Below are 141,969 nucleotides of genomic sequence, written 5' to 3'. Positions count from 1 at the left end.
TGCCATTGTCATGGCAATGTTTCTTAAGCATAGACTTTAACGTCTGGTGCCATAGGCCGGAAAAATGTCATTTCCCAGGAGCAGCACAATACCCTGTATGGGAAGTTCATCACACACTGCTACTGGAAAAAACCCACTGACGAGATCAGACTGGATGTGTACCTTATGCACAGGCCGAGGCACATAACCCATTTCAATGCCCCTTAAGACGCAAGCGGATTCAGCTGAAAAGGGTAACGCAGAAGCCAACACCACTGATTGGGAACAGGCGGTGTCTCGTAGCACTTTACCAGACTGCTGGTCTGCTGGCCATCCTGTCAGTGAAATAAGGGCCTCGAGTACAAATGGGCGAAAACAGGCATTAACCTCACTTTGGTTGTCACAGTTTAGTTTAGGGCTTTGCGAATCGTTAATTAACCCGACACCTTTGGGCTGATGCACACGCGATGACAGCTGGTCTTTGCGTTTCAAAGTCATACAATCAGCAATAACATGTCCACTCTTATGACAAAACAACGGCGCTCTTCTTCCCTCACACTGGGGTGCCTAGGAGGATTAGACTGGTTTAGATTTCCGCGGCGGGCACTGTCTACAACCTGAGGAAAGGCTGGCTTGTGGATTAGCATGTACTCATCCGCTAACGTAGCTGCAGCAGATAACGTTAACACTTTTTGTTCATTTAAGTACATCACTATGCGTTCTGGTGGACAGCGTTTAAGCTCCTCAACTAAGCAAAGTTCCCTAAGTGCAATGAACCCAGCTACACTAGATGACGCAAGCCACCGGTCAAAGAGTATGGTTTTCTCTCGGGCAAACTCTGTGTAACTTTGCGTTGCTGGTTTTTTATGTGACCGGAACTTTTGTCGGTAAGCTTCAGGCACAAGTTCATAAATTCGCACGATTGCTGATTTAACTGTCTCATAGTCTGTACTGTCCTCTATAGAAAGGGAAGCGATAGCCTCCTGTGCTTTGCCTTGTAGGTTGCACTGCAACAATAAAGACCAGACCTCAGGCGGCCATTTTAATGCCAAGGCTATTCGCTCAAAAACTTGAAAGTACGAGTTCACTTCAGCTTCTCGGAAGAAAGGTACTAAAGCAATATTTTTGCTAACATCAAATCTTGGACTTACCGAGTCCAATTTGGGTAAGTGGCGGAGAGAAGCTGTACCACCAGAACCCGCGGCCCCACCAGCCATGGCTGTGTTGGCGCTCTCGAGCTCTAGCGTCCGCAGTCGCACCGCCTGGTCAGCCTCAATCTCCATTCGCCGTACTTCGAGTTGGAAATGCATCTGGCGTTCCCTGTCTTGTGCGTCATAAGGGAGGCGGGCAAAGCGAACCTTTAGCCGCGCTCCTCCTAGCGATTGAGCACTGCTGACAGAGGAAGAATCAAACCTGGGCAGGGTGAGAGGAGTCGCAGGCCTCTCACCTGCTCTGTCGGTATCCGATACGTCTGTAGAATGGTCAGGGGTAAGCGTGACCTCCCCTTTGGCAGCTGAACCAGCAACCGGGAACATGAGCTCCTTCTCTGGCAGCTCTGGCACTACAATTATCCCCCTCTCGACTAATGCTAACGATAGCATAGGTTTCAACACCCTTTTAAGAATAGTTTTGGGAACCGAGATGCCAAAGTGGGCTGCTAACTGGAGCAAATCATCTTTCCGACACACATCAAACTGCTCCACTGAGGGCTGGCTTAGGAAAGCTTCAAGGTCAAACCGGGCAGTGGCCATGAGTCCCTCACTCAGGCAAGCGGCACCTCGTTACAGTACTCCGCTCCGGCTAGTCACACAAATTTACTACACGACCAATCTCTGCCAATTGGGATTCCTCTAGAAAGGGATCCCGGACGAGCCCCCATATATGTTACGACCCCCGGGTGGGCTAGGGGTGAGGGGACCATAAACATATGGGCAGAACCTGGTTGGTTGTAAAAGGGTAGTGTTTATTGGCAACCAGAGGTAGACAGGCACGTAGCAACAAACAAAAGGAGGGTGGATGAAGGTGCTGTGAAAAGACAAACCAAGTTAAACAAAAGAGATCCCCAAAAGGAGGACTATGCCTGAATATACATTTAAACAAACAGAAGGCGCTTACCAAAAAACACAAAGAGCACAGCACCCCCAACACCTATGAAGCTAACAGGCACAAAACTTTGTGTGGTGAATCAGTACAGACTCTTGCCCTAACTCACCTCTTTTGCCAGCTCCGTGCTGGTAAAAACACACAAGAACCAAAACACAGTACTTGACTCAGTGGCACTCAAATACAAACACAGAAGGCACACAAGTCAACTGGCCATGACGAGCTGCCCCGAGCCACTGGTGGGCTCTCCTTAAGAGCTGGAGGTAAGGCTGAGGTGGCGACGTGCCATTGGGTGCGCTGGGGGGGTGGACCAATGGGTGGAGCTGGAGTGAGCCTGACAGAGCTCCACCGAAACCAGGAAGTAGGCGGGGCTTCAGTCCACAGGGCCGCACAGCCTACTTGGTACAGACAAGACAGAAAAACAGACCACGGTGACAGCCGTGACAACTGATAATAATAATAATTGTTTCGAAATAAGGAAATTACTTTCTTCTTTCTTAGTTCTTCTAATAATTTAATCCATCAAGAAATCTTTGCAAAATCAGTTAGATCAGGTATATGTAACGACTTTAAGGTTCATGTTTGTTTATTTTCAACATTATTGATGAAAAATGAATGTGTTTCTTTAATTCATGAAAAGCAAATGATCACATTATTTTTTTTTCAGTTCAAGAACGGAACCTAAGAGCGATTTGTAAGTCACCCATTAAGCAAGTTTAGGTCTGCAAGTCTTCTCAATCACATCTTTTATTATTTTAAGTTTTATTTACTTAAAACTCTCACTAAGGAACAATAAAATTGTGAAGTTTACTATAATAAAGTCAAAGTATCACATTCATCTTTTATATGGTTCGCCGAATTAATCTTTGGACAGTAAGAAAAATATGATTATTTTGCATTCTTGTATCCATGGCAACACAGAAGCGGTGGTGTATTAGACTCCCCCCCCCTTAGTGAGTCATTGTGTGTGCTGCTGTTTCCCTCCAGCTATTTGGCTCCTGCCCCCTTTCCTGACCTTGTGTCCTGGCAAACCCCCTGTCCACAACCCCCTGACCCCGGAAGTCCGGCAGGCCCTGGAGAAATTACTTCACGGTCCCCCACATAGAGTAAGGCACATGGGCGAGCTATTTAAAATCTACACTAATTATTAAAATTGGACTGATAACAATAATAATTGTTTCGAACTAAAGGAAATTACTTTCTTCTTTCTTAGTTCTTCTAATAATTTAATTCATCAAGAAATCGTTGCAAAATCAGTTATATCAGGTATGTGTAACGACTTTATGGTTCACGTTTGTTTATTGTCAACATTATTGATGAAAAATTAACGTGTATCTTTAATTCATGAAAAGCAAATGATCAAATTTTTTTTTTTCAGTTCAAGAACGGCTCCTCAGAGCAGCCAAGGAGGCTCTGCTCCCCCTCCTCCTCCTCCTCCTCCTCCTCCTCCTCCTCCTCCTCCTCCTCCTCGCCCCGATTTGTAAGTCACCCATTCAGCAAGTTTAGGTCTGCAAGTCTTCTCAATCACATCTTTTATTATTTTAAGTTTTATTTACTTAAAACTCTCAGTAAGGAACAATAATATATTGAAGTTTACTATAATAAAGTAAAATTATCACATTCATTTTTTTTATGGTTCACTAAATTAATCTTTGGACAGTAACAAAAAAATGATTATTCTGCATCCTTGTGTCCATGGTAACACGGGGCGGTGGTGTATTAGACTCCTCCCCCCTTAGTGAGTCATTGTGTGTGCTGCTGTTTCCCTCCAGGTATTTGGCTCCTGCCCCCTTTCCTTACCGTGTGTCCTGGCAACCCCCCTGTCCACGACCCCCTGACCCCGGACCTCCGGCAGGCCCTGGATGAATTGCTTTATCGTCCCCCCACATAGAGCCAGGCACATGGGCGAGCTATTTAAAATCTTTACACTAATTATTTAAATTGGACTGATAATAATAAAAATTGTTTCGAACTAAAGGAAATTACTTTCTTCTTTCTTAGTTCTTCTAATGATTTAATTCATCAAGAAATCTTTGCAAAATCAGTTATAAAAGGAAATTTACCAAGGCCAGTTTTTCCCCCGATGCCTGATTAACTTGAAATTTGGCACACATGTGCTCTTGGACATTCTCTACAAAAAAGTCAATCATGGTATGCAAATGCGCCTAACTAGATTTTCCAATTGTCTCGAAATTTTCTGTGGATCATTTTTGGGTCAATGTCCTCCTCCTCTATAAATATCTTGTTGATATCTTCTTGTTCTGAGAAGATATGGGCTAATGAACTTCGCAAAGGGTGTAGGGGCGCTGCAATTAATTGTTGAAAATCTGCCTTTTTGGCCTATTTTTGGCCTATTTTCGTGATTTCCTAGAGTTGTAAAAGACCAAACTCCTCCCAGGGATTAAACCTGATTCTTTTCTAATTCGCGCAGTGTGATCTTGAGGACCTAGGCTCTAAGAATTGCATTTTGCCGGAAGAAACTCCAAACTGTGTGTGTAGGGAGCATTTTTGAAAAAACACTATTTAGCATAAAAATTGACGTTGTTTTAACTCCACCATACTTTATCTAATCTGCTCCATATTTCTAATATAGCATGAACATCCATATGATCATTTTTAACCTTAGTCATAGCGCCACCTGGGGAAAACAGGAAGTTGATTGTTTTTTTAATTTTACACCCTGCTCCTCACAGGTTATGCTCCTCAAAGGTTAATTTGTTCCCTCTCAAAATGTCCTAGCAGAGAGGTAAGACCTTAATAATCCTTCAGTGTGAAAATGATAGGAATCCGATAATCGGGGCGAGAGGGTGCATCGGCAAAGCTGATCCTTCGCCAAGAACAACTAAACCGTTGTAACTCTACTGGACATCATCGGATTCTTACTAATTTACACATGTTTGATGAGACTCTGGGTCTTAAGAGATGTAAAGCTGAATCAAGTCACAGCGCCACCTAGTGGTAACTTGAAGTCACATTTTCTAGTCTCCAATAAAAAACGAAGGTGGTATTTAGACAGGCTTTTATTTTGAAATAGTACATCATAATGTCCTGGTTATTGCTGAGTAACATCTTGGAGTAGTGTACTCTATGCCTGAATTGGAAATACTGTGTAACTATTGATTTTTTCCTTTTAAATGTAATCTGAAAATGACCAGATGTAGTCTTGTGATTGATAGTTTGGCTCATGTATGGTATTTTTGTGAGGCTATAATTTTGGAATAGTACATCAGAATGTCCTGCTTATCCCTGCGTGACACCTTGGGGATGTATACTATTAGTCTGAAGTGAACTCATCATGTACCTATTGATAGTTTCCTTTTAATTCTGACCTGAAATTTACCAAAAGTAGTCTCGTGACGGGGGAATTTGAAGGAAATTGGCCCATTTATTGTATTTTGAGAGGCTTTCATTTTGGAATAGTACATTAGAATGTCTTGCTTATACCTGGGTGACACCTTGGGGATGTGTACTATTAGTCTGAAGTGAAATGATCATGTAACAATTAATAGTTTCCTTTTAAATCTGACCTGAAATTGACCAAAATGTTGTCTCATGATGGAGAATTTGAAGGAAATTGGCCCATGTATGGTATTTTGAGAGGCTTTAATTTTGGAATAGTACATCAGAATGTTCTGCTTATCCCTGGGTGAGGCCTTGGGAATGTGTAAAATGAACCTGGAAGTGGATAAAGTGGAATTATCACGTAGCTTTTGGTTGTTTCCATTTTAAATACCATCTCCTGCTCGCAGCTTTAATTGGGGTCCTCGCAACGACTAGTCGTAGAGAAACCTATTGTGTTTCAAGGCATTATTGTTGGAATGCATTAATCATTCCAAGTATTGTTCTTCGAATCTTTATTTGTTGGAATGCATTAAGCATTCCAAGTATTGTTCTTCGAATCTTTATTTCTGACTTATTCTTATTCTTCTATTTCTTCCGCCGCATGTTTCAACTCCTTCACACTTTCAGCTACTAAAACTGTTCAAATATTAAAAAGATTTCGCTCCTATCTGGCTTTCCAGCTATGACTTTTAAGCTTTCTACCTCTTATGCTTGAATTTATATAAATCAATAATCATTAATATTTTAACATGGTTTTCCAATGGAGATTGTTTTTCAAATCCTCTTAAACTTCTTGAACTTTCAGATTCTTCAGCTTCGCCAATCTTTCAGCTACAGACACCATTTAAACAAGTCTCAAGACACAAGTCTCAATGAAAAGATGAAAAATGAAAAAAACTGCTTGTTGATATCTATTCTACTTTTTTCATAATCACTGATTATGTTTCACTAGTTCTTCGCTCCGTTTTACATAAGCTGGAGATGCTAGAGTGTTGGGCATCGTCAGAATCTGGTTAAAAAAATATGGAACTTCGGTCCTCAGAGCCAAAGTATACACTTTTGAGGCTTCATTTTTAGCTTAACGTGATGGCATGGTTGTGCTGATTGGATTAATGTGGCTATGGAATCCCAGAGATCTTTAGTTTTGGCCTACGGAGACCAACAGTCACACAACCTCTGCTAAAAGCCCCATGGGCTCCAATACAAATCTGGCGACATATTTCTAAAAAAATCCAGAAGGTACACGTTTTGTAAACGGCCACGGGAGCCGTATTTATTACCGGACAGACATAAAAATCGCATGCGTTCTTCTTGAGTCTCGCACAAACTTATTTTTTAGATAGCTGTTATAGTTTTGCGCTAGAGGATAGACCTCCCCGTCTCTTTCCATTCCTCCCTCTCTTCCCCCTCCCTTTCTCAGCCTCTTCCTTTCTCCTCCCTTTTCTCTTCCTTCCTCCTCCCCTCTTTCTTCCTCATCTTTCTTTCTTCTCTTCTCCTTCCATTCTTCCCCCTCTCCCTTCCTCACCCTCTTTTTCCATTCCTCCCCCTTTCTTCCCCTATCTTTCTTTCTCCCTTCCCCCTCCTCTCTTTTGTTCTCCTCCTCTTTTCTATTCCTCCCCTTTTTCTTCCCCTTCCGCTTTCTTTCTCCCCCTCTCTCTACCTTCCTCCTCTCTTTCGTTCTCTTTCCTATTCTTCCCCTCTTTCTCCTCCTCTCTCTCTACCTTCCTCCCTTCCTCTTTCCCCGCCTCTCCCTTCAATACCCTCCATTTTTATCCTCCTCTTTTCATTCCTGGCCTCTTTCTTCCTTCCTCCTCCTCTCTTTCGTTCTCCTCTTTTCTATTCCTCCCCTCTTTCTTCCTCCCCCTCTCTCCCTTCCTCCCTCCCTCTTTACCCCCCTCTCCCTTCCTTACCCTCTTTTTTATCCTCCTCTTTTCATTCCTGCCCTCTTCCTTCCTTCCTCCTCCTCTCTTTTGTTCTCCTTTTTCCATTCTTCCCCTCTTTTTTCCTCCTTCCCTTTCTGTTTTCTTCTCTCCTGCCATCCCCTCCTTTTTTCACCATTCCACCCTTCCTCACCCTCTCTTTCTCAGTTCCTCCCTCTATCTCCCTCCCTCCTCCTCTCTTTCCATTCCTCCCCCTCCCTTTCTCACTTTGTCTCCCTTTCTCTCTCTTCCTCCGTCCCTCTCGTTCACCTTTGCTCTCTCTAGTGTGCTCTCTCCTTCTACCTTCCCCATTGCCAACATTTTTAATTTTAACCCCCATGGAGGAAATTTTACTGTAGTGTTTGTGATGAGGTCTATCGATTAATAGTTTGAAGGACAAACATTCTGCCCCCCCCCCCCCAACCCAACAACTACTAATATCACTTGTACAACTAGTAGTGCTACTTCAACTAATACTGCTACTACCATTACTAATACTACTACTAGTATTTCAACTGGTATTAATACTAAATGACTCTTACTACTACTAATACTAGTAGTTGTACTAAAAATACTATTTCTACCAGTAGCAGTGACCCAGCAACTGATATTAGGAATCAGGAATCAGGAAACATTTATTAGCCAAAATATGTCAAACATACAAGGAATTTGTCTTGGCGGTTAGTGCGCGACAGTAGACAGACAAGACAACAGTGCACAAGTAATAAAATAAAGTGAGATGAAATGCTAATGCAATGGGTTAGTAGAATAAGGCTAAGGCTATGGGTTAGTATAAAACAAGGGAATAAAGTTTAAAAAATGTAAATGTTAAAAAGTTAAAAAGAAAAATATTAAGCATAAAGTGCACTAACAAACAAGTAACAGACAAGAGACAAAGTGACAAGTGACAAAGTGATGAATTGCAGTTAAAGTGGCATGTGCAGTATGAGGGGGAGTGATTTCAACTGGTATTAATACTAAATGACTCTTACTACTACTAATACTAGTAGTTGTACTAAAAATACTATTTCTACCAGTAGCAGTGACCCAGCAACTGATATTAGGAATCAGGAATCAGGAAACATTTATTAGCCAAAATATGTCAAACATACAAGGAATTTGTCTTGGCGGTTAGTGCGCGACAGTAGACAGACAAGACAACAGTGCACAAGTAATAAAATAAAGTGAGATGAAATGCTAATGCAATGGGTTAGTAGAATAAGGCTAAGGCTATGGGTTAGTATAAAACAAGGGAATAAAGTTTAAAAAATGTAAATGTTAAAAAGTTAAAAAGAAAAATATTAAGCATAAAGTGCACTAACAAACAAGTAACAGACAAGAGACAAAGTGACAAGTGACAAAGTGATGAATTGCAGTTAAAGTGGCATGTGCAGTATGAGGGGGAGTGACCGGTGGAGTGTTATAGTCAGGCAGTGGGGGACCGGGCTCTGTTGATGAGCCCGACTGCCGACGGGAAGAAACTGTTTGTGTGGCGGGAGGTCGTAGTCCTGATGGACCTCAGCCTCCTGCCAGATGGAAGGGGCACAAACAGTTTTTGTCCGGGGTGGGAGGGGTCGGCCGTGATCTTTGTAGCTCGATTCAGAGACCTGGAAGTGAACAGGTCCTGCAGGGACGGCAGATTGCAGCCGATCACCCTCTCTGCAGAGCGGATGACCCGCTGCAGCCTGCCCTTGTCCTTGGCTGTGGCTGCAACGTACCAGACGGTGATGGAGGAGCAGAGGATGGACTCGATGATGGCCGTGTAGAAGTGGACCATCATCGTCTTTGGCAGGTTGAGTTTCTTCAGCTGCCTCAGGAAGAACAACCTCTGCTGAGCCTTCTTGGTGATGGAGCTGATGTTCAGCTCCCACTTGAGGTCGTGGGTGATGATGGAGCCCAGGAAACGGAAGGAATCCACAATAGTGACGGGGGAGTCACACAGGGTGATGTGGGAGGGTGGGGCTCTGTTCCGCCGGAAATCCACAACCATCTCCACTGTCTTTAGAGCGTTGAGCTCCAGGTTGTTCTGGCTGCACCACGACACCAGATGGTCAGACTCCCACCTGTAGGCGGACTCGTCCCCACCAGAGATTAGTCCAATGAGGGTGGTGTCATCCGCAAACTTCAGGAGCTTGACGGACTGGTGGCTGGAGGTGCAGCTGTTGGTGTACAGGGAGAAGAGCAGAGGGGAGAGAACGCAGCCTTGGGGGGAACTGGTGCTGATGGTCCGAGAGGCTGAGACATGTTTCCCCAGCTTCACGTGCTGCTTCCTGTCAGACAGGAAGTCTGTGATCCACTTGCAGGTGGAGTCGGGCACGTGCAGCTGGGAAAGTTTGTCCTGCAGCAGAGACGGGATGATAGTGTTGAAAGCAGAGCTGAAGTCCACAAACAGGATCCTGGCGTAGGTTCCTGGGGAGTCCAGATGCTGAGGATGTAGTGGAGAGTCCGGACCGGCTGCCTTACGGGGATTTAGTCTTCTAAAGAGCCGGTTAACGTCTCTCTCCAGAATAGAGAGGGTCGTTGCTGGTGGGGGAGGGGAAGGTGATATAGATGAAGAGGCGTGAGCACCTGATTGGCTGGGGGAGGGAGGGGAGCTGCAGCAGGTTGGTGGAGCTGTGGGGGATGGAATCAGGACATTGTCTTTCAAATCTGCAGTAGAACTCATTCAGCTCCTCTGCCAGGCGGAGGTCATTCATGGAGTGGGGGGGTTTTGGCTTGTAGTTGGTGAGGTGTTTGAGGCCTCTCCAGACCGAAGCAGAGTCACTTGCTGAGAACTGTTGTTGGAGTTTCTCAGAGTACAGTCGTTTAGCATCTCTCACCGCCTTGCTAAACTTGTATTTTGCCTCTGTGTACAAGTCTTTGTCCCCACTCCTAAATGCCTGATCCTTCTGCAGACGTAGTGTTCTGAGTTCCGCTGTGAACCAGGGTTTGTCGTTGTTGTAACTCACCCTGGTGCATGATGGTACACAGCTGTCCTCACAGAAACCGATGTAGGAAGTTACAGCCTCTGTGAACTCATCCAGACTGTCAGTAGCAGTCCTGAAAACATCCCAGTCTGTGCAGTCAAAGCACGCCCGAAGATCCTCCAGCGCCTCACTGGTCCACTTCTTGAATTCCCTCACCACAGGTTTGCAGAGCTTTAGTTTCTGCCTGTATGCAGGAATCAGATGGACCATGACGTGGTCAGAGTGTCCCAGTGCAGCACAAGGGACGGCGTGATAAGCCCTGCTTACTGTGGTGTAACAGTGATCCAGCGTGTTCTCCTCTCTGGTGGGGCATTTAATAAACTGTCTGTATTTAGGAAGTTCATGGCTGAGATTTCCTTTGTTAAAGTCCCCGAGGACAATAACTAAAGAGTCCGGGTTGGTCCGCTCCACACGCCGTATCTGGTCGGCGAGTGTCCGCTGTGCCTCGTGCACGTTGCCCGCCGGCGGCATGTAAACACCGACCAGGATGAATGAAGCGAACTCACGGGGGGAATAAAAGGGTTTGCAGTTGATGAAAAAAGTTGTTCCACGGATGTTCAAGAGCTCATCTCTGGTGAAAGAGCTCCGGGAATCGCAGCAGCAAACGTAATTAACAACAAAAAACGAAGCGCACCGAAGCACCGAGGCGGCCATCAACGGCGCCATCTTGGATCTTGATTACTACTCTTATTACTATAAGAAAACATACTACCAGTATTTATACTGCTATTAATACCACAACTACTACTCATTTTACTACAAATACTACAATGACTAACAGTTTAGTACTACAGATGATAAAACTAGTAGTACTACTACAACACTATTGTTTCTAGTTTTTCTACTGCTATTGATACTAAAACTACTACTTATTCTAATGCTAATATTATTACTGCCAAAATTACAATTACTACTAATATTACTACAAAAAAAAGACTCAACTCAGCTTTTGTCATTTCTGAATTTTCAATTTCAAATTTAGAAATTTCTTTAGTATTTTTTATTACAATATTCTTTTAGTCCATTTCAGATTCTTCCATTTCTGTATTTCCACCAATTTCTTGTAATTTATTTAAGCTTTGCTCAACTGTGTATTTTCAGCAAATCTATTGAAGTTAATTTCAGCTTTTCTGATGTATGTATTTTCATCAATATTTTGATATTCTTTCTTCTATAGTTGTTTCATTTCTTTATTTTCAGCAAATCTATGGAAATTCCTTTCCGCTTCTCCCATTTTTGTATTTTCAGCAATTTCAAATTAATTTCAGCTTTTCTAATATCTGTAATTTCAGCAAATGTATTCATATTCATTCAACTTTCTGTAATTTAAAAAGCAGGAAATGCATTTTGTAGTTATTATTATTATTATTATCTCTAAGGAATTTCCTCTTTTTGAGGCCCTTATCATATTCAAAAAGTTGTTAAATTTGGCACGCATATCAGAACTGATGAAAAATGTTATAATTTTGGGGTCTCGCAATTGGGTACAAAGAAAGGTGTCCATAGCGCCCCCTAGAAATTTGAAAAGTACCACACTAGCCAGTTTTTCCCCCCGATGTCCGATTGACTTGAAATTTGGCACACATATGCTTTTGGACATGCTCTACAAAAAAGTAAATCATGGTATGCAAATGCGCCTAACAAGATTTTCCGCCATTTTGAATTTTGTGAAAAACACGTTTTCGGCCATTTCGCCTAAACGCTATGTCCGATTGTCACGAAATTTTCTGTGGATCATTGTTCGGTCAATATCCACGTGGCCTATAAATATATTCTTGATATAACCTTGTTTTAAGAAGATATGGGCTTATGAACTTCACAAAGGGTGTGGCTTAATCTTGCAAGAGTCATAACTTCAAAATTATTTGGCCTGCCCTCACCAAACTTGTAACACATGTAAACATTGAACCCCTGAACACACCCTCGTTTTTTTCAGAATATTTGAACAATAGGGGGCGATTAATCATTGAAAATCTGCCTTTTTGGCCTATTTTTTGCCTATTTTCATGATTTCCTAGAGTTGTAAAAGAACGAACTCCTCCCAGGGATTAAACCCAATTCTTTTCAAATTCGCGCAGTGTGATCTCAAGGACCTTACCTCTAAAAATTGTATTCTGCCAGAGGAAATTCCAAACTATATGTGTAGGGAGCATGCACTGACGGCAGGTGGTGGTCAAGGAGGACTAACTCACCAAGCAACTGCTCCTGTCCCTCAATGGCGATCATCGGAACTCCTGCAGACGCCAGGATGGAAGCTGCAGGTGGCAACTCAGCTTTGGGATGGGAGGGGGGCCATGACGAAGATGAGAGGACAATACCTTCTCAGCGAGGAGGGTTGCAATCTTAATGTGGGAGAAAGAGTCCTCATCAGAGTCCTACAAATAATGTACAAAACACAATGAAATTTCTTATCAAATAACTATGAATCATGTTAGGCTATGTAGCTTAGTTATAGGACAATCAGACGAATGATGGAAGGTGTGAACCTTATTCTATGAAGCTATACTCACAGCACTGTTTCCCCTTACCATTATACAGGATCATCATTTTTTCTGGCTCGGGTGGAAATCTGTTATTTGGTAAGTAACGTTAACTGTATTCTTGGTACGTTGTTCAATAACGCTTGTTAATAATAATAAGTTGTGAAACGTTTTTAACAAGTTAAACCAGGGAAATTCCGCCAATTTAGCCAGCGGTCAGACCAGAGGTCAGAAACCCAGTCAGTCATCTTCAAAACCACGAGGGAGTCAGTCCATGTCAGCGTCCTTCCCTGTCAGTTAACACGGCTTCAGAGCAAGACCATTATGCGCCGCTTTAGCTAACATTAGGTAACGCTAGCTAACGTTAACTTGCGCTAGCTAATGTTAACTTGCGCTAGCTAGCATTAGCTAAAGCGGCGCATGTTTCTTAAGGCAAGTTCATTTTACATGTTTCATCTGTAGGTTTTTTAAAACTTTGACTTCCCTGTGACATTTGGAGTATTCCAGCATTTCTCTAATACATGTATCTCATGTTTTATAGTTTGCTCAGCATCACCAAGGCTCTGGAGGAAACCTCTGTATGATAGTAAGTAACAGGCTGAATGCTTAATGCTTTTTTACTGTCATTTATTTAGTGGGATGTGTGCTAATTATCCTGTTCTCCTCTATAGGATTCTGCATGCAGAGGTATAAGGAATGCAGTTTGGATCTGGATTTGAGGTTGATATACATTTACATTGTCAATAATGGAAATACACAATGTCCGTGCTCATTTTTGGACTTTTGTTAATTAATTTGGTATTTGTTGTATTGGATGTGGGAATCTCTAGGCCCCTCACGATTCGATTCGATTCCGATTCCGAGGTCAACGATTCAATTCCAAACCGATTATCGATTCTAAACCGATTATCGATTCTAAACCGATTATTATTATCGAAGGGATAAAACGATTATTGATGGATCTCGATTTTCTAAATTTTCTCAAATCTGAGTTTGCTACTCAGAGGTTGCTAATCACTTCCTACTTTATTTGATAATTAAAGAAAATCAACAAATGAATTACCTTCTCTAATGTTTTATAAGAAAAAAAAAATCTTTGTCACAAATGTGATTTTCTATCAACAATGCAAGAACCAATGCAGCTTGCATTTCAACACAATATGTAGGTAGCCTATGTAAAAAAAATTAAACAGATTAATTTTTCTTAAAATTAAACGATCCACCATCTAAAAGGCACTGTTCCATCGGGTGCTGACGTCTGTTATGAGTTTGTGGCATGGCAGACCCAGCAGCTTCTGCTTTTCTCGTATGCGCCGATGCTCCGGTGGAAAAATGAAACAATTCGTCTAATCCTAGCCAGGAGCCTGGACACAGAAGGCAGCTTGAGCGCTTGCTGACAAGCCAGGTTTAAGGTGTGGGCGTAACATCGCACATGCACAAGTCCACCAAGTTGGGCTGCAACAACCATATTGGCAGCATTGTCTGTGACTAAAACGACGTCTTTGTCATTCAGATGCCATTCCTCTGCTACCCTCTTTAACAAGTCAGCCACGTTTGCGCCCGTGTGACTCTCATACTTTGCTCTTGTTTGGAGCACAAGGGACACAATGTCAATTTTATTTATACAGCACTTTTAAAGGCCAGTGGCCAGCCAAAGTGCTTTACAGGATAAAAACAATCAGCATCAATAAAACAATAAAAGGAAATGTAAAACAAACAAACAAGCAAAAAATTAAAAAAACAGTAAAACAGTAAAAGGCAAATACATAAAAGATCGATGCAGGTGACTTAACTCAAGCAAAGGCCAATGTGAACAAGTGAGTCTTAAGGCGAGTTTTAAAAGTGGAAGGGCTTGTCGCAGACCGCACAGAAAACGGCAAAGCGCTCCACAGTCTGGGAGCCGCTACTGCGAAGGCTCAATCTCCTTTTGTTTTAAGGAACGGCCGAGGAACGTTCAGAACCAGCTGGTCAGCTGACCTCAGGGCTCTGGAGGGTTGATGCACATTAATAAGGCTGGATAAATATTCTGGGACCAGTCCATTCAGAGACTTAAAAACAAATAAAAGATTCTTAAAATCAATTCTGAACCTAACTCGAAGCCAGTGGAGAGAGAAAAGCACTGGCGTTATGTGCCCATGCTTCTTTGTCCCGGTCAGGAGACGGGCTGCTGCATTCTGCACAAGCTGTAGACGGTTGAGTTCAGACTGGCCACTACCGACATACAGGGAGTTGCAATAGTCCAAGCGCGAAGATATAAAAGCATGCATGTCTTTTTCGAGGTCAGCCCTGTTTAGAAAGGGTTTGACTTTGGCTAGAAGCTGAAGCTGGAAGAAGCTAGCCTTAACCACAGAGCTAACCTGCTTGTCCAATTTAAACGCCCCATCAATAATCACACCAAGGTTTCTGGCCTGGGAACCTATGTAAGGTGCTAGTGGGCCAAGGGACCTGGCAAGGACCTGGACCAAGTCAGGGTGACCAAATAGCACAATCTTTGTTTTGTTTTCATTTAGTTTTAAGAAGTTTAGGTCCATCCGTGTTTTAATGTCCGTCATAGAATTAAACACAGCATGAAGGGATTCCTTGGAGGGGGCCTTTAGTGGTTTTTACACCTGCACATTATCAGCAAAGCAATGGAAAGGGATTCTATGCTTCGTAAATATCGATCCCAGGGGTAGCATATACAAGGAGAACAGTAGAGGGCCTAGAACTGACCCCTGGGAGACTCCGCAGGTCAGAGGAGCCACTGAGGAGAAAAACTTCCCCAATTGTACACAGAAGGATCTATCTGGAAGGTAGGATTTAAATCACTCTAGAGCAGAACCTCTAGGGGTTACGGTAAGCGTGTTGCGTCACTTCCTGTTACCAGCGTGTTTGATGTCATCGAACTTTTCACAGCTCTAGCTATACTGAGTTGAATGTAGCGTGATATTTTTCATCACAACGGTGAATTCTTATCTACGTGAGGCGCTGTTAAACGCCTCACCGTCTAGCAAATTTTCGCTCCATCGAATAGTTGCTTGGACGTTGTTTAGCGGCAACGTTACTTCTGTTAGCGTTAGCATTAGCTTAGCAGCTAACCTGGTGATGTCTTCCCTCCCTGCCTCTCCTGCTCTTTCTTGCTCGGTGTGTCACATGTTTAGCTATTCCTCTGCCTCCCTTACCAATAACGGTACATGTAAGAAGTGTAGTATATTTGATAAATTGGAGGCGAGGCTTAGTGAGCTAGAAGCACGGCTCCGCACCATGGAAGCTCAGTCGTTAGCCGCTGTAGTTACCCAGCCCACCCCCGTAGCCGGTGCGGGCCACATAGATGTAGCGTTCGCTCCTGCTAGCCGTCCCCCGGCAACCCCCGAGCAGCCGGGAGGCTGGGTGACTGTTCGGAGTAAGCATAAGTCTAAGTCGAAGCACACGGTTAACCACCAACCACTTCACGTTTCAAACCGCTTCTCCCCACTCGGCGACACACCCGCTGAGAAGCCAACTCTGGTGATAGGTAGCTCCATTCTGAGGAACGTGAAGTTAGCGAAACCAGGGACCATAGTTACATGTATACCGGGAGCCAGAGCGGGCGACATTGAGTCTTATCTTAAACTGCTGGCTAAGGATAAACGTAAATACAGTAAGATTGTAATACATGTCGGCGGTAATGACTCCCGATTACGTTGCTCGGAGGTCACTAAAGTTAATGTGGAATCGGTGTGTACATACGCTAAAACAATGTCGGACACCGTAGTTTTCTCTGGCCCCCTCCCAAACTTGACAAGTGACGACATGTATAGCCGCATGTCGTCATTCCGCCGCTGGTTGTCGAGGTGGTGCCCAGTAAATAATGTGGGCTTCGTTGATCACTGGAAGACGTTTTGGGGAGAGCCTGGTCTGATTAGGAGGGACGGCATCCATCCCACTTTGGACGGAGCTGAACTTCTTTCTAAGAACCTGACCCAGTTTCTTAGTGGACTTAATCCATGACCCAGAGTTCAGACCAGGGAGCAGAGTCGCAGTCTTACACACTTCTCTGCGCTTCAATCTGAGCAGTCACTCAGCATAATGAACCCTATAGAGACCTTGTCTGCCCCACGGACACACTTATCTAAGTTAAAGGTAAACAACCGAGGAGTTGTAGTAAATAACTTAATTAAAGTTAAAACTAATAATGCAATAGTGCAACAAAATAGGAGAATTAAAGGGGGTCTTTTGAATATTAGATCTCTGTCATCTAAAGCTGTTTTGGTAAATGAACTAATATCAGATCACCATGTTGATGTATTTTGTCTTACTGAAACGTGGTTGTTGAATGGGGAATATTTCTGTTTAAATGAAGCGACTCCTCCGAGTCATGTTAATACTCATATTCCCCGAGGCACAGGCCGAGGGGGGGGAGTGGGAGCTATTTATGACTCCTGCCTTTTAATAAACTTTAAACCTAAGGTGGATTGTAACTCATTTGAAAGCCTGGTTTTCAGTCTTTCGCAACCGACCTGGAAAATAATCCAGCCGGTTCTCTTTGTAATAGTGTACAGGGCCCCAGGTCCTTATTCAGAATTTCTTTCTGAATTTTCACAGTTCTTAACGAGTTTGGTCCTTAAAACGGACAAGGTAATTATTGTGGGTGACTTTAACATTCATGTGGATGTCGACAACGACAGCCTTAGTACTGCATTTCTTTCATTGTTAGATTCAATTGGTTTCTGTCAGTGTGTAAATAAACCAACTCACTGTTTTAACCACACTCTCGACTTGGTTCTTGTGTATGGGATTGAGATTGAACATTTAACAATTTTTCCACAGAACCCTCTCCTGTCGGACCATTGTCTGATAACCTTTGAATTTCTACTATCAGAACCACCTCCTCCTGCCAAAGGTTTCTACAGTCGACGCTTATCGGATACCGCTGTAGCCTTATTTAAAGAAGCCATTCCTTCTGCTCTAAGTTCAGTGCCCTGCCTCAAGATACAAGAAGACTCCTGTGAAAACCTCAGTCCGTCTCAGATCGATAATTTTGTCGATACTGCTACAGGCTCTTTGAGAGTGGCGCTGGACGCTATTGCTCCTCTGGAAAGAAGAATAGCAACAAGAAGGAAGTCTGCTCCGTGGTATAACCCTCAAACACGGAACCTAAAGCAAACTGTGCGGAAGCTTGAACGATTATGGCGTTCCACCAAATCAGAAGGATCTAGGCTAGTTTGGCAAGACAGCCTTAAAACGTATAAGAAGGCTCTCCGTAACGCAAGAGCATCTTATTACTCATCATTAATAGAAAAAAATAAAAACAACTCCAGGTTTCTCTTCAGCACTGTAGCCCGACTGACAGAGAGTCACAGCTCTGTCGAGCCGTGTATTCCTTTGGACCTCACTAGTAACGACTTCATGAACTTCTTCAATGATAAGATTCTGACTATCAAAGAGAAAATTGATGGTCTCCTGCCTTCAACCAGTGCCGACCTGTCCTCCTTGGATGCAGCAGTGGGCCCTGATGCCTGTTTGGATGCCTTCTCTTCCATCAACCTTGATCAACTGACTTCTTTATTTTCAAAGTCTAAATCTTCTACTTGTCTCTTGGATCCGATTCCGACCAAACTGCTTAAGGAAGTTTTTCCTTTAGTTAGCACATCCTTATTAGATATTATGAATCTGTCTTTGTTAACAGGACATGTACCACAGTCCTTCAAGGTAGCTGTAATTAAACCTCTTCTTAAGAAACCTACTCTTGCTCCAGAGGTGTTGGCTAACTACAGACCTATCTCTAATCTTCCCTTCCTCTCTAAGATCCTTGAGAAATCCGTCGCAAATCAATTATGTGACTTTCTACAAAACAATGCTTTGTTCGAGGATTTCCAGTCAGGATTCCGAGTGCATCACAGTACAGAAACCGCACTGGTGAAAATTACGAATGATCTTCTACTTGCATCGGACCAAGGACTCATCTCTTTTCTTGTCTTGCTGGACCTCAGTGCCGCATTTGATACCATAGACCATTGTATCCTGTTGCAGAGACTAGAACATTTAATTGGTATCAAAGGAACTGCACTCAGCTGGTTTAAATCCTACCTATCGGACCGATCCCAGTTTGTGCTTGTAAACGGTGAATCCTCAAAGACCACCAATGTTGGTCACGGAGTCCCACAAGGTTCTGTACTTGGACCGATTTTATTTACCCTCTATATGCTTCCTTTGGGCGATCTTATCAGGAAACACCGCATAAACTTCCATTGTTATGCAGACGATACTCAACTGTATCTGTCGATCAAGCCAGAAGAGACGGACCAGTTAGTTAGACTCCAAGAATGTCTTGGAGACATCAAAACTTGGATGACTGGCAACTTCCTGATGCTAAACTCAGAAAAAACGGAAGTTATCCTGATAGGCCCAGAGCGCCTTCGAAGCCAGCTGTCGCGTGATACAGTTTTTATGGATGGAATTGCTCTGGTACCCAGCAGCACCGTCAGGAATCTGGGAGTTCTCTTCGACCAGGATATGACCTTCAACTCGCATATAAAGAAGACTTCAAGGACTGCCTATTTCCATCTACGTAACATATCAAAAATCAGGAACTTCCTGTCTCAAAGTGATGCAGAAAAATTAGTTCATGCGTTTGTCACTTCCAGACTGGACTACTGTAATTCTTTGTTATCAGGCTGCTCTTATAAATCTCTTAAGCCTCTCCAGCTGATTCAGAATGCTGCAGCACGTGTATTAACAAGAACTAAGAAAAGGGATCATATCACTCCTGTATTAACTTCTCTGCACTGGCTCCCTGTTAAATCAAGAATAGATTTTAAGGTACTTCTCCTCACCTACAAGGCACTTGCTGGTGAGGCACCGTTGTATCTTCAAGAGCTTGTAACACCGTATTGCCCTACAAGGCAACTGCGCTCCATAGATGCTGGGTTACTTGTTGTTCCTATGGTTTTAAAAAGTAGGCTGGGGGCCAGAGCCTTCAGTTATCAAGCTCCTCTTTTGTGGAACCAGGTTCCACTTTCAGTCCGGGGGGCAGATTCGGTCAGCTCTTTTAAAGTAAAACTTAAAACGTTCCTCTTTGATTCTGCCTATAGTTAGGGCTGGCTCAGGTTAGTCCGGACCAGCCCTTAGTTAAGCTGCTATAGGCTTAGAATGCCGGGGGAATTCTTAGGACACACCGAGCTCCTCTCTCACGCTCTCGTTCTACCATAATTCAAGTTTTATTAATGCACATGACTAATTCAGCTTCTTTCCGGGAGTTTTTTTTGTGCTTTCGCCCCTATCAGGTCCATAGATCGTGGTTCCTTCGGGACCCTGGTCCTGACACCTACCGTGGCCATGCTGACGCCTGCTGCTGCCATCATCATCATCATCATCATCATTATTTTAGATATTAATAATATTACTTTACTCATAAACCGACATTACCCTCTCCTAAAATCTCTGTGCTCTCCCTCCCCACAGGATTCTGTGGATGGTGGTTCTATCTGATGGTGGTTGCCTCTGCAGTGGTCCTGCTGTGCGCCTGGCTTACTACTCACAATTACTTGAATCATTTCTGTCATAGGAATTGCATGTATTATACATTGTTCATTCTGTACACATGGCATCCATTGTAGTCTGTCCATCCCGGGAGTGGGATCCCTCCTCTGACGTTCTCCCTAAGGTTTCTTCCCTTTTTTTCCCTCTTGTAAGGGTTTTTTCATTTTTTGGGGAGTTTTTCCTGTGCCGATGGTGGGTTTCGGGGCAGAGGATGTCGTATGTGTACAGACTGTAAAGCCCTCTGAGGCAAATTTGTAATTTGCGATTCTGGGCTATACAAAATAAAATGACTTGACTTGACTTGACTCTAATGCCCACACAGTGCTCGAGGTGGGACAAGAGGATAGTGTGATCCACTGTGCCGAATGCTGCTGTGAGATCTAATAGCATTAAAAAGGCACAGTTACCAGAATCAAGATTTAAAAGAAGATCATTAAAACCTTTTAAAAGAGCTGTTTCGGTGCTGTGAAAAGGCTTAAAACCAGACTGGTGAAACTGTTCACCAACGTTTGCACGACCTAGGAATTATTTTAATTGGTTAAAAACAGCTTTCTCCAAGACTTTGGAGATAAAGGAAAGTTTGGAGATTGGCCTGAAATTAGAAAGAACCAAAGGATCCAAACTTTTCCTTTTTAAAAGAGGCTGCACTGTGGCTTGTTTGAAGGAGGCTGGGACACGTCCAGAGCTGAGACACAGGTTTATAAGAAACAAAATAAAAGGCAGCTGAAGACCTGCTTAAGCAAGTGTGATGGAATGCTGTCCGATGGGCAGTTAGCAGGGCGTAGGTGATTAACTATTTCAGTAAGTGCAGAAAGTGAGACAGGCTCAAAAACAGCTGAGCTTGCTGTAGGATTAGCTGGGTCCTGCACCCCGCTGGGGGGGTGAGGATCTAAGGGCAGAAAGTTTAGTGACAAAGAATTGCAAAAAGTCCTCACACAGAGAAGCAGACGGTTCAACAGAGACAGCATCACAAGGTTTCACTAGTGAGTCAAATACGTTAAAAAGAACCTGAGGTTTGTGAGCGTTTTTGGAGACAAGTGAGGAAAAAAATTCAGCTTTAGCAGCTTTTAACAGCCTGTTGATAATTAAAAAGGCGATCACGTAGGAGATCCCGAGAAATCTGGAGATTGTCTTTTTTCCACGAGTGCACGAGTGGACTCATTCAGCCAAGGCTCAGTTTGTGGCTTAACGCGCATTAAACTCATAGGCGCAATGGAGTCCAGGATCTTAGTGCATAGAGAATCAAACAACTTCATACAAACATCCACATTGAAGTGGCCAAAGTCCTCCAGAGAATAGGAGTTTTTCCAGGCAGCAGAAAACTGCAGAGGAGTCGAGGAGTTAAAAGCACGGCGACAGCTAGCGGGCGCAGTGTCTGTGGTGGGGCGCAGGTAGTGAGAGGGAAAATAAAACAGGTAGATGGTCGGAAAGAGGAATGTGGCATATTTCAGTTATTTGTACATCCAGTCCATATGACAGTACAAGATCCAAAATATGGCCTTTTTCGTGCGTCGGTTTCGAAACAGACTGCGTGAGATTAAAAGAGTCAATTAGATTCAAAAAGTCTTTGACAAGCGGTCTGGTCTCACAGCAGACATGCACGTTAAAATCGCCGACAATTAGAAAGTGCTCATACTCTAGAATAATACCCGACACAAAGTTTGCAAAGTCCTGTATAAAGTCCTTATTAAATTTCGGTGGGCGATAGATCAAAGCACAGAGAACAGTCACGGGGATTTTAACCTCAAAAAGTTGGAGCTCAAAGCTGGAGCCATTAACAGCTGGACGCTGCTGGACGTGAAAGGTGGATTTAAATACGGATGCCAGTCCTCCTCCTTTGCCGGTGGTGCGAGGGGAGCTGAGGAAACTACATCCTGGAGGGAGGAGCTCTGAAAAAGGAGCAAGATCACCTTCGCGGAGCCAGCTTTCAGTTAAGAACATAAAATCCAATTTGCGTGAGGTAAAAAAGTAATTCAGTAAAAAAGTCTTGTTGGTGACAGATCTCACATTCAACAAAGCCAACTTGAGGAAAAAAGTGTGCGAAGGTGAAGCACGTTCCATTGTGCGGAGGTTCCGAGGGTCTATGCCGCGACTCCCGGTCCGAAAATGCCAGGTGGTAGGAAGCAGCAACAGCTGGTCGGACGCTGTCAGAGCCGGCAATGCACGGGAGCACCAGCCGGATCCATCGAGTTCTAATCCTCCTCGGTCGCAGTCGCAGGGCAGGGGAAACATCCAGAAAGTGTCGATTAGTGCCATAATCCAACACACGAGCAGACCTAAGATAGGCCTCCAGCCTGACCCGGAGGCCTCCGCGTTTACCGCGTCTCCTCCCGTCTCTGACGGGCAAAATGGAGTGGGGGACGCCTCAGAAACGCCGGGATTTCTTCGGGGCATGGAGAAAAGTACACCAATGGATCATACTTGAGCTGATCGTAGAAGCCTCCTGTACTGACGAAGTCCTAAACGAAGTCTAGTACTGGTTGCTAATACGGTAGATAGGTTTAGACGTGCGCCCGGTGCGCTCGAACACAGCAAAACGGAGTTCTGTGATCGTTACAATTATCTTGCATGTTTATTTTACATCCACATAACATACAGCGGCAAAACTTTAACTCAATACATGTACCCAAAATAACAAACCGCATTGCTCACCACAAAGGCACACACTGGCACTGTCGAAAACTGTTTGCTTCCCAAATTATTAACACCTGTGTCTGGGATTCCTGCAGGTTAAATGGCCTACCTGGGCTGATCCAAGGTCGGCTGAGCCACAAAGCACATACAGCCCCCTAGTGGCACAGAGCAAAATTAAATGAAATAATACCAAATTAAATATGGCTCCTACACTCCAGCCCCTAATTGCGTCTGCCAGAGCAATTACCCCAAATCAAAAAGAGCCAAAAAAAAAAAAAGTTTGCCAATAGAACCAATTACTCTTTAGTTTCATTAAGCAAGCATATTTTGGTTATGGGTCGTTCAATGATGTTTGTCATGGTCTTCAAACGAACCACACGTACCAGACCTCTCTTATCAGGGAAGGTTTCCAGGACTCTTCCTAGCATCCATGATCCACGTGGTGCTGTGGAGTCGGCAACCATGACCAGGTCTCCAGGAAAAAAACTCCTCTTCTCCTGGTTCCATTTTTGACGCTCCTGTAAAAGTAGTAAGTATTCGCGGATCAACCTCTTCCAAAAGAGATACGAGATGTACAGTGTTTGTTTCCACCTTCTCCTTGCGTAAACATCCCCTTTGTCGAACAGACTGGTGGGAGAACTGGTTTCTCTTTGAGGAGTACCAGATGGTTTGGCGTCAACGCCTCAAGGTCGTTGGGGTCTTCTGACAGCCTTGTGATGGGGCGATCGTTGAGCATATCTTCAGCCTCACAGAGCACTGTATGGAACCCTTCGTCATCCAAGGTTTGCTGACGGAGCACAGAGCACAAAATCTTCTTGATCATCCGTATCATGCGCTCCCAAGCGCCACCGTGATGTGACCTAGCTGGAGGGTTAACGCTCCACTTGATTCCCTTCTTGGACGAGGCTTTTTCAATGCAGTCATGATTCAAAGAGGCTAAGTCTTCTCGCATCGCCTTTTCTGCACCCACAAAGTTGGTGCCATTGTCGGATCTCAAGTGCGAGACTTGTCCTCTTCAAAAGATGAACCTTCGCTACGCATTGATGCACGAGTCTGTGTCCAGAGAATAGGCCACTTCCAGGTGCACGGCCCTGCTTGTCATGCAAGTAAATACTACTCCATACCTTTTTACAATGCTACGCCCTCTTTTCACATCAACTGGCCCAAAGTAATCTACGCCAACGTTAGTGAATGGCGAAAGATCAGGAACCACTCGCTATTCTGGCAGGTCTGCCATTTTTTGCTCAGCAGTTTTCCTACCATGGAGCTTACAGATGAGGCATCTTGATATGATCTTCCTCACTGCAGTAGGTCCACTTGTGATCCAGTATTTTCACCTTATAGCAGAAAGAACATGATTTCTACCTCCATGTCCAAGCTGTAAATGGACATGATGGAGGATAAGGTCGGCGATGTGTTGGTCTTTTGACAAGATGAGGGGGTGTTTAACGTCCTTGGGGATTGCTGCCTTATTCAACCGTCCCCCAACTCGTAGAAGTCCTCCTTCTAGAACTGGATCCAATTTGAGGATGCTGCTACTTCTTGGTACTTGTGGCTTGCCAGAGGTTAGTGCAGCAAACAAGTAAATCCAAGATGGCGCCGTTGATGGCCGCCACGGTGCTTCGGTGCGCTTCGTTTTTTGTTGTTTTTGTTGTTAATTACGTTTGCTGCTGCGATTCCCGGAGCTCTTTCACCAGAGATGAGCTCTTGAACATCCGTGGAACAACTCCAGCGGAGTTACTTCCAACTTTCCTGCTTTCTTCTGTGGAATTACTGGACATTATAGTCAAAGGTGCGCTCACCTTTCGTCACGCGGTGAGACGCCGTAGGAGAGGAAAACGGGCCGGCTCGCTGGTGAGACTCCGCAGGCGTGGTTCTCGCACTCCGCTGCCAGGCATCTTTCTCTCCAACGTGCGCTCACTGTGCAACAAACTGGACGAAATTCAGCTGCGGAGACGTGGCTCTGCGGATCGATACCGGACTCCGCGCTCCAGCTGGCGGGCTTCCAGCTGCTCCGAGCGGACCGCGACACGGAGCTCTCCGGCAAGACAAAGGGTGGAGGAATCTGCTTCTATTTCAACAACAGCTGGTGCAACGACATAACGGTGATCCTAAAACATGTTCTCCTGATCTGGAAACATTTTTCATCAACTACAAACCCTTTTATTCCCCCCGTGAGTTCGCTTCATTCATCCTGGTCGGTGTTTACATGCCGCCGGCGGGCAACGTGCACGAGGCACAGCGGACACTCGCCGACCAGATACGGCGTGTGGAGCGGACCAACCCGGACTCTTTAGTTATTGTCCTCGGGGACTCGGGGAAAGCTCTGCAAACCTGTGGTGAGGGAATTCAAGAAGTGGACCAGTGAGGCGCTGGAGGATCTTCGGCCGTGCTTTGACTGCACAGACTGGGATGTTTTCAGGACTGCTACTGACAGTCTGGATGAGTTCACAGAGGCTGTAACTTCCTACATCGGCTTCTGTGAGAACAGCTGTGTACCATCATGCACCAGGGTGAGTTACAACAACAACAAACCCTGGTTCAGAGCGGTACTCAGAACACTACGCCTGCAGAAGGATCAGGCATTTAGGAGTGGGGACAAAGACTTGTACACAGAGGCAAAATACAAGTTTAGCAAGGCGGTGAGAGATGCTAAACGACTGTACTCTGAGAAACTCCAACAACAGTTCTCAGCAAGTGACTCTGCTTCGGTCTGGAGAGGCCTCAAACACCTCACCAACTACAAGCCAAAACCCCCCCACTCCATGAATGACCTCCGCCTGGCAGAGGAGCTGAATGAGTTCTACTGCAGATTTGAAAGACAATGTCCTGATTCCATCCCCCACAGCTCCACCAACCTGCTGCAGCTCCCCTCCCTCCCCCAGCCCATCAGGTGCTCACGCCTCTTCAACTAGATCACCTTCCCCTCCCCCACCAGCAACGACCCTCTCTATTCTGGAGAGAGACGTTAACCGGCTCTTTAGAAAACTAAATCCCCGTAAGGCAGCCGGTCCGGACTCAGTCTCCCCTCACTCCCTGAAGCATTGTGCTGACCAGCTGTCTCCGGTGTTCACTGACATCTTCAACACCTCCCTGGAGACATGCCACGTACCAGCCTGCTTCAAGGCCTCCACCATCATCCCTGTTCCCAAGAAGCCCAGGATCACAGGACTCAATGACTACAGGCCCGTCGCCCTGACCTCTGTAGTCATGAAGTCTTTTGAACGGCTAGTCATGACCCACCTGAAGTCCCTCACCGACCCCCTCCTGGACCCCCTGCAGTTCGCCTATAGAGCCAACAGGTCTGTGGACGATGCTGTCAACATGGCCCTCCACTACATCCTCCAGCATCTAGACTCCCCAGGAACCTACGCCAGGATCCTGTTTGTGGACTTCAGCTCTGCCTTAAACACCATCATCCCGTCTCTGCTGCAGGACAAACTCTCCCAGCTGCACGCGCCCGACTCCACCTGCAAGTGGATTACAGACTTCCTGTCTGACAGGAAGCAGCATGTGAAGCTGGGGAAACATGTCTCAGCCTCTCGGACCATCAGCACCGGTTCCCCTCATTTTTTTAATTCCGATTATTAACTTTTCTGAATCAAGACCGAATCGTTCTACAGAGAATCGAGAGAAATCGAAAAATCGATTGGATGGTCAGTTCTGACTTCTCTGAGCATTTGCAATAAAAACGCTTGAACTACATTATGTTTCATGTGTCGTAATAGGGGATAAAATAAGAAATGTTTAATAAAATAATTGTTTTAGAAGTATTTGATAAAAATGAGTTGGACTAATTAAATGTAATCCTATTCCATGGATGCTCTTAGATTGAGTTGTGGCTACACATATTTATTGGATGGAAATCCTGCACACAAATAAATTAAGTTAGTTAGTTAAATTAGTTAGTTCCAAAAATTAGTTCTTCCAATGACTTTAAATTGAGTTGAACGAACAACATTTTTTATATTTGATTAATGGTATCTATTCATTTGAGATAAATTAGATCAGTCAGGTCTACACATATGTATTGGATGGAAATCCTGAACACAAATAAATTGAGTTTTTCCAATGACTTATTTTTTTGAGTGTACCGATACCACTGATATTGATACAGGACACCTCCCCTTACCCCAAAAGTCTTAAAATGTCTTAAATTAAAATTCGGGTAATTAAGGTCTTAAGTTGTCTTAAATTTCACCTAAAGTTGCTGTAGATACTCATTTTTTGCCAGTGCGCTTAATGACGACGAGAAAGCACAGTGGCGCATCGTAAAACATCTAATCGTTGATTAATTTAGTATTGTGCAAAATGAGTCTCCGTAATTTCATAGCTGTTTACGGTACGTCGGCTACAGACGCTGACGTCAGGCTGCGTGTCGCAGCAGTTGTCAATGTGAGGTTGAAAATGCAAAGAAGATGGGGAAGTGCAAATTTAACGACAAGTGGATGGAAGAGGATGCATTTAGGAGGTGGTTGGCGCCGGTTGAAAACAACAATGAGGCAATGTGTAAACTACGCAAAAGACCTTTTCATTAGGGACCATGGGGCTCAAAACCGTTGAGTCGCACATGAAAGGAGGAAAGCACCAGCGATACGTTGCAGCAGCTAGCCATAGCGGGGCCAGGTTAATCCCTGCAACGACGTTACAAGTTCAGACGCCACCTCTCAGTCGGCTGTAACAAGTTTCATTTCAACACCAGACACCCAAAAGGCAGAGGTACTGTGGGTTCTCCATATGGTAAGTATTGGAGCACATTTAGACTCTCAAAAGGACTTCCGTGAAGAACAGGTTGCCATGGCAACAGCGTAACCAAAAGTTTTTAATAACTTTTAATCACCAAGGCCTTGGAACTGTTTTGTCAAAATGTATCTAGCCCCAGTGTCACTCGGCTGTAACATTGCATGGAAATGTAAAAAACGTTTTGACGAAGTTTTTGGATCTTACGGCCCGCGGGCCACATCCGGTCCTTTGTGCGTCCCTGTCCGGCCCGCGTGAGGCCAATCATAAATTACAAAATAAATTTAAAAAATATCTATGTCGAGTGTGCAATACAACTGTGCTGGTTTTATTTTGAAAAGTGTTATTTATGGACGTATATCCGTGCGTAACCTGTGAGTGAAGGTGCACAGCGTCAAGTGATGGCCGGTTACCCCCGAGATGTCCGCTCACGCTAAAAAAAGAAAAGTTGATGACGAATGCCGTATTTTCAACAAGACACTTTACAGAAATTAAAGGTAAAGCCGTGTGCTTAATTTGTGGTACACAGGTTGCTGTGTTTAAAGATTATAATTTAAATCGCCACTACACGACGAAGCACGAGGATAAATACCGGAATTTGTCTGATGAAGAACACGCAAGGGAGGCTGATGCGTTGATGGTAAAACTGCAAACCCAACGAGGACTGTTTACCAAACTTCACACCCCCAGAGATGCAGCCGCCAGGACTAGTTTCGTCATTTCTCACAAAATCGCCAGAAAAAGTAAGGCGTTTTCTGATGGAGTTTATAAAGGAGTGCTTATTGGACTCTGTTGCGCTGATATGCCCGGAGAAGAAGGGCGCATTTGAGAACGTGTCACTCTCCCGACGCACTGTAATGAGGCGGGTTGAGGCCATCGCTGGAAACTTGGAGCTTCAGCTGAAGAATAGAGCGGCCGACTTTGACTGTTTTTCTCTGGCTTTGGATGAGGGCTGCGATGTACGTGACACCGCCCAGCCGCTCATCTTCTTACGTGGGATAACTGCAGACTTTCAAATCACGGAGGAGCTGGCAGCCATGCAGTCAATTAAAGGGACAACCACAGGTAATGACTTGTTCACAGAGGTAAATGCGTGTTTGGACATGTTAGGACTGAAATGGGACAAGCTGGCAGGTGTGACAACAGATGGTTGTCCAAATCTGACGGGGAAAAATGTTGGACTTTTAAAGAGGATGCAGGATAAAGTGACAGAAATTAACCCTGTGAAGAAATTGACATTTTTGCATTGTATTATACAGGTAAGTGTTGTGTAAGACAGTGTTAAAAATTAACCATGTTGTTGATGCTGTAACTAAAACAGTTAACTTTACCAGAGCGAGAGCGTTAAATCATAGACAATTTGTTGCACTTTTGGAGGAAATGAAAGTGAACATGGTGACATAGGCTACCACAGCAACGTCAGGTGGCTCAGCCTGGGCAAAGTACTGAAAAGTGTCTGGGACCTGAGAGACCAGATTCAGAATTTCTGTGGGAAGAAAGGACATGTCATCCCAGAACTTTCAGATGAAGACTGGGTGGCAGACCTCGGATTCGCTGTGGATGTGACTGCACTCATGAACGAACTGAATGTCAAACTGCAGTGCAAGGGCTTTTTTGTGCATGAGATGTACAGTGCAGTGACGGCTTTCATGAGAAAGTTGGAGCTTCTCTCAAGCCAAGTGAAGGACAACATTCTGACCCACTTTCCAACACTAAAGGAAGCCACAAGATCAGCCGATCACCTCCACAAGTACTGAAGCAAGTTTGAAGCACTCCATGGAGAGTTTTCGAGGCGATTTCAAGATTTCAAAACTCTTGAGACTGAAATGCACATGGTTTCTTCTCCCTTCAACTGCAGTGTGGACAATGCACCAAGCGATGTTCAGATGGAGCTCATTGACCTGCAGTCTGACCTACTTCTGGCAGAGCACTTCAGGTCAGTCTCACTGCTGGACTTTTACTCTCTATCACTGATGAGCACCCCTAAGCTGTCCTTCGCATAGCCACCTCCGACATTCAGCCAGATTTCAATGCCCTTGTTCAAGCCCAGAACAGACTGGATTATTCGCGCTGAAGAGGTAAAATGAGGTGGAAAACATAACAAGTTATTGTTTGTTGTATTGCAGTATTTCTATAAACGTGTTAAGTTGTTTGTTGTTTTCTTATTTCAATTTCACATAGCCTAATATAAATATTTAAGGATTAAGAGTTTAAATAAAACCATCAAAAGCAATCTGCTTTTGTACAAAGTTAAGTTAGGTTAAATTAAATAATAATTATTATTTATCTACGGTATATCAAAAATAATATTGAGCAAAATTTAATTGAAATATTGTCGATGTGACCCTCCAGCAGTGCTCGGGTTGCTCATGCGGCCCCCGGTAAAAATGAATTGCCCACCCTTGTGTTAGGGAGTGATGTGCTGATTATTTATTCTTGGCCAATGGTGTCTAGCCACGATTTTGGAGTATTGACTTATGTTGAAGAATCCGATTGGACAACATGTACCAGGTTTCCAGATGTGATTGGACGGTCGTTGTGCGTGGTGCGCTGCCATTGGTCCGTGGTCCCCGGGTTGATAAAGTCAGCTCTTGCGGAGGGAGAGGCGTATTGTCAGTCTTTCTTGGCTGTGCTGCGCGTATCTCCCGGCGTTGTTTCAGGAGCTGAAGACACACCTCGTCGTTCACGCGGTTCTGCAAAATGAAACGAGTTTGGGCGATAGGTCTCCTCTTTGCACTCGTTGCCTTTGGTGAGTGGCGGATTTTTTTGTCGCTATTTTGTCTTACTTTTAATTACCCAACATTCTAGCTAACGTTAGCCATTGATCTAAGGCGAATGTTAACCTGGTTCTTCTCCACTGCTTTTTTTTGTCCAATTTGTAGTGCTAGACCGCTTGATAAAATGGGCTTCAACGCACTTCTTGTAGACACACTAATATTTCTTACTGCTTTTCGGGAGCAAAACCTCGATGCGACGTTTCCGTTCAGTCCGGTTGATGCCGGCTAACATCGCCACTAAAGCGTTACTATGGTATCATGTAACGTTACGTTAACGTGACTTCCGTTTTCCACTTAACTAACATGCTGCCGTTCTTATTTAATAGTGATTTCCACTTCGCAAGGCCTCGTTCTAAATGAAAGGGATCTTGAGTGGTGAATACGTCTGAAAATACACTTGTAATTGATCCATTTTGGTTTTAATCCCCCTGCAGCTGCTGTGAAGGCGGAGGATGAGCTGGACGTCGACGGGGTGGTGGAGGAGGACTTTGGTAAAAGCAGAGATGCCTCCAGAACAGATGATGAGGTGGTACAGAGGTAGGTGTCTCCCCCCCCCCCCCCCTTTTTTTTGTTTGAATACCTTTTTAAGAATGTGTGAACCGAGGTTGTCCAGATCAGGAAAAGGTCAACTAAACCCAGAATTAACAGCACAAGGTCGACATGACCGGGCGTGTGCACACACATGCTCATAGCGGCTCTTGAATTGTAGTGGTGGTAAAGACCTGCAACCTTTTGTCGCACAGCTGTCCATTAAGACCTCGGGCCCCTGTGTGTCTTTGGCTTTAACCTGGCTACTGATCCCCCAGAGGCAACGACAGATTTGTTTTCTGTTTGCAGCTGTGATTTGTTGTCGTGCCCTGCCCTGATTTAATGTGGTGTTTGTGTGCATCTGTATCTTCAGAGAGGAGGAGGCTATCCAGCTGGATGGTTTGAATGCAGCTCAGATAAAGGAAATCCGAGAGAAGTCTGAAAAACACGTCTTCCAGGCAGAAGTCAACCGAATGATGAAGCTGATTATCAACTCCCTCTACAAGAACAAGGAGGTGAGTGAGGATAAAGAACATCTTTATGTATCACGGTGGATATACGGCCATCAGAGAGGAATAATGATGATAATAATAATGAACTTATTTAATTGCCGACCGTAAAACCACTTGAAACTTACTCCCAGATAACTATTAGATTGTCTTTCAATTTTTATAATGTTCCACTAGAAGTGGCCAATGTGTACAAAAATAATTTTAGGGTTGGGCCTCTGGCATTTTGACTATTGGGGAGCAATATTGTGCTACAGATCTCTTGCGTAATGGTTGAACTAATAATACATTTTCTTTTGTCAGATCTTTCTTAGGGAGCTCATTTCCAACGCTTCGGATGCTCTGGATAAGATCCGCTTGTTGTCTCTGACCAATGACGAGGCAATGGCCTCCAATGAAGAGCTGACCATAAAAATAAAGGTACAGGTACAGGCAGGAACAACTGTACGACGCAGTCCTTATTGGGAATGTTGATCGCTGTTCATGATCTACTGGTAACATAATTGCTTTTTTTCTTTTTCTCCAGTCTGATAAGGAGAAGAACATGCTTCACATCACTGACACTGGCGTTGGAATGACAAAAGAAGATCTGGTGAAGAACTTGGGCACCATTGCCAAGTCTGGCACCAGCGAGTTCCTCAACAAGATGTCAGACATGCAGACTGAGGACCAATCCACCTCGGAGCTTATTGGCCAATTTGGTGTGGGTTTTTACTCTGCGTTCCTCATCGCCGACAAAGTCATCGTGACATCCAAACACAATAACGACACCCAGCACATCTGGGAGTCCGACTCCAATCAGTTCTCCGTTATTGAGGACCCCCGCGGAGACACACTGGGCAGAGGAACCACCATCACGTAGGTTTAATGTTCTGTTTTTTTCTTCTTCTTTTTTTAGAAGGTTTTCTTAGAGGTTTTGGCTACTTTATTAAGGATGATAAACTGCTGATAGTTGTGTGGGTCTTCACACCTGGTCTTCATGTTCTAGCATAAAACTTGAATAATAATGACATTTTCTAATCGCAGACTGGTCCTGAAAGAGGAGGCCTCCGACTATCTCGAGTTGGAGACCATTAAAAACCTCGTCAAGAAATACTCCCAGTTCATCAACTTCCCCATCTACGTCTGGGCTAGCAAGGTGATTACTTGAGACCGGCCCCCCACCCACACTTCTTTGACAGAGTTGAGCCCAGTGTCTTATGAAGTGACATAATTTCTTCTTTCTCACAATATGCCAGACTGAGACGGTTGAGGAGCCCATTGAGGAAGATGCTGAAGCAGCAGAGGAACCAGAGAAAGAGGTTGCTGAGGAGGAGGCAGAGGTAGAGGTGGAAGACAAAGACAAGCCCAAGACTAAGAAGGTAGGAAGTTTGTGTGGGAATGATCACGTATGATCTTTAAATAAGACTTTGCATAGTCAAATCGGTTTGGTCAGGTGCAGGGCTGTAGTGGAGGGTAAACGCACGTAAACGCCGTTTACGCACCTCTTGAATTTTGGAAATAGCGTTTACGCACCTATAAGTAGAGTTTACGCACCTATAAGTGGCGTTTACGCACCTATAAGTGGCGTTTACGCACCTCAAAGTTCCCTGCGCCTTGTATTCTTCCGTTGGAATAATCCGAAATAAACTTGGTGTAATTTTAAAACAGCTAAGACTACGTTTCCTATTGTTGAACATGTAAACGCCGTAGTCTGAATCCTTTTCAGCTGCGCTGTATTACGGTCTGTGAGCATCCAATCAGTGCCTTGCGGCTGCAGCAGTGACCAATCAGGATCCAGGAGGTGTGTAAACCCAACCTTTCTTACCTCACGGACCGGTTTCATGTCAGACAATATTTCGCGGACCGGTCGAGAAGGTCCGACGGGGGGGGGTGGGGGGGGGTAGTAGTCGTGCGCTCTGTGTTCGCTGGTCGTGCACGGTAAAAGGACAAGAAAAACGCCTGGTGACGCGTAGTTTAGAAAACAAGTCAGTTCTCAATGTGAAAAAAAACATGCTGTATAGTCTATTTATGATGACATAGTACATGAGTGTTCCTTTAACTTATGTTGTCAGTGTAATTGACAGGCTGCTTAACTGGTTAACTCTTAAATTCAACATATTTTTTCAGGCAGTGAGAGGACAGGCAATGATGCAGAGAGCACAGGGAGAGGAGAAACACCAGGTCGAATAGAGAGAGAGAAGCACAGAGGAGCCATGAACCCCAGAACGCGCGTTCTGGGGTTCATGGCTCCTCTGTGCAAGGCAGGACCTGACGTGGAGGACAAGGAGGCCCTCTGGGCACTACTGTAAAAAGGAGATAGTTCTTAATCTGCAATTGTGTTGTTGTGTTGTGTTGACATACTTTTCTCTACTGTTTTCTTAAATTTAATAAACTACTAACACATGTATTCATTGTCATTAATTGTATATGACTTTTACTGATAACATAATGTAATATAGCCAGGATAGCCAGGACGCTTTGTGTTGCGTTGCTTCGCATCGCGTCGAGGTCTGTATGATCACAAAATTCAGAGTTTACCCACCTCTAATTTTACCACTACAGCACTGGTCAGGTGTTTCCTTTAAGCAGTGTCTATTTATTATTTTCTTGCTTTATTGATCCCCTTTTGTTTAAGCTGTGTAGTAAAACGTAAATAACGTGATTTACTGGTTACAAAGACCAGTGTGCGGGCTGCTTTCTGTTGTACTGACACGGCACAGAGATCAAGAGACAATTCTCTACTTGCGTTTCATGGCTATAAATGTTACTTTTGGTACAAACTCCATTGTAGCCATCTACAGACAGAAGGTAACGAACAGCCACGGAAGAGACAAGCCCCAAAAAGCGTTTTTTACGCGTCTCCCTGGGTTTTATATATTGATACCTGAATTGAAAATTCACGTTTTTTTCTTATTGTGTTTGTAGGTTGCGAAGACTGTGTGGGACTGGGAACTAATGAATGACATCAAGCCCATCTGGCAGAGACCAGCCAAGGAGGTCGAGGAGGAAGAGTACAAGGCTTTCTACAAAACCTTCTCCAAGGTGGGCACCTGAACGCAGCGCTTTGTGGACCCACCGCGTTCACGGATGCGGCCTCCTGGTCGACTCGACTTGTTTCATGTTATTTAATCAAACTCCCTGTTTCCCGCTTTAACAGGACTCTGATGACCCTCTGGCCCACATCCACTTCACGGCCGAGGGGGAGGTGACCTTCAGATCCATCCTGTTCGTACCCACGGCAGCGCCCCGCGGCCTGTTTGACGAGTACGGCTCCAAGAAGAACGACTACATCAAGGTGCTTCCTCAACTATGAGTCACTTTTCTTGTAGTTGTGTCCTTTCTTTCTCTATAAGGATGTTCTGGATTTCCTCTCAATTCCTGTTTTCTAAATGATTGTTTCTGTCACAGCTGTTTGTAAGGAGGGTTTTCATCACTGACGACTTCAACGACATGATGCCCAAGTACCTGAACTTTGTGAAGGGAGTGGTGAGTGTCTCTAAACTCTACTGGAGACTCTGGCATGTGCTCATGTCCACAGTTTGGTCTTTGCCCAATCAGCACTGTGATTTAGTAATTGTTTGTTTTGCTAGGTCGACTCTGATGACCTTCCCCTGAATGTGTCAAGAGAGACTCTGCAGCAACACAAACTGCTCAAGGTGAGTTAACATCTGACATTTATACACTATCTTCTTATAATCTTGAATCACTCCAAAGTTATTGTGATTGATGTTTATCAATGAGCAGAAAGAGGGAACCTCCTTTGCAGGAAACACACACAATGACTCAGCTCATTGGATTAAAAGCTGCTTTTCATCGCGGACACATTTGTCCCGTATTTTCCTCCACAACTTTGTTCCCCTTTCCCCGTTTTATCTCTTAATTTCGACTTTCTATCCCCCTTCTTTAGTGCCGAAATGGGCTTCTATAGTTCTGTGAATGCATAACTCCAGCCAATCCAAAGACGGGGTTTGTAACCAATTAGATGTAGTGATACCATGGCGACTGGCTCCGCCATGTACTGTCTAAAAGAACAACAGCAAGCGCGTAGAAAACACCTTCAAGCGCGAACCGAGATTAACTTCGCGAGCAACGAACTTCACGTTCCGCCAGACTTTTTGCTCGCAGATGTTTGATTTACACGCGCGCATCAACCTGATTTGCGCTCTCGTAGTTTCGGAGTTCTTCATAGTTTTGAATTTTCTTCCAGCAAAATGCAATTTTTTCATACTACGGGTTTATTCCCTGGGATGAGTTTGGTCTTTTACAACTCTAGGAAATCACGAAAATAGGCCAAAAGGCAGATTTTAAACCATTAATTGCAGCACCCCCTATTCTTCAAATATTCTCAAAAAATTGTGTGTGTTCAGGGGTTCAATGTTCACATGTTCACAAGTTTGGTGAGGGCAGACCAAACCATTTGGAAGTAATGACTCTTACAAGATTAAGCCACACCCCTTGCGAAGTTCATTAGCCCATAACTTAACTTAACTCAAAACAAAAAGATAACAACACCATTTTGATAATTGGAAATAGCGTTTAGAAGAAATGGCCGAAAACGTGTTTTTCACAAAATTCGAAATGGCGGAAAATCTAGTTTCATGGTTGACTTTTTGTAGAACATGTCCAAGAGCACATGTGTGAAGTCGATCGGACATCGGGGGGGGAACTGGCCTAGTGGGGTACTTTTTTACCTTTTTAGGGGGCACTATGGAGACATTTCTTTGTACCCAAATGCAAGACCCCAAAATTATCAAATTTTTTAACAGTCCAGATATACATGCCAAATTTAACGACTTTTTGAATATGATAAAGGCCTCAAAAAGGCATTTGATTTGTGAGAATAATAATAATTCTATGAAATACAATAGGTTCCTCTACGACTAGTCGTAGTAAGGACCCTAATAAAGTGTAAAGTAACAGCAGCTGTGATCCTCGCTCTCTCTCTCCATCCAGGTTATCCGCAAGAAGCTGGTGCGCAAGTCTTTGGACATGATAAAGAAGATTGCAGAGGCGCAGTACAACGAGAAGTTTTGGAAGGAGTTCGGAACCAACATCAAACTGGGCGTCATTGAGGATCACTCCAACAGGACCCGTCTGGCCAAGCTGCTGCGCTTCCAGACCTCCAACAGCGACACAGAGGTGGCCAGCCTGGAGCAGTACGTGGAGCGCATGAAGGAGAAGCAGGACAAGATCTACTTTATAGCTGGTACCAGCAGGAAGGAGGTGAGTTTGGGGAATTCAAACTGTTTCTGCTTGAGTTAACTGACAGGAGCAGCATAAATTGTCAAGGTGGGTGGGAATGCCACAGAGACAATGTGACATCAACTTGATCCCCTTCTCCATCTGCAGGCCGAGTCTTCTCCTTTCGTGGAGCGGCTGCTGAAGAAAAGCTACGAGGTGATCTACCTGACGGAGCCAGTGGACGAGTACTGCATCCAGGCACTGCCCGAGTTTGACGGAAAGCGCTTTCAGAACGTCGCAAAGGAGGGCGTGAAATTTGATGAGAGTGATAAGACCAAGGAGAAGAGAGAGGCCCTGGAGAAGGAGTACGAGCCTCTCACCACCTGGCTGAAGGATAAGGCCCTGAAGGACATGGTAGATAATTATTTTGTGATATTCGTGACGTGGGGCCCGAATAAATATTCAAAGCAGTTGCTCTGTCTGCTTCATATTATTTGCCACAGATCGAGAAGGCTGTCGTCTCTCAGAGGCTGACCAACTCCCCCTGCGCTCTGGTTGCTAGTCAGTACGGCTGGTCAGGAAACATGGAGAGGATCATGAAGGCACAGGCTTACCAGACCGGAAAAGACATTTCCACAAAGTGAGTTTTATGATCCAATTCATCATCGTGCTGAATGTTCCCTAAGCTCCTTTATGCTAATTCCCGTCCTCTCTTTAGCTATTATGCCAGCCAGAAGAAAACCTTAGAAATCAACCCCAAACATCCTCTGATCAAGCAGATGCTCAACAGAGTCCATGTAAGTCTGACCATGGTCCTGTCACTACTTTAGTACTGCTTGTAACGATGCCATTGCACGTAATTTAAAAACTATTCATAATTGTGCTGTCATTTCTTTATAAAGTTTAAGTTGTTTTTTTTACACGTGAAACCGGACCAGAGAATTGATCATTTTCATTCCCTTGTCCATCAGGATGATGCTGAGGACCAGACTGCGTCAGATCTGGCGGTTGTCCTGTTTGAGACGGCCACGCTGCGCTCCGGCTACCAGCTGGCTGACACAAAGGTCTACGGAGAGAGGATAGAGCGCATGCTGCGACTCAGCATGAACGTAGCTCTGGACGAACAGGCGAGTGGACGCGAGCCATTTTATGATGGCTGCGGTTTCCTTTTTTAAAAGGACGGGCCGTCAACATTTTAGGGTGACCAGTTCGGTCATTTTAACTGCGCTCGTTCATGGCCGTAGATGGTTAGGCAGTTATGTTACGATAACTATGCTACAGATTGAGGAGGAACCGGAAGAGGAGCCAGAGGAGGAGGAAGAGCCAGCAGAGGACGACTATGAAGATAAAGAACAAATTGTAGATGACAAAGAAGAAGAGGAAACGGTGAGATTCCTACAATTCTGTGGGATCTTCACAATGTAAAAAGAAATCACATGGAGTTTTTGGTTCTCGAAGAAGTTTCTTCATAACTTTTTTTGTTCCCCTGCAGACAAAATTTGACAAAACTGAACTGTGAAGCACTGAATGAAAAGCGTGAAAAGAGCTGGAATTGGATGTGAGTCTTGTTCCAGCGCCACCGTGCTCAACATCTTCATGGGAGAGGGGGGGTTCTCAAAATTTGAACTGCAATAAAAACAGATTTCTTGATAATTCCAGACGTACATTGATCCGTACGATACTTTCATGACAATAAATTTACAGAATATTTTGTATATACAAGTTAACAAAAGTAAACATTTGTCTAACATTTATATATTTATGAACAACTTTGATCTTAGTAAAAAAATACAATTAAGTAAAGACGTTTTACTAGGTTCTTTGACAGAATTAACAAACGTGAATCCTAAAAATTTTTTGGATAACTTAAAGGTTTTAGAACTTTGAATATATGAAATCCTGAACATCAAACATGTTCACAAATAACCGTGAAATACCAAAACAATTACAAACAAAGACAATAATTTTACTTCTCTGCATTTTTAAGACTTTTGTAGTCCATTTGGAGGCATTGGCTGTGGAACCAGCGCAAACAGCTGTCAAACTGGATCTAAAAAAAAAAGAGACAAAATGAAGCATCTTTATTTACTGATGGTTGAGTAATCAACACATGATATTATAAATTAAATCAGTTGAACAAAGACGAGACAATGACCAGAGTAAAATAATGAATTACCCAGTTTGTGAGAGCAGGCCCCGGACCGGGTGTTTTTTTGGCAGCGCACATCGCACAGTTTGTTTCTGGGTCAAACACTGATATACAAACACACATTTTAGATCTTTAATATTACAAAATTAAAATATAACCTATAAGATTTCCCATCTCACCAGATCCTTGAAGTATTTTCAGAGCCAACTGCTGGCGCTGATGTGACATCTCTTCTGTTGTTGTGTCAAAGTCCATTTTCAGAATATTTGGAACGGCCTCCATGACTTTCTTTGCCATCTAAAAAATGGCACAAAGTGTGACGTTTCAGCAATTGTAAATTCTGTTAAGCCAACTTAATTCCAACATGTAAAAAATTAATTTGTGAAAAGCTTGTACTTGTGGAAATATTAATCGCACCAAGAATACAAACAACCCACAGCTACTTCCATCTTCCTGCATTGGGTATTGCATAACTCCTCCTTTCCATTGTCCATCCACCCAGTCAGACTTAGTGTGGAGGATCCTCCTCGTCCTCACACTGTGAGAGTAATTTATGAAATTGTCAATGTGTGGTATGGAAACGAATACAGATACAAATTTGTATATAATAAGTTGTATTTTATTTGTAATGTCTGTATGTTATTGATTATTTTTCAATCGTGTCTATTATTTGTAAAGTTGATCTGAAAAAGTAACTTTTATTATCCATTTTTTCATTAGTGTTCGCTGCGGAAAAGAAGTCGCCCCTTTTTGCACCTACAAACTTTACCTAGCCTTGTCTAATCCTCTATATGGCGTTTTGCATCGCGATGGTAAGTTGGGTCAAATGATACTGTCAAAGTATTTTTTTAGGGTTTGGAGAAGTGTATCAAAAGACAACCTGAGTTTTCATTTTTTTAATTGTTAGTGTAATTCATTTTAAAAAAAAGACAATTTTTTTTGTTGTCTCACTTCATGCCGATTCGTCATCAACCACCACCACATTTGAGTTTCTTTTATTGATTGGACCACAATTCGTAAATTAAAAGAAAGATATGATGGAATGTAATTCATGTATTTCTTCATAAAAGCTTAAATTTTACCTCCACCTTTTGTAGCATGTTTGGAGTCTGCGAGCTCTGTCGAATTGGGTTAACCAAATAAACGGTACTCTGTGCAGCCCCGATGTACTGAAAATAGAAGAAATACATAAGTTGAGAAAGATATTTATGACATCCCCAAAGAAAGGAAGACCATAACAATAAATGTAGTCACTACTAACCAGAAACTTCCAGTGTGTATTTTGTATGTTCATAGTCGTTAAAGTTGATCTGTAACACGTTCAAAAAAATACCCTATGGTTAATCTGTTGATCTACTGAATCTGCTTCATTGAAATTAACACAGTAATAGACAAGTAAACAGCTAACATATAAACAGCTATCAAACATTTGATTGGCTATCTAGACCAGCTCTCTCTTCCGAAAGAGCATCTCACCAGCCATGTAATGATTGAGAACATAAATAGAACTCCCCAAATGTAGCTCATTCACAGTCTGACGCAAGAGACACTCAATGACCTAAAGAGATTGAGAGTCTATTAAACATCAAAAATAAAAGTCAGGTTTTGGTGAATCACAATTGAATGGCTTACTATAGGTTGTTGTTTAAAGAGTAGATTAACAAAATAGTCTGTCACAGGTTTAGAAGTTCACAAGTTTGGAATTACATCTTCAAAAGTACTGTATTACTGGATCAAATTTCAATACATAGAAACAGCCACTTAATATAATCAATCAATAATTTGAAGAAATCAACAATCCATCCTGTCCTTTATATAGTGGCCAATGGAAGCAGCATGAAAAGGGTAAATATGTAGTGGAGCCATTTGTTTGCGTTATTGTTTTGTTTTTCTGATGTTTTTATCTGTTCTACTTTACAATTACATGCATACCTCGCCTGCAAGCCAGTTGTGAGGTTGAGGTGTTTGTAGCTCACTGAGGTGGATGATGAAGCTGTTTCCTCTTATCTGTGAGGCTATCACAGACACAGGTACATTGGTCTTTGCCTGGAACTATTGATAAATCGTTTTTTATTGCATTTCAAACTTTGAGAAATGGTGTATTTGAACTTCCAAAAATAGGGCTTTTACTTTGAAGAAATCTCCAAATCTGCACAGTAAAAATATTTCACTTTCAATAGTGTATAGCATAGTATAATAGAAATACTTCAATAGTAGTCAGAGATGTCCTTAAACCATGTATGTTAGTCTTTGAGTGGAATTATTGAGAAAAGTATTTTTATTGCAGTTCAAACTTTGAGAAATGGTCTTTTTGAACTTTGATAATTATCTAACTTACAGTAAAGGTATTCCTTTCTTGTACAACAGTAGTCAGAATGTTCCTGAACACACATACTTCAGTCATTGTCCAGAATATTTGATCAAATACCTTTTATTCCGGTTACTTGTTCAATACCGTAAATATCAGCATACACATGCACTAAAATTCAAACGTCGGCTGAGTTGACCGCAGTAAAAGACGGAAGGTTGAAAAGTTGTTTTTAATTTTTTTATTGATGAGACGCAGGTGCGAAAAGAGGAAGTAAGAATAGACTGTGAGCAATGAATAACAGGAGATGTGATGATTTGTGATTAATTTGCCTGATTTGGTTTTTCATTTTAAGATGTGATATATGGGAGATGAAGCCTCCTCTGCCTGTTTTTCCTCTAGCTCTCTCTCCAGCTCTCTTCATCCACCCGTCACGTCCTCCTCCAGCTCCGCAGTCCCACCACAAACCACAGCCCTGGTTCCACAGAGCCCGAGCCCAGACCTTGTGTCTACATTGACCAAAGCTATGAGCCAGAACTTCAGCATCCAGCAACAGGCCAGCACCCACCAGACCTGATCGAGGGACTGGTAAGCAACAAATACCAGTACCCCTAGGAGTCCTGGTATCCTGAGAGTGTCTGTACTCAAATCCCAAATCTCATTTTTATGCCAACAGCAACAGTGCTGCGGAAAACAGAAAGAAATACTAAATACGATGTTGATGTTGAAGAGTCTAAAACCTGTTTGTTCTTATGTGTATTTCTGAGACAAATAGAGACGTGGAGGCCTGAGGACCAGGGGTCTGTGGGGGGACAAAATGAATGGAGCAGGGAGGAGGCCTTCAAAAGACGAGATGGTGTTTGGATGGAGGAGAGCCAGGGGAGGACAGGCGGAGGTGGTGGATCCCTCTTCAATGGACAGCAGGTCGTGTGCAAACAAACACACAGCCAGAGGCTGATGGGGAACAGGGGAGAAATAAAAATAAAAGCGAGATAAAAGAAATAAATTAACTTGAATGGTAGAGGATGTAAGGTGGTATTTTTGTGCAATTCCGGAAGGACACAGAACTGCTATTTTTATCCCCAGGTTGAATGAATAAAGAAAATACATTAATAAATGTATTTATTAATTGATAAAATGTCCCTATTAGAGTGAGAGTACAAACGAACACCAGCACACAGAATATCTGGCCGTGCAATTAATAATAATAGATCCAAAAACAGGTTTACAAACAGAACAACAATTGGTATCATAAAATAATATTTTAATTAACCTGTTTTTGTCAAAAATAATGAAAGTAATTGGAATGAAGCACAAGTGACTGATGTGAAAGAGTAACTCAACAAGCTACACAACAATGGTTTAGCTAAAAGAGGTAATTAATTAGTCACGCAAGCGGTAAAGGAAATTCATGAAGTAACTCCTTAATCAGAACAAGAGAACAAATAAGAGAACAAGAATTGGAGACATGCACTGAAATGTTTCTACTGAGAGACTCAAGGTCAGAGATGAGAAATGCACAGGCATTCTTTGAAACAAAGACGAGAGAAGACTAAACAAATCCTTGTTGGAACAACGAAGGGTTTTGGGAAACTGACTTGTCACTGAACGGTAGGCAGATGTGTGGGGTTAAGCCTGATTTATGCTTCTGCGTTTTCAGAGCGACGCAGACGCAAGATCCCCTTGCGTGTCCCTTGCATCACTTTTCACACCTCCTTGCGTTCTTGCGTGTGTCGAGCCATTTTTCTAGGCTTGCGGCAAGCCTCCCGCAGCGCACAAGGCTGTGATTGGTCCGCTTTACGGAGTCTCACATTTCCGCTTTCATAGCCCGATACCGACATTATTAAAACAAAGAATGTTTACAAGAGAACGGATCAGATTCAAGAACTTTTGTCTGAAGAAATGCGCAAATATGACAGGTTGTATAAGCGGTTTGGATTCACGGAGGGAGATCGCCGCAAACGCCGGTTTTCCGGTCGAGAGTTGCACAAAGTTGCAGAGGAAAAGCATGCAGAAGCATGCGCATGCTTCTGCGTCGTTGCGTCGACGCACTCGTTTCAATTCATGGTTCTGCGTGTGTTGCAGGAATCTGAGACTCCGTAAAGGATGTAGTTAGCGGACCAATCTTTATCTGGAATATAATTGGATTATGCACTTTAGTCAAATACAAGGGAAAAAAGATTGTCTATTCGGTTTGGTATTTAATTTAGAAGAATACGCTCATAATTGCTGGAATGTAAAAATTTACAACAACATTTTTACACAAACAAGGGGATTATAGAGGTAGAGATAATGCAGAAGAAGCTAAAGACCTTATATAGAGATTTGACTATTTTGAGCTATATGTTAAATTAACACATGCTCAACAGGAGAGATGGAAAGGCTCTACATCGTTTAGCTGTACTAAGTACTGGTAATCATTTTTTGCTATTGATTGATTGTGAAAAACACAATCCCAAATTTAAATTACGAGAAAAAATTAGTATGAACTTCATTGAACTAAATCAATGTAAAGAAAAGGATTATTATCTGACAATCATAGAGATTCCCAAAATGGATTAAAATGTTTTTAACAGAAGCACAGGATGTTTTAACAAAGGCAAAAAGCCTCAACAGAAGAAAGTAGAACGAGGGTTGAGATACTGGAATTTTTTGTTTTGAACATTACACATTTTGTCAACAAAGTAACAACATATCTGATTTCTACTTTTGGGAAGAATGTGAAATATAATTTGCTCTTATTACCCATAGTAAGCAGGACTGAAGGAAAAAATAAATGGTACGATAAGATTAAATCAAGAAAATAATGGGTAAGACGGAAAATAATTGTATTCAATGTAGCCTCAGTATGATGAAGTCACAAACTAAGTAGCATTAGAGGGCTCTAATTTCTGAACTATTACATCATGGAATGTATTATTTTACTAAGCTTAAACCATTTGTTAAAGAAAATGAACAAATGAGAGGAAACATAACAGAGAATATGAAAATAAAAGAAATTACTCTTCACTGGCTACCGGTGGCTGCCCGCATCCAGTTCAAAGCATTGGTGCTCACGTACCGCGCTGTGAATGGATCGGGTCCAGCTTACATCCAGGACATGGTCAAACCCGACATCCCGACCCGCACTCTCCGCTCTGCATCTGCAAAACGGCTCATCCCTCCCTCCCTGAGAGCAAAAGACTCGACTAGATCACGACTCACGACCTGCTGTCCTTGCTCCGAAATGGTGGAACGAGCTCTCTGGAGACACCAGGGCCGCAGAGAGCCTTCACATCTTCTGACTAAAGACACACCTCTTCAGACTCTACCTCGACTAAAAGACTAACAATTTGTAGCACTTAAATTGTACTTGTAACGCCACTTATCTATAGCAAATTGTAAATTGGCTTATTTGAGGAAATTGCACTTTCTTGTTTCTTGTTCTTCTGAGTTTGTATCCTTCTGGTTGAATGCACTTATTTGTAAGTCACTTTGGATAAAAGCGTCAGCTAAATGACATGTAATGTAATATATGTACCATATATATATATATATATATATATATATATATATATATATATATATATATATATATATATATATATATATAAATAAAAGGAATATGTACAATAAAATTTTAAAAAAACTGCAGGTAATCCAGGTTTTACTTTTCATAGGGACTTACACCTCATATGGCAGTCGGATGAGTCTGGACCTCATGTTTGCTAAAGCAGCACATATGATAAGAATCTTATCCAACCTCGGGGTCATGGAGATGGGGACAGTTTGGGACAGAATTTTGAAGACTTTAAGTCTTCGGATTGCCCTCTCCACATATATACGGACATTGGCCACTCGTCTAGTGCGCGTTACCTGCTCATTGGTCAATTGACCACGCTTGTAGGTAAAGGCAGGAATATTTAATTTCACCTTCCTTTCATGTAGTACATCTCGAATCGGGAAACCCCTGTCAGCCATTACCTCATCACCAGGCCTTAGGGCCTCCAGAAACCCACTGTTTATAGTGATGAACTTATCACTGCTTTTACCAGCATAGGCCTCTGATATAAACATTATCAGCCTGAGGTGACACAGCAACAAGATATTTGGCAGTATTGGTTCCCTTGTAATGACTGAAAGTGGCACTCCTACAGTTTTATACAGGTTTATAGCTCTCTGAATAGCCGTTTCAGCACAATCGATGATGCAAGTGGTCTGGGTGTGGTTCTTTTTAAAGGATGGTGGCATGTTAGCACGAATAACACTTCTTGGCAGCCAGGCAACCATGGGTTCAAGCTGCTCACCCAATGTATCAATCCAGTGAGCAATCACCTTACTTACTTCACCTTTAGACACTTTAAAGCGCTTTGCCACATCCCCCAACACAAGGTTCAGTTCAGTTTCATGAGGGTCATCAGTATTTCGTCAACAACAGGAATACTACATGATGGTTTACTAAATGGCAACATCGTTTTCACCAAAGTAAAAAAATATAATAGACACAGTTCTGTGTACAGCAGCGAGGTATCATCATCCAGGAGCATATCATCAGCCACAGTCTGACCCTCAGTCTGCGTCGATTTGTTCACGTGGTCCAACTTTGCCGCGTGTGGTCAGTTTTTGTTAGGTCCTCCCATTGTATTGCAGCATCTTTAAACTTCGGCTCGATGCACACTTCTAAAAGACAAACAGCATCAACTATAAATGTATATACCCTACTAACACAGGACAGAGACACATAACGTTATATCAACAGTCGAACTTATGCTGCAAACCAGAAAAATATCAAGATACACTTACCATCCGATTGCGTGTCACTTGTGTTTCTGTCGAGTTTACGTCTCTTTTGCTGAGGAGGTCGCTCGTATCCCAACCAAAGTTCCGGGAAAGGGTTTTCCTCTGTGGGATTTTTATCAATGAAGTGATAAGAACAAACAAACAGTCTTTTGGCCGGATTCATCAACTTCAAAGCCGCTAGCCACTTCCGAGATTCAACATCTGTTTTTGGTTTCTCATACAACGCATACGGGGGAGCACATCCACATTGGCGCCTTGTAGATGGTTGATGGTCGAAACATTCTCCTTCCGACCAAACATTCAGCAATCGCCACGAGTTGTTGCAACCGTGAACAGCACAACATGTCCCGGAGCCAGGTCGGCGTGTAACACCATCTATAGTTTACTTTTTCTGCACGCTAACCAAAGACAGTAAAAGATGCTAACTCGCTAACCGGAAGTGCTTGGCAGACACAACCGGAAGTTGTTGGCAGAGTGAAAGGCCAATGGCGGCCCGCCTATTTCACTCAGGAAACTTGTCTATAGCTCCTCGCAGTGTTTGGATCGCTCTAATACTTGGTATTGGAGGACTACAGCAGCGTCGGATGGATGCTACCATGAATAACCAATTTAAATCAACATAATTCTCAACAGGACGATGAGAATTGGGGAAACCTGCAACATGCTACGGGAGGTCATCTCGATCCCCTGACCGATTCACTCAAAAAAAGGCTATTGGCTGGTTGTTACATTTACTTTACTGCAACATGTATTTCGAACGATATTAATTCCGTATATTGTTTCCGATGTGAACGTGATTCAGTCATGTAGGATTTGCATGAACTTCAGAAACTAACATTTATTAGATTCATTCACGTTGCGATAAACTGAGACAATCGAGTATCTGACATGACCGCGAAAACCAAGGCGAAGACCGTCTATCACAACCCGATTAAGAAGATAACCGTTGGCCCGCACTTGGAAAAGATAAGCAGATATCCACCGCCATCCGTCGAAATGTAAAACAATTATATGTGCATTACTGTCTTCATATCTTAGCTAGCTGTGCTGTTGAGGCTATTTATTATTTAGTGTTATTTTTGACCAAATTTGAAAAGCCGACAGTCCCCATGTGCATGGCTAGCAATGCTTAGGTTAGCTAACGTTAAGTTGTCTCCTTTTTGCAACCTGCCACATAACTTGCCGATGTGAACGGTGAGTTAGTGTTAATCAGGAATCAGGAAACATTTATTTGCCAAAATATGCTAAACATACAAAGAATTTGTCTTGGCGGTTAGTGCGCGACAGTAGACAGACAAGACAACAGTGCACAAGTAATAAAATAAAGTAGAATGAAATGCTAATGCCATGGGTTAGTAGAATAAGGCTATGGGTTAGTATAAAACAAGGTAATAAAGTTAAAAATTTTAAATATTAAAAAAGTTAAAAAGAAAAATATTAAGCATAAAGTGCACTAACGAACAAGTAACAGACAAGTAACAAAGTGACGAGTGACGACAAAGTGATGAATTGCAGTTAAAGTGGCATATGCAGTGTGAAGGGGAGTGACCGGTGGAATGTTATAGTCAGTCAGTGGGGGACCGGGCTCTGTTGATGAGCCCGACTGCCGACGGGAAGAAACTGTTCGTGTGGCGGGAGGTCTTAGTCCTGATGGACCTCAGCCTCCTGCCAGATGGAAGGGGCACAAACAAACAAGGTAACGTGTTAGCAATATATTCTAAGGTTCACAACTAGCTAACGTTCACTTAGAAATAAATGCTAATGATGTTTGCATACTCCTTGTAGAGTTAAATTAGCGCGCTAACGTTAGCACGCTGACACTTAGCTAAACTGCTGGATTTGAATGAAAATAAATTACTAAGCACACACTTCGTTAACTAGGGATGATACTACCATCATTTAGCTTTAATACTGGAACATGTATTAGCTAATCCGCACAAGGCAAATAGCGGCGCACGGCTAATTTATTGTTAGCATCCTTTTCCGGACTCTAGTAAAGGCAAAGCTAACTTTAATAATGAAAACTATATTTAGCTCAAAAGGTAAAAAAGTGAACGTTTAGTTTGACACCATTAAATCTACGATATGATCATTATTTCAATACTTGAATGTTAACGTTCGCTAAAATGGTCCGTTGGATTTGAAACATTTACTTCTTTCTGCTGCCCGACTTTATTGTTGGAATGCATTAAAAGTTCCAAGTATTGTTCTTCGAATCTTTATTTCCGACTTATTCTTATTGTTGGAATGCATTATGCACATTCCAAGTATTGTTCCTCAAATCTTTATTCCAACATCTTTTTATTGTTGGAATGCATTAAGCATTCCAAGTATTGTTCTTCTATTCTTTATTCCGCCTTCTTCTATTTCTTCTGTTGCACCTTTCAACTCCTTCACACTTTCCGCTATTAAAACCGTTCAAATATTTAAATATTCGGATCCTTTCCGGGTTTTCCAGCTATGACTTTTCAGCTTTCTACCTCTTAAACTTGAATTTATATAAATCAGTAATCATGAATATTTCTTCACATGGTTTTCCAATGGAGATCGTTTTTAAATCCTCTTAGACTTCTTCAACTTTCAGATTTTTCAGCTTCGCCAATCTTTCAGCTACAGACACCATTTAAACTTTCAAATGTCCCAACTCCATCCATCCATCTTCAACCGCTTATCCGGGGTCGGGTCGCGGGGGCAACAGCTCCAGCAGGGGACCCCAAACTTCCCTTTCCCGGGCCACATCTACCAGCTCTGACTGGGGGATCCCAAGGCGTTCCCAGGCCAGTGCAGAGATATAATCTCTCCACCTAGTCCTGGGTCTTCCCCGGGGCCTCTTCCCAGCTGGCCGTGCCTGAAACACTTCCCTAGGGAGGCGGCCAGGGGGCATCCTCACCAGATGCCCAAACCACCTCAACTGGCTCCTTTCGACGCAAAGGAGCAGCGGCTCTACTCCGAGCTCCTCGCGAATGGCTGAGCTTCTCACCCTATCCCTAAGGGAGACGCCAGCCACTCTCCTGAGGAAACCCATTTCGGCCGCTTGTACCCGTGACCTAGTTCTTTCGGTCATGACCCATCCTTCATGACCATAGGTGAGGGTAGGAACGAAGATTGACCGGTAGATCGAGAGCTTTGCCTTCCGGCTCAGCTCTCTTTTCGTCACAACGGTGCGGTAAAGCGAGTGCAATACCGCCCCCGCTGCTCCGATTCTCCGGCCGAGTTTGGCCATCTTCCCCTCACTCGTGAATAAGACCCTGAGGTACTTGAACTCCTTCACTTGGGGTAAGGACACATTCCCTACCTGGAGTAGGCAATCCATCAGTTTCCTGCTGAGAACCATGGCCTCAGATTTAGAGGTGCTAATCCTCATCCCGACCGCTTCACACTCGACTGCGAAACGCTCCAGTGAGAGTTGGAGGTCACAGACGGAAGATGCCATCAGGACCACATCATCTGCAAAAAGCAGCGATGAGATCCGCAGCCCCCCGAACTGTAGACCCTCCTCCCCCCGACTACGCCTCGATATCCTGTCCATGAAGACCACAAACAAGATTGGTGACAAGGCGCAGCCCTGGCGAAGACCAACCCCCACCGGAAACGCCTTCGACTTACTGCCGAGCACCCGAACACAGCTCTCGCTTTGGGCGTACAAGGATTGGATGGCCCCAAGCAAGGACCCCCTCACCCCGTACTCCCGCAGCACCTCCCACAGTATCTCTCGGGGGACCCGGTCATACGCCTTCTCCAAGTCCACAAAACACATGTAGACTGGTTGAGCATACTCCCAGGCCCCCTCTATGATCCTGGAAAGAGTGAAGAGCTGGTCCGTTGTTCCACGACCAGGACGAAAACCGCATTGTTCCTCTTCAATCCTTGGTTCGACTATCGGCCGAACCCTCCTTTCCAGCACCTTAGAGTAGACTTTACCCGGGAGGCTGAGTAGTGTGATGCCCCTGTAATTGGCACACACTCTCTGGTCCCCCTTTTTGAAGAGGGGTACCACCACCCCGAACTGCCACTCTTTTGGCACTGTCCCAGACTTCCACGCAATGTTGAAGAGGCGTGTCTTCCAAGACAACCCCCCAACACCCATTGCTTTTAGCATCTCTGGACGGATCTCATCAATCCCCGGGGCTTTGCCACTGCGGAGTTGTTTGACTACCTCAGTGACTTCCACCAGGCCAATTGACGATGATCCCTCCTCCGCCTCCAGCTCCGCCTCCACCAAAGAGGGCGTAGTAGTTGGGTTCAGGAGTTCCTCAAAGTGTTCCTTCCACCGCCCGATAACCTCCTCAGTCGCGGTCAACAGGGTCCCATCCTTACTGTACACAGCTTGGATGGTTCCCCGTTTCCCCCTCCTGAGGTGCCGGATGGTCTTCCAAAAACACTTTGGTGCCGACCGAAAGTCCTTCTCCATAGTTACCCCGAACTCCTCCCATACTCGCTGCTTTGCCTCCATCACGGCAGAGGCTGCTGCCCTTCGAGCCTGTCGGTACACTGCAACTGCCTCTGGAGTCCCACCGGATATCATAACCCGGAAGGCCTCCTTCTTCAGTCGGACGGCTTCCCTGACCACCGGTGTCCACCACGGAGTTCGAGGGTTACCGCCCCTTGATGCACCTAAGACCTTGAGGCCACAACTCACCGCCGCGGCTTCAGCAATGGAGGTTTTGAACATAGACCACTCTGGTTCAATGTCCCCTACCTCCACAGGAATGTGAGAGAAGCTCCGCCGGAGGTGTGAGTTGAAAATCTTTTGGACCGGGGCCTCCTCCAGACGTTCCCAGTTCACCCTCACTACACGGTTTACCGGGTCTGTCCCGAGTCTTCCCCCATCCTCTGACCCAGCTCAGAACCAGATGGTGATCAGTTAACAGCTCTGCCCCTCTCTTTACCCGAGTGTCCAGAACATGCGGCCTCAGATCAGACGATACGATTACAAAATCGATCATTGATCTTTGGCCTAGGGTGCTCCCGTACCACGTACACTTATGTTCGAACATGGTGTTTGTTATGGACAATCCGTGACTGGCACAGAAGTCCAGTAACAAACACCCGCTCGGGTTCAGATCAGGGAGGCCATTCCTCCCAATCACGCCTCTCCAGTTATCTCCATCGTCGCCCACGTGCGCATTGAAGTCTCCCAGTAGGACTATGGAGTCCCCTACTGGAGCCCCATGCAGGACTCCATTCAGGGTCTCCAAAACGGCTGAATACTCTGAGCTGCTGTTTGGTGCATATGCACAGACAACAGTGAGAGTTTTCCCACCCACCACCCGAAGGCGTAGGGAGGCGACCCTTTTGTCCACTGGGGTAAACTCCAATGTAGCAGCACTCAGCCGGGGACTTATGAGTATCCCCACACCCGCCTGGCGCCTCACACCATGGGCCACTCCGGAGTAGAATAGAGTCCACCCCCTATCCAGGAGTGTGGTTCCAGAGCCGAGGCTGTGCGTAGAGGTAAGCCCCACCAGATCCAACTGATAACGCTCCACCTCCCGCACAAGCTCCGGCTCCTTCCCCCCCAGAGAGGTTACATTCCACGTCCCCAGAGTCAGCATCTAGACCCCCCACTGTCACTGCCACCCTTGTAGCAGCGCACCCGACCCCATCGGTTTCCTCCACAGGTGGTGAGCCCATGGGGAGTAGAGTGTTGGGCTGCCGCGTCACTCCTTCGGGCTGTGCCCGGCCGGGCTCCGCGGTAAACCCGGCCACCAGACGCTCGCTGTCGGGCCCTCCATCTGGGCCTGGCTCCAAATGGGGGCCCCGGGCTTCCTCCGGGCCGGATAACTCCTTCCCTCTTCCGTTTTTTCATGGGGGTCTTGAACCATTCTTAGTCTGGCCCCTCGCCTGAGACCACTTTGCCAAGGGTAACCCTACCAGGAGCACAAGGCTCCCGACAACACAGCCCTCAGGTTCATAGGGACACACAAACCTCTCCACCACGATAAGGTGACGGTTCCCAGATAGGAACTATATAGTCCCAACTATTTTATAAAAACTGCTTGTTCTTCTTTTTTTTCTTTTTTTTTCCACGAGGAAACACTGGCTTAATGCGAGGAAACACTGGCTTAATGCGAAGTCTGAGTGAAGAAGCACCGTCAAGCTTCTTAAAACCAAAAGCAACTAAATGTGGATTATTGCACTCGGATCAAGCTTCATTTAAGCTTCACTTATTTTCACCTCTGGCAACGGCAATCTCTTAACGAAACAAAGAGCAGGAGCTCCTGGATACTTACAAAACCAGTGGGATTATATTTTCTTTTAGATAAAACAGGCATTTTTCAATATTTTTACGACAGGCATTTTTCAATATTTTTACGACTTCCTCAACGCTACGCGAGGAGGCCTACCAAACAACATAAGCCTGAGCCTGTACTACAGTGCTAAAGGTAATTAGCAGAAGATGCCTCCCTTGTCTACGGAAGATTACCACAAACTCGTACAGAAGATTTTACTGCTGGAAACAAAAGTTAATCGGTTAGAAGTAAATGTAGAAGTAAATGGACCATGTGGGAACAACACCACTCTACCAATGACTCAAAACAGTGGACAAGAGCATGCTAGAACCCAGCTAACTAGCAATGATGGAACTATGAAGAAACTGGACTCTGTACAGGGTAATAAATCTACCAGCGATAATCCTCCCTGGACCACACTTGGTGCAAAGCCAAAGAGAAGACCAGACAAGGGAGAACGGATAACTGGCAGGACCCAGCGGCCCGATATCTGTGAACTGGCCGACTGGCCTGCGTTACCATCCAGGCATAACGCCTCCTCAACCCCCGTGCTTCGTAGAACAAAGCAGCGGACCACTGAGAAGAGGGGAACTACCAAGAAACCTCCCCAGCAAACAGGTGTAAAACTACAAAACAGGTTTGCTCCACTGTTGCAGGACCATCGATCCCCCTCTAAATTTCTGGATAACCCTCCACCACCACGCAGCAGGGTAAGACCTGCTAACTTAAAGCCACAGAGAAAGCTGACAAGACCTGAAAATCTGATTGTGGGTGATTTTTCTGTAAAAGATATGAAAAGTAGTAATGCCACCAAAGTACTCTGCTTTCCGAAGGATATGGTGTCTGACTTGGAAGAAAGAATTTTGGAAATTGTGGCTGAACACCCAACTGTGAAAAATTTAATTCTGCACTTTGGCTCTAATGACATTGAAAAACAACAATCAGAAAAGTTGAAAGAGCACTTCGATAATCTCCTAGAAACAGTCAGCTCTGTGAATGCTGAGGTGTTTATCAGTGGTCCTCTGCCCCCGACCAGGAGAGGAGCTGAGAGAACAAAACTGAGATCATTGTATTTGGTGCTAAAAAAGAAAGGTTTAAAGTAACCCAACACCTTCACTCTCTGTCCCTGAAAACATCAAATAAAGCCAGAAATCTGGGGGTTATTATGGATTCAGATTTACACTTGGAGAGTCACATCAAATCAGTAACAAAATTGGCCTACTACCACCTCAAAAATGTAGCACGACTTAGGGCTCATGTCAGCTCAAGACTTAGGAACACTTGTACATGCCTTTATAACTAGTAGGCTAGACTATTGTAATGGTCTCCTTGCAGGTCTTCCAAAAAAAACTGTCAGGCAGCTCCAGCTTGTTCAGAACGCTGCTGCTAGAGTTCTAACAAAGACCAAAAAATGTGAGCACATTACACCAATTCTTAAATCCTTACATTGGCTCCTAGTATGTCAGAGAATTCAAAATCCTACTGCTCACATATAAATCACTACATGGTTTAGGGCCAAGGTATATCACTGATATGCTTCCACTACATAAGCCTTCAAGATCACTAAGATCTTCTGACACCAATCTGTTAGTGATTCCCAGAGTAAATACAAATCATGGGAAAGCATTCAGTTACTACGCAACAAACAGCTGGAATAAACTTCCTGAAGATTTAAGACTTGCCCCAACTCTGACCACGTTTAAAACAAGACTGAAAACTTTTATGTTCAGCTTCGCCTTCTGCTAAATTTTACCTACATTGCACTTTTAACCTCTGCCTTTAATTAAATAATTTAAATAAGATTTTAATTTATCATTTTATTTGCTGTTTTTAATTGTCTTTTAATTCCTGCATTTTATTTCACTTTATTGTATGAAATGTTATGATGTGAAGCACTTTGAGTCTGCCTTGTGTATGAAAAGCGCTGTACAAATAAAATTGCCTTGCCTTGCCTTTTTGATATCTATTCTACTTTTTTCATAATCACTGATTATGTTTCATTAGTTCTTCGCTCCGTTTCTGACTTTTACATTAGTGTGTATTGCGTTTCTTAGAGTGAGAGCTGGAGAGCTAGAGTGTAGAGCAGCGTCAGAATCTGGTTATAAAAATATGGAACTTTGGTCCTTCCAGCCAAAGTATACACTTTTGAGGCTTAATTTCTTTTGATTAATGATGGCATGGTTGTGCTGATTGGATTAATGTGGCTATTGAATCCCAGAGTTCTTTAGTTTTGGCTGCAGGAGTGTTACAGTGACACAACCTCTGCCAAAAGCCCCATAGGCTCCAATACAAATCTGCCGACATATTTCTCAAAAAATCCAGAAGGTACACGTTTTGTAAACTGCGACAGGAGCCGTATTTATTACCGGACAGACATAAAAATCACATCGTTGCGTTCGGTAGAGTCTTGAAGATACTTCTTATTTTTTAGCTATCTGTTATAGTTTTGCGCTAGAGGACACTTGTTTGAGGTGTGGATTCTGTGTAACTCGCTGTCCTGTCTCTGTGCTTTTCATTACTTTTACATTACATTACAGGTCATTTAGCTGACGCTTTTATCCAAAGCAACTTACATTACATTTTAACCCATAGCATTTTACATTTTTGCCTGGGGAGCAATTAGGGGTTAGGTGTCTTGCTCAGGGACACTTTGACATGGGACATGGGGCAGCTGGGACTTGAACCACCAACCTTGCGGTTCCCAGCACACCCTCTCTACCCCTGCGCCACGTCGCCCTTTTCAGTAGCTCGTTAATGAACCCAGGTGCGCCGTTGCCGTGGATACTCGCACACACGCTGCAGTATCTATGTCTCTGACCCCCCTGCAGCTCCTATTAACTGATTAGTAGAGTCACATGATGCAGCTATGCTTTCTGTCAACAGACCAACATGATGAAGACACAAGCCCCCCCCCCCCCCCTCCACCCTGACCTCTACTCACTGTTAATAAATCACTCAGTCAGTCTGTCTGTCTAATTCTCCTCTCTCTCTCTCTTCCTCACCACCCCTCCTTCCTCACCCTCTCACCCTCCCTCCTTCTATCTACCCCCCCTCACCCAATTCCATCATTTCAAAATAAAAGCCTCAATGATTATCTGTACCTTAACCATGAAGCTCAGAATGAAGCGGTTTCGTTGAAATATTAAGTTGAATACTACAACCACTACGAATATTACTAGTACTTCGAGTAGTACTACTACAACTGATATTTCTACTACCATAACTAACACTACTGCTAGTATTTTAAGTAGTCTTACAACTATCATAAACAGTACTACCAGTATTTATATAGGTGTTAATACTCCAACTACTACTAATGTTACTACAAATACTACTATGGCTAATAGTATTAGTATTACAGCTGTTTTTACTGCTATTGACACTAAACCTACTTTTACTACTTCTACTGCTGTTACTACTAATACCACAATTATAACTAATACTACTACCAATATTACTACAAACAATTTAAAATAGGTCAAACAGATGAGACCTCCTATCTAATTTATATTTCATAGCCAGGCTATTATGTTGGAGCTCACCTGGGTTACACATTTGCATGTTTTTGTCAATCAAGCGCGTTTCAAAGCAGCACTCCTTATTCGGGTTTTACCCACATTAACATGGCTCCTTAATTAGCAGTAGTACTCCACACGCAGGCCTACTATGGAGAGCGCAGGACTTTAAAATAACCCTTTTCAGAAATGCATCGGTCACTGTGACATAGATTTATTTCATCATTCATTCTAACCTGTTGATATATATCTCTTATATATATTGCTTCTGCAGCCCCGGTAACAAACAGATTCATCAGAAGAGCCTCAAGTGAGTTCTGTCATTCTGGCTGTTTTAAGTTGTCATGAAAGAGGTTTTTTTGGTCTTGTCATTTAGCTAAAATACTGTTGATTTATTAGAGTTTGTTAAAACACTTGTGGACCAGTGCTTCTTCTATCCTGGTAGTGCTGGTAGTGCCATACAAATGAATGGTAAACAAGTATGTCTTTATTTTGGGAAGTAGTCCTGTAAGCTTGTTTATTCAAATAAAAGTGTGCCCCATATGTAACAACTGCTCATTCATTTGTTGATCTTTGTCATGCAGTTTGTGCTGAAGCGTTCAATCCCGATGACAACGGTGAGGATAAAGAGCCATGGGTAAACTGAAGATTCTGTCTGAGTGCTGGGGTGGAATTTGACACAATGAATTGAAGCTCTGAATACAAACTGAAAGAAATACACAATCTTCTGTCTGCGCTGCAATGTGGAGTTCATGCCAAAAGACCTGCGCTTCAATTTGCAGGTCATCCACCCCAAAACCGATGACCAGAGACTGAGACTACAGGAAGCATGTTGGGACATTCTTCTCTTCAAGAATTTGGATCCGGTGAGCGGATCGTTCCATAAGCACTGTGTTCTCCTCTGGTTGTTGTTTTGCCATCTCTGAAATGACACAAAGGGGAAGATGGCCAGAGGCTGACGGCCCACTAGTTGGCTTCTGCATGATTGTTTTCAAATGTTTTTAAATGATATTTCACGCTAACGCAGGAAGAGATGTCTCAGGTGCTGGATGCTATGTTTGAGAAGTTCTGCACTGAAGGGGAGCACATCATCGATCAAGACGAGGATGGAGACAACTTTTATTTTATTGAAAGGTGATTTTTAAAATCAAAATCATTGACTTTTATGTTTGACTTTAAAACATTTTAATCTGTGAAATAATTGTTCCCTGCTGAGATTTCAGGAGAAACCCTTATTGCTGACATGTGATAATATTTTCATTTTTTCCTCTGTGTTTTTAATTCAGCGGGACGTTTAAGATCTTCGTGAAGGTCGATGGCACGGATAAGCTGGTAGGCTGCTATGACAACCGAGGCAGCTTTGGAGAACTGGCGCTGATGTACAACACCCCCAGGGCAGCCACAATAATTGCTACCTCTCCTGGAGCCCTTTGGTGCCTTGTGAGTAAACCCTTAAATCCTTGTGTGAGAGCACAGTCTGCTCCACGCAAGTTTTCCAACTGCGTCGTCAGTTGTCAGGATGCTGTCCGACGGAAATAATATGCAATATAAAACCCACTGAATGCAACAAAAAGCTAATGTGATTTTTTCAATTATTTACTCAAATTAAGTGTTTGATAAAGCATAGAATAGAGCTATAAATGAGTAAACTAAATATGACAAAATCCCAAAATGTGTCCCTTTAGAGCTCAGCTATCAGATTGGTTTAGACAAACATGGTTAAACTTGAGTGTTTGAGCAGGTACACGCCTGAGATGAACTTGGGTAGTTCAGTACTTGAGGTAGATTATTCAAACAGGAAAACTGGGGCTGTCAACACCATCACAGAGATGACAAAAGGTCACGGTGAAGGCAATTTTATTCCCTGCACGGAAATCCCCCCCAACAAAAATTACATCTGACTAACTAAGTTGTGGCACAGCTATTGTCAATATTCTCCTTAAGCCCTAGGTAACAGCTTTGTTACTTCCTGTGTTGTGTGTGAGTGAACCGGGCAGGTGGCTGCCGTATCCACTTGGGTGCTCGTATTGTGTGTTTGAATCTGAAATCCCCCGGGGTCGAGGAGGGACAGAGATCCTGACATGCCACTGAGCCACAGACAAAGCTTTAATTAAACTCTGATGTCCAGAATGTAAGTTGCATATAGGTTAATTTTTGGATTTTTAATATCCAGTACACCAAGTCCTGGGACCTAGAGATGACTCTGCCAACCACTGTACCACAATGTTGGAGCAGTTGTTTACTAATTTGACTACCTTTGTTTTCCTAACCAGTGATCCACAGCGCCACCTAGATGGCCTCAGAGCGTGGGTATAATACACCCTTTTTCTCCTATAATCATGAAAAGGTTATCTACAATTCCCATGAATATAAAAATGACCAGCTATATTTGAATACCACCATGTCAACACTGTTTGCACGCTTTAGTTCAGTCAGGACTTGAACCACCAACCTTGTGCTTCCCAGCACACCATATCTACCCCCTGTGCCACAAAAACCCCGGGTTGTTACTTATGAAGGTTAACTACTGAGAGTATCACGTTGCCCTGAGTACACGCTTGAAGAAAAACATTTAAGCCGAATAGAAAAGCGAGGGACAATTCATGTTAAAAAGAAAAAACGCAGTGAGGCCTTGAAACATGTGTTCATTTTCTTTAAACTCTGTTACAGTATCGTCTGACATTCCGGAGGATTATAGTGAAGAACAATGCCAAGAAAAGGAGGCTGTATGAGGAGTTCATTGAAACGCTACCACTGCTTACATCTTTAGAGGTAAGACGGGCTTTGTTCTCCAGTGTGAGGAAAGTGCAGCGTGCATGTACAGTAAAACCATTGTTTACCAAACACCCTTCCATCCACAGCTCTCAGAGAGAATGAAAGTAGTGGACGTCATTTCAACCAAGATTTACAGCGATTCGCAGCAGATTATTGCTCAGGTGATCAACCTCTTTATCATCTGTCCTCGGATCGATCATTTTTCTTTTCTGCTGCAATGGAGCATTTACGCTGAAATACTCATTTCTGTGCTTCGATCGACAGGCTGATTTAGCAGATTGCTTCTACATTGTTGAGTCTGGCCAAGTTAGAATCACCATGAAAAGAAGCAGGGTACGTTCACCCAGTCTACTATTTACGGTTATGGGGGGAATTTCTTTTTAAATGTGCTTGTGTGTAAGTTTTAATGTGCATTTCTTTCTTTCCAGACGAAAAAAGACCAGGAGGATGAGGAGGTGGATATTGCCACGTGCATGAGGGGCCAGTATTTCGGGGAGCTAGCGCTCATCACAAACAAGCCTAGAGCTGCATCAGCATATGCAGTGGGAAGCGTCAAATGCTTAGGTGTGATTTGTGGATTTTTATGATCATTCATGTTTTACATCTTGAGTATTGTTACGTTTTGGGGGTGTTTGTGTTGGTTTGTGTCCTGTCTCTCCATGTACAGGAAATCTGCAGGGAAGATGGCTACCCTTCACCCAAGGTGCAGCCGATTGGATACGACCGACCTGGACTCCTCCCCTTCATTATTGGATGCAGCTGGTGCAGGTCTATAAAGACCTGTCATTGTAGATCTTTGAGGGAGGGTTCTGCAGCTCTGATGGCAGAGCGCTTCTGGTGGCTCGCTGGTGTCCTCTCTCCTGGTTCTGTGTTTATTTCCGTCGTTGGGGTTTGTGAGTATCTTGTTCAGAGAGAGAGAGAGAGAGTTTGTTTGTTAAAAGGTAGTCCCAGAGCGTGGGCTCTTTGGGTTAGTGTGTATGTTACATTTGTTTTGTATACTGTTTGTTATTTGAGTTAAACATTTTTCTTCCTGTGTTGCAGGGGGGGGATATTGTTAGGGAAGAGACCCATGGGTATACACCACCGGTAGCTGACTGCCTGTCTAGATACACTAGGCAAGACCTGGGCGGACCACTCCCTGTACTTTTGGTTAGCGGGCCTCATCCGTGCCCGAGGTAGAGTAAAGGGGGGGGGGGGATTAGGTCAGTTAGGGAAGTGTTCACCCTTTTTGCTTGTTTCTTTGCTTTGGTCTCGCCCAGCCCCTTTTCCCCTGAACATTTGTTTGGTTTTTCCTTTTAAGGAGAGAATAAACCTCCTATTTTGTTTACACCGTTTGCCTGTGCCAGTAGTCGTCACTCACACCACGACCCCATACCTCTGGTCGCCGCGTTCATCAGGGCTCATGTTTGCGGGGGTTGCGCTCCCTTACACCTAGACTAAGGGAGACGTAACAAGTATAAACTTGTCAGTGTACCGTTTACTATTTTACATTATTCTCTATAACTCCTTGAATTATGTCTGAATCCTCCTATTTTATTTGTTTCATTGTCAGCCATGGACGTCCAAGCCTTTGAGACATAGCTGGGTCCTTGCATGGACATCATGAAGAGAAACATAGCTAACTATGAGGAGCAGCTGGTGACCCTGTTTGGAAGTAGCACTGAGATTGAGCAACAAAGTGCGTGAGACAGTTCCAAAGTGATAATCAAAAGTTCTTTTCATGGGTTTAGTTGGGGGTTCGCTGTCTTGTCTTGATTTAAGAGTTAGGTAAGGGGGGAGCAGGATCTGCCAAGCAGGCAGACACGAGTCTGACAGGATGGGGAGTCAGTTTATGTCCTGGCTGAGGAATGTAAGGTCTGCGGGTCAACTAGAAGATTTACCAGCCAAAGGGGGGTTAGAGACACACCAACAATATTCAACATACACACTCTGTTTACGATGTTTACGTCAAGTCAGGAGTCTGGACATTGGATGTGACCGGATCTTAGATGCGGGAGGTGGAAGGTCCTCCTCTACGCCAGTTTAGGGCCAATAGAAATCTTTCCTTCTCTGTCTTTCAAGGGTTATAAAACACGATGTTCTTGCTGATGTTAGTGAGTTGTTCTTCCGGCCTGTGTGCTGCCTGAACTGCTCCTGCCTTTGCAAACGCAGCGCTGATACTTGACCTGTGATCTGACAAATAAATTTCCCAGAACGAGAGAAGTCATTCGGCTGAATTTTTGATAACCCCGACCGGGCTCCAAATCTTGAACATGTATTCTTACAAAAGGACCGAGAAACGGTAGATAACAGAAACGAGGCTTGCATGGCTGTTTGTCCCCATATCAACTTAAACAGCTTTTTCTTACAAATGTGAATATCCACTATAACATTTGTGTGTCTGATGAATAAAATAGACTACGCCGGAATCACGTTTGAGACTACAGGTTCAGGTTTGGTGATTGAAGGCACCTGGGCCCGGTGCACTGAGATTAGAAAACCCAGTATTCATTCATTCATTCTCTCTCTTCTCTCTCCAGCAGATGTCCGGTGGTGTGGTAGGGCAGCCGCCATGTTGAATCCTCTGTTTCCTTTTAGTTAGATGCCCTTGACAACACCCATCTTTTACACTCCACCCTCATGCACATCCTACACTACTGATAATACTGACGTTCACATCTCATCTGTAATGTTTGTCGATTTTTCATTGTCTTATGCTAAATAAAGAATATGTTAAACCAGTGCAACTCCACTCTTGTCATGGCCCAAAGAGCCAGGTCGTGACATACTTTATGTTTCACTTTTCATGTCAATAAAGAACATTTTTATATTTGTGTGTCACATTGTTATTTTTTCAAAGAATAGAATAGCAAACTGAAGCCTTTCATTCATTCCTTATTCCTTAGAATTTGTTCATTCATAAGATGATTTAGTGAAAGTGAAACTGTTGGTTTAATTACAAAAGAGAGGACAAATAATGCATATGGAATATGTAAGTCAATGTGACTGTAAGTACTTGCTGTACTTGCTGTAGTCGCAACATGTATTGTTCCTGTTTTTGCCAATCAGCTGTTACCGGGTAGTAACAGGCATGCACGTTCATCCAATCACACGATGATCAACAAACTAGGCCCCGCCTTTAATATTTTACTCAACACCACTGACCAATCGAGCACTCGGATTCTTGTTATTGACGTTCTTGTACACCAATAGGGGGCTTTCTCTGGAAACATTCAGTTCCGCCCCTCGAGTGAATGCCAGATACTTTCTTGACGGATGGATGGATGGATCCCTTTTTGAGATTTTGGTATTACAGCAGCATGTACAGGGAAGAAAATAGAATATTTAATTTATATTTTTATATTTAATATATAAATTTAATATTTAGAATATTAAATTAAATAAAATAAACTGAAACAAAAGAATAACCTTCCAAAAGAGACAATAATAATAATTTGTAAAAGGAGAAGAGGAAAGAGCAGCAACATAACAGCAGTACAGGGTTATTATTGTCATTATTTAGCCAGGGATGATTTATTGTAAAGTGTTATTGCACTGTGCAGGAATGATCTCCTGTATCGGTCCTTGTGACAGCGGAGCTGAAGGAGTCTGTTGGAGAACGTGCTCCGCTGTCCCTGTAGCAGGTGGTGGAGGGGGTGGTCAGGATTATCCAATATGGATAACAGTTTCTCCAGTGACCTCCCCTCCAACACCTTTTGGTAAGTGGGTAGTTGAGTTCTTCTTTTCCGGATAAACAAAAGGTTCACACAAAAATTCAACTTGAGCTTCACGTGATCCACGTATTTGCCGTACTAACGTGGTGTTTTGGGGGCGTTGTCACGCGCTTATTCCAACTGGAATTCCAATGAGCTCGACAATGTGTTTTTTTTCACTGTGACGCTTGTTGTTTTAGTGACAACGAGCCCGTCCGACCGCAGCGTCCTAAAACGAGACATCTCTTTCATTCGGTGGTATCTGCTTCAAAATACCCCCGTAAATCCTGTCTGGGGTTCTGTCATTCATTTGGAACGGGGCACCGAGGTTGCGTCATGCCTCAACTTGTTGACATTCTTTTGTTTACAGCGTTGGACACGACTAGCTGCCTGTGGCTTTGAGCTGAGGACACTGAGCTACTTGGGGGGAGGGAGGGGCAGAGAAACACAGTCAAAACGCTAAACCTGTTAAGGTGTCTTCCTAGACTTTTTTCTACTTATATTTTATTTTTATTTTACGTTGCATGGCATTAACAGATTCTGGATACTGTTGGTTCCTACGGGTATTTATAACAGTGCTTAAAGGTGTGAAAGTCAGTGTCCACACCTCTGGGAGTGGTCTTCTGGTGAGTTCAATGTAACTCGGATTTCGAATGATCCTTAGTCAATATCAGTTGTTGTGCAAGTATTACATGCATGCATTCCAGTTGATTACATTACATCAAATACAATCATAACTGTACATTGATGTTATTCTATTACAGTTGCAGATTTACAGTGATTTTACAATATTGTCATTACTTTATTGATTACACAGTTTCAGAATCATGGCTGTATTCTGGTTTACACTATATGCATTTTATTAATTTATGAACCGGGTTGTCAGTTTGTTTCTAATATCCTACAATCCATCCCTTTACACCAATTTTGGTGTAAAAACCAATCAGAGGGATCGGTTCATCAAATTCCTCAGTTTTGTCAGATGTGTCGTCTCTATTTGTTTAGCATAACGTTCAATCCAATATGACACGCTTGATCCTACACATTCTAATCATAAGATGTGCATCTGGACACACCTTGTTAACTTGTACCTGGCACAGAACAAAAACTCCCTCGAAAACCCTTTTTGGGAATAAAACAAGGAAGAAATCTGTCGGAGAGATTGAAAGATCTTCTCCCAGGATTTAACATTTCATCACGGATGTCATGTGTACAGTATAAATTGATACAGGACACGTTAATTTAATAAAACCTAATGGCATCATGGGGCTGGTCTTCTTGGATGACTAATGATAAGAGTCCTAATGCAGAGGCTGCAACAGCATACACCTAGGAATAGAATGCTGGCCATAATGGAGACTGTTATCATAGAAATTAACAATTATTTGTATTTACTAAATCATGAGTCCAATAAACCTGAGAAGCGGTTGTCCATGTCACTGTTCTCAGCTGGTTCTTCTGTGAGAACTCTCAGCAGTGGTTCACCTCCATTTGTGTGTGAGGGTGTTTTCTTGACCATTTCAGCATCTCTTGTGCTAAATGGTTGTTGTTGTTGTCCATGGGGCAGTGTTTGTAGAGGGGATCGGAAACTTGGAAGTGTCTGTACTGGAAATCGATGGCTCTGATTTGACCAAATGGGTCTGAGGTTATGTCTGTGCTGGGCTGTCGTTGTCCCCCATTAGTGTGAGGTGGTCTTGGAACTGTGTTGTCCCTCAAAAGGGAGACTGGAATGTTGCTTGGACCCTTTCTGAATCGGTCCTAGTCTTGCTTCTGGTCTCCTAGAACAATGCTTGTCTTGCTTCTGGTCCGGCTCTGCGGTGCTGGTTCTGCTTCTGTGGTCGGTCCTGATGCTTCCTCCTGGTCCTGCACGGTGGTCAAGCAGACTCTGGGCTGAGAACGTCCTTCCTCTCAGCGAGATGACGGTTGTTTGGTCACTGCTCACGGTTCCTTTGGCGCCGCTCAGGTTGTTGACAGGTGGTCTCTCCTCTTCTGTGTCATCCCTCTCTGCTCCAGCAGGGGTAGAGATGCGTCTTCTAGTGTGTGACTTGAAACTCATTAGACACCCCCCCAGGTATTCCCATAGCTTCCATTCTACTGATGTGGCTTTTAGGTTAATGTAGTTTATCAATTATTGGTGATGCATTCCTGTCTGTTGTTCACTGTGTCTATAGTTATGTTTTGTTTAATCTGGACAATACTGTTATCTTAATAAGTACAACTCAACGGAAAGGTGAATCTCTTTCACCGTCCGACCAGATGTTCAATGTGAATATGTCTATTTACTGTATAGTTCTATATCAGGGAAATGTTTGGACATTATGAATCAAGAACCTTGATCTATTGTTCTCACAATAATATCAACCATGTGTATTTGCTTGTATATCTCAATCATTTTAGCTTGGATTTAAATGAGGGGTTTCTGTCCCTTTTCTTAATCTGAAAGTGGTGTGTTGGTGCTCTTCCCAGGTGTTCCTCCTCCGGTATCTAAATCTTTCTTTTAGTAATTTCTTTTACCATCGTTCAATTTGGAAAAATATTTCTATATCTACATCCCTCCTGTTGAGGCATGTGTTATTTTAACACATGTCTCAAAATAAATGTGTCATAATCAGCATCAGGTCAGCTTCAGACTTCTTTGCATTGTCTCAAAGTTCGACGCTGGCTGGCGAGCTCTTCCTTTAAATTGAAAAACAGAAATTAAGAAAACAACAGTCCCTATGCAGTGATATAGAAAAATGATTAAAGCATGATACACAGAATATTTGCATTCAAATAGTGTGTGTGGTTTTCGAATTCTGATCCGGGACTCTAAGACCATGTTACTCTCAACAGAACCCCTGTAAAAAATAGTTATGCTTATCCCGTTTGTTGTTGTATTGGGAGACCTGCTAAGTCCCTCCTGTTGGTCAGCTGTCTGCACCCTTTGACCTCTGCATCTTACCAATCCGTTCGCTGCTCCCTCCTTTTCTCCTTGCAGTCTCTCTGGGCTCCAGGATGTGATGTGATGTGATGTGATGATCTGTCACAAAAACCTTGAACAACTGTTTAACCTTTGTAAGAATACGTGTTCAAGATTTGGAGCCCGGTCGGGGTTATCAAAAATTCAGCCGAATGACTTCTCTCGTTCTGGGAAATTTATTTGTCAGATCACAGGTCAAGTATCAGCGCTGCGTTTGCAAAGGCAGGAGCAGTTCAGGCAGCACACAGGCCGGAAGAACAACTAACTAACATCAGCAAGAACATCATGTTTTATAACCCTTGAAAGACAGAGAAGGAAAGATTTCTATTGGCCCTAAACTGGCGTAGAGGAGGACCTTCCACCTCCCGCATCTAAGATCCGGTCACATCCAATGTCCAGACTCCTGACTTAACGTAAACATCGTAAACAGAGTGTGTATGTTGAATAGTGTTGGTGTGTCTCTAACCCCCCTTTGGCTGGTAAATCTTCTAGTTGACCCGCAGACCTTACATTCCTCAGCCAGGACATAAACTGACTCCCCATCCTGTCAGACTCGTGTCTGCCTGCTTGGCAGATCCTGCTTACCCCCTTACTTAACTCTTAAATCAAGACAAGACAGCAAACCCCCAACTAAGCCCATGAAAATAACTTTTGATTATCAATTCCCCCTTTTTACATAATTCATTATGTAAACCAAAAAAAATCAAAAGAAACCACCAATCTAAACGCTAAATATCCATATCAGTGAATACGGGTGAATGCAGCAGTCATGGAAATCCCTAAACAGTACAAAAAATCTAAACCGAGTATAATAGACACAGAATACATCCTAGCCTAGAAATATCACACCATCTACGTGTATGCATCCACTATATATGATGTGTGCAACAGTTAGCAGATCACGCGGACAGGAATGTTGAACCTAAAAGGATTTCTTCTTCAGGTCCCTCGAAGTCGGTTCTTACCATACCTATCTCCTCTCCAATCTCCTCCGGCCCTAACAATTGGATCCTTTCATGTAACAAAGCCATCTGGTATGGCAGGGGTATTTTAGCATCTATTGCAGAGGTGATGCATCGGAGACATAGTTGTCTGATAAAGGGGATGCAGCAGCATCCACAAAGGGCAAAAACCACTATTGCGATTACTAAGGTCAGAAAAACTGACAGGAAGAAGCCCTTCCATTGTCCAAAGTATTTACCAAACCAATTACCGACGATGCCGTCTATACCAGAGTGTTCAGCTAATTCAACAGACATGGCTCTTAGTCCGTGTAATGGTCTAGTAAAGGATCCATCTGGGGCGGTGTTATTGGGGATAAAAGTGCAGCACGCTTGGCCAAACATCGCACACACTCCTCCTTTTTCAGCTAATAACATATCCAAAGCCATCCGGTTCTGGTAAGTCATCAATGAGGTGGCCGATAGTTGGCTGTGCACCCCTTCCAGAGCATCTCTCGTCATATTGGTTAGCCGCTGGATATTGAAATGTACATAATTTAGTTGATCCACATTTTTGTTCACAGTTATAAAAAGGAACAATGATTCCCATCCGGCCGCTATCTGATCCGTTAACTTGTATTGATCAGGTACCCCTCTCGGCACACTATCACACAGTGCGTGGTTACTTCTGCAACTTTGTATGGACCTTCCCAGCGGGGATCAGTCCAACTGAGTCTGGCTACTTTACGTAGTACCCAGTCATCCACCTCCACTGGTGCACACTCTCCTTCATCTTCAGAAAGGATCTCTGTCACCTGTTGAGAGATACTCATCACAGTATTATTACACATTCTCATAGAGTAAGATATTTCCACATGTTGGTACTGCAATGGGCTGACAGTGGTAGGCAAAGTGGTTGTTAACGGACAAGGCATCTTTCTTCCCGTTCATACCTCATGGGGGCTTATCCCTAACTTAGAGTTAGGACATGATCTTATCCCATACAGCACTATTGGCAGGGCTGCCACCCACGTCAGCTTCGTTTCAGCACAGACTTTAGCCAGACCTTCCTTTATGGTTCTGTTAGCTCTCTCAACTAGCCCTTGAGACTGAGGATGATAAACTGCCCGAAATTTATGCTTGATCCCAAACGTTTTCTCTATTTCTTGTAGTTCAGCGTTCGAGAAGTGTGAACCATTATCCGATCGTATGACTTCTGGAATACCAAATCTGGGTATTAGTTCTCTGGTCAGCCATTTTACTACGTCTGCTGCTCTTTCTGATTTTGTGGGGATCGCCTCCACCCACCTAGAAAAAGGATCAACGCATACCAACAAATACCTCTTGCCCTCAACTCGATTCTTCATTCCCATGTCTGTGAAGTCAATTACCACCTCTTTCCATGGTGCCATAGGGGCAGGGAAACTTCCAAGTCCAGCCTTCAGTGTTAATCTCCACTTTTATTGCTCTTCAGCCCAAAAGCAAAGCAGAGGGTGGGAGACATGTCTGTTACTTGCAGATACAACTCAGCTCATGCTCAGTTTGATCCAATCCATTCATTCATTACTGATAGATCACCAACCTCTCATGGTTAGCGTATCCAAATGTAAGGGTGTACTACCTGTTGAACATTACAGGATGACCGTCTGTAACAAGCTTCCATATTTCGTGTACTGGTGCTATAAATGTTCCTTTGATCAGACATTTGCTTCCATCATCAAGATACTGTATCAAGTGTATCGTGCACTATACACTCAATAGCAGCACTCAACAATTTACCGCCCATCTCTGAATTTAGGAGAAAACTCGAAAAACTACAAACATTAATCCAAAAAATGGACAATATATACAACAACTCTCCTAATTCCTTATCACCTTCATTCCTCATTTAAATCTTACACAACCTTATCTCTTAATTTTCAATGACTGATTGTCTTGCCGTGGAAAGTGTGAACGCGTTTGACTGTGAGAACGCAACTATTCCATGCGATGTGTGCACAACAGTCTGGTGTTCCATTGTTATATGGGCCGTTTTAATCAACGCTCTTCCAATAGCAGCAACGTTTCTGACACACGAGGGATGCCCTATTTCCACGTTATCCAGCTTGCCACTATAGTACATCAAAACCTTACGATCTGTGTTACCCTCCCCCTTTTGAAACAGAACGGAATTCACAAATCCGTTCTTTTCATCAACATCCAGATGGAAGGGTCTCGAGTAGTCAGGGGGGTGAAACGTGGCTGCGCTGGCCATAGCCTGCTTGGTGGCAATAAATGCAGTCTCCGCCTCCCGGATCCACACCAAAGGCTTTGAGTAGTTTTTATAGCCTGCACCCAATATTAGCGCCCTCAAGGGAGCCACCTGCACCGAGAAATCAGGTATAATATTCTAGCTCCATGTTACAAGTCCTAAGAATTTCATCATTTCTCTAACCGTCGTGGGCCGAGGATGTTGCAGAATGGACGACTTCTGTGTGTCAGTCATAGCTTGCCCTGATGGTGACACAATTCTCCCCAGAAAATTCACCTTCTGTCTCCCAATCTGCAATTTCGATTTAGACACTTTGAAGCCGTTTTCCTGTAACCACTGCAGAACCGTTCTGGTAACCGCGTATATGTATATTGGCGCCCCTTATACGTAAACGCAAACATTTGTCTCGAGCGCACAGCTAGAGGGACACAGAAAAAAAGCATTCGCCAGGTCAATGCAAGTGAACCATCTTTTATCAGGGCCTATTGCATTTAACATTGTATAAGGATTTGGGGTGCCATAGTGAGTTGGTACTACAACTTTGTTGACGAGCCCCAAATCATGCACCATTCTATAGTCAGGCTTTCCGGGTTTAGGGACCGGGTCAATCGGGGTATTCCAGGGGGACCCCGTCCTCTCCAATACACCTGCCTGCAGCAACACTTCAATTGTTTTTTCTATCCCTGCGATTTGTTCCTCCCTTAAGGGGTACTGAGGACGGTAAATTGGGACCGTTCCGGTTCTTAATTCAATTACCACTGGGGCCATTGGAATCAATCCCACATCAGCTCCCCCTTTTGTCCAAAATGTATCAGGAAAATGATCTAGCATGAGCTGTGTGTTCTCATGGTCAGTATTTTCCCTACCATGTGTGCGGCTTAGCAGGTGTTTCTCTGGTATAAGTTTTACTTCTGAGGTATGTGCAATACGGTACATGTCATTAGCCTGAGAGTAATGTAAGTTAACATTTTGAGTGGGCACCCAGTCCGTGGCATCAACCCCCGCTTTAACCATCGGCCCCATGTTCTTAGCTTCTCCTCCGCTTTGGATGAGCAAGGTGATGTGAGGAGCAGAGGTCTCTTGTAGCGCATATAGAACTTGTAACTCAGAGGTTAGTTCCACCGCAGCTGCCACACCTTGTTTCCCCACATAGATCTCTCGGACCTTAACAGCAGGATGTCCATGGACCTCGCTTTCAAACTCAAGTTCACTCCACAGGGTGTCATAGTTCTCATCAGGAGACAGCGAATAGTTCATCGTGCAATGAGGAGGATCCGCAGGTGGTTCAGTCGGGTGTAATACCTTGAACCATGGGCCCCAACGGCGGACAGTCTCATGCAGAACCGTTCGATCATAGTCCTCCACTCTCCCCCACCAGACCTCTGCTTCGTCATTCAGCGTCTGTTGAACTTCAGCTTGCAGCAACTGGTGGCCATAAGAGTGGGGTGTGGCACATCGTTGCTGTGTCCCATCCGGGAATGTTACAGTGATACATCCCTTCGTCATTTGCATAACTGGCACAGTATTCCTTGATGGTGGCAGTGGCGTGTTTATTGTGGAATACCTAGCACCTGAGTCCAGCATACATCTGTAATCTCTTCCGTTGATTGTCAGAGTCACCATGGGTTCTGGAAACAGGTTACCGTCAGCCGTCGGATCTGGGTACCCCTATGGCATTTGCTGATGACCTGGGGCCTGATGCCGCAGGCTTTTACCCTGTTGTAGTGTATGTGGTGCTTGTGGTGGATAGATATCGTAAGGGTATTGAGCTGGGTTGGACTGAGGCCTCTGACCCTGAGGTGGATGGGGGCATGCGTCGGACCAATGTCCAAGCTGCCCACAGCTGAAACAAGTATTCTGTCGTTGTCTAAACTGCCCTCCATTGTTTGGAACTCGGCCACGATTTCCTCCTCCCCACTGTCTTTTCGGTTGCCTGAAGCCACCGTACAGTGGGGCCCTCATCATGTGTTGTGGTTGCGGGGCATAAGGTTTGCGATAGTAAGCCTGTGGAGGAGTGTACACGGCCTGTTGTGGCTGCTGGAAGGCTGGCGCACATGGGAAGGGAGGGGGGTCTGGATAAGGGCCATATTGAGGTGGCCCTTCCCCCTGAGATGGCGCTGTTGTTTGGGTCATCTGTTTGGCTTCACTCTTGCCCTGGTTCAACTTCTCTCTGCTTTCCTTCAGCTGTGCTTTCGCCAATTGTAACTGAATATTGTTTAATTCACCCTTTTCCTTATCATATTTTTCTTTGCTCCGGTCCACATAGTGTTTAATCTGTGAGGACCAAGCATCAAAATTCATGTCAGACAACCCCACTATTCCTCTTAGTTGGTTCTTCATTGTCTCCGAGACAGATGACTCTATGGCGCCGCGAAAAAGAAGCTTGGTTCTGTGATCATCCATGACATCTTCCCCGAACTTGTTGTCCCATAATTCTCCGACTCTCCTTAAATAACAATTTCCAGCCTCACTGTCGTGTGGGGGAACATAAGTGAGTTCTGTGGTAGCCACCTTCACAGGATATTGGAGTCTGAGCTTTGGCCAGAGCACTGACACCCAATTTGCCAGAGGCTCCCCGTCAGGGAGGTCAGAGGTCCCGGCTTCCCCCTCTAACTTCTGGAGGTCAGCTAGTGAGGCACACGCCACAAAAATTATTCTAAGATCCCCCAAACCGGGAACACTACCCGCACACTGAGCAAGGAACCCACGAATCCACGCTGCACCACCCTTCTCTATTTTATGTAATGCGAGCTTCATCATGCTTAGGTCTGACAATGCAAGTGGCGCATATGTTGTTTTTTCACTTCCATCTCTACAAATAGCCGTTAACAGTGGTAGTTGATGGGAGGCCGGAGCATCCCGTCTGATTTTTGACTTAGGTTTCAAATCATTAACATTGATGCACATTCGCTCTGGCTGCATTCCCCTGATAATATCTGTTCCTATTACCTCTTAACCCCCCTGTCTCATGGCGCTCCATCGGAGTAGATGACTGTGGTTTTTGTGACTCTAGCGCTGCTCCATGCTCCTGAAATTCCTCGTCCCAATCATCTGCAGGGCCAGGCTCATCTTCCTCTGACTCAACCTGCCTCCCCCGCTCATCCTGTCCACGCCGGGTGATTGATTGCCGCTCTGCCTGGGCTATGACTTCTAACAAAGTCTCTTCTCCTGCAACTCTTCCTCCCCCTACATTAAATGAGGTCATAGGTCTGTGCTCGGGTTGCCGCTTCTTTACGACTGTCGAGTGACCCTGTGTTGTGTTAGGATTACTCCAATCGACAGGCTCCGGCTGGGGCCTGTCCTCCAAATATTGTACCGTCTCTGAGAGAAAAGCAGAAACCTTCTCCACCCCATCATTCTCTTCATGTGGATATGGGGTTACCTGTAACAACCCTTTTTGAACTACCAAAACCTGAGATTCTCCTGGATTAGTAGCTTTCCCTTGCCTCAGTGGCATCTGATGTGGTTCATTTAACAACCGATTAGCCTTCGCATATGGGCCTGTCGAGTAGGGAGGAGGCGCACTAGATTTACAACCGGTCTCATGCACTTTCTCTTCTCCTGCTTTGGTTTGCGGCAACTGCATTGCCGTCTTACTCACGAATACCGCATTTATTTCTCCCAGAAATGTTCTACAGTCCACTAAGAACTCATCTGCCTTTTCTGCACTTTTCTTCTCTTTTCCACAAAATCTCCCCTTAACGGCAAGGAGCGCATGCCCTTGGTCTTTTCCTCTTCTCGCCATCCTAAGATGGTCCTGCAGCTGCTCGCCTGTTGGTTGAGAATCTGTCTCCCTTCCAAACATTCCTCTTTCCTGCATCTGTGCAACCCACTTCACATATTTTTTGTTACACATTTCCTATCTTTTTCTAGGGTTTTATCCATATGTCTCTTATAAGTCTTAAATAGGGCGAAACCCAGAGTGCCTTCTTTACACCTCTCCCATATCGTTATGGTTTCCTCCATTTTCATCACAGGTTATTTATTTATTCACACGTGGTTTTTGAACACAAGAGAAAGGACTCAATGCCCAATACTGTGAACCCAATCAAGAACCTTCTACTGTATTAGAGGAATACAGCGCTCGATTGTTGAGGCTTATAACACCAGTTCACTCGTATTGTTTTATTTCTCTCGTATTTATACCACCATCATTTAACTATGATTTTCCCTTTTACCCTTTAATACATATCCCCACAGATGTGTAATCCGGTCAAACACTTTTGACTGTCGGATTCTCAGTCCTTTTTCAAGTCCTGATACGCCCAGCTTCCAGGTTCGGTAAAACACCAGGAGTTACACCAACCACCCACACATTTCCCAGTATGAAAAACAACAAATCTTTCCCTGTGTCCTTATTTCTTCATCTAATATTCTAACCTGCCAGTCCAAGAATCACACGAGTAGGACTGCAGGACCAGAGGTATCTACGTACCACACGGATTGCAACTTGGATTTCTACAGACTAAGATTAACATAAATCCCTGCTCTATTCTAAACTGCCAGTCCACTGCATGCAAACGTGGGACCTCAGTCACCAGAGGTATCTACGTACCACACGGATTGTAACTTGGATTTCTACAGACTAAGAGTCGACCTCAGGGAACTCAAGTGAGCCCCGTCATTCCTTTTTAAACTCTTCATATATTTACCTAAGTCCCTAAACCTAAACCTAAACCTAAACCCCTACACTGTTCTAAACTGCCAGTCCACTGCATGCAAACGTGGGACTGCAGTTACCAGAGGTATCTACGTACCACACGGATTGCAACTTGGATTTCTACAGACTAAGAGTCGACCTCAGGGAACTCAAGTGAGCCCCGTCATTCCTTTTTAAACTCTTCATGTATTTACCTAAGTCCCTAAACCTAAATCCCTACACTATTCTAAACTGCCAGTCCACTGCATGCAAACGTGGGACTGCAGTTACCAGAGGTATCTACGTACCACACGGATTGCAACTTGGATTTCTACCGACTAAGATTATATATATTTTTACCTAAATCCCTAAACCTATGGACACTTATTCACTTTCCCTAACGTTGAATTCAGTGTGAGTATGTGCTTATACTTTACATGTGATCAACAGGAAATTTTCAAATTTAGTTTTTAAATTTAATGGTCTTATAACGACCTTATTCAGTCAATGGACAGAGACGAATTCTGCAGTTGACAACAAATCTTTTTAGAAGTATCCAATCACAGACATTTTATTCATTTAGAACAAAAGGTTGTCTGCTCACCTGATTCTGTTTTGCGCGCCTGTTGTCAATGCTGAACCACGCCGCCGGTCCTTTCAGCTCGGTCCGGAAAACGGACGTCCCCGTCTTTCTTTGTCCAGGTCAGCAAATCACGTCGGGGTCACCAAATTGTAAGAATACGTGTTCAAGATTTGGAGCCTGGTCGGGGTTATCAAAAATTCAGCCGAATGACTTCTCTCGTTCTGGGAAATTTATTTGTCAGATCACAGGTCAAGTATCAGCGCTGCGTTTGCAAAGGCAGGAGCAGTTCAGGCAGCACACAGGCCGGAAGAACAACTAACTAACATCAGCAAGAACATCATGTTTTATAACCCTTGAAAGACAGAGAAGGAAAGATTTCTATTGGCCCTAAACTGGCGTAGAGGAGGACCTTCCACCTCCCGCATCTAAGATCCGGTCACATCCAATGTCCAGACTCCTGACTTAACGTAAACATCGTAAACAGAGTGTGTATGTTGAATAGTGTTGGTGTGTCTCTAACCCCCCTTTGGCTGGTAAATCTTCTAGTTGACCCGCAGACCTTACATTCCTCAGCCAGGACATAAACTGACTCCCCATCCTGTCAGACTCGTGTCTGCCTGCTTGGCAGATCCTGCTTACCCCCTTACTTAACTCTTAAATCAAGACAAGACAGCAAACCCCCAACTAAGCCCATGAAAATAACTTTTGATTATCACCTTCTAACCTTCTTTCCCATCTTTACACTTACGCTTACCATTTACCGTACCGTCAAACACCTTATGTGTGTCCTTCATCAGTTTTCAACTTCCCTTGTCCGACTTAACTTACATTTGCCCATCAAGATCAACCATCTGTTGGCCCACTGAGGGCCCCAACCATTACAGTCAGTCTACCATTGCCTTGTGACTTTCCATCACAATTGGACTTGCATTTGCATTCTCAGTCGTCAGGGCTGCAGCAGCTTTCGGGGGTTTCAGCAACACTTATTGTTACCTGCGTTCTCTACCTGTGAACTCAAAACTCATCTCATGGTTTGTTAGTGACCTAGAACATTCATGTATTCCTAATGAAAATGATAGATTATCAATATATCTCATGTGTAGTTACGTGTTTGTATGGTTTGTTGATAAAATCATTACAGGATGATGGTCTGTAACAAAGTTTTCCATTCTGTACTGCTATTACTAATGTTATCCTATGATCTAAAACTTGCTTCCGTCATTAAGATGCTGTATGAGATGTACTGTGCACTGTACATCTCATATCCACACTCAACAACTTGCAGCCTATCACTAAGTTTAAGAGAAAATAACAAATTATTTACAACAAGGTCTACAGATTTGGCTCAAATCACATTATTTCCCACTCATTTAAACGTCTCCCTCTGTGCTAACTATTTACATATATTCACCCACTGGACTGTTGACCGTCTCTACGTCCCTATGGGTCGCACCTCTCTCGGAACGACTCCCTTTTGTCTTACCAGACCGGCTCCACAGACAGCGTCCTGTCCTTTGTCTCTTGCCCAAGTCCCATGGGTGTGTGTGCTAATGTGCATCTTCAGGTGTGCTGCTGCTGTGTGTCTGTGTGTGATGTGTTGCAGACTCTGATCAGAGTCTCTCTCAAACTCAGTAATTGTAAAAATGTTTAAACAATAAATGGGAAAATTGTGTTAATGTAAGCAGAGAACAATTACATAAGCGTTAAAACATAAAGAATCACATAGAGCCTAGAAAAAGTCCATAGACCGTTTGTAATGCAAGCAAAAATCACATGGTCCTAAGAATGGAGGAAGAAAAAATGTTAGAATCATTTGGAAATGGAGGCAGGGGAGCCACTGTTGAATGGAAATACAGAGTGGAGGTGGGAAATACAAAAACTGTGTTACATGTGTCGCCGGCTGCCATTTTGGAAATCTCCAAAGCACATGTTCTCCACCCCCAGTAGTGGTGGATGACAAGTCATTGTTATCCCCTCTGTAGACCGTGCTGAGAATATGTTTTTCAGCCATCTTTTAACCGTTTTCTCTATTTATCTCCGTCCGCCATCTTGTAATGTTCCAAAAACATGTGCTCCGCGTTCCCCAACCCCAACCAATGGTGGTTCCGATCACAGCCCTTTGTTTCAAAGAACAAAGCCTTGTAGGCCCTGTTTAGGCCATGTGCTCCTTTGTCCTCACGAGTTTAGGCTACAAAACAAAAACTTCACCGGTTGTGGTCTTTTCCAATCAAAACCATACAATATACAATTATATACAAATTCGCAACGTTTTCAACTGATCTATATTTATTGTAAAAATTTATCCAGTAACTTATTATTTCCGGGTCTTGGCAGACGGCCGTGGCACTATCCTCACCATTTTCGAATTTTAATTGTAACTCCAGCCTTCAGGGTCTTGGCGCGCAGGTCCGTGACACTGTCCTCACCTGCAAGGCGAGTTATATGATGACCTATTTCTTATCTTATCTCTTATTATTTTAGGTTTTTATCCCTGCACTTAATTATCCGCAAAGTTTTAGTCAGTTCTTGGCACTACGGCGCGTGGCTCTGTCCTCATAAGTTCCATATAATAATCTTGTTATCTAGCCTCATTGGCGTCGTCTAGTTCATATTTTAATTTATTGTGCCGCCTAACAGAGTCTAAGAGAGTTTACGGAGACAACGAAGAACCGCCATTACAACGCGAACCTGTTCCACTCAATTACTGCTGGTAACATGACCCTGGTTCCGACAGGCCTTGTGGACTTAACTCTTCTAGCGCGTTCTACACAGTGCATTACGTATACTGTTGTGTTTTCTGTGGAGTTTTTAATTCATGACGTTTTGTTATTTCGGATTTACATGTGTGATCAAATGTTTACCTGCCAGAGCTATACATATAAATGCCAGTAACATATGGAGAAACTCTGAAGTAGCAGCGCAATAGTGTAGTGCCCCTTTAAGAGAGGAGTGTGCTGTGAGGACACGTGACCAGTGTTTACTGAGTGAAAAAAGGAAGCGCGATTCACTTAGTTGGTAACGACTTCCAACCCGGTGTGCAGCCACTTGGTAAGCTCTCTTAATTTCCAATGTTGTCTTGTCTCCTTTATAATGTACGCTTCATGTTGTCTGATGTCACCTTAATATGTTGCTGCTGTGTTTACTTTCTTTGGCTTATATGTTTAAAGTATGAAACACGGACTGGTATGTGACGTAGGTACACGGTTTGCCGTGGGGCATTTTGGGAGTTGTAGTTTCCTGCTAAGGAAAGACTGCATGCATTGTGAATGTGGTGCATAATGTTTGAATGTGTACATGCAAATAACGAAACTGATGATGGTGGATTATAGTATATTAATAATGTTTATTTGTATTTTTGAATAATGTTAAGATAAAGAACTGGGGAGCTGTGTTGGTTGTGGTGTGCACATGGAAATTGAAGCATTGCATTTCTTATTATTCCAGGTTTTTTACCTGGTTCCCCTTTTTAAGAAATAAACGAACAAATGAGGAATCTTGAGTAAAGTCCTATGTATGCCGGGTTGCCCTTTCCGTGGGGAGAAAACGGAACAGTAAAAAACCAACGGATCGGAGCACGTCAAGCTAAGTCCGCTAAGAACAGCTGGGGGACCCACAGAGGACGGCTAGTGTTATAAGGTTCCACCTCCTAGCAAGTCTCAGCGACAGGGTGAAGAGAGACTTGGTTCTGTCCAGCTGTGCGTTGGCAGATGAAATGTTCAGGCGCCTCGACAACCGCTTTGGGAACAAGGCGAAAATCGTTCTGAAGATCTCAGAAGAGGTTTAGGGCCTAACCCCTGTGAAGGGAGATAATCCTAGAAAAGCAATCGAGCTGATCCAAGCAGTGGAGCGGGCTCTTAGTAACCTTGTGATCCTGGGAGAAGAGGCGGTTCTAAGGAACCGTTGGGTAGCACAGTCACTTGAAAGCAAGCTACCAAGCTCTCTGAAGGAGAAATGGATTAAGCACAAGACCATGCCTGTGAGCAGTTTTGCTCCACATAACCACTTTGACTGCTTACTGCGCTTCCTGAAGAAGCAGGAAGCAATCCTGGAGGAGCTGGATCAGCTGGAGCCAAACCCAAGAGAAGGAAGCAAACGGTGGGATGGCCCAATCTGGTACATCAGCCATTTGGTTAACCCAAATCCTCATTCTAGCTCTACGCCAGTGAGGATAGTCTGGAACAGTAGCCAGGAGTTTAAAGGGTTGAGCCTGAATAACCTCCTGCACAAAGGCCCTGATGTCCTCAACCCAATTCGAGGTGTCCTGCTAAGATTTAGGAGCAGACTGTATGCTGCTCTTGGCGATGTAAAGAAAATGTATAATTCTGTGTGGCTGAAGGACGAAGAGGTCCACCTCCATCGATTCCTCTGGAGGGATAACCCCGAAGATGAAATCGGTGTGTTTGCCATTGTCCGGGTCAACATCGGCGACAAGCCTGCCGGGTGCATCGCTCAGGTTGCCATGAGAGAAACGGCAAACCTGCCCCAGTTTTCATCCATGGTTGAAGAGCGCCGAATCTTGACAGAGGACTGCTATGTGGACGATGTTCTAACATCGCATAATGATCTCCAAACTCTGGTTAGGATGACCGAAGGAGTGGAAGAAATCCCAAGAGCAGGTGGCTTTTCCCTCAAGCCATGGGTCCTGACAGGCCAAAGTGGGAGGAGTGAGAAACTCACTGACCCCAGCAATGTCAGGTCAACAGAGCCCAAGACCCTGATACTACCCAACCAGATGCGGGACGAGGAGAATAAGGCATTGGGATTGGGATATGAACCCGAATCTGACAAACTCTGTGTGCTGACGTCTGTGAACTTCTCAAGGAGACGAGGAAAGATGAGGACCTGTCTGGATCTACGAGAGGATGAGGTCAGAGGCGGCACCCCCAACCCTCTCACTCAACGCATGCTGCTGAGTCAGATCGCATGACCCCATCGGCCTGGCCTCACCCGCCAAGCAACGAGGAGTGATGCTCGTAAGAGAATCCTTTCAGGAAGCAGGAAGAGACCATCAGTCCAAGGACATCTGGGACGACCCTCTTTCACCACGTCTTCGAGAAGCTGCAATAAAACTTTTTGAGCAGAATGTGAGACTTGGCCAACTCAGATTCAACAGGAGTCTCACACCTCATGGAGCCATAGGGCGCCCAATGGGAATCACATTTTCCGATGGTAGTGAAGCTTCCTACGGCGCCGTTCTTTATCTACGGTGGGAGACAGAAGATGCAGTCGCAGTTAAGCTGGTTGAATCAAAGGGCAAGCTCACTCCTCTAGACCAGAAAGATGATGTCATTAAAGCAGAACTCTGCGGGGCTGTCTTTGCATCCCGCCTGAAGACATACTTCGAGAAGCACTGCTACATTAAGGTCGATCAGTGGATTTTACGCACGCCTCGTGGAGGAGGGAACGCAACGACCCGCCGCTCGTTATCTCAATGTGGTAATGGGGAAAGAGGTGTGGTGCGTGTAGGTACACGGACGACCAGAACACATATAACCCGTAAAAAGGGAATGTTTATTAATATATATATATATATACGGGTTGCTTGGGAAAAAGGGGCTGGGCGGAACCAAAACAATGAACAAAACAAAATAGTCCCTCTTGCCTATCTGACCTGAAACACCCCCCCCTAACCTAGCTTGAGCACTAGCAAGGCTCACTAACCAAATACAGGGGGTGGTCCGCCCAGGTCTTGCCTAGTGTTTCTAGACAGGAGGATGACTACGGGTGGTGTAGACCCATGGGCAGCTTGCCTACGCACTCCCAAAGTGCTTCCCCTTTTCCCTGGGAACAAAAGACAAAAAAAACAGGATTAAACACAAATGAGAAGAGCGCTTTCACAAGCACACAGAACAAGATTTAACAGAGACTCCAAGTCACTCTCTGCTCTACAACCCACACCCAACGAGCGAGAGCTTCATAACCAAAATGGCACCACTTTATGTGTTGCGAGGGAAGGAATCCAGGTGCAGCCACTGACGAGTGGGTGGGGCCAGATCTCCAGTCTGGGGACTGCTGCTCCTGGAATCAATCACCTGTCAAGACACAAAACAAAGCCACCAAACACAGAAAACTGGGGAACGTAACACGCCCACCCCAAAAACAGCAAACCTCCAGTTTGCGACAAAACAACCAAACGTAACCCAGTACTTAAACACGCGATAGCGCATCGGCTACCACGTTATTCGTACCCTTCACGTAGCAAACCTGCAAATTGTACCCTTGGACAATCAGAGCCCATCGCATAAGGCGGCGGTTCTGATTGTACATTTGCTTTAGGAATACTAAGGGGTTATGGTCTGTAAAGACCACAACAGGCAAAGCACTCGAACCCACATAAACCTCAAAGAATTGAAGGGCTAGCAGAAGTGCTAGCGTCTCCTGTTCGATGGTAGAGTACCTGGATTGACACTCACTAAATTTACGGGAGAAGAAACTGACAGGGCGGTCCACTCCGTCCTCATCTTCCTGCAAGAGAACACCTCCCGCGCCAACTGTACTAGCGTCAATTTCGAGCTTAAATGGTTTGTCGAAGTCAGGCGCAGCCAACACCGGGGCGTTACAAAGTAACATTTTCGCAGACTCAAAAGCAGAATTGCAATCCTTTGACCACCTAAACGGCACCTTAGGACTGAGCAAGGATGTAAGAGGGGCTACTACCGTCGAAAAGTTCTTGCAAAAGGTACGATAGTATCCCACCATCCCTAGAAACCTACGCAGTTGGCGACGAGTAGAAGGAGCAGGAAAAGCAATGATTGCTTCTACCTTTCCAGTGATGGCACGCACCTGTCCCCGTCCCACCTGCTTCCCCAAATAGGTAACAGTAGCCTTACCGAACTCGCACTTGGCCAGGTTGAGGGTTAGCGAAGCACTCTCCAACCGCTGAAAAGCCATTTTCAGAGAGGCCAGATGTTCGGACCAAGTGGACGAATGAATTACCACATCGTCTAGGTAGGCGGTACAGTTAGGCACGTCAGCAAACACAGTATTCACTAACCTCTGAAAGGTCGCAGGAGCGTTACGCATTCCAAACGGCATGACAGTGTACTGTAGAAAGTTGTCAGGTGTAACAAAAGCCGAAATGTCAGAGGCACGAGAAGTTAGTGGCACCTGCCAATAACCTTTCAATAGATCTAGCTTACTTACATAAGCAGCAGAACCAATTCGGTCAATGCAGTCGTCGATACGAGGCAGAGGAAAAGAATCCGGTATCGTCACAGTGTTCACACGTCTATAGTCCGTGCAAAGACGAGACGTACCGTCTGGCTTAGGGACAAGAATACATGGAGAACTCCACGAGCTGTTACTGGGTTTTGCCATGTCGTTCTCTAACAAATAACTCACCTCCTTCCTCATAACCTCTCTTTTAGTGGCATTCACTCTGTAGGGGTGCTGCCGAATAGGAGCAGCGTTCCCCACGTCCACATCATGCTCTATGAGTGATGTGCGACTGGGGATATCCTGAAACACACTCAAAAAACGGTTAACCAGCACGACAAGATCAGCAATCTGATCACTCTCTAAATGCTCCATGTGTGAAGGAAGGCTTTTTAATACCTCCGAATTACACAACCGCGCACATTGCTGTAGCGTATGGCGTAACACCAACCCGTCCTGCTGTTCCTCCTCCAAGTCCCCACCAGCTTTCAGCACCACGGCAACCACACTAGAGACGGTAGGCTGCACTAGCGTACCCGAGGAGCTGTTTGGAGAAGCGCGCACAAAATACGGTTTCAGCATGTTAATGTGACACAACTTTGAAGAGGGTTTACGATCCGGAGTTCCAATCACATAGTTGTTGTCGCTGACCTTCTTTTCCACCACGTACGGTCCAGAAAACCGAGCAGACAGAGACGAACCTGGGATTGGCAACAAAACAAGGACTTGATCCCCTGGTGCGAAAGAACGGCTAACAGCCTTTCTGTCATAGCGCACCTTCATGCGCTTCTGAGTTGAGGAGAGAGACTCTTGAGCTAGCACGCAGGCGGCATGCAGTCTCTCCCGCATTGCACTGACATACTCCAGCACATTACGAGGGGCGGTAGCAGGCGTTGGAGATAGAATGTGCTCCTTCAGCACCATTAACGGACCCCGAGGGGTGTGTCCAAAAACCAAGTCAGCAGGGCTGAATCCTAGAGACTCTTGTACGGTCTCCCTCACAGCAAACAGGACAAACGGCACACCTTCATCCCAATCATTACTAGCATCCAGTCAATATTTACACAGCATTGCCTTAAGCGTCTGATGCCAGCGTTCAAGAGCCCCTTGACTCTCCGGATGATACGGACTCGAGACCTGGTGGGAGATAGACAAAGTTTTTAATACCTCCGCAAACAGTTTTGATGTAAAGTTAGTTCCTTGATCAGTTTGAAGAACCTTTGGGAGGCCAAACGTAGAAAAAAACTTAACTAATGCTTTCAACACTGACTTCGCGGTTATAGTACGGAGGGGAATGGCCTCTGGGTATCGAGTAGCGCTACACATGATTGTTAGGAGAAATTGATTACCGGACCGGGTCTTTGGCAGAGGACCCACACAATCGACAATAACCCTGTCAAACGGCTCTCCCACCACAGGAATAGGGCAGAGCGGCGCACGAGGAACCGTTTGATTTGCCTTACCTGTGAGCTGACATGCATGGCAGGTTCTGCAGAACTTAACTACATCAGATTTCAAACCTGGCCAAAAGAAATGTCGTAGGACCCGGTTGTACGTTTTTGTTATTCCTAAATGCCCAGACCACGCCAGATCATGAGCAAGTGACAGCACCTGCTGCCGTATCGGTGAAGGAACAACTACCTGCAACACTTCTGGCCAATCACCATCAGTTTTATGCGCTTTCCATTTGCGCATCAGTACACCAGCCTCCATGAAGTAGGCAGTCTCCCTAGTGTTTGCTTTCTCCGGGGAAACTACAGAAGCAAAACACTTACGCAGACTGGGGTCTTCCTTCTGATACTCGATCACCCTAGCAGGCGTGACCATCACCAGAATATCATGTAATTGGGGAGCACTTACGTTTTCCCCGACAGTAGACTTGCCGGTGGTAGAAAACATTGGCGTTGTCGTAGCTACAGTAGGGACGATCTGCGCCGCTGTACTACGGGCGAAAACAGAACCCGCTAAATCCACCATGTCTCCCATCCTGCGAGACTGTGCCCTTGTTAACACGCACGCAGGAAAAACATGGGGAAAGGCTTCAACTAAATCATTGTCTGTCGATGTAGACTCTGGGCTGCCTACCACTTCCAACATGGGAGTAACAACACCACCAGCAATATCATTCCCCAACAGCAATGTCACTCCTTTAACTGGTAGCGTAGACACTACACCAACACGAAAACGTCCGGCTACCAGGTCGGACTTTAAATTAACCCAATGTAACGGCACAGATACTGTGGATGTCTCTATACCCTGGAGTATTACATGGGAACCACAGTACGAGTCCGGTGACCAGGGTAGCACTTTGGTGAGAATGACCGACTGTGCCGCCCCGGTGTCTCGTAGTATCTGTATGGGCTTTTGGTCAGCTTGTTCCCCGGTCAAGGAGACACAACCTGTGGACAAAAACGGGGCATAAAGAGGATCTGGCCTCACAAGCGAGTCACTAGTTGAGTCTTGCGGCCAAACAAAACCCATGCCTTTGGGCTTTGGAGGGAATGACTCAGACGGTTTGGGTTTACTTTTCAACACTGGGCAGTCCACAATCAAGTGACCGACCTTGTGACAATAAAAGCACTCACGGACCTCAGCCATCGGCTTAGGGTCGTCGTGGGAGGCAACACGACCAGATCGAGGCAACGATGACGTCACCGACCTGCCTTCAAATCGAAACTCTCCAAACACTGTTTTATGGGTTAAGGCGTACTCATCGGCCAACACTGCCGCTTGGGCCAACGTTGTCACTTTCTGTTCGTTCAAATGAACTACAACCCGGTCTGGCAAGTGATTTTTAAACTCCTCCAACAACATTAGTTCCTTAACCTCTGTAAACGTGTTAGCTTTACTAGCCGAACACCAACGATCAAACAGAGACTCCTTATCTCTAGCAAACTCAACAAATGTACGGTCAGGAGGCTTTTTGTGGTTCCTGAAACGCTGCCTATACGCTTCAGGCACCAACTCATACGCACGCAACACAGTTGCCTTAACTATGTCGTACTGCAAACTGTCTTCTAGGGACAGAGCAGCTAAAACCTCTTGGGCTTTCCCAGACAATTTGCACTGCAACAGGATTGACCATACATCCTGTGGCCAATGTAGCGCAGCCGCCACCCGCTCAAATGCAGAAAAGTAGGAATCTACTTCGGATTCACGAAATGGTGGCACCAACGCAATGTTCTTGCTTACCTCAAACTGACGCTGCGGCGACTGAGGGGATGCACTGAAGCCAGCCTCTAGCTCCAGTTGTCGTATGCGTATCTCTTTGTCAGCCTCTATGGTCAGTCTTTTAACCTCTAATTCAAACTTTCTTGCCTGTTCCCTGTCTCGTTGCTCTATCTCCAGCCGAGCTAATCTTAGTTTAAGTTTTGCGGAGGAGGAAACCGAATGGCCCGACGAAGGTGACGGGTTGAATTTGGGCAGGGTGAACGGTCCCTCCTGAACACCCTCTTCCGACCATGTAGGAGAAAAACCAATCACCTGTCCTTCTGCAGTCTCCTCCCCCTCACTAACCTCACTCTCCCCCTTCTTCAAGGAACAGAAACCCTGTTCAATCAACCCCTTCCGGACCAACACCAAAAGTTCAGCCTTAAGGGCCTGCGTAGGAACAGAAATCTTGTAATGGTTTGCTATGGCATAGAGGTCTGCCTTACGCAATCCTACCAACTGACTAACCGAGGGCGCATCAACAAAACTGGAGATGGCTGAAGTACCCATCATGTACACTATTGCGACTTACCGAACACACAACAAAACTAAAGGTCATCCAATTCACAACCCCCACTACTACACCCTAACCACCAACCACAGAGCTCAGAGCAGCAGGGCCAGATGGGAACCAAGCAAGTTGGATCCCGGACGAGCCCACACTTTTTTACGCACGCCTCGTGGAGGAGGGAACGCAACGACCCGCCGCTCGTTATCTCAATGTGGTAATGGGGAAAGAGGTGTGGTGCGTGTAGGTACACGGACGACCAGAACACATATAACCCGTAAAAAGGGAATGTTTATTAATATATATATATATATATATATATACGGGTTGCTTGGGAAAAAGGGGCTGGGCGGAACCAAAACAATGAACAAAACAAAGCCACCAAACACAGAAAACTGGGGAACGTAACAATTTTGTTGACAGTCAGACAATTTTGGGAGCTATCCAGAAGGATAGCTATGGCTATCAGACATTTTTTGCAAACCGGATTGGAGAAATCCAAAAGGCTGGATCAGTAGATGGCTGGAGGTGGGTCGAAGGTAGACTGAATATCGCCGACCTCATCACAAGGGGGGCATCCCCGGAGGAGCTTGCTGAAGGATCTGTCTGGCAGGAAGGCCCAGAATTTTTGAAGTTGCCTGAGTCAGAATGGCCGGTGAAAACTGCCAGAGAGATCAATCCCTCGGTTGCTGAGATCGGGGGACTTCGGAGGAAGGCATTCACGGGACTGGTCACAGTAGGAGCCCAGCCCAGGAAAGGGTCAGGCCCAACCAGTGTTGCACTTGTACGCCTTGTGGACCCCCAGCGGTTCAGCTCACTTGCACGGTTGTGTGGGACCATCGCCTGGGTGAGACAAGCAGTAGGAATCTGGCTGGGTAACAGCCAGGCTCCAGTTCGGTCAAAGTGGGAGGCAAGACCATGCCTGTCTGTGGAAGAACGAGCAACAGCTTTCAAAGATCTAGCTCTCGAAGCTCAGGGTGGGGTTGAGTTCCGTGACGCAACCCTGGATCGCCTGGTTGTCCAGAAAGAGGAAAAAACAGGACTCTTGCTCTGCGGAGGGAGAATCCAATGCTGGGATGAAGATCGAGTGGCTGTACCGCTGATCCCATGCCAGTCGTGGCTTGCAACCCTACTGGCCAGGGAGGCACATGAAGAAAACCATGAAGGTGTTGCCTCTACCCTTCTACGGACAAGGAGGAAAGCCTGGATCATGCAGGGACGGAGAACAGTTAAGAAGGTGCTGAACAACTGTGTCACCTGCAGAAAGAAACGAGCAAAGACGTGCCAGCAAGTAATGAGCGTACCAGTAGAGCAAGCCCGTTCGAAAATGCGACCCTCGACCTTTTTGGCCCCTTCGAGGTGAAAGACGCGGTTAAAAGAAGGACCAGCAAGAAGGTCTGGGGCATTGTTTTCTGTTGTATGGCCTCGAGAGCCGTCCATGCGGACCTCACCGATGACCAGTCGGCAGAAAGTTTCCTCCAAGCATACTCCCGCTTTGTTGCTCTGAGGGGGCATCCAGGAAAACTATGGTCCGACAGAGGCACCAACTTTATTGGGGCCAAGTCGGCTCTGCATGAGCTGCATAAACATCTGGCTTGCTTGCAGGCTGCGTCTATAGAAGATGTAGCTGCTAAGAACGGGACTGAATGGAAGTGGGATTTTCACCATGCAGATGCACCCCACAGGAATGGAGCTGCGGAGGCAGCTGTGAAGCTTTTAAAGAAGGCGCTGATAAGCCTAGGAGGAACTACAGGGTCACTCACATTGGGGGAGCTCCAAACTCTGTTCTATCAGGCAGCCAACCTGACAAACGAACGCCCAATTGATGCCAGAGCTCAAGAACAGGAGGACTCTGTTGAGTACTTAACACCCAACTCCCTCAAACTGGGTCGAGCATCGCTTGGAGGAGACACCAGCGGGCTTGACCTAGACACTCATCCCTGGCGTCGTCTGAGGGCTATTCAAATCGGAGTTGACCGGTTCTGGGCAAAGTGGAGGGAACTAGCAGGCCCAAATCTGTTCATTCGACACAAGTGGCACCGGACGGAGAGGAACGTCAAAGTCGGCGACCTCGTCTGGATTGCTGACCCAAATGAGGACAGAGGACAGATTCGCCTGGGCCGGATTCTGACAGTTTATCCTGACAGTAAAGGGATTGTTAGGGACGCTGACATTGCAACGTGCGCTGGATTTCCTGTATCCCTGGCGGGTGGCCAAAAGAAGAGGAGTTCTTCGCTGCCCATGACGGTTATCAGGAGAGACGTGAGAAGACTGGTGGTCCTTCTTCCAGTGGAGGACAAAACTCATCCACCCAAACCGCCATGACATCGGCATCGTCCCAAACCCCTCTCATTCACCGGCCAAGCCCCTGTCACCCTGTTACCATCTTAGCCCTGTTGGCTGCGTGGTGCAAGCCTAGCGCTGCCACCAGGCCAATTACATTGCACACACAGGAAGAAGAGCACTCACATTCCATACCTCGCATACCCGGGCAGGACACTGCATACCTGCCAAAGGGATGTAATTGACTTGGACAGTGGACTAAACTGGTCCCCCGTCAGTCGTGCCTTCATCGGACGCTTACACATAGACATTGTGCACATTTAAGGGTTCTAAAAAATAAATAAAAAAAAGAGGTCTTTTAAGTGAGTTAGTAAGTTCCCTGGATCATAAGATCAGGAACTTAAGTGGGAGGTGTTGTGTTTTCTGTGGAGTTTTTAATTCATGACGTTTTGTTATTTCGGATTTACATGTGTGATCAAATGTTTACCTGCCAGAGCTATACATATAAATGCCAGTAACATATGGAGAAACTTTGAGGTAGCAGCGCAATAGTGTAGTGCCCCTTTAAGAGAGGAGTGTGCTGTGAGGACACGTGACCAGTGTTTACTGAGTGAAAAAAGGAAGCGCGATTCACTTAGTTGGTAACGACTTCCAACCCGGTGTGCAGCCACTTGGTAAGCTCTCTTAATTTCCAATGTTGTCTTGTCTCCTTTATAATGTACGCTTCATGTTGTCTGATGTCACCTTAATATGTTGCTGCTGTTTACTTTCTTTGGCTTATATGTTTAAAGTATGAAACACGGACTGTGACGTAGGTACTTCCTGGTTTGCCGTGGGGCATTTTGGGAGTTGTCGTTTCCTGCTAAGGAAAGACTGCATGCATTGTGAATGTGGTGCATAATGTTTGAATGTGTACATGCAAATAACGAAACTGACGATGATGGATTATAGTATATTAATAATGTTTATTTGTATTTTTGAATAATGTTATTAAGATAAAGAACTGGGGAGCTGTGTTGGTTGTGGTGTGCACATGGAAATTGAAGCGTTGCATTTCTTATTATTCCAGGTTTTTTACCTGGTTCCCCTTTTTAAGAAATAAACGAACAAATTAGGAATCTTGAGTAAAGTCCTATGTATGCCGGGTTGCCCTTTCCATGGGGAGAAAACGGAACATATACAGTCTATAAATTGCTATACGTTTATCCCCAACCGGTTAGAGGCCTATACTAGGTTTCCATTCATTCCTTCTATGACTGATCAGTTAAATAACGTCGCCCATTCACTTAACGTTAACGCTACACAACCGAGCTTTGTCGGTAACACACACAGAGACGTCCAAACAAACACTATATACAATGTGGTTTTTATCACAACGGCCATTCAAGCTAAGAGAAAACATTTTTTTTCTCTAAAATTCAGTTTACCTCAAAACATCGTATCTTGTCCACTCACACCTAAATGTTCTATGATAAACTATACAGCATTTCGGTTTTAAAACAAATGGTTGCCGGTTACCTTTTTGATGGCGCTGTGTGAGTGAAGAAAATCGATCGCTGGGCTTTGTTCAGATCAGCTGTTCCTCCGTCCGTCCATTGCTCTCCATCACGTCGGGGTCACCAAATTGTTGTGTTCAAAAATGAAGAAACGCCGGACGGACAGAGGTCATCGCTGATCAAAAGGTTAAATCAAATGTATTTAATAAAAGAGATGGCGTTGTGTTAAAAAGAACATCTCAGCTGAGGAGCCGCTGGTCTCAGCAACCAACAGGCCCCAGGTCAGTCCTTTGACCATCCCTAGTGCCCGTCTGTAGCCTCCACCAGCGAACTCGAGAACAATGGTTCCTACAGGTATTTATAACAATGCTTAAAGGTGTGAAAGTCAGTGTCCACACCTCTGGGAGTGGTCTTCTGGTGAGTTCAATTTAACTCGGATTTCGAATGATCCTTAGTCAATATCAGTGGTTGTGCAAGTATTACATGCATGCATTCCAGTTACATCAAATTATTATTACATCAAATACAATCATAACTGCATTGGTATTATTCTATTACAGTTGCAGATTTACAGTGGTTTTACAATATTGTCATTACTTTATTGATTACTGTACACAGTTTCAGAATCATGGTTGTATTCTGGTGTACACTATATGCATTTTATTCATTTATGAACCGGATCGTCAATTTGTTTCTAATATCCTACAATACCAAATGTAAAGCCATGGGTTTAAAGTGTAATGTAAGTTGCTTTGGATAAAAGCGTCAGCTAAATGACCTGTAATGTAATGTAATATGCGCCTATGTCATTTTAAACTTCTTGTCTTTGAGGCTCTATATGAGACTTTTAAAACGAATTTCAGCTGTTTTTCACTTTCTCTGCGCAGTCGAATAAATGGGCCGTGGTGCGCATGCACATAATCTTTTTTACCTTGTCACCTTTCGGCGAAATTTGCCGTTTTGAAATCAAAATCTGCCATCCACGTCGTTCGTGAAGATCCAAAGAGTTTTGTTTTTTGGGGGGGGTCATCTGGCCGGGCAGCGTTTCTGAGATCGGAGTGAGACACCGAGAAAAGTTGATGTCGTGAGTGATCTTCGCAAATAAAACATCTTTGTGTCGAGTCTTGGCCAATCAGCGTTGTCTACAGCGTCTACGTTTCCCTCCAACTTTTCATTCCTTCGCTTGCAGGTCTGGCCTCTACACAGTCGGTCACGTGACTGCTCCCAGCGGAATACCGTTGCTCTACGTATTCGCTCATGCCTGCATGAACCCACATAGAAAAGAAATGGCATAGTACCCTTTGTATACAATTATAAATAATATGTCTTACTGTTGACTGAGTTTCACTTTTCTGAAAGCTTTGTCTGTGACCCTTTTAGTATTTTGCATAAAAACAGTTGTTGTGGAAGCAGGAGCTGATTAAACTAATATAAATCCTGTTTTTGAAAAAAAAGAAAAGGAAATAGCAGAACCATTGTGAAAATGGACGAGTCCTTTGATCTACTTAAGTGCAACGAGGACCTACCTTCCTCACCCGGGTGCCACATGGATTATGGTAAAACCCCTCACGTTTGATATATAAGTAAATTAGCTATTCCTCGCACTAATGATCATATTATTTTTGACTTCTCCCTAGGTGGAGGAGGACCAGAGGTTTCCAGGGTTTTTTCAGGTCCGAGCAGGGGTGTCCCACCAGGAGCTGAGCTGCTCCCCAAGCACCAACTGGCTCACCGAGCTGGCCAACATTGCCACCAGCCCTCAGAGCTCCCTGCTGAAGAGCGCCCCACATAGGAGGTTTGCACCAAGACCAACTAACGTGAAAAGAAACAAAGACGAGATGAGTTCATATAAGGAAATAGACTCAAAGAGGAGTTGACAGCCCCGATGGCACTCTAGCATGTATTCCAGGTTGCAGGGTGGGCAAGTTTGGTGTGATAAAATATCTTCTGAAATCATCATTATTTTTACAGTTATTAAAAAGAATGGCTAATTGTATGTACCTCATAAATATCACTCATATGTTGCTCAACAACTTGATGTTTCCCCAATTAACATTAATATGAACCATGATATACATTCTTGACTATTTCTTTTTTCAGATCCTCTCTGGTCCACATCTTTGGCAACAGTAATAGTTTACATTCTTACGCCCGTCCCCCATTAGCCAGCAGTGCTCCCATCCCGTCCAGAGGCCATTTCAGGGAGCGCAGGCGTGTCCGGGTAACTTTTTCATTTACAGCCCAAACCTTTTAAAACCAAATAACCATGCATTCCTTTAGACTCAATGACTATTTCCTGGTAAATTCTGTGTAGTGGAGTTATTTGTTTTAGGGATTTCATTGTGAAGTGTTAGTTTATTGCTTGCAACAGGCCAGCAGTGAATCCGAGTCTGGAGTTTTCTCTATGTCCTCATCTTTTTCTGATGATGAAGATATGGTCTGGTCTCACTCTTGGCCCTCCGCAGCGTGGCATTACTTCCTTAAAGGCATGTAAATACACATTCATGTACATATAGTATGTGTGCACCAGGCATTTCCACCTACTCACACACACATAGAGCTGAAAACTCATCTTTTTGAAGAATATCCTGAAGAAAACATGGTCTTGAAAATGAGGTCTCATAGCTTAGAGGCAGAATATAAAGTCACTAAACAACTTTTGTGAAATATTAGAAATAGAGCGGTTTTAAATTGGTCCACTTCTGATAATTTCACTTGACCGATGGGTGCTGATGCTACTCTTTTGTTTTAAATTATCTTTCTTTCATAACCAGGTTGAGCCTGAGTTACAAATATTTGGAAATACCTTCTGACCTCTGGAGTCCAAAGGCAGTATTGCATCCAAGTGCATTCCTCTTAAGTATCAACACCCATCTATGGAATGCCGTTTTAGTCAAAATTAAATAATACATAAATGAATAAATACATTAAATATGCATTTGAAATACATCATGAAATAAATAAATGAGGCAATAAATACATAAATATTAAATACATTTAATTATTTCATGGTACTTTTATTTCATAATGTCACTTTTCATTTCATGGAACTTTTATTTCATAATGCCACTTTTCATTTCCAGAGACTTTTATTTCATAATGCCGTTTTACATTTCACGTTCTTATATGCAAATCAGGGGGCGTGGCTACATCTCACATTCAGAACAGACAACAGAGCCGTGTGCAAAAGAAGGCTGGCTAAGGGACGTGAGTGCCCAGTGAGCACAAGACGTAATTTCAACGTTGAAATGGCCCGACGAAGGTGACGGGTTGAATTTGGGCAGGGTGAACGGTCCCTCCTGAACACCCTCTTCCGACCATGTAGGAGAAAAACCAATCACCTGTCCTTCTGCAGTCTCCTCCCCCTCACTAACCTCACTCTCCCCCTTCTTCAAGGAACAGAAACCCTGTTCAATCAACCCCTTCCGGACCAACACCAAAAGTTCAGCCTTAAGGGCCTGCGTAGGAACAGAAATCTTGTAATGGTTTGCTATGGCATAGAGGTCTGCCTTACGCAATCCTACCAACTGACTAACCGAGGGCGCATCAACAAAACTGGAGATGGCTGAAGTACCCATCATGTACACTATTGCGACTTACCGAACACACAACAAAACTAAAGGTCATCCAATTCACAACCCCCACTACTACACCCTAACCACCAACCACAGAGCTCAGAGCAGCAGGGCCAGATGGGAACCAAGCAAGTTGGATCCCGGACGAGCCCACACTTTTTTACGCACGCCTCGTGGAGGAGGGAACGCAACGACCCGCCGCTCGTTATCTCAATGTGGTAATGGGGAAAGAGGTGTGGTGCGTGTAGGTACACGGACGACCAGAACACATATAACCCGTAAAAAGGGAATGTTTATTAATATATATATATATATATATATATATACGGGTTGCTTGGGAAAAAGGGGCTGGGCGGAACCAAAACAATGAACAAAACAAAGCCACCAAACACAGAAAACTGGGGAACGTAACAATTTTGTTGACAGTCAGACAATTTTGGGAGCTATCCAGAAGGATAGCTATGGCTATCAGACATTTTTTGCAAACCGGATTGGAGAAATCCAAAAGGCTGGATCAGTAGATGGCTGGAGGTGGGTCGAAGGTAGACTGAATATCGCCGACCTCATCACAAGGGGGGCATCCCCGGAGGAGCTTGCTGAAGGATCTGTCTGGCAGGAAGGCCCAGAATTTTTGAAGTTGCCTGAGTCAGAATGGCCGGTGAAAACTGCCAGAGAGATCAATCCCTCGGTTGCTGAGATCGGGGGACTTCGGAGGAAGGCATTCACGGGACTGGTCACAGTAGGAGCCCAGCCCAGGAAAGGGTCAGGCCCAACCAGTGTTGCACTTGTACGCCTTGTGGACCCCCAGCGGTTCAGCTCACTTGCACGGTTGTGTGGGACCATCGCCTGGGTGAGACAAGCAGTAGGAATCTGGCTGGGTAACAGCCAGGCTCCAGTTCGGTCAAAGTGGGAGGCAAGACCATGCCTGTCTGTGGAAGAACGAGCAACAGCTTTCAAAGATCTAGCTCTCGAAGCTCAGGGTGGGGTTGAGTTCCGTGACGCAACCCTGGATCGCCTGGTTGTCCAGAAAGAGGAAAAAACAGGACTCTTGCTCTGCGGAGGGAGAATCCAATGCTGGGATGAAGATCGAGTGGCTGTACCGCTGATCCCATGCCAGTCGTGGCTTGCAACCCTACTGGCCAGGGAGGCACATGAAGAAAACCATGAAGGTGTTGCCTCTACCCTTCTACGGACAAGGAGGAAAGCCTGGATCATGCAGGGACGGAGAACAGTTAAGAAGGTGCTGAACAACTGTGTCACCTGCAGAAAGAAACGAGCAAAGACGTGCCAGCAAGTAATGAGCGTACCAGTAGAGCAAGCCCGTTCGAAAATGCGACCCTCGACCTTTTTGGCCCCTTCGAGGTGAAAGACGCGGTTAAAAGAAGGACCAGCAAGAAGGTCTGGGGCATTGTTTTCTGTTGTATGGCCTCGAGAGCCGTCCATGCGGACCTCACCGATGACCAGTCGGCAGAAAGTTTCCTCCAAGCATACTCCCGCTTTGTTGCTCTGAGGGGGCATCCAGGAAAACTATGGTCCGACAGAGGCACCAACTTTATTGGGGCCAAGTCGGCTCTGCATGAGCTGCATAAACATCTGGCTTGCTTGCAGGCTGCGTCTATAGAAGATGTAGCTGCTAAGAACGGGACTGAATGGAAGTGGGATTTTCACCATGCAGATGCACCCCACAGGAATGGAGCTGCGGAGGCAGCTGTGAAGCTTTTAAAGAAGGCGCTGATAAGCCTAGGAGGAACTACAGGGTCACTCACATTGGGGGAGCTCCAAACTCTGTTCTATCAGGCAGCCAACCTGACAAACGAACGCCCAATTGATGCCAGAGCTCAAGAACAGGAGGACTCTGTTGAGTACTTAACACCCAACTCCCTCAAACTGGGTCGAGCATCGCTTGGAGGAGACACCAGCGGGCTTGACCTAGACACTCATCCCTGGCGTCGTCTGAGGGCTATTCAAATCGGAGTTGACCGGTTCTGGGCAAAGTGGAGGGAACTAGCAGGCCCAAATCTGTTCATTCGACACAAGTGGCACCGGACGGAGAGGAACGTCAAAGTCGGCGACCTCGTCTGGATTGCTGACCCAAATGCTTTGAGAGGACAGATTCGCCTGGGCCGGATTCTGACAGTTTATCCTGACAGTAAAGGGATTGTTAGGGACGCTGACATTGCAACGTGCGCTGGATTTCCTGTATCCCTGGCGGGTGGCCAAAAGAAGAGGAGTTCTTCGCTGCCCATGACGGTTATCAGGAGAGACGTGAGAAGACTGGTGGTCCTTCTTCCAGTGGAGGACAAAACTCATCCACCCAAACCGCCATGACATCGGCATCGTCCCAAACCCCTCTCATTCACCGGCCAAGCCCCTGTCACCCTGTTACCATCTTAGCCCTGTTGGCTGCGTGGTGCAAGCCTAGCGCTGCCACCAGGCCAATTACATTGCACACACAGGAAGAAGAGCACTCACATTCCATACCTCGCATACCCGGGCAGGACACTGCATACCTGCCAAAGGGATGTAATTGACTTGGACAGTGGACTAAACTGGTCCCCCGTCAGTCGTGCCTTCATCGGACGCTTACACATAGACATTGTGCACATTTAAGGGTTCTAAAAAATAAATAAAAAAAAGAGGTCTTTTAAGTGAGTTAGTAAGTTCCCTGGATCATAAGATCAAGAACTTAAGTGGGAGGTGTTGTGTTTTCTGTGGAGTTTTTAATTCATGACGTTTTGTTATTTCGGATTTACATGTGTGATCAAATGTTTACCTGCCAGAGCTATACATATAAATGCCAGTAACAAATGGAGAAACTTTGAGGTAGCAGCGCAATAGTGTAGTGCCCCTTTAAGAGAGGAGTGTGCTGTGAGGACACGTGACCAGTGTTTACTGAGTGAAAAAAGGAAGCGCGATTCACTTAGTTGGTAACGACTTCCAACCCGGTGTGCAGCCACTTGGTAAGCTCTCTTAATTTCCAATGTTGTCTTGTCTCCTTTATAATGTACGCTTCATGTTGTCTGATGTCACCTTAATATGTTGCTGCTGTTTACTTTCTTTGGCTTATATGTTTAAAGTATGAAACACGGACTGTGACGTAGGTACTTCCTGGTTTGCCGTGGGGCATTTTGGGAGTTGTCGTTTCCTGCTAAGGAAAGACTGCATGCATTGTGAATGTGGTGCATAATGTTTGAATGTGTACATGCAAATAACGAAACTGACGATGATGGATTATAGTATATTAATAATGTTTATTTGTATTTTTGAATAATGTTATTAAGATAAAGAACTGGGGAGCTGTGTTGGTTGTGGTGTGCACATGGAAATTGAAGCGTTGCATTTCTTATTATTCCAGGTTTTTTACCTGGTTCCCCTTTTTAAGAAATAAACGAACAAATTAGGAATCTTGAGTAAAGTCCTATGTATGCCGGGTTGCCCTTTCCATGGGGAGAAAACGGAACATATACAGTCTATAAATTGCTATACGTTTATCCCCAACCGGTTAGAGGCCTATACTAGGTTTCCATTCATTCCTTCTATGACTGATCAGTTAAATAACGTCGCCCATTCACTTAACGTTAACGCTACACAACCGAGCTTTGTCGGTAACACACACAGAGACGTCCAAACAAACACTATATACAATGTGGTTTTTATCACAACGGCCATTCAAGCTAAGAGAAAACATTTTTTTTCTCTAAAATTCAGTTTACCTCAAAACATCGTATCTTGTCCACTCACACCTAAATGTTCTATGATAAACTATACAGCATTTCGGTTTTAAAACAAATGGTTGCCGGTTACCTTTTTGATGGCGCTGTGTGAGTGAAGAAAATCGATCGCTGGGCTTTGTTCAGATCAGCTGTTCCTCCGTCCGTCCATTGCTCTCCATCACGTCGGGATCACCAAATAGTTGTGTTCAAAAATGAAGAAACGCCGGACGGACAGAGGTCATCGCTGATCAAAAGGTTAAATCAAATGTATTTAATAAAAGAGATGGCGTTGTGTTAAAAAGAACATCTCAGCTGAGGAGCCGCTGGTCTCAGCAACCAACAGGCCCCAGGTCAGTCCTTTGACCATCCCTAGTGCCCGTCTGTAGCCTCCACCAGCGAACTCGAGAACAATGGTTCCTACAGGTATTTATAACAATGCTTAAAGGTGGGAAAGTTAGTTTCCACACCTCTGGGAGTGGTCTTCTGGTGAGTTCAATTTAACTCGGATTTCGAATGATCCTTAGTCAATATCAGTGGTTGTGCAAGTATTACATGCATGCATTCCAGTTACATCAAATTATTATTACATCAAATACAATCATAACTGCATTGGTATTATTCTATTACAGTTGCAGATTTACAGTGGTTTTACAATATTGTCATTACTTTATTGATTACTGTACACAGTTTCAGAATCATGGTTGTATTCTGGTGTACACTATATGCATTTTATTCATTTATGAACCGGATCGTCAATTTGTTTCTAATATCCTACAATACCAAATGTAAAGCCATGGGTTTAAAGTGTAATGTAAGTTGCTTTGGATAAAAGCGTCAGCTAAATGACCTGTAATGTAATGTAATATGCGCCTATGTCATTTTAAACTTCTTGTCTTTGAGGCTCTATATGAGACTTTTAAAACGAATTTCAGCTGTTTTTCACTTTCTCTGCGCAGTCGAATAAATGGGCCGTGGTGCGCATGCACATAATCTTTTTTACCTTGTCACCTTTCGGCGAAATTTGCCGTTTTGAAATCAAAATCTGCCATCCACGTCGTTCGTGAAGATCCAAAGAGTTTTGTTTTTTGGGGGGGGTCATCTGGCCGGGCAGCGTTTCTGAGATCGGAGTGAGACACCGAGAAAAGTTGATGTCGTGAGTGATCTTCGCAAATAAAACATCTTTGTGTCGAGTCTTGGCCAATCAGCGTTGTCTACAGCGTCTACGTTTCCCTCCAACTTTTCATTCCTTCGCTTGCAGGTCTGGCCTCTACACAGTCGGTCACGTGACTGCTCCCAGCGGAATACCGTTGCTCTACGTATTCGCTCATGCCTGCATGAACCCACATAGAAAAGAAATGGCATAGTACCCTTTGTATACAATTATAAATAATATGTCTTACTGTTGACTGAGTTTCACTTTTCTGAAAGCTTTGTCTGTGACCCTTTTAGTATTTTGCATAAAAACAGTTGTTGTGGAAGCAGGAGCTGATTAAACTAATATAAATCCTGTTTTTGAAAAAAAAGAAAAGGAAATAGCAGAACCATTGTGAAAATGGACGAGTCCTTTGATCTACTTAAGTGCAACGAGGACCTACCTTCCTCACCCGGGTGCCACATGGATTATGGTAAAACCCCTCACGTTTGATATATAAGTAAATTAGCTATTCCTCGCACTAATGATCATATTATTTTTGACTTCTCCCTAGGTGGAGGAGGACCAGAGGTTTCCAGGGTTTTTTCAGGTCCGAGCAGGGGTGTCCCACCAGGAGCTGAGCTGCTCCCCAAGCACCAACTGGCTCACCGAGCTGGCCAACATTGCCACCAGCCCTCAGAGCTCCCTGCTGAAGAGCGCCCCACATAGGAGGTTTGCACCAAGACCAACTAACGTGAAAAGAAACAAAGACGAGATGAGTTCATATAAGGAAATAGACTCAAAGAGGAGTTGACAGCCCCGATGGCACTCTAGCATGTATTCCAGGTTGCAGGGTGGGCAAGTTTGGTGTGATAAAATATCTTCTGAAATCATCATTATTTTTACAGTTATTAAAAAGAATGGCTAATTGTATGTACCTCATAAATATCACTCATATGTTGCTCAACAACTTGATGTTTCCCCAATTAACATTAATATGAACCATGATATACATTCTTGACTATTTCTTTTTTCAGATCCTCTCTGGTCCACATCTTTGGCAACAGTAATAGTTTACATTCTTACGCCCGTCCCCCATTAGCCAGCAGTGCTCCCATCCCGTCCAGAGGCCATTTCAGGGAGCGCAGGCGTGTCCGGGTAACTTTTTCATTTACAGCCCAAACCTTTTAAAACCAAATAACCATGCATTCCTTTAGACTCAATGACTATTTCCTGGTAAATTCTGTGTAGTGGAGTTATTTGTTTTAGGGATTTCATTGTGAAGTGTTAGTTTATTGCTTGCAACAGGCCAGCAGTGAATCCGAGTCTGGAGTTTTCTCTATGTCCTCATCTTTTTCTGATGATGAAGATATGGTCTGGTCTCACTCTTGGCCCTCCGCAGCGTGGCATTACTTCCTTAAAGGCATGTAAATACACATTCATGTACATATAGTATGTGTGCACCAGGCATTTCCACCTACTCACACACACATAGAGCTGAAAACTCATCTTTTTGAAGAATATCCTGAAGAAAACATGGTCTTGAAAATGAGGTCTCATAGCTTAGAGGCAGAATATAAAGTCACTAAACAACTTTTGTGAAATATTAGAAATAGAGCGGTTTTAAATTGGTCCACTTCTGATAATTTCACTTGACCGATGGGTGCTGATGCTACTCTTTTGTTTTAAATTATCTTTCTTTCATAACCAGGTTGAGCCTAAGTTACAAATATTTGGAAATACCTTCTGACCTCTGGAGTCCAAAGGCAGTATTGCATCCAAGTGCATTCCTCTTAAGTATCAACACCCATCTATGGAATGCCGTTTTAGTCAAAATTAAATAATACATAAATGAATAAATACATTAAATATGCATTTGAAATACATCATGAAATAAATAAATGAGGCAATAAATACATAAATATTAAATACATTTAATTATTTCATGGTACTTTTATTTCATAATGTCACTTTTCATTTCATGGAACTTTTATTTCATAATGCCACTTTTCATTTCCAGAGACTTTTATTTCATAATGCCGTTTTACATTTCACGTTCTTATATGCAAATCAGGGGGCGTGGCTACATCTCACATTCAGAACAGACAACAGAGCCGTGTGCAAAAGAAGGCTGGCTAAGGGACGTGAGTGCCCAGTGAGCACAAGACGTAATTTCAACGTTGAAATATGATTGAAATCGGATTTAAATGAGGTCTGAACGTCTAAGACCTCATTTCAACGCATTTTCAACCGGCTAAAAATGGGATGAAACATCAACGTGCCAGAAAACGTCAATTTGTTGATGAATGTGTCATGTTGTAACATAAGGTTGAAAGAGAGATATTAACATTGACATTTACATAATAATGAACTGGTCGGCGACGTGATTTCAACCTATTTAATATTTTACTTAAAACGCCATGAATATGAAACTACGGACTGCGTGCTGTTAATAAGATGCGTTTAAGACATAATAATGCGGGCAGGTTCAAACATTACTTGTAAACACGTAAGTCCGCTGACGTCTGTAACGCGCATGCGCGAGTTCTTAGACGCCTGCAGAGCTCCGAGCGGACGCAGCACGAGGCGAAGTTACGACAGCAGCGCGACATGAACGGGCTGATAGAACCACGACTACCGGCTCCACTGCTCTGTAAGTACGGGAGTGTTTGGATGAAGCACACCTGGAACTATAACCGGGTGTTTTACTTGTGCTGCCGACTCGATACAGGAAAGACGGCCCTTTTTGTTAAGCTAGTTAGCGTTAGCGCAGGTAGTTTGCTAGTTAGCATGCTAGCTTGGAGCATGCTAGCGTGCAGCATGATGACCTGGACCAAAAGTAAACATCCCAGAATATTTGTTGTGTGTTTGGTGTTACTAATGCGTTAGATTGTTGCTGTACCCATAAATATTATTGCATTTCACATTGAAAATACGTTTTTAAAGCAATGGGGGCTAAATACAGATTGCAAGGGTGAAGGGCTGAATTCAACAAGTTGTGCTCTGTAAACAAGAGGGACAACACATTGTAAGTTACTGCTGCTTAAAGCATGATACTGTGTAATATACCTGGAAATGTTACTCCAGAAATACCATAAGTTGCAGATGAATTGTTATCTTGTTTATAATGTAATAAGTAAACAATCTATAAATGAGGGTTATAACACACCTGCTGCTGTTATTATTATTAGTTTATTACTGTCATCATAAACCCAAATGACCAACTTTGCCTTTGTGCTTTCCCTCCTCACAGGTTTCTGCGGGTGGTGGTTGCATCTGATGGAGGTTACGTCTGATGATGGTTGTCCCTGCACTGGTCCTGCCTTACCCCTGGCTTAGTAATCCACAACATTTGAATCATTTCTGTTGTAGGAATTGGATGTACTGTACATCTTTTAAGTTGTTCATACTCTACACACCTTCTTCCCTGCTGTTTTCCCCTTAGGTTTCTCCCGTTTTTTTACATTTTGGGAACAGTGTGTTTGCTTGTTTACAGATTGCAAAGCTGAACAAAATAAAATGATTTGAATTGAATAAACATGTTGACCAGAGGAATCTGCAATTGAGGGCTGTTCTCTGCACTCTGACTCCCTTTACACAAAGAATCCTCAAGTGAGGATGAGGGAGACGCAGCTGATTTCAGGTATACTATCCCAACTCAAGTGACTCACCGGCACATCTTGTTACAGAATCTAAAAATGAAGTTCCAATGGTTCAGAAAATTGGTCTACTAACACAAAATTGTTGTTGTAGAACACAGAAATGTTGTTTCTGCACTTTTAATTTCATGGTTTATTTCCCTGAAATATATATTTTTATTTCTGTATTGTTTTGTTGTTGTTGTAGCAAAAGTGTTATATGTATAGTGCCATAGTTATAATAAATGCAAATTAATAAAATAATGTCTTTGTTAAGGGCTGTTAACATGACAACTGTGACTAAGTATGTAACTTGTAAGTTTCCAGCAGGCAATTTATCCGTTGAAACAATGTTTAAAAGACGTCTATGGCTCGACGTTGAAAACACGTTGCAAATTGGTTTAAAAGTGAAAGTTGTTTAAACGTCTATTCGTAGATGTTGAAAAGACGTTCACGTATAGACCCGTTTTCAACGTGATTTATAATATCGGTGGTAAACTTACAAATGTGGACGTAGTTTCTTTTTAACCTCTAAAATAATGATATAGCACACAAGAGAAGACGAAATATTACCGTATGAAAAAATCACGTTGAAATGTGGTCTAAACGTAGACGTCTTTTCAACGTCTACGAATAGACGTTAAAACAACTTTCACTTTTAAACCATTTTGCAACAACGTTCAACGTCGAGCATAGACGTCTTTTAAACGTCTTTTCAACCAAAAAATGCTCACTGGGTGTTGACATAATGGAAGACATCGGTGGGCTCCGAGGTAGCATGCTAGCATTAGCAAATCAAATCGACCAACATGGGTTTTCTGCAGATACGATTTTGACACATATTGAGGGTTTTTGGGAAATACTATGGCGGATAAGTGCTCTTCAAGATGTAAACATAGACAACGAAGTTTTAAATAGTTTAAGACTGATTGAGCACCGCGTGCGTGTGGAAGAGGTCCAAGTTGATGAAGTCAACATTAGCGCTGGTACTACAAGCACAGGTGCTGGACGCCCGCCTCTGATTATTCCTGGCGACAAGCTGGCTAACTTTGTGTTGTCCGGTCTATCAACCCGAGAAATCGCGGATCTGTTGGGTGTGTCATCCAGCACGATTCAGAGGAGATTGGCCGAAGAAGGCCTACTCTTTAGCTCAACTTACTTATTGAGCTAAAGAGTAGGCTACGGTGGGCAAAAACATATAATACTGGCGCTTTTTGGCCCCCTTTACGGGCTGTGGATCCTGGACTATATACTTTCCCATATATTCTAAAACCTTTAAACATCCCTAAATATTTGCACAAACTGCACAGATCCATGCCATACAGCAGTGGTTCCCAACCGTTTTTCCTTGGCGCCCCCCCTACTTTTGTATAAAAAAAGCTGCTCCTCAGCAGGGCAGCACCCCATAACAGCCGGACTCATGGAATTTCCCCTTGCGGGATTAATAAAGTATAAATTATTTATTATTATTATAAATACTGGCTACTACCACAGCCCGTAAAGGAGGCCAAAAAGCGCCAGTATTATAAATGTCTTTGACACTTTCAGAAGGTACACTGCTGTAGCTGAGGAAATCTTTCTCTCTGTAATGAAGCGACTTAAACTTACTATGTATTATTTTATGTTAGAATTTTCTCAAAAGGCAATGTCGCTTGTTGTAATGATCCAACTCTGCAGTCTCCTCAGCGTTACTAAATATAGAGCATTTTAGATCTGTAGGGTCGGGAACATCTGTTTTGATTATAGACAAAGATGCAGCACAACGTTTTAGATTTGACATATTCTTGATTCTTGAAAGTGACAGGACCACTATTTGTAACAAACAGCAAATGTGTACACACTGCAAGAAATGCTGCAAATGAAATGCAACATATACAAAACAAATATAATAGAATATCTCTTCTACTTCTGTCTTTTTGCAGTTATGACTTCACCCCACTCGACTCCTCAGCCGTGTATGTTCTCAGCAGCATGGCCCTTCAGCGCAAGACCTCCCTGTCCAACAGGGGGGCTGTCAGTCTGGACTGTGATAAACTTGAGCGCTCCGCTTCCCCACAATCCTCTACTGGCAAATCAAACAGGAGCCTACTAAATGTAAGCGGCCGATGAACGCCTTCATGCTCTTCGCCAAGAAGTACAGAATAGAGTACACACAGATGTGCCCCGGGAAGGACAACAGGTACGTAACACTCGATGAGATCCAGTGCACTCAATCACACTGCGACACTGCAGTGTTTGTGTGAACCGAAGGGACCTCGGACAATTGATTCGAGCACACACCTTCGAAGGAGAGGGAGGTGTGATGTGAGGGGGGGGGGGGGGGGGGGGGCAGTTTGACATTGTATCTGATTTGATGTTGTTGTCACCATAATGTGACTTTTAAAATATATTTTTATGACATACTATACAATGCCATTTTTAACATTTTCTTTTATGGCATAGCATATATTTATACATTTTTTAGCAATTTTCATCAGATGTTTTTTGAGACAAACTAACATGGAATTTGTATGCAATGTTTATGGCATACTATACAAAAACTACTGTTACAACTACGCTATGACAACCTTTTTGCCATATGATATAGGCTAGATTCTAAACATTGTTTCAGGCGCTTTGACCGCATGTACACTATTACATTTGTATGACTTTCGTATGTTACATTTTTATTGACTAATACCTTATGACGCACTATGACGAAGTGGGCATGACCATTTTTTGCCTCTTACCTTGCACTCAAGAGCCATAAGTGTCATTCTGGGTGACAAGTGGAAGAAGATGAAGAATGAGGAGAGGAAGCTGTACACCATAAAGGCCAAGGCTCTAGCTGAGGAGCAGAAACGACTCAATCCAGACTGCTGGAAACTCAAAAGAACCAACTCGGTAAGTAACTGAATCGCTGTACTATAACATCCAGTAGCTTTTCTTCCATAACATCTTTATTGCATGTTGGGTTATGTTTACCCAGTCTTTAATTGTGTGTCCACCCTACTGTAGACATCTAATGTCGTCCTTCAACAGGGCTCCCAGCTGATCTAGATGATCTCCCAGAAACCCGTCTGTTGGTTGTTTTGACATAGAGAAGTGCTGGACAGAATCTGATGGACCGCTTGATGCCTCTTTGCTCTCCCGTATTCCTGAGACTAAACTTCAATGCTGAATTCATTGTTTATGTACCTTGAAACATTATTAAAGACACCATAGAATTATGAACTATAACCAAAAATGTAATCTAGTCACTAACAGTGCAAATATTTTCTTATATCTTAAGTCTTATTCCCCTGAAAAGGGAGTGAACTTTCTCATTTTTTACAGGTGATTTCATATTCAAGGTTGAAAAAGGAGCGCATGTAGGAGGAGCATGAAACAACATGTGTCTGTTTTTAATTGTAAAAAGTGGATTTTTTTATGACTTTTTGATTACTGTTCAAATGATTCCGCAGCACTAAGTAGTAACCGTTTTCATACACTTTGTAATACAATACATATTTTGCAGCTCAACTATTTTGTGATGCTGCCCTGCCAGGTTTTTTACATTTTGGCCCAACCAGCTGGCCATACGTTGAGTGCTTTCAGCATGTGTTGGCGGGTTCATACTTAGTCACAGAGCACTTCAGGCCTTTGCTTTAAGTGTTTATTTCTTCCTCACTTTATATGAATATACACTCACCTAAAGGATTATTAGGAACACCATACTAATACTGTGTTTGACCCCCTTTTGCCTTCAGAACTGCCTTAATTCTACGTGGCATTGATTCAACAAGGTACTGAAAGCGTTCTTTAGATATTGATAGGATAGCATCTTGCAGTTGATGGAGATTTGTGGGATGCACATCCAGGGCACGAAGCTCCCGTTCCACCTCATCCCAAAGATGCTCTATTGGGTTGAGATCTGGTGACTGTGGGGGCCATTTTAGTACAGTGAACTCATTGTCATGTTCAAGAAACTAATTTGAAATGATTCGAGCTTTGTGACATGCAGTGTTAATTTCTTCGACGAAAACAATGACGAAAAATGTTTGTTAACGACCTTTTTTCCATGACTTAGACGAGACTAAGACGTGACAAAAACAATCTTAAAAAATAAAAACTATGACTAAATCTATTCTAACTTTCATTAACGAGACAAGACGAAAATGTTGGTGGTTGAAGTCACGATACTTTTTTCCCCCTAAATTCGCACGCACCCAACAGACAACAGACAGGCAAAGTACGGCCCCGTACGGCGGGTATTAACGCGTCATGATGACGTCATCCACAAACCCAGAACGCTTGCACACAGCGGTGCAGCGGTGGTTCTTGTGCACCGACTACAGACCGCAACGACTATTATTAGTTTGAATGTGGCTTCGTTAGTTTAGCTCAGCTGTCTCGGTTTAGCTGACTGTCACAGAAACATGAAGACCTGTTTAACAGACTGTCGGACCTTTCTGCTCTGTTCTCTGGCGACGGCAGGCAGCGTTTCCTCGGTGGATGAGACGCTCCGTCACAGGCTTCTCCAAACACGTCTAACGTAATACAGGACGTTAAGGAGTCTCTTTTGTTGGGACAACCAATTTCACAGTGGAAACAATAAAGGACCATCAAGTTTCCGGTGACCATGTCAAAAGCATTGCAAGTAAACAGACAAAGACAACAAAGTGTTGCGTTTAGATCCCTGGTCCGCATGAAGTTGACTTTACAGATTTGCCAATTTGTTAAATTGCCTTGCAAATAAATGCTTTGCTATTTGTTAAAATCCAAATCCTTTCATGTAATGATTTTTCACATGTCATTTATAGTCGCTCACACAAACAACCATTTGTTCTTGGCTCGGCTCCTCTGTCACATTTTACAACCCATTGTGGCCCGCGAGTCAAAAAGTTTGCCGACCGCTGCTATAGACCTGTCCTATGAGGGACATCTAATGGACAACCAAGTACTTCAAGCTTGACTATTATGCAGCTGTAGACACAACACGGGGTCCCTGGGCCTGAGAAGGGAAGAAAAGGAGTTTAATATGGATATTAAATGTGACTAAAACTAATTACATTTTAGTCTAGTTTTCGTCGACTAAAACTAAGAAGGATTAAAATGACTAAATGTGACTAAAACTAGGGATGGGAATCGAGAACCGGTTCTTTTTTAGAACCGGTTCCTAGTGAACCGATTGTTTGGAATCGTCAGCCAAATTCTGCTAACGGTCCTCTGTGGCGTTGCGCGTGCGTGAACTTTTTTAGTTCAGACTGCAGCAAACATGGCAACTAGGCAGAAGCGTTCTAAAGTTTGGCTCTATTTCACACGACAAAATGACGCCTACGCCACTTGTAACCTGTGTAAAAAGTCTATTTTGTCGAAGGGAGGAAATAATAATGATATTAAGTATAACACACAGCATGGAATTAAATTACAGGAATGTCATGTCTTCGATGCATGCAGCAGCTCAGCTAACGTCGGCGCTTCATCTCTTTCTGTCCAAGGTAAACTCCTCAAAAGTGATCACAACCACTCACTGTGTGAAGCAATTTGCCTTTATTGTGTGTAGTCGATCAAGTTATCTCTGTCCCTTCGTTTGAAGCATACATTATTGATCACTTCACGTTTGGATTGAAAGTCCAGTTTTGAGAAATGTTTGATCGTAATGGTGTTAATTATCGTAGGGCGTGTGTTATCAGCAAACGTTCGCGTTATCGTGTTAACCCATTATTAAACTGAGCATATCGATTTTTAATCCATTATTAAACTTGGCATATAGCTACGATAGCTTAGCTATAGAATCATCCATTTTCAGCCACCTACATTGAGGCAGAGGTAGTGTTTGCTTCCTCTCCTAATGTGGCTTTATGTCAGCTCAGCAAATTCAGCGATTTTGTTAGTGCCATTTGTGTCATTGTGTAAACCAGCTTTCACTATATAAATAATCTCCATTTCCATCCAATTTAGCTGATGACGTTCAGAGTGAGAGCGGTTCAGAGGCTGGTAGTCTGTCTGGGTCACAGCCACAGGCTACAGCTAGCACGTCCAGAGAGATTGCGTATCCTCCCGGAGAAAGCAGACATGCTTATTTTTTAAGAATTGTTGATGATCCATACAATTGGTGGTTGCACACTTGGTATTTGCCACTGCTAGCCTAATTTTTGGCAGCTCAGTTCACATACCCTTTTAAAAAAAGGAAGGAGCACTGTAATTTCTAGGAACATCTTTAAATTAAACAGAATACATTTTATTTAAGTTATGTAAGTTTTATTTTAAGTTCAAGAGGAATATGTATAAATGTTTTTGGTAATTTAATTTTTTTAAATGTGTATGTATACATACTGTATATGGTGTGTGCAGCATTATAGAAAATTATAGAAAAGAAAATTAATGAAAATAAACCCGTTTGTGCTCTTTTATTCACCCCTTGCCCAATAAGAATCTATAAAAGAATCGATAAGGAATCAAATCGATAAGCAGGAATCGATAAGGCATCGGAATCGTTAAAATCAATTCTCATTCCTAACTAAAACTAATATGCATTTTCGTCTAAAGACAAAGACTAAATCAAAAATAGCTGCCAAAATTAACACTGGTGACATGGTGCATTATCCTGCTGGAAGTAGCCATCAGAGGATGGGTACATGGTGGCCATAAAGGGATGGACATGGTCAGAAACAGTGCTCAGGTAGGCCGTGGCATTTAAACAATGCCCAATTGGCACTAAGGGGCCTAAAGTGTGCCAAGAAAACATCCCCCACACCATTACACCACCACCAGCCTGCACAGTGGTAACAAGGCATGATGGATCCGTGTTCTCATTCTGTTTATGCCAAATTCTGACTCTACCAAGGGCCGGTGAGCTCAGATGGTGAGAGTATGGTGCTAATAACGCCAAGGTCATGGGTTCGATCCCCATACTGTCCAAATACATCTAAAGTAGTAAACACAACATCCAACTTTTGGGTCGTCGTGGCGCAGGGGTAGAGAGGGTGCACCGCAAGGTTGGTGGTTCGAGCCTCGGCTGCCCCATGTCAAAGTGTCCCTGAGCAAAACACCTAACCCCTAATTGCTCCCTGGGCAAAAATGAAAAAAGCCATGGGTTAAAAATGCAATGTAAATCTCTTTGGATACAAGTGTCAGCTAAATGACCTGTAATGTAATGTAATGAATGTCTCAACAGAAATTGAGACTCATCAGACCAGGCAACATTTTTCCAGTCTTCAACTGTGCAATTTTGGTGAGCTTTTGCAAATTGTAGCCTCTTTTTCCTAGTTATAGTGGAGATGAGTGGTACCCGGTGTGGTCTTCTGCTGTTGTAGCCCATCCGCCTCAAGGTGGTGTGAAATACTCAGACCGCCCCGTCTGGCACCAACAACCATGCCATGTTCCAAATTGCTTAAATCACCTTTCTTTCCCATTCTGACATTAAGTTTGGAGTTCAGGAGATTGTCTTGACCAGGACCACACCCCTGAATGCATTGAAGCAACTGCCATGTGATTGGATAATTGCATTAATGAGAAATTGAACAGGTGTTCCAAATAATCTTTTAGGTGTATAATCTCCTATACAGTAATTATAGAATTGTGGAAACCATTTGTATAATACAGCTGGCATCTTGACAGTAAAGCCTAGTTTATGCTTCTGCGTCTTCAGAGAAACGCAAGGACACGCAGATGCAATAGGCCCTTGCGTGCCTTTTCACACCTCCTTGCGTGCTTGCGTGCGTCGACCCGTTTCTTGTTTGCTTCAAAAGCTACGATTGTTCTGCTAAATACATCCTTTCCGAAGTCTCACATTTCCGTTTTTATATTACAATGCCGCTATTATTAAAACGAAGAATGTTTACGAGAAAACAGAACAGATTGAAGAGCTTTTGTCAGAAAAAATGCGTAAATGTGACCACTTCTACAAGCCGTCATTGGCGGACTATATGGACGCGCGGATGTCCTCCGATTCATGGAGGGAGATCTCCACAAATGTCGGTTTGCCAGTCGAGGGGTGTACTTGTGGAGGTTGTGGAGGAAAATACGGGACAAATGTGTCCGCGATGAAATGCAGCAATGCGATGCACGGGGCATTAAAGTCTATAATAAATAAATAAACAAACCAACGACTTCAACACACAAAGACGTGACTCTATGTCGTCTTCAGCAAAACACGTTACTCCACCTATTGTTTTGGCGGTGCGTCAACCCAACAGTGTCTAAAAGACGCAGAAGCATGCGCCAGCCTTAAGACATTTGACACAATCGGGGCTCAGAAACCGTGTTCTGCTTTCAGGTTGCTCTTGAATTGTAAGTGCTTTGTTCATAATGTACAGGTTTCACAGCCTCAACAACCTCTTGGACAAAGTATCCTTGTATCATATGTCAGGATCTCCGATCCCCCCGAGTTGGTTGATGAGAAGGATTGCCACACGTTGATCAATTAAAGTCAAAAAGTTAACATTTATTTAGAAGAGAAAAAGATTACATGAGCAATTCTCCGCAGATATATGGCTCTAACTATTGCTTGCAACCAGGAGGTCCAACACACCAGCACCTATTCCAGCGTTCTGTGTAATGGCGTCCCCATGCAGCAAAAACGCTGAGTTTTTATTCACTTGAAGACAGTTCTTAGCGCCAGTTTCGAGAAGCCACAAATCAAGTTGAGATAAGAACTCAGGTGAAGCTGAGGGTAACACCCAATGCTCCTCTGATAGAAGGTCTGTGAGAGAAAGATGACCCCCTTCCCCAAACACAGCTGCAAACCCTAAATCTTTCTATCTCTCTCCATCTCAGGGTCAACCACTGCGACCTGGCTTTTAGCACAAGACAATTGTTTACAGGATGTTTTTACCAATACATGCATCTCACAATTCCCCCTTTTGATCTCTTCAGAGATCACTCCAATCTCTGGAGGACGTCTGCTGGATCAGCCTCCTCATCGTGTCTTTGCTGAACTAATGCGGAGAATTGAGAAAGATAGAACTGAGGAGAGGATAGTTATACACTTATTCTTGCTCTTCTTGGTTGTAGACAGTCGACACAGATCACCATGCTCTGGATGTCTGTCGGTCAACTGTCCGTTGAGAGTGCGTTTGGGGACCCTCCGGTGCCCGTTGCCGCCTCTTACTCCTGATCTTTCAGGACGTCCTGGAGAGTGCAAGCTGGTTCCTCTGCGGTGGCGCACTGGCAAAATCTGAAAAGAAAAATCTTTATAATGACTTGCATACTCATCTGGCGGAGCTTCCGGGTTGGGCCTAAGCTTCAGGCTGGCACTGGGTCCAGGGAACTGTCTCCCGGTGGTCAATTCGTACGGGGTGAAACCTGTTTTGCAGCTTGGTCTGCTGCCTGGTTTCCCTTGGCCACCATACTGTTGGAGTTCTCGTGTCCGTGTTCTTTGCACTTAATAATAGTCACGGTGCTCGGTAGAGCCAAGGCTGCTGCCAAATCTTTCATTTCTTATTCATGTTTAATCGGTTTTCCTCCAGCCGTCAGAAAACCTGCTCTTAACCACTGTACCAGCTCCACATGAGCTGCTCCTATTGCATACGCCGAGTCAGTATAGATGTTTACTGTGTTCCCTTCTGCCAGCTGTAATGCTCTTATCAATGCAAGTACCTCCGCTCTTTGAGCTGACTGACTTCCCTGGATCCTTTCTGCTTCCAGAACCTCTGTCCCTGCCCCATGGCTTCTGACTACCGCGTATCCCGAATGCAACCCCTTTCTGTGGATGTCTAAAGCAGCTGCCATAAGTGAACAATTGCGAGTGTGTCAGTGGTGTGCCTTTTAAGTCTGTTCGCACTTTTGCTTCTAGTTCCACCTTGTATTCACACTGTGTGGTTCTCCCTTTTCCATGTGACCAGCCATGTTGATGCCTTCATGTGTGAAGGTGAGATTTGGAGCTTCTAACAGCTTACTCAGCCTTCTTTGTCTTAGTGACGTCATCGTACAAGTTTGTGAATTTACATAAGCTACTATGCTATGTGTTGTTAGCACATGTAGTGGATGGCCCATGACAATGTGTGCTGTTTTCATTACAAGCTTTGCGCCTCCTGCTGCGTGTTGCGTGCATTCATGATGCCGTTTTTCCATGTTATCCAACATGACACTGCTATACAGAAGCACCTTCCTTTTACCACCCCCCTTTTTCTGAAACAAAACCCCATTAACAACCCCTGTTGTGTCAGAAACATCCAGGTAAAACAGTGCGCTGTAATCCGGTACTGCAAGGTCCGCGGCCTGTGCCAGCTCTGATTTTAGCTTGATAAACGCCTCCTCCGCCCCTTGGTCCCATTCGAGATTAGCAGTGAGAGTTCGCATCCCTTTCTCGTTTACCTTCGCACGCAGAACTTGAGTGAGATTCGAATAGCGTGGAATGAATTGTCTACTGAACCCCGTGAGGCCCAAAAACGAAAGCATTTCTTTTACGTTTTGTGGACGTGGATGATGGAGAATACTGGACCTGTGAGAGCCCTGAGCCGCTTCCTGACAGCACTCTACCTAAAAATGAAACCTGTCTTCTGGCGACCTGCAACTTAGACTTACTGACCTTAAAACCTGTTTCGGCCAACCGGCGTAGGACGGCGTCTGTTGCTTCCAAACAGGTTTCCTCTGAAGTGGATGCGAGGAGGATGTCGTCCACGTATTGGATTAATATCATGCCCTTTGGCAGGGAGAACACCGTTAACGCCTGTTTCAACACTTAAAGATACCTGGCGAAAGCGCGAACCCTTGTGGTAGCCGAGTATAACGCAGCTGTCTGTTTCCATCCGTGAATGAGAACACATCTCGTAAGTCTTCGTGTAGCGGCTGGCAAAAGAACGCGTTCGCCAAATCAATGCAAGTGAACCATTGCTGTTGCAGTGTCAGACTAGTCAATGTAGTGTACGGGTTTGGGACAGGTACTGTAGTGGTTACCAGTCTTTCATTTATTTTTCTGAGGTCACGTGCCATGCGATATTTACCAGTCGCTGTCTTTTCTACAGGAAGAATCGGCGTGTTCCAGGCGGACTGTGAGGGCTCCAATACACCTGATTTATTGAGGCCCTCTATAGTTTCTTTGATCCCTTCTGCAGCGGCTGGCTTGTGAGGGTATTGAGGTTGCCAAATGGGAGGACCGTCATGAACTTCAAACGTCACTGGTTTACATGCGTTACAAAAACCTACGTCCGTCGGACCTTCTGACCAGAGGTAGTCTGGTAGTTTCTCAAGAAGAGTTGCTGTGCAGGGATGGTCGGTCTTTTCGCGTCCGTGGTCTCTGGACACCTGTTCGTGTGTTAAAATGACAGAGTTAGTTGCTTTCCCTGTAATTCTGTACCTTCTAGCGGAGGGAGAAAAACAAACATCAGGCAGTTGAGTGCATACCCAGTCGTCTAGCAGCATCGTCCGTTTCGTCATTAGACCTAACTCTTTAGCCTGATGTTTGGGATGCAGAGCCAACGACACATGCGCCACTGCATCTTGATTCATTAAATACCATTTTGATTGATCGGGGGAGAGGATGACAGCTGAGGCTACCCCTTCCGGGCCCACATAGAGGTTTTGGAACGTTACCTCCCACTCCGTGTTTTCTAAATGTTCCATGAATTTGTCACAATAGCACTCATCCCCTTGTCTATCATAAAACAATGTTACATGAGGAGGATCTGGAGAAGGAACATATGGATCAAGAAGAGTTATCCAAGGCCTCCACTTTTGGTAAAGAGTCACAACCCCCAGGACACTCAGGCTTCAAGAGGCCCCAATAAATGTCTTCATATTGTTGTTGTTGTTGCTGCAGTGGCACCACCCACTGACCATTCGTTTGTCCATTGTCATTGCAATGCAGAACCGTTCCATCCATCATGGTGACGCTTAGTCCATACGGGCTGCACAAGATCGAAAGCCCCGTTTTAATGAGAAGATCCCTTCCCATAAGATTCACCAGAACTTGAGGCGAAACAACAAAAGAATGAGTCAATGTCTGATTTCCCACTTTCACCGTTAGGGGGACTGTTAGAGGCAGTTTCTGTGACACACCGGAGCTGACGCTATCTCTGCACATAGCAGACGAGCCCGCTGCCTGTATGGTGGAGTATGTGGCCCCAGTGTCAACGAGAAACGACAATTGTTGTTGTAGTACCATGAGGGACAGCATGGGGTCTGCCCCTGCTGTCCGGGTCTCTCTCAGGGGTGTGTCACTGAGAGGCATCTGCCTCATAGCCCCAGTCGTCCAGTGTGGGGTACTGTAATAGGGGGCGGTGCAGCATGTGAGTTGGGAGCCCATGCTTCCTGGGGTGTGACACCTCTAGCCCTCCCCAGTCTTCTTTTACCCGGACACTCCTTAACCTGGTGCCCCTCCATACCACAGTGGAAACATCCTCTTCCCCATCTGCGTCCGCCTCTTCCTCCTCCTGCATATGGATCTCGTCGTCACGCTCCTCCCCAGCAGTTACCTCCATAGCCTCCCCTGTAACCACCCCCTTGGTTTAAACCCCACCCTCAGGCTGTCCCATACGACGTCCCTTCCCATGGTGGGAGTGGATACAAATCAGGGGCGTTACCTCCAGCTGGGGCAGCCTGTGCAACCATCTGTCGCTCGTCTTTCCCTCTCTGCTTCTTGTCACTCACTTCCTGTCTTACTTTGGCGAGCTGGAGCTTCAGCAGTTGAGCCTGCAGCTCCTTTAACTGTTTATCTTCCCCTGTCGCTTCTTCTGTCACGTCTTGTAAATGGTGTAGCAAATGTCTCTCCCACACGGCAGAGTCACTACCTGGCAGGTCTGGGTTAGTGATCATTTTAGCTTTTACACTCTCTGGTACGCCCTCCAGTACCGCCTGTCTAAACCATTCCCTTTGCACTCCCGCAGTGCCTGGGTGATGACCTGTGTGTTTCACCCACGTTTCCTTACATTCGTCCAAATAAGCGCACTGTTTTTCCCCAAAACAAAAATTTGCTGTACTGAATTAGTTTTCATGTTTATTCCTATTTGTTCTAATAATCTTTATCTAATTTTCATCATTTTAAATCCTTGACTCAAGTGTTACACTTAAAAAGAAAGGAATAACGAAACTAAAAGTTGCAATGTCTTATCAACCTGTTAGTTGATTTCATAAAATCCCCTCTACAATCCGCTTGTTCATGTAAAAAAATTTGGCAGACCTTTAACAGCCCAGTAATGATGAGCTTATTCTTCTGAACTGAAAAGCAAAAGGAATATTTATCCTCTTTATTCTTTATATATCATGGTATTCAAGAAAGATGCATAAACTTAATTATATCGCTAAGAAATAATGGCACTCAGGGTTAACTTTATTCAACAGTGTGTGTGCGCTTCTTAAAGTGAGGAGGTATAAAACCTTTGTCCAGCCTTATTGGCCTTCACCGTTGCTCCCACACATCTTCTCACTGCTGTGACCTTTTTACTCCCATAAAACCCTCACTGCTTCAACAGAGATTTATTACGCTTATTCTAGCCGTTGTTGCTTTAAATCTTCTTTTTCTTTTTTCAATGCATGTCTACAATTCTACTATTTTTAAATCAAAAGTGTAGTAATTGCTTGGAGAGTTTAAAAATGCAGCTGCAGGCTTTTGATTGAGAATCTGTCTCTCCCTCCCTTTCAAATTCACTTACTGCAAGTCACTTTGGATTAGAGCCTCAGCTGAATGAAAAATGCAATGCATTGATGTAAAGAATGCCTCTGCATATCTTCATCTGCTCCTAGAGTATTTACACATTGTTTTGCAAAATGGCCTTTCTCAAACGGCCTTGTTTCCAACCAATTTGAGGAGCAATTCCGTTATAAAAATTGAAATCTCCGACATAACTGATTATTGACCAACTCAACTCAGGAAAAATTAACACCAATATTGCCTTAATGTCCCCTGTTCAATGTTCTCTTTGAGTTTTTGCTTGTAGGTCTCACCCTCATGGTGTTGTATGACTGTTCCATGTCTTCATCAACTAATTGACCAACCAAGTTCCCTTTGTTCATTCTAACCTCGTAATAGATCTGCTCACACCGAGATCACACAAAAACATTACCTCACATTCTCGCCCTTACCGTCAATTACTTCTCCTTTTGCCTTCAGTCTGTTTGCTCTGTCATGATGTGTGATCACCTTTTTCTAAAAAAAACCTGTGCATTACTGCATAACTCTTCATCCTCTTTTTCCATCTCCACACTTCCACTTGCCCTTGGTCATAATTTCAAACACCTGCGTGTGTCTCTCATAACATTTCAACTTTCTTTTCCCGTTTTGCTTACTTCCCCATTCCTTTCCCATCAAAATAAACCATCCGATTGGCCTCACTGAAGGCCTCCATCATTGCAGTCAATTTGCTGACCTTTGTAACTACTTTCACAAGTGGACGAGCATTTGCATTATCAGTCACTAAACCCTACAGCTTCAAACAATGTATCAGAATTTGAACCTCAAACTCCAGTGATATAAACAAAAGGTTCTCCAAACACTTGTGGGTCATAAAACAACAAAGAATATCGTGTGTCCTTGGATCCCAAAAAGTACCAGGAGATAATAAATCAACTTAGCATCGGACCCATCTATCCCAGACCCCCACTTCAGTGTTAATCTCCACTTTTACTGCTCTTCAGCCCAAAAGCAAAGCGGAGGGTGGGAGACATGTCTGTTACTTGCAAACACAAACTCAGCTCATGCTTAGTATGATCCAATTCATTCATTCATCACTTATAGTTCACCAACCTCTCATGGTCATCGTATCCAAACGTAAAGGTGTACTACTTGATGAACCATTACAGGATGACCGTCTAACAAGTTTCCATATTCTGTGTACTGATGCTATCAATGTTCCTTTGAACAGACAATTGCTTCCATCATCAAGATACTGTAGCAAGTGTATCGTGCACTATACACCTAATAGCAGCACTCAACAATTTACAGCCTATCTCTGAGGTTAGGAAAAGACTCAAAAAACTACAAACATTAATACAAAAAACGGACACTATATACAACAATTCTCCTTATTTCTCATCTCTTAATTTTCAATGACTGTTTCCCCTCTTTTTAGTAAATCAATCTTTCCTACGGTTTTAAGTCTAATTTCAGCTGACACTCTCAGCAGTCTATAATCTCTAGTCTCCCTTCTCCCACAATATGTGCGTCAGTGACACTCTGTCTGCCAAACTAACGCCTTTCTCCTGTAACAACTTTCTCACCGTGTGTCCTGTGTGCTCCACAACATCGTGTTTCTTTTTCCCAGTGGTATCTCTGCTCACCGCCACCAACACATCCTCAGTTGGTCATTTATTATTTTCCATCCATACCCCGGCCCTGGCTCCCGGCCGCCGTCCTCCACTTCTCCATCAAATTCACCTTCCATTTAACAGCAGTCAACCAGTTCGTATGTATTTTACCGGCGCAGACAGCTATGTTCTGAAAGTTTATACTAACCTTTCAGAGAAAATGTTTGTGTCGTTAGTCTAAGTCTATAAATTAGCTCATGTTAGTCTCGCAGAATGAATTTATGCCAAAAGTTTATACTAACCTTCCGGAGTCAATGCGTCTGTGAGTTTATGTTAACCTCTCAGATTCAATTAGTAAAGCCGCAAGTTTTGCGTTCTCAATTCCTTAGAACGTACTTCCAAAACGTATTTCTTTAAGTGCATTTCTCAACACATTTTATTTATTTATCTAATCACTCCTCTCTCTCCCCCTCCACACTCCAAAGCGTGCTGTTTATTTTACTGTATCCCAGCACCTCTCCAAGGGCTGCACATGTCTAGGAATCGAACATACGGTTTTTAAGGAACTCTAACCCTGGGTGACCAGCCCGCAGAGCTTCGGGGGTCCCCAGATCCCCAGGCGCCTGTACCTACCGAACTCAGCCCTCGTCAGGGTCCTGAAGGGGGTTGCCAAACCTGAGACCAGACTTTCGGGGATCCCCAGATCCCCAGGACACCACCCCTAGCAAAATCAGCCCTCATCAGAGTCTGAAGGGGTTGCCAAACCAGAGACCAGGATATTCACTCCGAATCAATTCCCTTACTTTATGTCGGACTTTCGATCCCTTGATACTCACCGGTATCCACTAAACCATAGTTAATTTATTCATTCCCAAACTTCAGCGCCCTTCGATTCCTTTGATTTATGACGGATACTTGATCCCTTGGTACACGCAGGTACCCACTAAACAACAGTAATCACTTCTTTTTTGGATTCCAGACCTTAAGCACTGCAGTACTTTTCCCGTACCCGGCGTTACGCAAACCAACACTTGCCGGTGTTCAACCCATCGATGCAATTTTTAAATTATTTTCTTCTTTCTTTTTAGAGAATTGCTCAAGCATTAATTTGGCTCCTACACCACGATCCACAACGTACTCCTTACTTTAGCTTATTCAATATGCAGAATTAGATGTAACAGGTTTCTGCTTACCTTACTTTGAGGCCGACCTGGGAGTACGTCGCGTTCAGCAGCTGTAAGCGTTTTAGATCGAATCCGCCTGTGCACGAAAACCTCTTATCCCGGACGAGCCCCCAAATTGTCAGGATCTCTGATCCCCTCAAGTTGGTTGATGAGAAGGATGGCGGAAGTCAAAAAGTTAACATTTATTTATTTGTAAAAATTATAAGAGAAAAAGATTACATGAGCAATTCTCCGCAGATATCTGGCTCTAACTATTGCTTGCAAGCAGGAGGTCCAACACACCAGCACCTATTCCAGCGTTCTGTGTAATGGCGTCCCCGAGCAGTAAAAACGCAAGTGTATAAAAACAAGTTTTTATACACTTGAAGACAGTTCTTAGCACCAGTTTCGAGAAGCCACAAATCAAGTTGAGATAACTACTCAGGTGAAGCTGAGGGTAACACACAATGCTCCTCTGATCGAAGGTCCGTGAGAGCAAGATGACCCCCTTCCCACACAGCTGCAAACCCTAAATCTTTCTATCTCTCTCCATCTCAGGGTCAACCACTGCGACCTGGCTTTTAGCACAAGACAATTGTTTACAGAATGTTTTTACCACTACATGCATCTCACACATACTATAAATCCTTTTTGAACTTCTTATCTTATCCAGGTATTTTGTCCATTTCATAAACTGTAATCACAACATGTGGTTGTTTGGCTTTCTGTCAAAATGAGTTTTGCCTATTTTTTGCTTCAATTTATTATCTTCCTCCTAAGAACACATGCGGTTACAGAAACACTGAACCAGGCAGGTTTTATCTCAAGCTTTAAGAGCTCTTGAATATCCACCGATATAAATGTATATAAACCCATAAAGCCTGATGTTTCAAGGTAACGGGACAGTTTGAGTGTTTTGTTCTTGTGTTTCTCTTCCACATTAAAAGCACATGGCACACATGATCACTAGGCCTTCCAACGCACAATCTTTGGACAGCAAAACGTAATTAGAGTCCTCGCTACGACTAGTCGTAGAGGAACCTATTGTATTTCAAGGAATTCTTATTCTTATTGGGGCCTCAGGCGACTGAAAGTCAGGCGAAGCCCTATTGTGTTTCAAAGAATTATTTAGGGCCTGAGCCTGCAAAATAGCCATACTCCTCATCTCACATACTTCATACATTCATACATTCAGTGTGGCCTACTTCATACATTCAGCTATTAAAACCGTTTACATATTAAAATGTTCAGCTCCTTCAGGAGAGGGATGCTATGACTTTTCAGCTTGCTTGAATTTATATAAATCAATAATCATTTATATTTTAACATGGTTTTCCAATGTTCATTTTCAATTCCTCTTAAACTCCTTAAACCTGCGAGAGGTCATTTACAATAAATAGGTATTTTGAGGTATTTTGTTTTTTATTTGGGCCTTGTTGGCTCCTGAAGCTGTTCTCCCAGCCCCAAATAAATACAAAAAAACAAAAAAACCGCAAAGTTGGATAGTGGTCTCGCTCTTTCCTGTTGCGTCTAGGACCTGGTCGTAACATTAGAGTTGCAAATTTCTGTATTTTACTTAAAACGATTGATAATTGCTAAGATACGAAACGCACATCTTTTTCTCAGTTTAAGTATTATGTGAACAATTCTAGCGGCACATTAGTTACGTGAAACATTAATTGATGTAGCACAAACAATTTAAACAAACAGATTAATAAAACAATAAGGCTCTCGCTCGAAACGGCTGCTCTTGTCCGCCTCTCGTTATTCAACAAAAGGTGCCGCCAAACAAAACAATGTCAAATGGGGTGTCCAGTGAGGGAGGAACAAGCAGTTTTGCAGATGCAGAGCGGTGTGCGGGTCGGGATGTAGGGTTTCACCATGTCACCATGTAGGATGGACCTGATCCATTCACAGCATGTTACGTGAGAAGCAATGTTTGGAACTGGATGCGGGCAGCCACCGGTAGCCAGTGAAGAGAGCGGAGGAGTGGAGTAGTGTGGGAGAATTTCGGAAGGTTAAAGACCAGTCGAGCTGCTGCATTCTGGATGAGCTGCAGAGGTCGAATGGCGGTGGCAGGGAGACCTGCCAGGAGGGAGTTGCAGTAGTCCAGGTGGGAGATGACTAGAGCCTGAATCAGTACCTGGGCTGCCTTCTGAGTGAGAAGGGGACGTGTTCTCCTGATGTTGTAGAGAGTGTATCTACAGGATCGTGTTGTCGCAGTGAGGTTGGGAGACAGGGAAAGTTGGCTGTCGAGTGTGATGCCGAGGTTCCTAGCGGTCAAAGTGGGCGTTAGCACGGAGTTGCCAAAGTTGACTGTCAGGTCCTGGGTCGGAGAATCTTTTCCTGGAAAAAGTAGTTCAGTCTTGTCGGGGTTCATTTTCAGATAGTGGGCGGACATCCTCTGAGAGATGTCAGTTAGACAGGCAGAGATTCGTGCCGCAACCTGGGTGTCCGAGGGAGGGAATGAGAGAATTAGTTGGGTCTCATCGGAATAGCTGTGGTAGGAGAAGCCATGCGAGCGAATGACAGCGCTGAGAGCGTTGGTGTAGAGCGAGAAGAGGAGAGGACCCAGGGCGGAACCCTGAGGAACTCCAGTAGTAAGAGGAAAAGGTTCCGTCACAGATCCTCGCCAGGTTACCCGGTAGGTGCGGCCGTCGAGGTAGGACGAGAGAAGGGAGAGAGCAAAGCCTGAGACACCTCCTCCTGAAGGGAGGAAATAAGGATCTGGTGGTTGACTGCGTCAAATGCAGCAGGTTAAATCAAATGTATTGAATAAAAGAGATGGCGTTGTGGTAAAAAGAACATCCCTCCCTCCCTCAGCTGAGGAGCCGCTGGTCTCAGCAACCAACAGGCCCCAGGTCAGTCCTTTGACCATCCCTAGTGCCCGTCTGTCGCCTCCACCAGCGAACTCGAGAACAATGGTTCCTCCAGGTATTTATAACAACGCTTAAAGGTGTGAAAGTTACTGTCCACACCTCTGGGAGTGGTCTTCTGGTGAAATCAATGTAACTCGGATTTCGAATGATCCATAGTCAATATCAGTTGTTGTGCAAGTATTACATGCATGCATTCTAGTTGATTACATTACATTAAATACAATCACAACTGCATTAGTATTATTCTATTACAGTTGCAGAATTACAGTGGTTTTACAATATTGTCATTACTTTATTGATTACACAGTTTCAGAATCATGGCTGTATTCTGGTGTACACTATATGCATTTTTATAAATTTTATGAACCGGATTGTCAATTTGTTTCAAATATCCTACAGGGTCAAGGAGCTTGTTGCGGTGGAGATAGGAGGAGAGTTGGTTAAAGATTGCACGTTCAAGAGTTTTAGACAAAAAGGGAAGAAGAAAGTCCGGTCTGTAGTTGTTTTCTTCAGAAGGGTTGAGGGTGGGTTTCTTTAGGAGAGGGTTAACTCTTGCCTCCTTCAGAGAATTGGGAAAACAGCCAGATAACAGAGCATTGTTGATGAGACAGGTGAGGAAAGGAAGAAGGTCAGGAGCGATAGATTGTAGAAGATGTGATGGAATGGGGTCAAGAGGGCAGGTGGTCGGACGGGCAGAGGTTACTACGGTAAGAATTCGGTTAGGAGACAGGGGGGTGAAAGAGGAAAGTGAGGGCGATAGAGGTGAAGTCAATGGGACGCAAGAAGTAGGAGGTGGGGTTGAGAAAGAGGAGCGTATGTCAGCTATTTTCTTGGTAAAGTAGTTGACAAAGTCACCTGGAAGAAGGGTGGAGGGGGGAGGAGGACTAGGGAGTTCGAGGAGGTTGGAGAAGATCAAAAAGAGTTTTTGGGGGTTAGAAAATGAGGATTTGATTCTGGATTGGCAGAAAGAGCTTTTGGCAGCAGAGATAGAAGCAGAAAAAGAGGAGAGAAGAGATTGAAATTCAAGCAGGTCGTCAGGTCGTTTTTATTTACGCCATCTCCTTTCCGATGCTCGCATGGTGGCTCTCATGGCACCGGTTGAGACAGCCACGGAGCCGGAGGGGATTTGCCAGTCCGTCGGGTCGTTAGAGGGCAGAGAGAGTCTAGAGAGGAGGAAAGAGTTGAGAGGAGAGTTGAGTGGAGAGTCTCTGCGGCAGCGTTCGGATGCAAGAGTGAGAAGGAGTCAGTTGAAGGGAGAGCTGATAGAACGGAGGATGCCAGGGAGGAGGGAGAGAGGGAGCGAATATTGCGACGAACAGGTACAGAGTCAGTGAATGGAGGAGGGTCGTTAGTTATAGACAGTGGTAGAGAGTAAGAGATGAAGAAGTGGTCAGAGACATGAAGTGGAGTTACAGAGAGGTTAGTGGTAGAGCAGTTTCTAGTGAAGATGTAGTCAAGGTGATTGCCAGCTTTGTAAGTAGGACAGGGACTGAGTGACAGAGCGAAAGAAGAAAGTAGGTGTAAGAGGTCAGATGACTTCTCTGTCTGAATGTTGAAGTCACCCAGGAGGATGAGCAGAGGGCCATTTTCAGGGAAATTTGACAGGAGAATGTCCATTTCTTGCAAGAAATGACCCAAGGAGCCTGGCGGACGGTAAAGGACAACAATGGTTAATTGCACCGGGCGAGTGACTGTTACAGCATGGAATTCAAAAGATAGTGGGGTGGATGGTGGAAGAGGGTAAAGAGAAAAGCACCATTTGGGTGAAATGAGAAGACCTGTGCCACCACCCTTACCAGTGGGCCTGGGTGTTTGGCTGAAGGAGAAGGCTGAGGAGAGAGCGGCTGGTGTTCTCAGGTGTGATCCATTTCTCGGTGAGAGCGAGAAAGTCAAGCGACTGCTGGATAGCGAAGCCGGAGATGAAATCTGCCTTCCGAGTAGCTGACTGGCTGTTCCAGAGGCCTCCTGTGACGAGGTGCTGGACGTGTGTGGAGCGGGTGGGATAGGTGAGAGAGGAGAGGTTACGATAGAGAGCAGATCTAGCACGAGGCCTGTAGTATCTGCGGGAAGAGATTTGAACAGGTACGGGTAAAGGAGTCAAACACATTTTTAAAAATAGCAGAAGAAGGCGCCGCATTCAGCAGCCCCGAAGACTCCCACGAAAGACTCTGGTCTTTGTTCTGCTCATCTTCGTGCTGCGAGGATAAGCAAACGCTGAAGCTAACGCTTCACTCGACCTCTAGTTAAGTATTCGTTAGTGTCGGCTACAGCAACGGTGACCACTCCCCCGTCGTTTAGGAGACAAAAGGTCAATTGGCCTCGACAGAAACTCCTCAAAATGCAAAACACCAATTGCTTGACACCCTAGTCAGTGAAAAATCACCATGTGGTGTTTTAACAAACTGAGAGTTTAAGGATTCAAGTCTCATTTGCTTCAGAAGAAAAAGCAAAAGAGACTTAGATCAGGTCAAACCTAGCAGAGTTAGGAGGGCACACTGGCAGTTAACTTAATAGTAGAGTCTAGAACAGTGGTCCCCAACCTTTTTTACCTCACGGACCGGTTTCATGTCAGACAATATTTCGCGGCGCCTGGTGTATCCAGAGAAAATCCGCTCAATTTTCAAAGTAAACATTTTTTCGAAAAATAAAATATATAAGCTTTCTGTGGTGTGGCCCCGTTACCACTGGTCTAGAACACCAACTGGCACTAAAAAAGTGAAAGAGTTTAAGCAAACTAGCAACCAAGATAACTTCAAACAGTGAGAACTGGCAGTAAAACGGCAAGAACTAAAGAAAATCACCAATCAAATTAACTTAAGACACTAGAATCAACAACAAATTTAGCAGACTAGCTTGGTTTAAAGAAAAAGATACTTAGTCCGATTTCAGGTCGCCCCTGGATGTCTGATGGCCTTGTAGTAGAGATGCACGCAGTAGTATTAAAGTAAATATATATGAGCTCCGGAGAAAATGGTATACAAAACATACATTGTCGGTTAATACATTTTTAATCGGTTAAATTCTTAAGGTAATTTAATCATCCCTAGTTTATGTTTTGATCAGAGTTGTGATTAAAGGTTTGGGTGGGCCACAAAAGATTTTCAGATTTCAAATTGGGCCGTGGCATTCTTGCGTTTGAGTTAGACCGCTGATCTAGAGCGTAGACCAGCGTCAGAATCTGGTTAAAAAAATATGAAACTTCTGTCCTGACAGCCAAAGTATACACTTTTGAGGCTACATTCTTAGGTTAAAGTGATGGCATAGTTATGCTGATTGGATAAATGTGGGAATGGAATCCCACAGTTCTTTATTTTTGGCCTCAGGAGACCGAGAGTGAGGCAACCTCTGCCAAAAGCCCCATTAGCTCCAATACAAATCTGCTGGCGTATTTCTCAAAAAATCCAGAAGGTACACGTTTTGTAAACTGCCACAGGAGCCGTATTTATTACCGGACAGACATAAAAACCACATGGTTGCGTTCGGTAGAGTCTTGGGTCTCCTTATGCCCTTATTTTTAGATAGCTGTTATAGTTATGCGCTAGAGGACACTTGTTTAAGGTGTAGATTGTGGATCACATGATGCAGCTATGCTTTCTGTCAACAGACCAACATGATGAAGACACTCGCCCCCCTCCCCCCTCTTCCCTTATCCTCTTCTGACATAATATGTCAGACATTCAAGGAATTTGACTTGGCGGTTGGTGCGTAACAGCAGACAGTAAGACAATGGACGACAAGACAAGACAATATAATGATTTGGGCTTACCATTTCTCCCCTGACCTCTTCTCACTCTTAATCACTTACTCAGTCTGTCTGTCTCTCTCTATTTCTCCCCTTCTCTCTTTCTTTTCCTCACCATCCCTCCCTTCCTCACCCTCCCTCTTGCTCATCTTGTGATGAGGCCTATTGATTAATAACTTTTTAGTTTGAAGGACAAACCTTCTGTCCTCTTACCCTCCCCACCCCTGTCACCCAATTCCATCATTTCAAAATAAAAGCCTCAATGATTATATGTACCTTAATCATAAAGCTCCGGATAAAGCTTGTTGAAATATGAATTGCTCTTTCCAACATTACTACTAACCAATACTAATATTAAGAGTACTTCGAGGAGTACTACTACAACTGATACTTCTACTACCACTACTACTACTAGTAGTATTTCAACTGCCATGAATACTAAAATGACACTATTTCTAATACTACTTTTAGTACTACTAACTTTTAGTTACTTTTAGTACTACTATTACTACCAGTAGTAGTGACACTGCAACTGAAAGTACTACTCTTATAACTATAAAAATTACTACTAGTATTCATAATACTATTAATACTTCAACAAATACTAATATTACTACTACAACTAGTACTACTACAAATTATACTACCATGACTACTACTACTACTAGTATTTCTACTGCCATCAAAATGACTACAACTAGTAGTACTACTAAAAAAACACTACGACTTAGTACCAACGTAGTTGTGACTCTGCAACTGACATTATCATCAACACTATCATCCCGTCTCTGCTGCAGGACAAACTCTCCCAGCTGCACGTGCCCGACTCCACCTGCAAGTGGATCACAGACTTCCTGTCTGACAGAAAGCAGCACGTGAAGCTGGGGAAACATGTCTCAGCCTCTCGGACCATCAGCACCGGTTCCCCCCAAGGCTGCGTTCTTCCCCCTCTGCTCTTCTCCCTGTACACCAACAGCTGCACCTCCAGTCACCAGTCCGCCAAGCTCCTGAAGTTTGCGGATGACACCACCCTCATTGAACTGATCTCTGGTGGGGACGAGTCCGCCTACAGGTGGGAGTCTGACCATCTGGTGTCCTGGTGCAGTCAGAACAAGCTGGAGCTCAACGCTCTAAAGACAGTGGAGATGGTTGTGGATTTCCGGCGGAACAGAGCCCCACCCTCCCCCATCACCCTGTGTGACTCCCCCGTCACTATTGTGGATTCCTTCCGTTTCCTGGGCTCCATCATCACCCAGGACCTCAAGTGGGTGCTGAACATCAGCTCCATCACCAAGAAGGCTCAGCAGAGGTTGTTCTTCCTGAGGCAGCTGAAGAAACTCAACCTGCCAAAGACGATGATGGTCCACTTCTACACGGCCATCATCGAGTCCATCCTCTGCTCCTCCATCACCGTCTGGTACGCTGCAGCCACAGCCAAGGACAAGGGCAGGCTGCAGCGTGTCATCCGCTCTGCAGAGAGACTTTAACTGCAATTCATCACTTTGTCACTTGTCACTTTGTCTCTTGTCTGTTACTTGTTTGTTAGTGCACTTTATGCTTAATATTTTTCTTTTTAACTTTTTAATATTTAAATTTTTTTAACTTTATTCCCTTGTTTTATACTAACCCATAGCTTTAGCCTTATTCTACTAACCCATTGCATTAGCATTTCATCCCACTTTATTTTATTACTTGTGCACTGTTGTCTTGTCTGTCTACTGTCGCGCACTAACCGCCAAGACAAATTCCTTGTATGTTTGACATATTTTGGCTAATAAATGGTTCCTGATTCCTTCCTGATTCCTGATTACTACTCTTACTACTATAAGAAAAAGTACTACAAGTATTTCTCCTGCTATTAATGCTACTACTACTATTGTTACTACAAATACTACTATGGCTGATAGTATTATCAGCTGTAATACTAATACTAACACTACTACTACTTCTAGTGTTTCTGATGAATCGATACTAAACCTACTATTACTACTTCCACTGCTACTACTACTAGTGCCACGATTACAACTATGGCTAATGTGATTGTGATGGAGAATTTGAAGGAAATTGGCTAATGTATGGTATTTTAAAAGGCTTTCGTTTTGGAATAGTACATCAGAATGTCCTTTGTTATCTCTGAATGACTCCTTGGGGATGTGTACTATCCGTCTGAAGTGAAATGATCATGTAATTAATTGTTTCCTTTCTCAATCTATTCCAAAATTGACCAGAAGTTGTCTGGTGAATGAGATTTAAGAGAAAGTTTGGTAATGTATGACATTTTGCGTTGCTCCACACACAAAAACTATTGATGTTAAGGTTTTAATTATAAACTCTTATACTAATATATTATATATTATACTAATTATAAATGTATCTATCAAATATTTTATATTTTCAAAAAAAATGTATTTTGCTTTTTACGGACATGTGAGAGCAGTTAATTAAACACCACAGAAGAAGTATTTCTCAGATTTATTCTTTATTAAAATATTATTATTTATATATATATATACATATACATATATATATTATTTAGAACCCGATTTGGCCTCAACATCACTGGACTGAAGTACAAGATTGATGTACTATTTTTTGTACTTCTCCTTGACTAATATTGCACTTCATACTTTACTACATCTTAGTGGTACATGTACTTCAAAGGACGTGAATACTTCAGATTCACATCACAGTGTGGTATTAGTACTTATATTGAGGTAAAGAACATAAATACATGCTGAAGGCACAATGGAAGAGTAGTCATGTATATTTCCAAATGACGTCACTCATTATGCCTCTGCTAGGAGAGGCCTGGCTCTCTCAAACCACACGGCCAGCGCATGCGCAAAGCAGCGGCTCTTCACCACATTGAAGCTGCTGAACTCTCGGAAGTTTAGCCAAGTTTCCGTGATTTAGCCCAACAGGCCAGCGGCAGAAACACCGTCCCGCGGCGAAAAGATCGTCATGTTGAGAGAAAAAAGCTTTTGACGGAATCCCTCCGTGTGCAGTGAACCGAGGAGGACTACCGATGGATTTAAAACGTTTTTCGGCGTTTCATCTGAGCGAACAACAACGTTAGACGCCCGTGGAAGAAGTTGTGATTGTTTTTTTGGCGCCCTAGCAGCGCAGAGGAAAGATGGAGGATCTGCTGGAGTAGGAGCAGGATAACGCTAGCTGGTGGCCCGTCTGGTGGTCGTTAGTGTTGAGATTCGGAGCCTGTATTCCGTCACCGTGACCGTGTAAGTATGTTTTATTATTCTATCGCGGTACGGGACAGCCTGCTGGCACAAAGCGTCTGTCCCTAGGACGGAACCGATAGTTAGCATCGCAGCTAATTAGTTAGCTGGAATCTGTGTTAGCTTGCTGGGCGGTCAGTTTAGCGTTTAGCTAACTAGCTGACATCGCACTGCTAACGTCAAGTTACACTAGTTAGTTAGCGGACGCTAGTTAATTATTCAGTTGGCTAAAGCTAGTTAACTAGTTAGTCAGTCAGCTGATGATGGTGTCAGACATATTACTGGACGAACACACACACACACACACACTGGGAACACACAGTGGGAAAATATACACACTGTTAACTGGGAACACTTTCACAGTCATTCACAGTCTTTACATATTTTTTTGGGGGGGGGCGATATTTGCCCCCACTGACTGAAAACTGGGGGCACTTTAAAATAAATTGGGGACATTTTCTGAAACTTGTGAAATAACTTTTAACCAATGTAAAAAAATAATAAATATACTTATCAGGAAACATTTATTGACATAATATGTCAGACATTCAAGGAATTTTACTTGGCGGTTGGTGCGTAACAGCAGACAGTAAGACAATGGACGACAAGACAATATAATTATTTGGGCTTACCATATATGTGCAATTGTTATTTAATGGCATTGATAAGGAGACTATTAGGTAGTAGTCTACAGATTGAAAGTGTTTGCTTAGATTTGTTTTTAAACAAAACAAACAGAAAACTAAAATCAGACTCATTCCATTTTGTTTTAATTTCATTGTGGTTTCTCCTGTATAGAAATATGCAAAGCATATCTTATGCATCAGATTCACAGCTTCCACAATTCCACATTGGAACCCCCAGTCAACGGCAGTCTCAACTAATTGTAAATAGAGATTGGCTGCTAACCACAAGATGGCAGTAACTCATGAGGATCTCATCTCTCATTGACTGCACTCTGTCTGACGTTGGCAATTTGTTATCTGTATGTTCGACATGTCTTGCAAAAAATACGGGTGGTTCTCTTGTCATCTTCCGTTACGCCATGCTAATATAATATATATATATAGGTGGGTACGTGGATTCTTTCTTTTGAACCTGAAAGTGACGGAGGCTGGATTTGCTCTCCCGCACTCACAGGTCTGATCAAGAAGTGGTCCATTTTTTTCTTTAAGAACCATTGATTCTTCCTGCACACGCAACACCAGTCAAGGTGAGAATCAGAAACATTCTATGCCAACTGGACCGGGTCATAAAGGCTACAATGTTTTTGACAAGTTTATTAATTATCATTATTATTAGAGGAAATTATGGGGGCATTTTGTGTGTGTGGTTTAGAGCTCCATGACGCTGCATCCGGCTCGGATTAGGTGGACCATCTTAACTCTAGATCACAGGAAACGCGTGTCAACTGGATGTCTGTCACACATCTTCTGTTATGTGACCTCTAATATGTCCCTGCAGAGCTGCTGTTCATGTTTCCAAACCAACCCGGGCACGAGAGTCTTTCAGGCTCCAAGAATGGAACCAGATCTACTGGAGGCAGGATCTAGGTGAGGGGGTCACCTGAGAAACGCCTCGTGAGCCATGTATGTAATGCTTATCTAATCAGCTGTTGTGTCCCAGATATCACATGGTGCTCTGAAGAAGCCATGGGTAGCTGCTTACGCTGTCCAGAGAAAGAATCAGTTCCAGATAATCATCAAAGTAAATTCAAGGTGAGTTGATGAGATGAGATAGGGGAAGGAGAGGGTTGTGGGTTTGCAGGATCTTGGTCTGAGAGTTCCAAATGAATAGCTCCAAGTCATGGGTCCGCTGGACACCGAGTCAGTGCTGGTGTGTTTCTTGTTGTCGCGGTGTTGGAAAACATTTGCACCAGATTCACACGCTATCAGGAACTATAACTATTAACAGGGATTTTTATCAATAGTCCAATAAAAATAAGGACATCGTGAGGGACCCACGCCTCTGGGTAACTCCGAGACAGACGTTATATGGTAAATGGACTGTACTTGTATAGCGCATTTCTAGTCTTCTGACCACTCAAAGCGCTTTAACACTACATGACATCATTCACCCATTCATACACTGATGACAGGAGAACCATACACAGTGACACCTGCCATCAGTAACTAACATTCACACACTGTAGTCACAGCTACAGGAGCAATGTTGGGTTAAGTGTCTTGCCCAAGGACACATCGACATGCGGGATAGTGGGGCCTGGGATCGAACCGACAACCCTCTCATTGGAGGACGACCGTGCTCCCCACTCACCCACAGTCGCCCATATGTCTTTGCGGTCTCCGGTGCCTGTTTCAGAAGCTGCTACGGTCAGCTGTCTTTGAGAATTAGTCATCAGAATCTACATCAGACTGAATGGCGTGAGAGTTGGACTTTGTCTCACACCCAGGATGTCTAGGACCAGGACAAAATGTCCTACCTCTTTATCCAAAAAGGATGCATGAAAAGCAACAAATCGGATACGCTGACAAAATACAAATATATTTTTTCAAGATTCGGAAGCGCCTCTTTACTCTGAGACATCACACTGGCACAATACACACCCATTAGACACGCAGAAAAGGGTCCAAATCTTTCTACAGTGTGTGGAATCCAAGATGGCGCCGACGATGGCTGCCACGGTACTTCAGTGCGCTTCGTTTTTTGTTAATTGTTGGAATGCATTAAGCATTCCAAGTATTGTTCATCTTTATTCCGCCTTTTTCTTCTTCATCTTCTTCTATTTCTTCCATCGCACCTTTCAACTGCTTTACACTTTCCGCTATTAAAACCGTTTAAATATTAAAATATTCAGCTTCTTTCCGGCTTTCCAGCTATGACTTTTCAGCTTTCTACCTCTTATGCTTGAATTTATATAAATCACTAATCATTAATATTTTAACATGGTTTTCCAATGGAGATCCTTTTTCAAATCCTCTTAAACTTCTTCATCTTTCAGATTCTTCAGCTTCGCCAATCTTTCAGCTACAGACACCATTTAAACTTTCAAATGTTGACACAAGTCTCAACTATTTTATGAAAAAAAACTGCTTGTTGATATCTCTTGTACTTTTTTCATTATCACTGATTATGTTTCACTAGTTCTTCGCTCCGTTTCTGAGTTTTACATGAGTGTGTATTGCGGTTGCTAGAGTGAGACCTCAAGGGCTAGAGTGTGGGGCAGCGTCAGAATCTGGTTAAAAAAATATGGAACTTCTGTCCTCGCAGCCAAAGTATACACTTTTGAGGCTTTATTTCTTTGGATTAATGATGGCACGGTTGTGCTGATTGGATTAATGTGTTCATGGAATCCCAGAGTTCTTTAGTTTTGGATTCCTGAGTGTTAGAGTGACACAACCTCTGCCAAAAGCCCCATAGGCTCCAATACAAATCTGCCGACATATTTCTCAAAAAATCCAGAAGGTACACGTTTTGTAAACTGCAACAGGAGCCATATTTATTACCGGACAGACATAAAAAACGCATCCATGCGTTCGGTAGAGTCTTGGGTCTCGTAAAAACGTCGTATTTTTTAGATAGCTTTTATAGTTTTGCGCTGGTGGACACTTGTTTGAGGTGTGGATTCTGTGTAACTCGCTGTCCTGTCTCTGCCCTTTGCAGCAGCTCGTTAATGAGCACAGGTGCGCCGTTGCCGTGGTTACTCGCTCACACGCTGCAAGATCTCTGTCTGTGACTCACAGCTGCTCCTATTACCTGATTAGTGGAGTCACATGACGCAGCTATGCTTTCTGTCAACAGACCAATATGATAAAGACACTCGCCCCCCCTCCACCCTGACCTCTACTCACTGTTAATCACTCTCAGTCAGTCTGTCTATTTCTCCTCCTCTCTCTCTCCCTCTATCTCTTCCTCACCACCCCTCCCTTCCTCACCCTCTCACCCTCCCTCCCTCTATCTACACCCCCCCACCCCACCCAATCCAATAATTTCAAAATAAAAGCCCCATGTAGGGAATTCTTACTGTAATGTTTGTGATGAGGCCTATTAATTAAAAACTTCTTAGTTTGAATAACAAACATTCTGTCTCCCAACCCCCCCTCACCCAATTCCATCATTACAAAATAAAAGCCTCAATGATTATCTGTACCATCACCATGAAGCTCAGAATGAAGCGGTTTCGTTGAAATACGTATTGCTTTCAAATACTACTACAACCACTACGAATATCACTAGTACTTCTACTAGTACTACTTCAACTGATACTTCTACTATCATATTACTAGTATCTCTACTGCGATTAATACTACAACTACTACTAATGTTATTACAAATACTACTATGGCTAATAGTATTAGTATTACAGCTGTTTCTACTGCTATTGATACTAAACCTACTATTACTTCTTCTACTGCTAGTACTAGGAATACCACAATTAAAACTGTAACTACTACTACTAATATTACTACAAACAATTTAAAACCTTTTTAGTCATCTCAGCTTTTGTTATTTCTGTACTTTTTAATTCATTTGAGCTCCTGCAACTTAAATTTAGATTCACATTTCTGTATTTTCAGCAGTTCTTTCAAATAATTTCGGCTTTTCTTATGCCTGTATTAACAGCAATGTTTTAATATTCATTTCTGTATTTTTTTGTAATTTCTCAAATTTGTTTCAGCTGTTTTCAGCAAATCTATTGAAATTCCTTTCAGCTTCTCCCATTTCTGTATTTTCAGCAATTTCAAATTAATTTCAGCTTTTCTAATATCTAGTTAATAATTTAAGCAAATGTATTAAAATTCCCTTCAACTTTCTTTATTTTCAGCCATTTTCTGAAGTTCATTTCAGCTTTTTGCATTCCAACGCATTTTCAGCAGGAAATGCATTTTCTAGTTATGTTTTCTGTTGTGATTCCCGGAGCTCTTTCACCAGAGATGAGCTCTTGAACATCCGAGGAACAACTTCAGCGGAGTTACTTCAAACCCTGCTATCTTCCGTGGAATTACTAGACATTCTAGTCAAAAGGTGCACCTTTCGTCATGCGATGAGACGCCGTAGGAGGAGAAAACGGGCTGGCTCGTTGATTAGACTCCGCAAGAGTGGTTCTCGCACTCCGCTGCCAGGCATCTTTCTCTCAAGGCACAGCGGACACTAGCCGACCAGATACGGCGTGTGGAGCGGACCAACCCGGACTCCTTAGTCATTGTCCTCGGGGACTTTAACAAAGGAAATCTCACCCATGAACTTCCTAAATACAGACAGTTTATTAAATGCCCCACCAGAGAGGAGAACACGCTGGATCACTGTTACACCACAGTAAGCAGGGCTTATCACGCCGTCCCTCGTGCTGCACTGGGACACTCTGACCACATCATGATTCATCTGATTCCTGCATACAGGCAGAAACTAAAGCTCTGTAAACCTGTGGTGAGGGAATTCAAGAACTGGACCAGTGAGGCGCCGGAGGATCTTCGGGCGTGCTTTGACTGAGCGACTTACATTACATTTTTAACCCATGGCATTTTACATTTTTGCCTGGGGAGCAATTAGGGGTTAGGTGTCTTGCTCAGGGACACTTTGACATGGGACATGGGGCAGCCGGGACTTGAACCACCAAGCGCACCCTCTCTACCCCTGCGCCACGTCTCCCCTGTATCACCTTCCCGGCAGAGCTGAAGTCCACAAACAGGATCCTGGCATAGGTTCCTGGGGAGTCCAGATGCTGGAGGATGTAGTGGAGGGCCATGTTGACAGCATCGTCCACAGACCTGTAGGCGAACTGCAGGGGGTCCAGGAGGGGGTCAGTGAGGGTCTTCAGAGAAACGGTGTCCGGCTGCCTTACAGGGATTTTGTCTATTAAAGAGCCGGTTAACGTCTCTCTCCAGAATAGAGAGGGTCGTTGCTGGTGGGGGAGGGGAAGGTGATATAGTTGAAGAGGCGTGAGCACCTGATGGGCTGGTGGAGGGAGGGGAGGGGGACTGCAGCAGGTTGGTGGAGCTGTGGTGGATGGGATCAGGACATTGTCTTTCGAATCTGCAGTAGAACTCATTCAGCTCGTCTGCCAGGCGGAGGTCATTCATGGAGTGGGGGTTTTGGGCTTGTAGTTGGTGAGGTGTTTGAGGCCTCTCCAGACCGAAGCAGAGTCACTTGCTGAGAACTGTTGTTGGAGTTTCTCAGAGTACTACTCGACTAGTAGTCGTTTAGCATCTCTCACCGCCTTGCTAAACTTGTATTTTGACTCTGTGTACAAGTCTTTGTCCCCGCTCCTAAATGCCTGGTCCTTCTGCAGGCGTAGTGTTCTGAGTTCCGCTGTGAACCAGGGTTTGTCGTTGTTGTAACTCACCCTGGTGCATGATGGTACACAGCTGTCCTCACAGAAGCCGATGTAGGAAGTTACAGCCTCTGTGAACTCATCCAGACTGTCAGAAGCAGTCCTGAAACCATCCCAGTCGGTGCAGTCAAAGCACGCCCGAAGATCCTCCAGCGCCTCACTGGTCCACTTCTTGAATTCCCTCACCACAGGTTTGCAGAGCTTTAGTTTCTGCCTGTATGCAGGAATCAGATGGACCATGATGTGGTCAGAGTGTCCCAGTGCAGCACGAGGGACGGCGTGATAAGCCCTGCTTACTGTGGTGTAACAGTGATCCAGCGTGTTCTCCTCTCTGGTGGGACATTTGATAAACTGTCTGTATTTAGGAAGTTCATGGGTGAGATTACCTTTGTTAAAATCCCTGAAAAAAATATGTGTGGCAGGTTTCTATGGCCTTTAGTGTTTTTTTTCCCAAACAAATAACATTCCAGAATGAGAAGCCATTGGTCCTTGTTGCCGACCTGCCTCTGACTGTGGTTGTTGTGTACCTGTACAGGTGATAAACGTAGACGATGATGGGAACGAACTGGGCTCGGGTGTGATGGAGCTGACTGACTCTGAACTCGTCCTACATACCCATCGCCGAGACGACGTCAGGTGGCCGTACCTGTGTCTGCGTCGCTATGGCTACGACTCTAACCTCTTCTCCTTCGAGTGCGGCCGGCGCTGTCAGACCGGTCAAGGTACTATTATTTAAGCTTTTATCATTATTTGCTTTGATGTGTTTTCTCATCTTGTGACAATATGAATAAAAAAACAACCAGAAGTTTTTCTTCAGGTATTTTTGCCTTCAAATGTTCTCGAGCTGAAGAAATCTTCAACATGCTGCAGGAGGTGATGCACAGTCACAGCATCAGTGTGGTGGAGGAGGCGGTGCTGGAGCCCCCAGCCACCCACACACCTGCAGGTAGCACACACAAGCTTCCCTGTACTTATATCTTTGAGGACGCTGATTGAAAGATTGCCCCTCAATCTAACTTAAATGTTTATGTGCATGTAGCTCTGGGTTACCCGGTGCCGAACGGTGTGACCAGGATCCCGTCTGTGGGAGAGACCCCATCCCACCCCTCAACCCGACACCCATCTGTGGCGAGCACCCGTCTGCCCTCCGTGGGAGAAGATTCCACTCACCCCCTGCTGGTGGCCGATGAGGCGGTTAGACACTTGTCTCCTTCTTTGTGTTGATAATTAAATAAACCAAATATATACAGTTTATAGCTCATATTAATACACAAACATATGCATCTGGTATTAGTTACTGAGTGAATTTAAACGCACCTTGAGGAGGGTCCGTTCAAGCTCATTCTGTAAATTATACGTGATTATGCATTCTCATGCGATGTTTTAAATGTTGTTTTGGTGACAAACAGGAATAAATCCAGTTGTTTGAAGGAGATGTCGTCACAGCAACATAAAACAAATATTAGAAATTATTAGGGTTGTCAACATAAACGTGTTACTCTAATGTGGCCGAGATAAATGCGTCAAAATATTTGAATGTAGTTAACGTACCTTTGTTTACTACTGGTTTACTTCCGTTTACTACAGAAGTTGACCGCGGAAATCAAACGGCCGCAAGCTGCAGTCAGTTACATCAAGATGGAGACGCTTTTTGCAATGCAAGTAAAACAAACAGAAGAACAGTGCAGAGGAATTACTGCACATATCAAACAAATTCGAAGTCATAATGAATTTCAAAATTATTAAAGATTCATTAGTCATTTAAAAAAATCTATTGACAGTCCCAGAGATTAATTATAATCTAATCTAATGATGTCATGGTCGATGTGTTCTCCTGGTACAGGTCCACACCTATGTGAACACCACGGGTCTACTGGAGGACCAGCCGAGCCCTCTGACGGTCACCACGCCCCTGGATAGCCCCACCTTCCCCCAGCCTCTGTGCCTGCCAACCCCCCCGCCTCCCCTGAGGGTCCGTGCCGGGCCATTGGACCCGGAGCCGCAAGTGTTGCTGGAGCCCCAGGGGGTCCGCTTCGTGCTGGGCCCCACCCCTGTTCAGAGGCAGCTGATGGAGAAGCAGCAGCAGCATAAGGAAGTAGAGGACCCCCGAGAGACTAATGACCACCTGGCGACCCCCCCCAAGCCGCCCCCAAAACTCTCCAATGGCTCTTCCTCCAATTCCTCCACTGCGCCTCGCCGCCAACGCCCCCCCCCCCTCACGCCTGACCTACAGAATGTCAACAACTCGGCCCAGCGCCGCACCGCCCTGCTGGACTATGAGAACCTGCCGCCGCTGCCCCCGGTGTGGGAGACAAGGAAGTTCAGCTCGGAAGAGGAGGAGAACGCCAAGACGCCGTCACTCAACGGCTACAACCACCCCATCCACAGCCTGCAGCACCACTTCTCCCACCCACTGTCCCCCAGCCACGAGGCCTCCCACAACTATGTCAACACGGAGAATGTGGGCGCTCTGCTCAGCGCCCACCGGCCTGACACGGCCCGGCGCTGCACCGAGAGCTCCACCATCTTCAACTTTGAGGGTCTTGGGCGGCACGCCGAGCCGCCCAAGACCCTTAACTACATTGAGGTGGAGATGGACGTTGCTGTTGGGAACAAGGGCACTTTGGACGGCAGTAACCCGCACACGCCGCGCACCCCCACCTCTCCGCTGCCCCCAACCACCCCCACCCGCCGCACCGAGCTCTACGCCTTCATCGACATTGAGCGCACCGCCGCCATGTCCAGCCTGCAGAAGGCCCGGCCGCGGGACGATGGCACGTCGCGCAAGACGCGGCATAACAGCACGGAGCTTCCCACCAAGAGCACTGTGTGAGGCCTCCACTCGACCAGGGACTCTTCCACCCAATTAGTGACTCAATGACTTCCTGTGGGCTCATGCCACATTCCTCCTCCTCGTATGGTACAAATCAGTATTACTGAAGAAAGCATTCCATTTATTCTTTTATATGATTGATGCTGCTGTAACCGGGGATGACACACGTGTGTTTATGTACAGTAGGTTCTGGCACAATAAATGTCTGTCGCGTTTTTATTTGTACTTCGATCTCCGCCTGAGGGTTTATTGAGATCAATTCATTCACTCAAAGCTGTAATCTTGTTTAGATGACTTTTTATTATCTAATAATTAAAAAAGTCACAATAAAATATTAGTCTTTAATTGGTAAGTTTTTAGTTTTTAGCCTTAAAATAACTGACATTAAAAAGCTGTTAAACACAACGATGAATTTCATTTCAGTAAAAACGGGCTGCATAAAGAATATTAGATCTACTTTAAATAGTGTTACTAAATGTCAGGAATATAAGGTATACGAATGGTCAATTGATTTATGATAGGCTGCACTTTAACCTTCAAACATCTTAAAGCTTTACTATTTATTGTTTCTTGTGGGATGTCCTCCCAAATCTGTCTAAGAACTCCTGTAAAGTCTGACGAGCAACCTGTTGCCATCTGATGGACCCAAACATAATGTCTCAGAGGTGTTCTATCCGGTTTAGGTCCGGTTTAGGTTTAGGTGATTGTGGGGGCCATTCAATGGCATCAAGTCCATCATCCTGCAGCTACTGCCTGCATACTCTTGCCACACGAGGCCAAGCATTACATTACATGTCATTTAGCTGATGCTTTTATCCAAAGCGACTTCCAATAAGTGCATTCAACCACCGGGGTACAAACTCAGAAGAACAAGAAACAAGAAAGTGCAATTTCCTCAAATAAGCCAATTTAAAATTTGCTCTAGATGAGTGACGTTATAAGTACAATTTAAGTGCTATAATTTGTTAGTCTTTTAGTGGAGGTAGAGTCTGAGGAGGTGTGTCTTTAGTTTTTGGTGGAAGATATGAAGGCTCTCTGCGGTCCTGGTGTCTTCAGAGAGCTCGTTCCACCATTTCGGAGCAAGGACAACAAAGAGTGGTGATCTAGTTGAGTGTTTTGCTCTCAGTGGGGGAGGAACAAGCCATTTGGCAGATGCAGAGCGGAGTTTGCAGGTTAGGATGTAGGGTTTGACCATTTCCTAGATGTAGACTTGAATCGATACTTTCACTGCATGTTACGTGAGATCCAATGTTTTGAAGTGGATGCGGGCAGCCACTGGTAGCCAGTGAAGAGAGCGGAGTAGTGTGGGAGAATTTAGGCAGGTTAAAGACCAGTCGAGCTGCTGCATTCTGGATGAGCTGCAGAGTTCGTAGAGCTGTAGGAGGGAGACCTGCCAGGAGAGTTTATGAATAAGTGTAGGGGGCACTATCAAGCCAAAATGCAGTTTGGAAGCATTGAAATCATATGAAGTAACTACATCTTTAACTGTAAATGTGTTTTCCAAGTTTAGTAAAGATTGGAGCATACTTTGTCCCTCAAAAGGACTTCTGCTTTGACCTTGAAATTCAGGGTCCCGCAGCAACAGCGTAACACAAAAAGGTTTTAATAACTTAATCACCAAGGCCTTAAGACTGTTTTTTTTTTATTTGAAGTGGCTGTGACAAAGTCGCAGAGAGGCAAGGCAATTTTATTTGTATAGCGCTTTTCATACACAAGGCAGACTCAAAGTGCTTCACATCATAACATTTTAAACAATAAAGTGAAATAAAATGCAGGAATTAAAAGACAATTAAAAACAGCAAATAAAATTATAAATTAAAATCTTATTAAAATTGTTTAATTAAAGGCGGAGGTTAAAAGTGCAATGTAGATCAAATTTAGCAGAAGGCGAAGCTGAACATAAAAGTTTTCAGTCTTGTTTTAAACGTGGTCAGAGTTGGGGCAAGTCTTAAATCTTCAGGAAGTTTATTCCAGCTGTTTGTTGCGTAGTAACTAAATGATGCTTTCCCATGATTTGTATTTACTCTGGGAATCACTAGCAGATTGGTGTCAGAAGATCTTAGTGATCTTGAAGGCTTGTGTAGTGGAAGCATATCAGTGATATACTTTGGCCCTAAACCATGTAGTGATTTATATGTGAGCAGTAGGATTTTGAAATTAATTCTCTGACATACTGGGAGCCAATGTAAGGATTTAAGAATTGGTGTAATGTGCTCACAGGAGGAGGTCGTCAAAAGTATAGCTTCTAGAAAATGAGAGAAATAGGGAATAAATGTAAACAAAAGAATTATTCCTTCCTGTTGATTTTAGAGCATGGTCCCGAGAGACTTTTTTTTTACGTCTCCCTATTATACATATGTCCAAAAATTGTCTTTCATGTAGGTCAAACAGGGTGCTTGGGGCTGCTTCATTAACAACTGCCAGGGGGCACTATGGAGGCGATTGAGCATTTTTGAGACGACCCAATGAGATATGAACAAGCTTTTGAATCTTTAAACTTCTGATTGCAGTGACCCAATAATGATTCCCTGAAGTTTTCGTGAAAATCGGAGCCAGCGTCTAGGAGGAGTTCGCAAAAACGTGTTTTTCACAAAATGGCGGAAGTTTTTGCCAGGCGCATTTGCATACCATGATTGACTTTTTTGCAGAGCATATCCAAGAGCACCTGTGTGCAACATTTCATGTCAATCGGTGAAAGTGGGCTAAAATTTCCCCAGAGGGAGCACTTCCAGGGGGCGCTAGAAAGCCATTTTTGTATCCCCAAATGCGCAACCCAAAGAATATCTAAATTTTTCGCACTTCTGATTCGCACGCCAAAATTCAAGAGTTTTTGAATATGTAAAAGGCCTCAAAAGTGCGATTTGGGGCAAGAAAGATAATAATTAAAGCTGTGAGCAGCGTTGGAGGGGTCCTCGCAACTCCGCACGTCGGGGCACAGGCCGGACGGCTAGATAAGCAGCCAAGAACTCCTGCGGCCGCCGAATAAAGCATACAAGAGTCAGTTGTCGTTAACCGCGTGGAGCGACGCAAAATGTCATAGATCACCAAACCTTCCCTTAAATCTCATTCACCAGCCTTATAATCAATTTCAGATGGTATTTAAAAAGGAAACGACCAATAGCTACATGATAATTCCACTTCAGGTTCATTGTACACATCCCCAAGGTGTCATCCAGGGATAAGCAGAACATTCTGATGTACTATTTCAAAATTAAAGCCTCTCAAAATTCGATACATGGGCCAATTTCCTTCAAATTCTCCATCACTGGACTACATCTGGTCAATTTCAGATTAGATTGAAAAGGAAACTATCAATAGTAAAACAATCTTTTGACTTCAGGCAGATAGAAAACATCCCCAAGGTGTCACGAAGGGTTAATCAGGACATTCTGAACTACTATTCCAAAACTAAAGTGTGGTGGAAGATTTTGCACAGACAATCGTTAAGTAAGAATCAAAGGCTCTGAGTCAAGTATGTCTCTTCTCCATTTATTTCCTTGCAAGGGAAAAAGGGTCACAACAGCTACGTGGTCAGTAGACTGTCAAGAACCTCCTTTTTTTCCCAACACATCGAGGCAGTTCTTATACCTAAACTTAGATATCGGTGGCGTCAACAGAAACCGTTAACCATCTTGTTGAGTATCTACAGCCAGGGTACTGGGAACATCTTATCCATGTAAGACACGTCAGTTCTTTGACCGTGTCCTTGCTCTCCCAACATGCTAAAACAAAGGTGGTCATAGACATAACAAACACTTTGTTCAATCTCTACAGCTATGACGCTGGAAACATCTAATCCAAGTGGGAGACATCAGTTCTTATGTCAGGGCCTTTGTGACCTAAGCACTTGCAACTAATAAACTGGTTATACAAATGAAGCATTTAAAAGGGTCACATATCATTTTCCCATTACATTCCACTCTTTTGATTACATAATAATCACAAACTATGCAATCAATTTAGAATGACTACTCTAAAAATTTACCATCTGATATCTACCACATCAAATATCACAAAACATTGACATCTGGACATCGCTCACAAAACTTTGCCTGCCACAGAACAAAAACTCCCTAAAAAACCCTCCGAAATGGGAAAATAGGAAGAAATCTGTTAGGAGAAGATAAAGACTGGAAACCTTCTCACAGGATTTGAGTGTTACACCCCAGATGTCATGTGTACAGTATTGAAATAAAAAAGAAATGAAAACATGTTTAAATCACAATACCAGAACTTGATCCCCTTTCACACAATATCCACCGCCTCAGATATAGAATATTGTTGAAAGGTCATTATATCAATCATATCTACGTTACATACTAATAAATGCAGGGATAAAAGCTGTTTTTGTGAGAATGTTATTTCTCATTGTTTTAGCAAGCTACTGTGAAACAAAAAACATTTAGAACACCAGGAATGCACACAGACAGTGTGACAGTATGTCACTATGCGTACGTGTCGAGGTCGTAAGTGTTCAGCTCGTCAAGGGAGTCCGAGTCACTGTTGGGGTTATTGTCAGAGTCATTCCATGATAAGAGAGAACCACTCTTTAGATAGCTGATTACAAAATCTCAAAAAGATGCTGAGATTCAATGAAACTGAAGCAAGCAATAATATGAATAAACTGTCGTGGCACAAACGACTACTGTGTCTATGTGGAGGGGTCCTGGCCGTGTTCTTCTTCTTGTGTTGGTCCGCAGGTACACGTTGGGATGTGGAGTCTGCCAACCTTCTTTCTTGTGAGGCACCCGCGTTGTAGACAGTCAACACAGATCACAATGCACTGTGTGTCTGTCGGTCAACTGCCCGTCCGTGGTCACTGGATCGGTGGTGTCGGTTGATTGACACTTGTTGTGGAGGTAGGGTCGCCTGAGCCCACTGATGGTACTGGATCTGTAACCTTCTTGCAATGGGATGCGTGGACCCAAGTTGCTCTTTCAGCTACCTTGACCGCTGTTTGGGTGACCAGGAGAATCTGGAATGGACCCTGCCACCGTTTAGCTTTCCAACTTTTCCTCCTGAAGTCCTTTACCACCACGAAGTCACCTGGTTGCAGTCGGTGTAGTGGACCCGTTGCCTCTCTTGGAAGTGCAGCTACAACCTGTTTTCTTACATCAGACAAAGTGGAAGACAGTCGAATGCAATAGGTTAACATGTCATTCTCGCACATTGTGGTGGAAGGGAGTGGTGTTCCTGGAGCTTCCACACCTATATGGGGAGGAACTGCGAAAAGGATTTCAAATGGGCTTAGGTTGCTGCGTGTTCGTTTCCTCATCCGCATGTACATCAGAACCAAGGGCAGACACGGTAGACCTGTGTCTGTGCAACATTTGGCCAGTTTTGTTTTCAATGTTCCATTCTCTCTCTCTACCGCTCCTCCACTAGCTGGATGGTATGCGCAGTGTGTTTTTAAGTCAATACCCAGGTATGCACTTAATTCTGTGATTGCTTGGTTGACAAAATGTGAACCATTGTCGCTAGAAATTTTGCTTGGGATTCCCCAGCGGGGAATGATCTCTGAAATCAAGGCTTTAGCCACTGTGGAGGCTGTCTGCTTACTGGAGGGAAACACTTCAACCCATTTGGACCACATGTCTACCATTACAAGACAGTGTTTCTTACCTTCTGATGGGGAGAGTTCCACAAAATCCATCATTACATGTTCAAACGGTCTTGCAGGCGGTGGATGTGCTGCATGATGTGACACCTGTACCTACATTGTGAGTTGCACATGTTATGCACGCTTGGCAGAACCTTTGTGCGTAAGCTGCAAAGCCTTTTGTGAACCATGTTGCATCAATGATACTTAACATTCCCCCTTTTGACACATTATCTAACCCATGAGTCAATTTCGCATAGTGCGGGAAGAAATGTTTAGGTAAGCATGGATTACCATTCGGACCATACCAGATGCCGTCTCTGAATCTGGAGCCTGAGGAGGACCAAAAACGTCTCTCATCTGAAGTAGAGAGGGACTGCACTGCTGCAAGAGAGGAGGGAAGAGAACACATGGCAGGAACTGGGCGTGATGGTTTGGGAAGAGGACGTCTAGCAGCCGCTTTTGCAGCTAAGTCTGCTCGCTCATTCCCCTTTGCGATGTCGCCTGTGCCGGATGTGTGCGCTGCACATTTACAAACAGCAATAGCTGTGGGGAACAAAATGGCATCCAATAGTTCTGCTATCAGAGTGTGGTGTAACACTGGTTTGCCATCCGATTTGAGAAAATTTCTGTGTCTCCACAGCGCGCCGAAATCATGAACCACGCCAAAAGCGTATCTGGAATCAGTGTGAATGGTTGTCGTTTTATCCTTAGCTAGTTTACAAGCTTCTGTCAGCGCGATTAATTCTGCTGCTTGGGCTGAGAGGTGACATGGAAGAGGGCCGGAACACAGAACAGTTGAGTCTGAAACAACAGAGAAACCCACAAGATTAGAACCAGTCAGGGGATCCCGTGTAGCAGATCCGTCAACATACATTACCATGTCACTGTTGAGCAGAGGTGTGTCTGC

At 44.1% G+C, this 141,969-nt stretch overlaps 6 protein-coding genes, 3 long non-coding RNA genes and 1 pseudogene across 31 annotated transcripts in view; 9 read left to right on the top strand and 1 right to left on the bottom strand.

Annotated features, from left to right (window-relative positions):
• Positions 1 to 2,771, top strand: part of LOC144390889 (uncharacterized) — a 25,109-nt gene extending 22,338 nt beyond the window's left edge. Inside the window, exon 3 of the long non-coding RNA XR_013454702.1 lies at positions 2,750 to 2,771. This is a non-coding gene — a long non-coding RNA (uncharacterized LOC144390889). The remainder of the gene's footprint in view (positions 1 to 2,749) is intronic.
• Positions 2,772 to 3,069: 298 nt separating this feature from the next.
• On the top strand, positions 3,070 to 3,562 carry LOC144390887 (uncharacterized). The gene is made up of 3 exons (XR_013454700.1): positions 3,070 to 3,188; positions 3,296 to 3,348; positions 3,461 to 3,562. It is a non-coding gene; the product is annotated as an uncharacterized LOC144390887 (long non-coding RNA).
• A 24,646-nt stretch (positions 3,563 to 28,208) lies between these two features.
• Positions 28,209 to 29,565, top strand: LOC120812425 (general transcription factor II-I repeat domain-containing protein 2A-like; annotated as a pseudogene).
• A 650-nt stretch (positions 29,566 to 30,215) lies between these two features.
• LOC120812424 (endoplasmin) lies at positions 30,216 to 43,874 on the top strand. Of its 11 annotated transcripts, none has more exons than XR_013454694.1 (22): positions 30,254 to 30,412; positions 30,875 to 30,977; positions 31,342 to 31,483; positions 31,781 to 31,897; positions 32,004 to 32,335; positions 32,504 to 32,615; positions 32,716 to 32,838; positions 34,385 to 34,501; positions 34,617 to 34,754; positions 34,868 to 34,945; positions 35,050 to 35,115; positions 36,413 to 36,682; positions 36,809 to 37,054; positions 37,144 to 37,280; positions 37,359 to 37,437; positions 37,612 to 37,767; positions 37,922 to 38,026; positions 38,133 to 38,198; positions 39,510 to 39,601; positions 40,738 to 40,819; positions 41,500 to 41,685; positions 41,865 to 43,874. XR_013454694.1 is itself a non-coding variant. In XM_040168353.2 (19 exons), exons 1-18 carry the CDS (start codon positions 30,364 to 30,366, stop codon positions 38,157 to 38,159), a joined length of 2,397 nt encoding a protein of 798 aa, XP_040024287.1. In that variant the 5' UTR covers positions 30,254 to 30,363; the 3' UTR covers positions 38,160 to 38,198; positions 41,500 to 42,118. The 11 variants fall into 11 exon arrangements, 3 of the variants coding, with proteins under 3 accessions (XP_040024287.1, XP_040024288.1, XP_077953495.1); XR_013454696.1 differs by having other exon boundaries at positions 41,873 to 42,118; XR_013454691.1 differs by having other exon boundaries at positions 41,500 to 43,874.
• Positions 41,879 to 60,117, top strand: LOC120812834 (cAMP-dependent protein kinase type II-beta regulatory subunit-like). Of its 3 annotated transcripts, none has more exons than XM_078097371.1 (11): positions 41,879 to 42,021; positions 55,899 to 55,934; positions 56,209 to 56,261; positions 56,407 to 56,490; positions 56,652 to 56,758; positions 56,911 to 57,064; positions 58,295 to 58,396; positions 58,486 to 58,560; positions 58,664 to 58,732; positions 58,828 to 58,963; positions 59,952 to 60,117. In XM_078097371.1, exons 1-11 carry the CDS (start codon positions 41,919 to 41,921, stop codon positions 59,978 to 59,980), a joined length of 948 nt encoding a protein of 315 aa, XP_077953497.1. In that variant the 5' UTR covers positions 41,879 to 41,918; the 3' UTR covers positions 59,981 to 60,117. The 3 variants fall into 3 exon arrangements, with proteins under 3 accessions (XP_077953497.1, XP_077953498.1, XP_077953496.1); XM_078097372.1 differs by lacking the exon at positions 59,952 to 60,117 and adding an exon at positions 59,067 to 59,733 and having other exon boundaries at positions 56,209 to 56,241; XM_078097370.1 differs by lacking the exon at positions 59,952 to 60,117 and adding an exon at positions 59,067 to 59,733.
• A 16,268-nt stretch (positions 60,118 to 76,385) lies between these two features.
• Positions 76,386 to 84,665, top strand: LOC144390884 (uncharacterized). Its single transcript, XM_078097367.1, has 2 exons — positions 76,386 to 76,512; positions 76,909 to 84,665. Exon 2 carries the CDS (start codon positions 77,435 to 77,437, stop codon positions 78,389 to 78,391), a length of 957 nt encoding a protein of 318 aa, XP_077953493.1. The 5' UTR covers positions 76,386 to 76,512; positions 76,909 to 77,434; the 3' UTR covers positions 78,392 to 84,665.
• An 8-nt stretch (positions 84,666 to 84,673) lies between these two features.
• On the top strand, positions 84,674 to 91,108 carry LOC144383022 (HMG box-containing protein 1-like). 3 transcript variants are annotated; one of them, XR_013454689.1, is made up of 5 exons: positions 84,674 to 87,294; positions 89,572 to 89,672; positions 89,754 to 89,911; positions 90,217 to 90,337; positions 90,488 to 91,108. XR_013454689.1 is itself a non-coding variant. In XM_078097368.1 (5 exons), the coding sequence occupies exons 2-5, from the start codon at positions 89,670 to 89,672 to the stop codon at positions 90,608 to 90,610; spliced, it is 405 nt and encodes a 134-aa protein (XP_077953494.1). In that variant the 5' UTR covers positions 84,687 to 87,294; positions 89,572 to 89,669; the 3' UTR covers positions 90,611 to 91,108. The 3 variants fall into 3 exon arrangements, 1 of the variants encoding a protein (XP_077953494.1); XM_078097368.1 differs by having other exon boundaries at positions 84,687 to 87,294; XR_013454688.1 differs by having other exon boundaries at positions 90,217 to 91,108.
• Positions 91,109 to 93,113: 2,005 nt separating this feature from the next.
• Positions 93,114 to 98,465, top strand: LOC120812833 (HMG box-containing protein 1-like). 2 transcript variants are annotated; one of them, XM_040169044.2, is made up of 5 exons: positions 94,564 to 94,651; positions 96,929 to 97,029; positions 97,111 to 97,268; positions 97,574 to 97,694; positions 97,845 to 98,465. In XM_040169044.2, exons 2-5 carry the CDS (start codon positions 97,027 to 97,029, stop codon positions 97,965 to 97,967), a joined length of 405 nt encoding a protein of 134 aa, XP_040024978.2. In that variant the 5' UTR covers positions 94,564 to 94,651; positions 96,929 to 97,026; the 3' UTR covers positions 97,968 to 98,465. The 2 variants fall into 2 exon arrangements, 1 of the variants encoding a protein (XP_040024978.2); XR_013454687.1 differs by having other exon boundaries at positions 93,114 to 94,651; positions 97,574 to 98,465.
• A 27,499-nt stretch (positions 98,466 to 125,964) lies between these two features.
• On the top strand, positions 125,965 to 135,685 carry LOC120812783 (fibroblast growth factor receptor substrate 2-like). Of its 8 annotated transcripts, none has more exons than XM_078097363.1 (8): positions 125,999 to 126,338; positions 127,476 to 127,548; positions 127,800 to 127,888; positions 127,962 to 128,053; positions 133,163 to 133,349; positions 133,445 to 133,573; positions 133,667 to 133,821; positions 134,471 to 135,685. In XM_078097363.1, exons 4-8 carry the CDS (start codon positions 127,988 to 127,990, stop codon positions 135,458 to 135,460), a joined length of 1,527 nt encoding a protein of 508 aa, XP_077953489.1. In that variant the 5' UTR covers positions 125,999 to 126,338; positions 127,476 to 127,548; positions 127,800 to 127,888; positions 127,962 to 127,987; the 3' UTR covers positions 135,461 to 135,685. The 8 variants fall into 8 exon arrangements, with proteins under 8 accessions (XP_040024922.2, XP_040024923.2, XP_077953489.1 ...); XM_078097366.1 differs by having other exon boundaries at positions 133,434 to 133,573; XM_078097365.1 differs by having other exon boundaries at positions 133,431 to 133,573.
• Positions 135,686 to 138,935: 3,250 nt separating this feature from the next.
• Positions 138,936 to 141,969, bottom strand: part of LOC144390883 (uncharacterized) — a 5,675-nt gene continuing 2,641 nt past the window's right edge. Inside the window, exons 1-3 of the long non-coding RNA XR_013454686.1 lie at positions 141,940 to 141,969; positions 141,354 to 141,863; positions 138,936 to 140,568 (exon numbers count right to left, since the gene is read on the bottom strand). The exon at positions 141,940 to 141,969 is cut by the window's right edge and continues 2,641 nt beyond it. This is a non-coding gene — a long non-coding RNA (uncharacterized LOC144390883). The remainder of the gene's footprint in view (positions 140,569 to 141,353; positions 141,864 to 141,939) is intronic.

This window comes from Gasterosteus aculeatus, chromosome Y (assembly GCF_964276395.1).
Source record: "Gasterosteus aculeatus chromosome Y, fGasAcu3.hap1.1, whole genome shotgun sequence".
NCBI classification, from domain to species: Eukaryota; Metazoa; Chordata; class Actinopteri; order Perciformes; family Gasterosteidae; genus Gasterosteus; species Gasterosteus aculeatus.
Note: the sequence above shows the minus strand (reverse complement) of the source record. Positions and strands in the feature narration are given on the sequence as shown.

What these genes read in the sequence shown, in the direction of transcription:
- LOC120812783 (XM_040168988.2), top strand. Translation starts at nt 127,988, where the DNA reads ATGGGTAGCTGCTTACGCTGTCCAGAGAAAGAATCAGTTCCAGATAAT. An exon ending in GCGCTGTCAGACCGGTCAAG is followed by an intron (nt 133,350 to 133,444) that starts GTACTATTATTT and finishes GTTTTTCTTCAG; the next exon opens with GTATTTTTGCCTTCAAATGT. An exon ending in TGCTGGTGGCCGATGAGGCG is followed by an intron (nt 133,822 to 134,470) that starts GTTAGACACTTG and finishes CTCCTGGTACAG; the next exon opens with GTCCACACCTATGTGAACAC.
- LOC144383022 (XM_078097368.1), top strand. An exon ending in AAGAGCGCCCCACATAGGAG is followed by an intron (nt 89,912 to 90,216) that starts GTTTGCACCAAG and finishes TTCTTTTTTCAG; the next exon opens with ATCCTCTCTGGTCCACATCT. An exon ending in GGGAGCGCAGGCGTGTCCGG is followed by an intron (nt 90,338 to 90,487) that starts GTAACTTTTTCA and finishes TGCTTGCAACAG; the next exon opens with GCCAGCAGTGAATCCGAGTC.
- LOC120812424 (XM_040168353.2), top strand. Translation starts at nt 30,364, where the DNA reads ATGAAACGAGTTTGGGCGATAGGTCTCCTCTTTGCACTCGTTGCCTTT. An exon ending in AGCTGACCATAAAAATAAAG is followed by an intron (nt 31,898 to 32,003) that starts GTACAGGTACAG and finishes CTTTTTCTCCAG; the next exon opens with TCTGATAAGGAGAAGAACAT. An exon ending in CTGGTACCAGCAGGAAGGAG is followed by an intron (nt 36,683 to 36,808) that starts GTGAGTTTGGGG and finishes CTCCATCTGCAG; the next exon opens with GCCGAGTCTTCTCCTTTCGT.
- LOC144390884 (XM_078097367.1), top strand. Translation starts at nt 77,435, where the DNA reads ATGCCTGTGAGCAGTTTTGCTCCACATAACCACTTTGACTGCTTACTG.
- LOC120812834 (XM_078097370.1), top strand. Translation starts at nt 41,919, where the DNA reads ATGGAGCAGGGAGGAGGCCTTCAAAAGACGAGATGGTGTTTGGATGGA. An exon ending in GTGAGGATAAAGAGCCATGG is followed by an intron (nt 56,262 to 56,406) that starts GTAAACTGAAGA and finishes TTCAATTTGCAG; the next exon opens with GTCATCCACCCCAAAACCGA. An exon ending in TCACCATGAAAAGAAGCAGG is followed by an intron (nt 58,733 to 58,827) that starts GTACGTTCACCC and finishes CTTTCTTTCCAG; the next exon opens with ACGAAAAAAGACCAGGAGGA.
- LOC120812833 (XM_040169044.2), top strand. An exon ending in AAGAGCGCCCCACATAGGAG is followed by an intron (nt 97,269 to 97,573) that starts GTTTGCACCAAG and finishes TTCTTTTTTCAG; the next exon opens with ATCCTCTCTGGTCCACATCT. An exon ending in GGGAGCGCAGGCGTGTCCGG is followed by an intron (nt 97,695 to 97,844) that starts GTAACTTTTTCA and finishes TGCTTGCAACAG; the next exon opens with GCCAGCAGTGAATCCGAGTC.